The sequence below is a fragment of the Tasmannia lanceolata genome, unplaced genomic scaffold (assembly GCF_043159265.1).
Source record: "Tasmannia lanceolata isolate RefF3 unplaced genomic scaffold, GAP_Taslan_0.1 ptg000044l, whole genome shotgun sequence".
In the NCBI taxonomy this organism is placed as follows: Eukaryota; Viridiplantae; Streptophyta; class Magnoliopsida; order Canellales; family Winteraceae; genus Tasmannia; species Tasmannia lanceolata.
Window position 1 is genome coordinate 19,711,347 of NW_027518721.1, and position 144,179 is coordinate 19,855,525.

General features: G+C 40.6%; 7 protein-coding genes, 2 long non-coding RNA genes and 4 pseudogenes across 10 annotated transcripts; 10 read left to right on the plus strand and 3 right to left on the minus strand.

The window, feature by feature from the left end:
- Positions 1-214: 214 nt before the first annotated feature.
- Positions 215-19,701, minus strand: LOC143863791 (IAA-amino acid hydrolase ILR1-like 9). Its single transcript, XM_077374553.1, has 5 exons — positions 19,286-19,701; positions 15,810-15,935; positions 15,320-15,634; positions 721-920; positions 215-488 (listed from the first exon to the last, which is right to left on the minus strand). Exons 1-4 carry the CDS (start codon positions 19,490-19,492, stop codon positions 747-749), a joined length of 822 nt encoding a protein of 273 aa, XP_077230668.1. The 5' UTR covers positions 19,493-19,701; the 3' UTR covers positions 215-488; positions 721-746.
- Positions 927-4,778, minus strand: LOC143863789 (protein FAR1-RELATED SEQUENCE 7-like). Its single transcript, XM_077374552.1, has 2 exons — positions 2,290-4,778; positions 927-2,195 (listed from the first exon to the last, which is right to left on the minus strand). The coding sequence occupies exons 1-2, from the start codon at positions 3,805-3,807 to the stop codon at positions 2,124-2,126; spliced, it is 1,590 nt and encodes a 529-aa protein (XP_077230667.1). The 5' UTR covers positions 3,808-4,778; the 3' UTR covers positions 927-2,123.
- A 5,471-nt stretch (positions 19,702-25,172) lies between the features above and the next one.
- LOC143863393 (secoisolariciresinol dehydrogenase pseudogene) lies at positions 25,173-26,083 on the plus strand (annotated as a pseudogene).
- A 1,029-nt stretch (positions 26,084-27,112) lies between these two features.
- Positions 27,113-27,997, plus strand: LOC143863394 (secoisolariciresinol dehydrogenase pseudogene; annotated as a pseudogene).
- A 79-nt stretch (positions 27,998-28,076) lies between these two features.
- Positions 28,077-39,838, minus strand: LOC143863745 (uncharacterized). Of its 2 annotated transcripts, XR_013240958.1 has the most exons (5): positions 35,311-35,842; positions 29,950-30,018; positions 29,617-29,666; positions 29,424-29,483; positions 28,077-28,328 (listed from the first exon to the last, which is right to left on the minus strand). It is a non-coding gene; the product is annotated as an uncharacterized LOC143863745 (long non-coding RNA). The 2 variants fall into 2 exon arrangements; XR_013240959.1 differs by lacking the exons at positions 29,950-30,018; positions 35,311-35,842 and adding an exon at positions 39,570-39,838.
- A 12,013-nt stretch (positions 39,839-51,851) lies between these two features.
- Positions 51,852-57,250, plus strand: LOC143864039 (secoisolariciresinol dehydrogenase-like). Its single transcript, XM_077374853.1, has 2 exons — positions 51,852-51,903; positions 56,333-57,250. Exons 1-2 carry the CDS (start codon positions 51,866-51,868, stop codon positions 57,114-57,116), a joined length of 822 nt encoding a protein of 273 aa, XP_077230968.1. The 5' UTR covers positions 51,852-51,865; the 3' UTR covers positions 57,117-57,250.
- A 4,134-nt stretch (positions 57,251-61,384) lies between these two features.
- Positions 61,385-62,394, plus strand: LOC143863395 (secoisolariciresinol dehydrogenase pseudogene; annotated as a pseudogene).
- A 3,062-nt stretch (positions 62,395-65,456) lies between these two features.
- On the plus strand, positions 65,457-73,661 carry LOC143863823 (secoisolariciresinol dehydrogenase-like). Its single transcript, XM_077374596.1, has 2 exons — positions 65,457-65,575; positions 72,819-73,661. Exons 1-2 carry the CDS (start codon positions 65,538-65,540, stop codon positions 73,600-73,602), a joined length of 822 nt encoding a protein of 273 aa, XP_077230711.1. The 5' UTR covers positions 65,457-65,537; the 3' UTR covers positions 73,603-73,661.
- Positions 73,662-76,319: 2,658 nt separating this feature from the next.
- Positions 76,320-81,756, plus strand: LOC143863828 (secoisolariciresinol dehydrogenase-like). Its single transcript, XM_077374606.1, has 2 exons — positions 76,320-76,428; positions 80,852-81,756. Exons 1-2 carry the CDS (start codon positions 76,391-76,393, stop codon positions 81,633-81,635), a joined length of 822 nt encoding a protein of 273 aa, XP_077230721.1. The 5' UTR covers positions 76,320-76,390; the 3' UTR covers positions 81,636-81,756.
- A 2,394-nt stretch (positions 81,757-84,150) lies between these two features.
- LOC143863396 (secoisolariciresinol dehydrogenase pseudogene) lies at positions 84,151-86,358 on the plus strand (annotated as a pseudogene).
- A 2,900-nt stretch (positions 86,359-89,258) lies between these two features.
- LOC143863289 (secoisolariciresinol dehydrogenase-like) lies at positions 89,259-96,496 on the plus strand. The gene is made up of 2 exons (XM_077373976.1): positions 89,259-89,371; positions 95,643-96,496. The coding sequence occupies exons 1-2, from the start codon at positions 89,334-89,336 to the stop codon at positions 96,421-96,423; spliced, it is 819 nt and encodes a 272-aa protein (XP_077230091.1). The 5' UTR covers positions 89,259-89,333; the 3' UTR covers positions 96,424-96,496.
- Positions 96,497-107,598: 11,102 nt separating this feature from the next.
- LOC143863290 (uncharacterized) lies at positions 107,599-113,719 on the plus strand. The gene is made up of 2 exons (XR_013240861.1): positions 107,599-107,829; positions 113,279-113,719. It is a non-coding gene; the product is annotated as an uncharacterized LOC143863290 (long non-coding RNA).
- An 18,107-nt stretch (positions 113,720-131,826) lies between these two features.
- On the plus strand, positions 131,827-136,518 carry LOC143863665 (secoisolariciresinol dehydrogenase-like). Its single transcript, XM_077374401.1, has 2 exons — positions 131,827-131,985; positions 135,524-136,518. Exons 1-2 carry the CDS (start codon positions 131,948-131,950, stop codon positions 136,314-136,316), a joined length of 831 nt encoding a protein of 276 aa, XP_077230516.1. The 5' UTR covers positions 131,827-131,947; the 3' UTR covers positions 136,317-136,518.
- The last annotated feature ends 7,661 nt before the right edge of the window (positions 136,519-144,179 follow it).

The window sequence follows — 144,179 nt, forward strand, 5'->3', positions numbered from 1 at the left end:
ACCTAAATAGGAAAAAGTTTGTTCATCTCTTGTTGGTTGCGTTAGCCAAAGTGAGCTAATGTTATTTACTCTTTCCCATCTGGAAAAAAAAAACAATTGAGGCAACTACATCCAAAAAAAAAACAATCCAAATCCAAATAAGAGCATAGCAGTAACAGGTTCAGTTCCAGAACCTCTTTTTGTCCCAAAAATTGCAGATGTGAATACAATCCCATTCATAAACTGGTTGTATTAACTTGAAGAATGTTAATACAAAAGCCATGCCATACAGAAACCATCCCATACATAATGTTAATCCAATCCCATCCCATACAGAAACCAAAAGAAAAAACACATAGTGGTCAACATGTAGCTCTACAATTCAACCCAATGCTCCAAAAGAAAAAACACGTGGTGGTCAACATGTAGCTCTACAATTCAACCCAATGCTCTCTTCACTCTGAACTCATCTTCCAATGTGAACGGGCTGCCATGAAATAGTGACTCACCTGCATGCAATCAGAGGAATATTAGAACATGAAGGTGAAAACTACTAAATTTGAAATTTTAATATTTCAAAATTTCAAATTTCAAATATGTTGATGGGAGAAAGTTTAAGATTTTGAGTTCGAACCTAGTCGGGAAGGGATCTTTGAGATTGAATTGGGATCTGGCGGTTGAGAAATTTGACTTTATGTTTGGGTCACTTAGTGTAAGTTCCAAGGGTCTTGAAGTACCAACCTTTATGGCGAGCTTAACTTTATTGGTTAGTTGCAAGGTTGATGTACGACGGCAGAGCGTTTTTTTTTTTTTTTTTGGCTGTGTGGACAGCAATTGCAAGCAGGCAATGGGTTGAAACACCGTGGAACAAGAGGATTGTTGGCAGCCTCAAGGAATTGTATCATGCGTAGCGGGCAAGCAGCAGTCTGTTGCTTAATAGGCTGAAACAAAACTAACAAATGGTGATAAAATAAAATAAATGACCCAATGGCCTATATTTAACAAATATATAAGCTAATCTATCCTTATTTATATGGCAAGGTGCAAGCTTTGATTTGAAATGTGGAACGTTAGACCTTTAACATGGATGCTTTGAGAAGAGCTAAAATAGAACAAGCAGAAATGAAGCAAACTTTGCTAAAAAAAATGAAAATTTCGAGTAAAATGGGGGAGTTCAGTCCTTCCCTTTTCTGCTGAGATGATGTTTGAACCAATGCTTGTAGAGAATGAGATCGAGGTGGCTTCTTTGTGGGGATGTTTGAAGGCCCTTTAGACGGAGTTAAGCCGCTGCCCCGGTGATAAATAATGGAAGAAAAATGAAAATATAGAGGAGAATAAAAAAAATGTGAAAGGTTTAAGAGAATAAAATTGCAGATAATATAGAAAGAGAGAGCTTGGGAGAGAGAACTTGAGAGCTTGTAGTGTGAGGCTTTGCTCTTGTGTTTTTCGTGTTTTTTGAGGGCTGTAGAGCAGGGTATTTATAGGTAAAAAAAAGGGAAAAAACACCATTTTTGAGGGATCAATTTGGGATTTTGAAGGATCGGATTTGGGTTTGATTTTAAGGTAAAGATGGCATCAAAGCAAGGATTTTGGTCCTAATTGGAGATTTGGAGGAGATTTATATCTCATTGGATGGAGAATAGTCATTTTAAAGCAAGATTCTTGGGTAATTTTTCTTTAAAATAGATTTTATGCTCGGAGGGATGGCGAATTTGCAAAAATAGGTAGATTATGGCTGTTTAATTGAAATAAGAATGATTTTTGGGCAAGATTTGGAAGAGAAAAGGGAGGGAACATGGCTGGTTTTCCAATTTGAGCAAAAATTGCATTTTTGCTAAGAAAATCACGTTTTCTAGGGTTGATGGCAAGGTTTGGTAAATTTGGTTTGGTTTTTGGTCTTTTAAATACTTAAAATGAGAGGGGTATGGAGATGTACATAGTGGAACAATCATGGGTATTTTGAATGCTTTAGAAGAGAAGTGATTTTAGAAAATCACGTGCTTACAGAAGGTAAGCATCAAATGACAGAAGAAATAATTAAGAAAACAAGATGAAGAGCAAGAAGAATAAAAGATGATAAGAAACTACCAAGTACCTATCCAAAAATATTTACAAAGTTGTAACACTAAGAAGCTATCATGTACCTATTCAAATACATTGATTTCTTCACTCTCTTCCTCTTCCTCTTCCTCTTCATCTTCATCCCTTAATGTCATCTATTAGCACATAGAAAATATTGCTTCACATGAATAATAATTACAACATAGAAAATGAGAAATTCTACAAATACAAAGTGAGAAAAACCCGAACCTCGAGTTCTTTTTTACACGTTCTTGTATTATGGCCTAATTCTCCACATCTTTTACACTTTCGTTTCTTTATTTTCGCTTGAGAGGTCTCTATCGGCGATTTAAAACGTGTAGCAACCTTCGGGTGGCCCTTGGTTTTCACGACTTGTGGGTCATGAATATATATCCCTGCAGATTCACGCACAAAATTGGATTGTACTTGGCTACAAGGAGTGTTTGCAGGAATAAGTTGTGTCCCTCTGTTCGCTTGTTCACATTCTGCCAACCATACATCAAGTGTTTCATACACCTTCTTAAAAAAACTCCTATTACCCTTAAATTCATGTACTAGCCTTTGACACCTTGCTATTACACACCATATTTCATAAGGAGTAACTTCATTACTATCTTCTTCGCCTAAAGACACCCCACCACCAAGTACAAATCTAGCCCCGGTTGTCCATCGGTTTAAAATATATCGCTCTGGAATTCTACTCAATTGCTTCTTGGTCATAATACGAAGTATATGCTTGCATAAAATCCCTTCAATCTCGAATTTTGCACACTCACATGTAGCCTTCACACCTTCTTCAGAATCATCATACAAGACCTTGCACCATTTCCACTTCTCGTCTACACTCAGTTCCACAACGTATTCAGTTGTGCTGCCATTCTTATCCGTTTTCTCATGCCAACAGTCAAGGCTATCCTTAAACTCTACTTGGAATCTATCAAACATTGTCCTGGTATAACATTTGCTTGCTTCTTCTTCTAATTTGAACCTTGAAATCAACACGGCCTTCGTAGTTTTAGATCTGAAATCTTCTTGGGACTCTGCTTTACGACAAAACTCAAGTGCCCTATCATATTGATCTACGAATTCTTTTAAAGTGGTGTTCATATCAACATACCCATCAAAGAAAGCATTGATGCTCTCACTGCGGCCACTAGAAGTCATTCCAGCTGTGAATGTATCTCTAAAATAGGCTGGTACCCAGTGACTACGTAGCTCCCACATTTTCGCTAGCCATCCATTTTCATTAATCTTATATTTCTCTACTAATTCTTTCCATTTCAACCCGCTATCATGTATTTGTCTTGTATAAAACCATTTCTTGTAATTCTTGCAAAACTCACTATCAGTTTCTCTCATCGCTGGAACATGCTCAACTAAATGCTTGTGTATGTGCCAGGAGCAAAACCTATGGCGGGTGTCTGGGAAAACAGTTTGAATCGCATTTCTCATCGCCCCGTCCATATCTGTTATTATACAACCTGGCGCCTTCCCAAACATGCACTGCAACCACTGCTGAAATAGCCATGTAAATGTCTCACCTTTCTCATCGGCTAACAATGCGCATCCAAATAGTGTAGACTGACGATGGTGATTAACTCCGGTAAATGGAGCAAATGACATCTTAAACATATTTCTGTACATGACATAAAAAACAATGACATCACTAAACTTTAGGTATGCCTCTCGCGCCCATGAATCGGCCCAAAACATCGATCGCAAGTTCCCATTAATGTCCAACTCCATAGCAAATTGAAAGTTAGGGTCTTCTGATCATTTCTTTTGGAAATATTCTGCTACCAAGACACCTTCCTTACCCATATTGTTACCCCTCTTTTTCCTCAAATGGGACACCACCTGATTTGTTGTCAAAGCCGCATTTGTTCCTTTACATGTGACGTTAATAGCCCTTTTAAGACCAGCAGGCTTCATCCCTATCTTACTTAGGTCATCTATCAAAATCTTACATGCTTCATTCTTAAAAAAATCTATTGTGAGAACGATGCATTAGCCTTATAGGTGGAGAGGTAAGCTCGTGGCAATGATCATCTTCAAAAGCTCTCACGTGCCACTTCTCATCTATCAAAGAGATATCCATCTTGGCTTGGCAGCCCTCTCTTACACTACGACGACGCTTCACTACTTTATCACTCTCTTTGTTATCTTTCATTTTTTTTGAACCCCGCTTTATCACATACAAATCTCCTAAAAATCACTTCCCCATTTTTCTTTGACTTGTAAGTTGTGTCTTTTCGAATTCCAAATCCCATACCCAACGCATATAAATTATAAAACTCAAATGCAGCGATATCGGTATCAAACATCTGGTCCTTAAACGGTTTGGAAACTAAATCCCCCTCATTAACATCCTTAGTAGGCGTACTAAATGTACCGCTACAACCCTCACCGTTATCTTCAGAATGTAAACAACCCTCATTCAGATTTTCCTCCTCATCAACCATAACAAATTCATTGACATATTGTCCATCATTTTGTAAGCCACCGGCTTCAGACGCCATGTCATCAACCACAATCAATCTATTAGCATCTATATCATCAATTGATAACCCAAAACCTTCGGACACAGTGTCATCCATTAGCTCAATAAAACTTAACCAATCCCTTTCAAATAGAGCTTAAACCCACTCAGAAGTTCTACCTGCGATTCCAACCAATCATTCCAAACACAACAGTAAAGTTTCTTCAGTAAATAAACCACAAAAATTAAATTAAGGCCTTCTTCTTTTCAGATTATAACAACTGATTCTGACTGCCAAACCGATTATTGGATTAAGAATTAAACCAATAATCGGTTTGACACTCACAATTGCTCATCATAATCTTAAACGAACAGGCTCAAGTAATCTACTTTTAGCAAAAAAAAATTGTGTTCATAGAGTAGGCGCCGCGAGGCTTTCTTCTTTCAGATTATAACAACTGATTCTGACTGTCAAACCGATTATTTGGCTCATAATTATGTTTAAATTTGAGTCTAATAATCGATTTCATAGTCGCAATTGGTCATCATAATCTTTGAAAAAGAACAGGGTCAAGTAGAAAATTGCAAATCTGTAATTTTAAAAAACTATAAAAAAAATCTTCTAAAAAAAAAAAAAAAAGGAGAAATGAGATATTTCCAGAGGGGGGGGGGGAAGCATACTCTCGAGTCCCACATCAAAATTTAAATAAATTTGAACATTCAATGCCATTTTATGCACTAACTAAATATATGTAGAATGTAAACAGCTCTTTGGAATCGAATTAAATATGTATAACCAACAAAAATACATGAGCTTTCACACGTTGAGAAAAATATAGTAAAGCAATTTTCGAACCCTAAAAATGAGAGCAGAGAGGGGTTTTGAGTGGGTTCAGATACTGTACATTTTGGAACCCTAAAAATGAGAGCAGAGAGGGGTTTTGTTAAATCATTTTCGAACCGTAGAAGAAGAAGAAACCATAGCTTCAAATGAGAGCAGAGAGGAGTTTTTGTTAAATCATTTTCCCCAAATAGAGAAACCATAGATTAAAATAGAGAAAAAGGGTTTGCAAAATAGAGAAGAAGAAAGATAAGTTACCTGGAAAAAACGAGTGTTGGGAGAGAGAGAAGCGCGGCGTGAGGGAGAGAGTTTTTGGAGAGGGGCAACGTGAGGGATTCAAACCTCTGTTTCTTCTTCTTTTCTCATATAGGGAGAAATGCACAACACTTTTTCCGTTTTATTTACATTCGCCTTGGACGGCTGCGATTAGAACCGATCGACGGTTCTCATTCTTCCTGCGTTAACTTAGAGGGACTGCGTTTATAAGGTTAGGTACTCGACCGAGTACAAACACTTAATCGTATATATATATATATATATATATATATATATATATATATATATATATATATATATATATAAATAGGAAAAGGTCAGCGTACTCGGTCGAGTAGATAAGCTTATCTACTCGGTCGGGTTAAAAATAGTGGGGGCCCACATTTTTGGGGTGATCCAAACCATTCATTTGAAAGGCCTTTACCTAGATAGGGTGTCCACAAAAAATCAACCCTATAGGATCATCCTAACCCATCCAACAGTGGAGGGAAAAATGGACAAACACAGCTTGTCCACAAATTTGCCCACAAAAAATCAGCCCCATAGGATCATCCTAACCCTACTAACTTCTCGATCAACTTTCACTTTCTATGGGTTTCTTTCCAATCTATTAATGGGACTTTTTGCAAGGTAAGAGCCCACCAACTAGATGGTCTATAAAATCGTGCCATCTCAAAGCACTGGCCCACAACAATATAATTATCCAATCACTGTGAATTTTCAAGGTAGGGGGGCCACCGATCGGAAGATTTATAATGTATAATGTGGGGCCATCAATACAGTACAAAATTTACTTAGACATTACTTGGAAAATGATATTTTCACAAGCAAGGAAATCCATTTTCAGAAAATGAAGAAGAGTCACGTGGATCATTTGGCTTGACATTTAGTACATAATAATACATTATTTTTAATTGAACAATGTCGATCACGCTCACGAAAGTAATCATATGGTAGTGCGTGTAACCAAAGAGTAGGTTTTCTTCTTCTATAAAAGGCAATCTTTTGAACACAAAATATATCAGTTGTGACACGGCCTCAACCATGGGAAGCACCTCTCTTCTCCCTACCAATGCTAGAAGGTAATCTTCCCCTCTTTGCCAAATTTTTTGAAAGTTATACTTAGGGAAATGATATCAGCACAACCATATTTTGATATTTTCACAGACAATCTTGTCTTTTAGTATTTAAAGAGCTGTCAAAAGCTTATTACATTTCCCAAAAAAAGCTCTCACGAGCTAATATTTAAAGAACAGACAGTCAAAATATGGTAGTGCTGGTAACATTTCCCTAAACTTATTCCCTGTTTGAGAGCAGCTGGGAACGCTGAAATCGGGTGTATCAGAATCCAATCTCGAATCCAGTGCCTGATTCTGACCATCCAAATGCATTGTTTTGTTTTGATATTTTGGAATAGTAAGTAGAAAGTAGAAGTTTTATACGGTGTAAGCCCTTGAAGTCCCGTATTTTTCAAAATGTACTGTGTGGACCACACTATAGGATGATCCAAACTGTCCATGTGATGGGCCAGAACATATATAGGTTGTGATGGGGTATAAAAATAGCAACCTATAACAGGCCGACACCTGTCCAGGGGTATTACGGTAATTACCTCGGAGTAGGTAAACTCAAGCCTATAACAGGCCGACACCTGTCCAGGGGTATTATCGTAATTACCTCAGAGTATTTAAACTCAAGCCAATAACAGGCCGACACCTGTCCTGGGGTAGGTGAGCCAACCACCCTTTATAAAAGGGCCTTCAAAGCTCAAACGAAGGGTAATGAAAAACTTCTTCTCAACCATTCTTAAAACTAGCTCTGCACTCCTGCTCGTACTGACTTGAGTGTCGAAGGGCCTGTCCGGAGTAACACTCCGGGTTGGTCTTCTGACCTCGTTTGCTTCTTGCGCAGGACTCAACTCCTTATCTCCTTCACTTCTGCTCCTCGGGTCCTCCAGCTCAGCTCTTACGTCACTGCCGTATCTGTTACCGATTTTAGGCCTAACAGATTGGCGCCATCCGTGGGACCGCGAACTAAAAGTTGTTCAGATCCCCTATAAACAAAATGGCAGGGCGCAAGAGTGCTCGAGTACCAACTGCACGGACAACTCGAGTCGCGCTACCGTGCAGGACTCGTAGTGAGCGAATTGTCTCACAGATGGTGGCTACTTCTGCTACAGCCGAACAAAGCCCGGCTCGTTCGGACCACCTCAATCCTACGCCCACTCCGGATCAAGTGCAAGCTCTCTTTCAACAGATGACTGCGCTTGTCGGTCAATACTAGCAACTACTCCAGGCGCCTCCCCAACCTCCTCCGGAAGCTCCACGACCAGTCCAGGAGAGGTCAAATGTCCACAGGGGAGAGTCAACGCGCCACGATGAGGACCGAACTCACCACTCCACAAGACAAGTCCAGCACTCCAGAGCCAGGCACGCCCATACAGAACCTCACCACCGCCGGAGATCACGATCCCGCTCTGCACGAAAGCATCGAGCCCAGGAAGACCGCGCACCGCAGGAAAAACTCCGGCCTCATCGTAAGAGTCTGGAAAGCCAGTCCGGTTCCGCAGCGAGCCAATCGGTGGAGAGAAACAGGTCACCAGACCGTAGGGCTGATCCGATGCTACGGAGGATGAAAGAAATGAACCATCGAATAGAAGAGCTGGCAAAGGATCAGAGCCGGCCCGCTTCGAGGGCGTTCTCAAGCAGAACGCCATTCACCGAAGATGTCATGGGTGCCCCAGCGCCCAGAGGATTTAAAATGCCAACCGTCCCGCAATACGACAGGACCACTGACCCTGTGGACCACTTGGAGACATTCAGGACGATGATGCTCCTCCACGGCACTTCCGATGGCTTCCTCTGCAGAGCATTCCCGACCACACTGACTAGTGCGGCCCGAGACTGGTACTCAAGGATCAAACCGAACTCCATCAGCAACTTTGGGGACTTTGGGGACGATTTGGTCTGCCACTTCATGAGCAGTCGGAGGCCAAGGAAGACAACAACATCCTTGATGGCCTTGCGGCAGGAGGATAATGAACCTCTGAAAACATTCGTCAGCCGCTTCAACAGGGAGGCACTCCAAGTGCCGAATTTGGATCCCTCAGCCGCAATGAACACGCTCCTCACGGGCGCTAGATCCAACGACTTCCGCTGGTCAGTAGCTCGCCAAAATCCGCACTCACTGGCAGATCTAATGGCCGGAGCTGAGTTGTATATAGCAGTTGAAGAGCACTGGGGGCCCTAGAATTGAATCGGAGGAGAACCTCTGAGGATAAAAACCCTACAAAGCAGCGTAGGGATGATAAGGCCGCCAGAAGAGAAAAGTCCCCCCAGAGGACGGAAGAGAGCTTCACCCCTCTCAACACTTCCCGGAGACACATACTGACCGCTATCAGTAGAGAAGAGTTCGTAAGGTGGCCGACCCGAATGATCTCCAAGGGAAATAGGAGAGACAAGTCGAAGTATTGTCGGTTCGACAACGACCACGACCACGACACAGACGAATGCTGGCAGCTCAAGGAAGAAATCGAGCTGCTGATTGGCCGGGGATACTTGAAGAAGTATGTCATAAGTGACAGCCACATAAGTGAACGCAAGGAGAAAAGTCCCCAGGGCCGGAGCCCTCGGCGGTCACAGCCGCCCCCTGCCCGGGGTCAAACTCCTCCGCCATCTAGTCCACAACCAGAGGCACACCGATCCCAGCCAAGGGGAGTCATCGGCACAATTATGGGCGGACCGGCCGCTGGTGGCACATCATCTGCTGCTCGAAAAGCATACGCACGACGAGTCAACGCCGTGCACACATGCAGTAAAAAGATGAAGACGGAGAATGAGATCTCCTTTTCAGACGCGGACCTCGACAACCTGATACTGCCACACGACGACGCCCTGGTCTTAACCATGCTCGTCGCAAACTGGGAATTGAAGAAAATCCTAGTCGACAACGGGAGTTCGGCCGATATTTTGTACTATCATGCTTTCGAGAGAATGATGATAGGTGACGACCGCTTAAGGCCGACGAACTCAGATCTGTTCGGTTTCCCAGGGGAGGTCGTCAAAGTGGAGGGACAGATTGAACTCCCAATCCTCGTCCGAGAGCCGCCCTGTCAAGCCTTCTCGATGGTCAACTTCTAGGTAGTGAAGGCCACTTCGGTCTATAACGCTATCTTTGGACGACCCGGGCAGAACTTAATCCGCGTAGTCGCTTCAGCGTATCACCAGAAAATGAAGTTCATAACCCCAAACGGCGTGGGTGAGGTCAGAGGAGATCAACCACAATCCAGGGAGTGCTATGCCATGGCACTCAAAAGGCAAAGATGCATCAGAATCTTTGCCGATTGAACTACTTGATCTGAGAGACAAAGCACAGATGACTGAACCCGCTGAAGACCTCAGAAAATACTACCAGTAGTAGACCACCCGGCGTGAAAGCGACTTTGTAAATATATGTTGAATGTGAATGATAGAAACTCTTTTGCAGATCTCCTTGCACTACTTGGAAACCCAGTTCGCTAAAACTAGGGTACTCGCTGCTCAGAAACCCAGTTCACTAAAACTTGGGTACTCGCTGCTTGGTTCGCCCCGGCTCGTCTCCGCAAAGACCGGGAGCGCACTCCGGTCCGGAACAAGTCCGGACAGCAAAAACCGAAGCCACTTGGAAACCCAGTTCGCTAAAACTAGGGTACTCGCTGCTCGGAAACCCAGTTCGCTAAAACTAGGGTACTCGCTGCTCGGAAACCCAGTTCGCTAAAACTAGGGTACTCGCTACTCGGAAACCCAGTTCGCTAAAACTAGGGTACTCGCTGCTTGGAAACCCAGTTCGCTAAAACTAGGGTGCTGACAAAACTCTGGTCATCTAAAGCCGACCAGGACTCGGCGTGATTCGTTACAAGACAAAATTCAATTTTGTCTTTTAGTAGATTGCGCTATATTCAGGTCATCTCAAGCCGACCAGGATATAGCGCAATGCGCTACAAGACAAAATTCAGGTCATCTCAAGCCAACCAGGATATAGCGCAATGCGCTACAAGGCAAAATTCAGGTCATCTCAAGCCGACCAGGATATAGCGCAATGCGCTACAGGACAAAAATCAGATTTTTCAGGCCGGACAGACGGCTTGGCCGCACTGATTTCCATGTCGGACAGGCAGATTTTCCGGACTGATTTCCAGGCCGGACTGACAAATTTCCGGACTGATTTCCAGGCCAAACTGACAAATTTCCAGACTGATTCCCAGGCCGGACTGACAAATTTCCGGACTGATTTCCAGGCCGGACTAACAGATTCCCGGACTGATTCCCAGGCCGGACTGACAGATTCCCGGACTGATTCCCAGGCCGGACAGGCAGATTTTCCTGACAGATTTTCCGGACTGATTCCCAGGCCGGACTGACAAATTTCCGGACTGATTTCCAGGCCGGACTGACAGATTCCCGGACTGATTCCCAGGCCGGACAGACAAATTTCCGGACTGATTCCCAGGCCGGACAGACAGATTTTCCGGACTGATTCCCAGGCCGGACTGACAAATTTTCGGACAGATTTCCAGGCCGGACTGACAGATTCCCGGACTGATTCCCAGGCCGGACAAACAAATTTCTGGACTGATTTCCAGGCCGAACAAACGGCTTCGCCGGACAGACTCCCCCCGATCAAGGATATAACTCAACACACTTCTCCAAATCACTACAATGACTTGGAGAACTGGGGGCAATTGATGGGGTATAAAAATAGCAACCTATAACAGGCCGACACCTGTCCAGGGGTATTACGGTAATTACCTCGGAGTAGGTAAACTCAAGCCTATAACAGGCCGACACCTGTCCAGGGGTATTATCGTAATTACCTCAGAGTATTTAAACTCAAGCCAATAACAGGCCGACACCTGTCCTGGGGTAGGTGAGCCAACCACCCTCTATAAAAGGGCCTTCAAAACTCAAACGAAGGGTAATGAAAAACTTATTCTCAACCATTCTTAAAACTAGCTCTGCCCTCCTGCTCGTACTGACTTGAGTGTCGAAGGGCCTGTCCTGAGTAACACTCCGGGTTGGTCTTCTAACCTCGTTTCCTTCTTGCGCAGGACTCAACTCCTTATCTCCTTCACTTCTACTCCTCGGGTCCTCCAGCTCAACTCTTACGTCACTGCCGTATCTGTTACCGATTTTAGGCCTAACAGGTTGGGTCCCAAAATTATTTTCCATAGGATCATCATAGCCCTCCGATCAATATTTGTTTCCATAATATGCCGTTCCTCTATAGATCGGAGGGATAGGATCATCCTATGGAAATGATTTTTTGAGCACAACCTATTTATGTTATGGCCTATCACAGGCACGGTTTGGATCATCCTATAGTGTGGTCCATACAGTACATTTTGAAAAGTAAGGACCATAGGGCTTACACGTACCATTTGAAATCTAAGTAGATAATAAGGGCTGGTTTTGCCAGCCCTTTATGTTAAGCACTTCTACTCAAGCTAGTTTGTCTCATCCACCTACTATCTCAGTTGAATGATTCTATGAAAAATATGAGATGCGTGAACATTACTTTTAGACAGGGTAAGAAAAATCAAGATAGTTTCAAGGATTTTTCTCATTTAGATATCTTGTTTAAGATATAAAAGAATATGTATTATACAATAAAAAAACAACTTGTTAGTCTTTTTCTTGTTTTTTGCGATCCGTGTTGTTGCCTTGATCAACATAATTTCCTTATTAGGACCACCCAAGACATCAACTCTTTCCTTTTTAACGCTTTCTAGGCTATCAACTTCTCCATCTCATCAACTCTTTCCTTTAAGAGTTTGCTAGAATTTCATTTTTTATACTAGCTATGTGCCATTAGTAGTTTGTGATGGTTACTCCATCGAAAGAAAGCTTTTTGTGAAACTTTGGGTGGCTTGTACTTTCAAATTCTTCTCACTAACGGATGGCACTGGTACGTCCTGGGGAGAGTTTCTCTTGTTCTTAGTTGTACCTATGGTGTTAGAAAACAACTACGAAGAATAACAGTAGATGTAGGTTTGATTGAGGAAACCTTGGCCTCTGTTAACAAAAGTGTTTGTTGGGTTTCAAAACGATACCCTGGCAGATTGCTTCCATTCCATCTAAAATAAGTGAACCCACGTTCAATACAAGAAAATAGGAGAAAGATCTACTACCACTCACCCACATCACCTACATGATAACTACATCCTATAACATGATAACTACAGACTTATCCTACCTTATTCCACTAACCCACGTCACATACACATCATTTGCCATTAGCTATCTACACATAATAAAAGAAAAAAAGAAAAAAAAAGAAGAGTTTCTATTTTGCACGTAACATCTCCTCCCCCTTAGAAATCGGCCTTTACCTCAAGGCCTTCTTCTTCTTCTTCTTCTTCTTCGTAGCATGCCTCTATTAGGAACAACTTCTTACATCGATGTCCGGGACAAACTTCTCGTTACAGTTATAGCATGGTCCTTGATTCTGTCTCTCTTGTAGCTCAGTGGGTTACATCCGTCGGATTGGAAGCGTAGGACCAATGTTGGTTGTGATCGGGTACGCCGTGTCTGACGTTGGAATGGCACGCTGTGTTAAATCACGGGCCTCGTACTGGCGGACCAGTCCGATAGCACCAGATAAGGTCGTGGGTCTATTGGCATGAACGTCAATTCTACGAGAATCTCGTAACCCACTAACAAAACAACTGACCTGACGATCTTGGGGAAGATGTCTGACCTTCGCAAGTAAATTCTCGAACTGGGTTTGGTAAGCTCGCACCGATTCAGTTTGCTCCAATTTGGTGAGTTCTCCAAAGAAATAAAAGAATTGGCTTGGACCATATCGAGAATGGAGCCCATCCTTGAACTCTTCCCAAGTAACTACCTTCATTTCTTGCTTCAGCAATTGGTTCCATAGTTGGGCGTCACCCTCAAGGTGAAAGGAAGCCAACGATACTTTTTCTGTCACTGGGGTCTCATGAAATTGGAAAAACTGTTCTGCCCTACATAACCAACTCGTTGGATCTTCACTACCGTTGAAACGCGGAAAGTCCAACCTCACAAATTTGGGTGTGTATGAGTTGGTGGAACCGGCATGATGAGAGCCACCATTGCCATTGGGCCCGATCTTCATTGATTCGAATAGGAGCGTGGGAAGTCTCCCTCGTCTCCCTGGCAGATTGATTAGAGATTTGATCCACACGTGTGTTCAATTTTTCGAACATCTCCGCCATTCAATTCATCATGTCTTGCTGGCCTTTTGAAAGCGACTCCATAGCTTGCTCTAATCGCTCCACACGTTGGTCCATGCCTGAGCTCTGATATCACAATGGTATGTACTGGGGAGAGTTTCTCTTGTTCTTAGTTGTACCTATGGTGTTAGAAAACAACTACAAAGAATAACACTAGATGTAGGTTTGATTGAGGAAACCTTGGCCTCTGTTAACACAAAGTGTTTGTTGGGTTTCAAAACGATACCCTGGCAGATTGCTTCCATTCAATTTAAAATAAGTGAACCTATGGTGTCAAGTTTCGACACAGATACGATTGTCTGACATGGCAACATGGTGACACGTACATGCATATAAAAATTATTGATCACAATCATAATTGGTAACAATATAAATATGGTATTCATTTAACAAACTAATAAGTCTTAGAATTAATCAACTATCACCTATAACAAACATGAGAAAATCAAATAACAAAACATTCATCAATTTAATCTAGTTCTCTTCCATCTCCACTATCATCTATAACAAACATGACCAAAAGAATTCTCTCTCCTGAATAGACTCATACCTCATTCCTTCTACAAAGATATCATGGAAGCGCTTGATATCTCTTCATATAGTTAGTCTAGGATGACCAAAACAATCCTTCGACTCCCAGTGACCCGGTAGTCGAAGGATTGTGTGGGAAACATACCAAAATTTGTTAATTTCACATTTCTATTTGAATATTTTATTTTTTATTTCTTATTACAATGTATGCTATTGCTTTCCCTTTTTATATCTATTCTACAATTTTTTTGGTTTTTATTTTTTTACAAAACGATTTCTGTAAGTTTCACACATGTTTCCCACGCATTTCATATACGTTTTCTATGAGTTTTCCATATGTTTCTCACGTGTTTCACACTTGTTTCCACTAGTATCTTATGATTCTTATCCCATGTGTTTTCCATGCTTTTCGGAAACGTTTCCCTAAGTTTTATTAATAACATTTCGGAAACATTTCCAAAACATGTTTTAGGGGAAACAAGTTTCCCACCCGCCCAAGGAGTTTCGAGTTACTATGGTTTATTCAGTTTTTTAGATTACCCATTAAAATTAATTTTTCATCCTTCCATAAATAATTCCAGTTAGTAAGAAAAAATATAAGAAAATGCAAGGTTTGTGTTCATTGAGTTTTGAGATTGCAGCTTAAAATTAATTTTCCATCCTTCCATAAATAATTTCAGTTCGTAATAGATACAAGAACAAATATTAGAAGAAAATGCAAGGTTGAGTGATATTAACTTAATGTTGGATGTTTAAGTGACTGAAGCAGAAGATATGGATAACAACAGTTTTAAGGGGTTGAAATGGAGTTAATGTGCAGTGGCAACCACAAACCGAATCACCTTAAGGTAAGAGATTTGCAAAAATAAGGGAGGGACTTTACTCTGCCCTCCAGAGGATCTGATTCTCGAGATACAAGCTGCTGGAGGCCAAGGATCGCAAAAGACGCTGCAAGAATTGGATCTCTGGTTTTGTGTGGTATTGCAGCATGCCCACCTTCCCCTTGAATTGTTGCTACGAAACGCCCGGATGCAGCAAGGATAGGACCTGGCTTTGAAGCAATGGCACCAGTCTGCAGAGAGGGCTCGACGTGTAATCCAAAAATGGCCTGTACATTCTCAAGAGCACCCTCTTGTAACATATGGTAAACACCACCCTTGCCCTCCTCTGCCGGTTGGAAAACGAGCTTTACCGTACCCTTTAAATTGAACAAGGGAACCTATTTCAATTAGTTTTTCCCAAAATGAATAGGAAGATGGAAATCAAGCAGGAAACTGCGAAAGGTTCATGCAAGAAATGACAAAAGAGTAGGGTGATGCAAAAAGTTTATGCTTCTAAATAAGAAGCAAATTGGCAAAGTGCTATTGACTTACCTTCAGTTCATCCTTTCGGCGTTGAAGAAGTTTAGCTGCCCCAAGAAGCATGGTTACATGAGCATCATGACCACATGCATGCATCTTACCATTGTACATGCTCTTGTGCTCCCAATCTACCAGCTCCTATCAAAGGGTAAGTATTTCAAGCGATCAAAAACTCATTCGGATAGCAAATTCAAAAACAGATAATGTTCACAAGAATATAACAAATTTAACATAACTAGATATATAAATTCTGGGAACCAATTTCCTGTTCGATTGGGAGGAGCCATTATTCAAACGAAGCACAGGTGTGAGCTATTCTCATGGGTTTAAGGCTGTGTCCGACCCATCAAGGTGGAAAGACACTGCTAATTAGGGAGACTAATCCAATGTTTTAGCTTCGATCAATGGCCAGTTGTTTGGGCCATGGCAGTTCACTAATTTCATTAACGAGATAAGGGATTTCACTGCCTGTAATATGCCATTACTGGCTTCTTGTCACAGCCAGTGGAGCAACAAGGAGATGGCTGATATATTAGCCAAAAGGGGTGTGAACAGTCCTTATTACGTGTGGCAATCTCTGCCCATATGTACTGGTTGCTGTTTCAGTTTAATGGGGGGTACTTCTATCTGTCTTGTTGGGTATTGTCTTCTTCTCCACTCCACGTGGGTTTCTCCTTTTGCTAGTTATCTAGTGTAAGCTATGAAGCACGGGTACGGGTACGGGGTGCGGGTACGACACGACACGGGTACGTGGGAACGTGATTTGCCAAAAAAACCGGGTGCGGGTACGTTCGGGTATGCCGAATATAATAATATATTTTAATATTTTATTATATATTTACAAAAATTTAAAAAAAAATTGTAGAGCAATTAAATAACAATAACATCACCAAAATGGAAAATTCTAATATAACTCTTCATTCCATAAGTGATTAAGTTCCATATTTCATAACATGAGGCATCAATATATCATTCATTAGAAAAAAAAGTCTGTCACCAGTGTGTTGACCAGTGTGTTGACCAGTGCCTGACAAGATGAATAGTTTTTAGAGACCAAATTATGAGATTTTCTTTACCGGACTTTTGGAATTTAATAATGTTTGGACACGATAGGTTTTATGAATTTTTAAAATTTGAAAAATACCCCACTGTTTGGAAGTTAAAATTTTGACCCGACCCTTTTTCTTTGAATTTTGTACTAGAACTGGAGAGTTGACTTTTTTCCTTTTAGATTTGGGTGTTAAAACTATTTTTAATAAATCCAAAAGGGGGGTATTCCGTTATTTACATGTAAATCTTAAGTAAATGGACAATAAAATAGTAAAGACATTTACTTAACGTGTCGGGTACGCGTGGTGCGCACCCGACACGCACCCAACCACCAAAACTAGTTTTTTTTTTTTTAAAAAAAAATGGGGTACGCACCCCGGACGTACCCGCACCCCATACGTGTCGGGTGCGGGTGCGGGAGCCCCAGGAGAGTACCCCTGCTTCCTAGAGTGTAAGTAGGATTGTTATGGAGCATAATACCTAGTTGGACTAGGAGAGAAAGAGAAGAGTTACTCTCGGGGTCTCCTAGTTAGACTAGAATTAAGTCTTGGGGCTAAGGGTTGAAATTATATATATATATATATATATATATATATATATATATATATATATATGAGAAAACTGTTGGTGAGCTTAAGCGCACCAAACCTATGGTGCGCTTAAGCTCCCCAATCGCATGGGGGCCCACTTTGTTAGGTGATCCAAAGCATTCATTTTAAAGGCCTTATGATAGATAGGGGGTGTACCAAAAATCAGCTCCATAGGATCATCCTAACCCCTTCATTTGTGGAGGACAAAAATGGGCAGATTTGTGTCTGTCCATTTTTGTCCTCCACAAATGGAGGGGTTAGGATGATCCTATGGAGCTGATTTTTGGTACACCCCCTATCCATGTAAGGGACTTTAAAATGAATGCTCTGGATCACCTAACAAAGTGGGCCCCCATGTGATTGGGGCGCTTAAGCTCACCAAAAGTTTGGTGAGCTTAAGCGCACCAACAGTTTCCTCATATATATATATATATATATATATATATATACAGAGAGAGAGAGAGAGAGAGAGAGAGGAGTTCCTGCGCTGGAGCTCAGATAGCTTATCTGCACTCGAGTCCTGGAAACAGGGGTGGGGCCACATTGGGGGGTGATCTAAGCATTCATTTTGACAGGCCCCATGATGGATGGGGGGTGTACCAAAAATCAGCTCCATTGGACCCTCTTAGGGTGTCCATTTGTGGGGGAGAAAATGGACAGATATTGTTTGTCCACAAATCTTTCACCCCACAAATGGACACCCTATGGTGATCCAATGGAGCTGATTTTTGGTGGACACCCTATCCCCTATCCATGAAAGGGCCCACCAAATGAATGCTTTGGATCTCTCTCCCCCCCTCTCCCCCCACCCCAATCTGGTCCACGCCTGTTTCTGTGCTCGAGCGCAGGAACCCTTTATATATATATATATGAGAGAGAGAGAGATACGTGAGTGGGGGAGTGAGAAAAGAAAGGGTGTTCTCTTTGATTTTCTCTAGTGTTGAGAAATTGAGAGGGTGTTGTCTCTTGGTTTAATTTTTGTACTGTCTTGTTGAGAGGACAAGGGGAAAAGGTTACAGTTTTTCTGGTTAATCCATTGTAATCCTTGTACTTTTGCTTTCTCGCAGTAGAAGATCGTATTCTCAAGCATGGATGTCGGCATCTTGGCCAAGTTAAGTAAAATCACGGTGTATGCATCTTATAGTTTGTTCCGTTTTACTTCTTTGCGTCTGATCGGATCCGTGTTCTTCCTGTCGGATTTCGCAACATGGCTCAGAAAAAAGAGGAATGATCAGGTGTATAGTGTTTACAACAGAGGCTATGGTGTATGGATTCTTCACCACTGTTGAAGCAAAGATCCCACATTGGAAAAATTAATGGATGTGAATGGGCTTATAAGAACTTGGGCACCCTCCCCTTAACAGCCACCTTTTAAGGGTGGGTTCTACCCGGGTCCCAACAACCACAACACCACTTTCTTATAATCATAAGTGTTGACGAACAAGGGAAGCATGGGACTGATCCAAGTTGAACATTACCTCGAACAGGTGGTGTGCTCTATTTATCACTAACACCACATCATTATTAAGTATGATGACTCTTAGTGAGTAAACCAACTGCTAGCGATGTTATTCCGATCCGAAGCCATGTATTTTGGGTGCTTATCACCAACACCACATCATTATTAAATTTTTCCTCCATTCATATAAAAAAAACACCAAACTAAATTTCTCCTATGCCAATCCTATGCCATCAGCAGGTACACATGAATTCCCACATATTTGATTTGGTTGCACAACAATCGAGACTGAGGCTAAATTTAGTACATGAACCATCTAAATGTTATAGATTCTTTTATACTGAAATAGGGTTGATAGAATGTGGGAAGTGGAATTTCTAGAAAAATACCTGCAAGGGAAGAGCATCCATATCTGCTCTGAGAGAGAACCAAGGGTATTGACCAGACCCAACTGCCCCAACAACACCAGTTTTCGCGACCGGCCACGAATACTTAATTCCAATCAAATCAAGCTCTGATCTGATCAACTCACTAGTCTTATACTCTTCAAAACCCAACTCCGGATTCTCATGAATTTTTCTTCTTATTCTCTTCATCCATTCAAAGAACTCGGGCTCTCTCGCCGATTTTAGCAAGTCCCGAGCTAGAATTTCAATCTCAGGGGATTGATTATGGAAAGCCCAGGAAAGTGTGAATGTTGAAGTCAGTAGAAAAAGAGAAATAGGAGATAGATTGAGGGAGAAAGAGAGGGAGACGCCATGGAACAAGCAATTTGAGTTGGAGTTCAGAAGCAAAAGCTGCCGGCTTAGTTCTCAAGGTTACATAATACATACTATGTCATTATCAAATGTTAGTCACCAAGCTTTTGGGGGTAGAGGAGCACGTGAGACGCATGTGGGCGAGGATGGGTGAAGCTAGGAGTGCAACTTGGGTTGGGTTCAACCCGAACCCGACGGGTTTAAACCGATTTTGGCTCGGGTTGGGTTGGCATTTCTTCGGGTTAGGTTTAGTTGGGTTGGGTTAAGGTTGGGAAAGTCCAAATCGATTTAAATTCAGATTAGGTTAGAGTTGAGACCTTGGTAACCTGACTAGACCTGAACCTGACCTTCGTTCTCTAATTTTATTGTGTTTTTTTTAGGATTAAGTTTTTTTTCTTGTATTTTTATGTTCGGCCCTAGGTGAACTTGAACCAAACCCAACCCAATTTGGAAAAAAACAGGTAAGATGGGTTGAGTTAGGGTGGACCATCCTCGACTCGAGGCTTCGATTGGGTTGGGTTAGGGTTGAGGGAATGCTATCTCGGGTTGGGCTATGGCAATCCAACCAAACGGAGTTGCACCACCGGTGATGCTTTGGTGTGTGTGTGTGTGAGAGAGAGAGAGAGAGAGAGAGAGAGAGAGAGAGAGGTCTTTTGGCCTAATTCCCTTGGGTGCATTCTCATTGAATGCTTCTACACCTCTGATCAAGCATGTTAAGGGAAGGGAAATGATATATTCATCTCTTCTTTTACCAGGGGCAGCCCCGACTAGCGTAGAATATTCCCTGGGGTGCATTCTCATTGAATGCTTCTACACCTCTGATCAAGCATGTTAAGGGAAGGGAAATGATATATTCATCTCTTCTTTTACCAGGGGCAGCCCCGACTAGCGTAGAATAGTAGTCATAAATACACTAGAAGGGGCTGTCCCAAGTAAGAAAGGAGGCAAATATATCACTTCCCTAAAGAATGTTCTTTGAGATTAGGGGTGTAAACGGATCGAATTCGAATCGGATATGGCTATATCCGAATTCGATTATAGTATACACTATCCGAATTCGGATTCGGATTCGAATTTGACGGATATTTAATATCTATTACTGAATTCGTATCCGTCGGATATTGTTCGAATTCGGATATTATCCATATCCGTTTATCCAGTAAATTCAAACATTTTATTGCAGCACTTTATCTTTCTTCTCCTTCTTACTCCTCGAATAATTTTCCAAACCCTAAAACCAAACCTCTACCTTTTCTTCATAAAATTAACTCTCAAATCCTAAAATATATGTGATCCTCTTCTTCCTTTTAAAACAAAGGCAGAGAAAGAGAGGCGGTGGGGATGGATGATGGTTTTGGTAGTGGGTTTTTTTTTTTTTTTTTATGTATATGATGGAATGGGTTTGGGCTATTTTGAATAGGGGAAGTGGGAGTGCTGATTGTGGAAGATGAAGAGAAATGGGGATGGAGATGTGGACTGAGTTAGAGATGGAGGTGACTAGCGGTGATGGTGATGGGGATTGAGTTAGAGATGGAGATGACTGGCGGTGATGGAGGTGGCTATGGGAAGGTGGAGAGGGGCGGCGGTGGATTTTTGGTGAGGTTGGAAGCACTAAGGAATGTCGAATATGGTGTCTCAGCCTTCTCCTTTCTCCTCTATCTTGCAAACCTTGCAAACCTTAGAAGTCCCCTCTTTTAATTCCATTTACCATCAATGACTATGGCCTTTTTGCTCTAGAATTTTCTAGAAACTATAACGTCTTCTTTCAATCACCATTATCCATTTGTCTCTTTCATCCTACAGCCCACATTTGTTGCTTCATAAAGAAGCCATGTCAAACTCCATGAATGCCCTTAAAATGAGAGATTACTTCATTTCCTACCCAAAACACTTTTTGTTTTTTGTTTTTTTTTTTTTCTAAAAAGAAAATTCACTTTTCTTTTAGAAACAAAAGATAGTGTGTCATTACTAAAAATAAATATTAATGATATTATTAATAATAAATAAAAAGGATTTACTTCTCGGATTCGGATGTTAAACGGATCGGATATACTATTTACCAGATTCGCATCCGCTAAGAGCCGGATATCTCATAAACGGATTCGGAAAATATCCGCTTGAAACGGATCCGGATAATATTCTCTTTAAACAGATTTGGATGCGGATGGTAATCGAATTTTCGAATATCCATTTACACCCCTATTTGAGATGTCTTTTTAAGTCATTTCATTTTGCATCTCTTATCTTTCAAATGAGATCTCTGTTTGGCATTAAACCTGAACCCACTTGGTTGCCATGTGATGGCTCATCAGATCAATGGTCTTGATCGATAGGAAAATACGTCATGTGCTCATCACAAGGCCATATGTAAAAGATTGGGCATATGAATATTGTTGGCCATCACAAATCTTGCTTACTAGTTACTACCCTTCTTCCCTCCCTCATCAGATGATTTTAGATCCTTGATCAATTATGATTAAAAAAAAAGATGTCTCAGTGATGTCTCTAAGGGCACGTTTGGCTACCATGAATTTTTTTATGATAAATTAGTGTTTCCATGAAAGATGGGTATGGAGGGTGAAGTGACTAAAAATAAGGAAATAATGTCTCCAAGTGCTGAGAAGTGGCTAAAAATCAGGAAATAAAAAACTCTACTCAAAACAAGACCAACTTTTTCCTCATTTTTTTGGACTCCTCACCCTCATCTCATTCGTGCCCTCTCAAATCTCCCCTTCTCCCACGTGCCCCACCCGTCTCTTACCCCTTGGAGACACTAATTTATCATGAAAAAAAATAATCCTGGCAGCCAGACATGGTCTGAGTTGTTGATTTTTGCATGCCTCATTAGGATATACTCATTGGCTGCACATCACCATCCTGCATTAATAATGGTTAAAAAATCGAACAAGATGTGATGTGCAGCCAATGAGGGCACCCTTTCACCCCCTTTTTGTAGGGGGCGCCTTTCAGTTTAGATTTCCTCTTTTTCTTTTATTCCCTTATCTAACTCGAACCCAACCCAACCCAACCCAAAAATCGGCTCAGATAGGCAGGTTTATAGTTGAGGTATTTAGAGGTGAGTTAGGTTAGTGTTGACCTTCATCGGCCCATGGTTTGACTTGAGTAGGGTTAAGGGTTGAAGTAATACTATCCTGGGTTGGGGTTGGGTCGGGTTGACCTCGACCCGACCCAACCCGGCCGAATTGCTCCTCGGCTCTTTATGCAAGGGTGCCCTTGCATCTATTTTTCTACTATTTGTTTATGAGTTTTTATAAGGTGCCCGAGCATCAAGTCCCATGAGGGTGTTCTGCCCTTGATGTTTGATCCAATAGCAGCTCACTTTTTAGGAGGCTGTTGTTGGATAAACATCAAGGGTGGTACTTTTATCATACGACCGACACGGGAATTGACACTTGAGCACCATATAATTTATCATTTGTTTATACATGAGAAAAACAACTTGAACCAGCCCGGTTCAAGTTTTGTTTAGAGGGACCTTCCATTTATGATGATATCCCTCTAAATAAGCCCTAATCATTTCATTTTCTTTCAAAATTGTGGAACAAACCCAACAGGGTAGAAGGGACAATGAGATTATAGTGGTAAAAAAGTCTCCATTTTCTTGCGTAGAACAAATTTTATACCTATTTTTACACTTAAAAATAGGTGTAAAATTTGTTTGAGAATTTATATGATGCCTGACCGTCAAAATAGCGAGGGCTAGGTGGCCCTTGTAAATTACCCGGTCGGCCATCATATAAAAACTCAATTTGTTTTACATCCATTTTACGTGGACAACAGTTTCAGCATTCCAGTCATAAACAGTTCATTGTAGTGAATCATTAATAGTTATTGAAAGTGATCTTAACCATTCAATCAAGACTGTTCATAATGGATGACCAGTATAAGTATAGCCATCGAACAACAAAATATTCAGTCTGCCATGGTTAGGATCCTATGCTTAGGCCTTAGAGTAGTTTTCAAAATTAACCCCATCATGTTCTCAAAAGAATAGGGAATGTTGATCACCACTAGACAGTATGAGAATCACTACTTGCTGCTTTTAACCTCCTTCAATTCACCCCTCCACAATACGAAGCTATTAAATCACCACTACACAATATGAGAATCAGTTGTAAGATTTTTAATGGACGGAATTCAGATTCCACGAAAATGAAAATGATTAACGCTGATCATTTTCGTCTGAACATAAGATACTTCTCTCCCTTCGTATCTGTTTTATAATGCCCACAAAAATATAATATATTTCAAGATATGCTTTTTTTTATTAAATACTTTCTCGGTGCAAATTTGTATATACACCAAGAATACTCGGTAAATACAAGTGGTTCTACCAAATTTGTATATACACCAAGAATACTTTCTTGTTTCAACCATACTTTCTTGTATTTTTTTAATTAAATACAAGTGGAGACTGAAATTTTGGTTGAGCATACTCGGTAATTTCGGCCAAAATTTCGAAAGAATACCATATTATTTTTAAAAAATTGAATTCTCGAAATTTCCAAATTTTGGGAAAATTCAGCCGAAATTTGGTAAAATCCGAAATTTCGGATTCGCCAAATTTTGGTTTCATTCTCAACTGAAATCTGAAATTTCAGATTTTGGCTAGCCAAAATTTAAAACCATGGCCACAAGGGTACCCTTTGGATCCACATCATCAAGCTGCATTTATGATGATGTGGATCCAACAGGAGCACCCTTCAATTTAGCATTCCTCTCTCTCTCTCTCTCTCTCTCTCTCTCTCTCTCTCAGCACCCTTCAATTTAGCATGCCTCTCTCTCTCTCTCTTAGTAAGTATGCATGTATGTATGTGTGTGTGGGATTTGTTAGGGACCATATTATGCCTATGGATTTCGCGGAACGGCTGTTGCATGAGAGTGCAGCCACCGATCTATAGAGGGTTAGGATCAACCCTCTAACATTCAGATCGGAGGGTTAGGATCAACATATGGAAATGATTTTTGGGGCACAACCTATTTAGGCTGTGGCCCATCTAATGGACGGTTTGGATCATCATATGGTGCGGTCTATACCGTACTTTTAATAAAGTGAGGAGTGCCCCTCATCAAATACAGTAGTGCTGATAACATTTCCCTTTATTTTATTTTATTTTTTGAGTGGCATTTTACATATTTTATTCTGGAAAGATAATATTCTTCCATCAAGCCACCATCAATCTGCCCTTCACAACATCGATGGATTGCATATATGATATTAGCATTGCTGTTTTCTTAATCCGGCCTAGCAAAACTCACCAAAGTTGCCTCTTTGATGAAATTCAAAACCTCCTAGAGATGCTCTAATAAAATGAGACAGGACCAGGAGTAGAACACTTCGGATGAGAATTTTATTTTAGCAATATCTCTCAATGGCTTTTGCCAAAGTGTTAATCCCATGTATTCTCTTCTTTAATGCTTACACAGATTTTCCTATTTGGGTTGTCACTAGATTCTCTAAACTGATTATTTTTCTCAAACAATATTGACTTTGTCCTATAGACTAGAAGGTAAGGTGGCGCTGATCACTGGCGGAGCAAGCGGGATCGGTGAATGCATGGCCAAATTGTTCCACCAGCACGGAGCCAAAGTGGTCATAGCCGACGTCCAAGACGAATTGGGCCGATTAGCTAGCAAAGACCTCGCCTCCCCTGATTCCTTCATCCACTGTGATGTCTCAGATGAAGAACACGTCCGAAATGCTATCGATAGTGTCATTTCGAAGTATGGGAAGCTCGACATTATGTTCAACAATGCAGGCATCGTAGACCCGTACAAGCAAAGCATTACTAACAATGAGAAGGCGGACTTCGAAAGAGTACTTAGTGTGAATCTACCAGGCGTCTTCTTGGGTATTTTGAAACAACCAATTATTCCAAAAGCTTAACCTGTTAGAGTTAGTGTTATTTGATCATTTATACTTCAAACAGGTATCAAGCACGCTGCTCGGGTCATGATCCCAGCTCGCTGTGGCAGCATAATTAGTACAGCTAGTGTTGCTTCAGTCATAAGTGGGAACATTACTCATGCCTATACATGCTTGAAGCATGCGGTGGTGGGGCTCACGAAGAAAGCGGCTGTTGAGCTCGGTCGGTTTGTGTTTCTCCTTATGGTGTGGTAACCCCTTTGCTTGAGGGATTTTTTCCTGCAAAGGGTGAAGAGCTTGAGAAGGCAATGGAGGTCCCTGCTAATCTTAAGGGAGCCTATCTTAAAGCAGAAGACATTGCTAATGCTGCTCTCTATTTGGGAAGTGATGAGTCCAAGTATGTGAGTGGTCACAACCTTGTGGTAGATGGTGGCTACACCATAGTCAATCCACCAAGAATACTTCTCTCCCTTTCCTATCTGTTCTATAATGCCCACAAAAATATAATATATTTCAAGATATGCACCAAGAATACTCGGTAAATACAAGTGGTTCTACCAAATTTGTATATACACCAAGAATACTTTCTTGTTTCAGATTTTGGCTAGCCAAAATTTAAAACCATGGCGACAAGGGCACCCTTTGGATCCACATCATCATAGTGCATTTATTATTTCCTTATCTTTACATTTTTAAATGTTAATATAAATGCAGCTTGATGATGTGGATCCAACGGGAGCACCCTTCAATTTAGCATTCCGCTCTCTCTCTCTCTCTCTCTCTCTCTCTCTCTCTCTCTCTCTCTCTCTCTCTCTCTCTCTCTCTCTCTCTCTCTCTCTCTCAGCACCCTTCAATTTAGCATGCCTCTCTCTCTCTCTCTCTTAGTAAGCATGTATGTATGTATGTGTGTATGGGATTTGTTAGGGACCATATTATGCCTATGGATTTCGCGGAACGGCTGTTGCATGAGAGTGCAGCCACCGATCTATAGAGGGTTAGGATCAACCCTCTAACATTCAGATCGGAGGGTTAGGATCAACATATGGAAATGATTTTTGGGGCACAACCTATTTAGGCTGTGGCCCATCTAATGGACGGTTTGGATCATCATATGGTGCGGTCTATACCGTACTTTTAATAAAGTGAGGAGTGCCCTCATCAAATACAGTAGTGCTGATAACATTTCCCTTTATTTTATTTTGTTTTTTGAGTGGCATTTTGCATATTTTATTCTGGAAAGATAATATTCTTCCATCAAGCCACCATCAATCTGCCCTTCACAACATCGATGGATTGCATATATGATATTAGCATTGCTGTTTTCTTAATCCGGCCTAGCAAAACTCACCAAAGTTGCCTCTTTGATGAAATTCAAAACCTCCTAGAGATGCTCTAATAAAATGAGACAGGACCAGGAGTAGAACACTTCGGATGAGAATTTTATTTTAGCAATATCTCTCAATGGCTTTTGCGAAAGTGTTAATCCCATGTATTCTCTTCTTTAATGCTTACACAGATTTTCCTATTTGGGTTGTCACTAGATTCTCTAAACTGATTATTTTTCTCAAACAATATTGACTTTGTCCTATAGACTAGAAGGTAAGGTGGCGCTGATCACTGGCGGAGCAAGCGGGATCGGTGAATGCACGGCCAAATTGTTCCACCAGCATGGAGCCAAAGTGGTCATAGCCGACGTCCAAGACGAATTGGGCCGATTAGCTAGCAAAGACCTCGCCTCCCCTGATTCCTTCATCCACTGTGATGTCTCAGATGAAGAACACGTCCGAAATGCTATCGATAGTGTCATTTCGAAGTATGGGAAGCTCGACATTATGTTCAACAATGCAGGCATCGTAGACCCGTACAAGCAAAGCATTACTAACAATGAGAAGGCGGACTTCGAAAGAGTACTTAGTGTGAATCTACCAGGCGTCTTCTTGGGTATTTTGAAACAACCAATTATTCCAAAAGCTTAACCTGTTAGAGTTAGTGTTATTTGATCATTTATACTTCAAACAGGTATCAAGCACGCTGCTCGGGTCATGATCCCAGCTCGCTGAGGCAGCATAATTAGTACAGCTAGTGTTGCTTCAGTCATAAGTGGGAACATTACTCATGCCTATACATGCTTGAAGCATGCGGTGGTGGGGCTCACGAAGAAAGCGGCTGTTGAGCTCGGTCGGTTTGGTGTTAGAGTAAATTGTGTTTCTCCTTATGGTGTGGTAACCCCTTTGCTTGAGGGATTTTTTCCTGCAAAGGGTGAAGAGCTTGAGAAGGCAATGGAGGTCCCTGCTAATCTTAAGGGAGCCTATCTTAAAGCAGAAGACATTGCTAATGCTGCTCTCTATTTGGGAAGTGATGAGTCCAAGTATGTGAGTGGTCACAACCTTGTGGTAGATGGTGGTTACACCATAGTCAATCCAATGTTTGCTATGCAATTTTCAGCTTGCCATTAGCTTTCACCCATTGCCAATCCATCTAATGACACTGTTCAGTTCCTCCAATAGCAAGTATGCTTTAAAAACTCTGTTTTAATGAAAAAGGTTTGCATTCGTTAAAAAAGATATGATTGGGAAATACAGATGCCTAAAAGCATTAGAACAAAAGAGTGATATTTCTAATACAGAAACAGAAAGTTATTTGTGATAACTGGCATGCAGTCAAATTCAAAAGTCTACACACAGAAAAGTCTGTACAGCTTCTTCACTTGTGGTATTGAAGCATTTCTTTCTGAAAGCTTGGGAGCAAAACCATCAACAACTTTGGCAGCATCTTCATCAGTGATTCCTTTGAAAGCATCAACAGAGACTTGGTCATCAAAATTAAATGATAAATAGAGTTCACAAACTTATGTTAGAAGCAGGGAAAACATAAATAAATGAAGTCCATGTCTCCACAATTAGGGGGGATTTTTTTACAAAACTAAGAGATTGTCAAAAACATATCAACAACACCGAATGCCTGTCCTGTAATTGCAGTTGGTACGAAACAAAACTAAGCCCCCTAGTCAATTAAAAAGGAAAAGAAACTTGGTAGCTTCATTTGAGGGAGAAATCTGCAGCCAGCATGGCACATTTCTATGGCATACACAACCACTTGATTAAAATTGATGGTGAACTCAATCATTGTACAAATAAGAGGTAAGAGCAAATGCAAATAAGGGACAAATGGGTAATAGACCTAAGCACGAGTCAAAGGGAAAAAAACAAAAAAGAATGGTCTACATTACCTAAAGTCATGCAGTGCGGCAAAAGATCTAACTGTTGATCTAGTGAAAATCATCACGAATGACAGCAATCAGCTTTGTTGAGTCATGCCCATCTATTAAAAGGCCTTGCATTTCTGCATAATTTGTGGGAAGTTCATATAAAATTGGCGCAGTGGGTTCTTACTCTTTCACTGTTGCCAAATTAGCTTCTTCTTTTCGGAAAAATTGTTACTTGAGTTAGACCCAAAGCAATTTCAATAACATTCAATTTGATGTCATTCTCTATAATTCATGAATGAATAGTGCATTGAACTATAAAAAGTTGAAGATGATGTCCAAAAAAAGTACATTTTACTCCTTGAGGTTGCACATCTTGAATTGGCCCCAAAACAATATCATTGTAGGGAATTTAACCACATAGAACTCATCCCTAAAAGCTAGCCATTAGAGGGAGGGTGCCCATTCCCTTATAACCCTTTCTCATCTATTTCACTTATCCAATGTGGGACTATTTGCTTTCGACTGGAACAAGTAGAGTCCTATCAGCGATCAGATTTGTATCACTAAAATGTGTTTAATACTCCAAAATAAAACGCAATAATCAGATCAATAATGTATTGAAAAACTATCCAAATAGAAATTACCAATCCAAGAGTCCAAAAAACATTTCTCACCTATTTATGACGATTCAAGACATGTAGGTGAACAGATAGATGCAAAGTCATGGAAAGGACCTGCAATCAATCAAACCAAAAAGAGATGTTTTATTGGAGCATGCCCTACCTTTTTTGCATGTAAGAAAATGAAAAGAAGTTACCCTACAAAATATAATGATAAGGAATACAACAAAACAAAACAGAAGCATACTCCAAGTTCGGAAAACTTCACAATTCCTAGGCTCTTTTCTATTTCTCTTCCTGCATCCACATGGAAAAGCTGATACAACAGTAAGTAAATTGCTATTCAAAAAAAAAAAAAAAAAACAGTGAGTAAATTGCAATTCAAATGGAAAAAGAAAATAAGGTAAAGATCAGAAAAAAATACTCAAAAAGTGTGTTATAAAAAATTGTGAGATTTGATAACTTTTCAGATAGAAAAGATTGAGATGATACATCTTGAGAGGCAGAAAGTCGCAAGATGACTGGATTGAAGAGTCCTTTTCCATAAAAGAATGACCTCCACAGAAAAATGCAAGTTTACCTGCTTTTCATAGTGTTTTCTAGTTACTCTTCATGTCTCCCATCTAACTTTTTCATACAAGAATGAACTCTGCAAACATTTTATCCGTTAACTGTTTAAGGTTCCAAAATACAATTCGATGCAACTTTTCATAATAGAATGAAATCTGCAAACATTTTATCCGTTAACTGTTTAAGGTTCTGAAATGCAATTTGATGCAGAAGTTCTGATGTTTTATAATTTTCCATGAGTGAAATATAAATAGGAAAAGTAACGAAAGAAAAGAGATATAGGGTGGTTGAAGCAATAAGTCCAATATAAAAGAAGCATGCAATCTAGGTACGAGTATGTGAAGATTACACGTAAATGAAAATCTTCGAGGAAAAAGAATGCAAGACATGCATAAATTATTCATGGAGTGTCAACAAACCAAAGAACCCAAAAATTAGAAAGAAAAATCCAATGGTGGGCAAGCACAACCCAAAAACAATCTTTGTTTACAACCCAAAAAAGCACAATTTGGAGTTGCCAAAAAAACCTAATTCGGAGTTTTAAAAAACACCCCCAGTTTGGAGTGACGACTCCAACACCAAAAAGCCCCAATTTGGAGTCACGATCGACTCTTGAAAGATCAATCCAATTTGGAATCACGATCGATTCTTGAAATAAAAATCCCAAAAGCTTAATGACCAGATGTATAAATTCTGGGAACTAAATTCCTGTTCGATTGGGAGGAGCCATTATTAAAACGACTCGGAGGTGTGAATAGGGGTGTAAACGGATCGAATTCGAAGTGGATATGGCTATATCCGAATTCAATTACAGTATACACTATCCGAATTCGGATTCAGATTCGGATTCGAATTCGACGGATATTTAATATCTATTACCGAATTCGTATCCATCGGATATTGTTCGAATTCGGAAATTATACATATCCGTTTATTCGGTAAATTCGAATATTTTATTGCGGCACTTTATCTTCTTCTCCTTCTTACTTCTCGAATGAATTTTCCAAACCCTAAAACCAGACCTCTACCTTCTTTTCACAAAATTAACTCTCAAACCCTAAAATATATGAGATCCTCTTCTTCCTTTTAAAACAAAGGCAGATGTTTTTGTGTGTGTGTGTGTGTGTGTGTGTGTGTGTGTGTGTGTGATGGAATGGCTTTGGGCTATTTTGAGAAGGGAAGTGGGAGTGCTGATGGTGGAAGATGAAGAAAAATGGGGATGGAGATGGGGATTGGGTTAGAGATGGAGGTGACTGGCGGTGATGGAGGTGGCTGTGAGAAGGTGGAGGGGCGGCGATGGATTTTGGTGGGGTTAGAGGCACCAAGGAATGCTGAAGATGGTGTCTCAGCCTCCTCCTTTCTCCTCTCTTCACTTTGCTAACATTAGAAGTCCCCTCTTTTAATTGCATTTTGAGTTTTTATATAACCCTAAGTTGAAAAATTGATCTGAGCCGTCCATTTACCATCAATGACCTAGATGGCCTTTTTGCTTTAGAATTCTCTAGAAGCTATGCCATCTTCTTTCAACCACCATCATCCATTTGTCTCTTTTATCCTACAGCCCACATTTGCTGCTTCATAAAGAAGCCATGTCAAACTCCAAGAATGCCCTTAAAATGAGAGATTACTTCATTTCCTACCCAAAACACTTTTTGCTTTTGTTTTTTTCCTAAAAAGAAAATTCACTTTTCTCTTAAAACAAAAGATAGTGTGTCATTACTAAAAATAAATATTAATGATATTATTAATAATAAATAAAAAGGATTTACTTCTCGGATTCGGATTGTAAACGGATCGGATATACCATTTACCAGATTCGCATCGGCTAAGAGCTGGATATCTCATAAACGGATTAAGATAATATCCGCTTGAAACGGATTCGGATAATATTCGCTTTCAACGGATTCGGATGCTGACGGTAATCGAATTTTTGAATATCCATTTACACCCCTAGGTGTGAGCTATTCTCATGGGTTTGAGGCTACATTCGACCAATCATGGTGGAAGGCCGCTGCTAGATATGGGCGACTAATTGATGCAGGAGCATCCTCTTGATATACATTAGCTCCTACATGGCCCCTTAGTGCAGGTGTCTTGTATAGTCATTTTACTTTGTCTTAATTGTACTTAATGGTCTTTTTGTTTCATTAAAGGTAGTATGGTCATTTATTGTATAAGGGGCTTCCTATATAAAAGCCTCTTTCCCTTTCATTTGTACAGGTTTGAAATTGAAATTTTCAAAAAGATTCTCATTAGAGAAAAAATTGAGATAGAGACTGGCTCTTCTCCTTATCCTTCATTTTTTCTCTAGGATTATGGAATTTGAAGATTAGAGTGCTGATCTTTCTTCTGTGTCTTCCATTTTCATCATTTCATATTGAATGCAAGAATCATCCGGCGATTTCGCAATTGATCGAGCTCATGCATCCCCTTGCTTGTGACATACATAAAGATATATCATTTTACACAAAAAAATAAAAAAAGTGAAAAAAAAATTCAGATCTATCCGATCTTCAAGATCGTGGAATAACACTTTCGGATCCAACCGTGTTACTAATCCAATGATTTAGCTTGGATCAATGGCCAGTTCTTGGGCCATGACAGTTCACTAATTTCATCGATGAGACAAGGGATTTCACTGCCTGGAATATGCCAAAACTGACTTCTTGTCACAACCTCCTAGTCAAAAAGGAGATGGCTGATACATTAACCAAAGGGAATGTGATGTGAATAGTAATTTTGTACGTGGGGAAATCTCTGCTCCTATGCAATGGTTGGGTATTTCTATCGGTCTTGTTGGGTTTTTCCTTGTTTCACACTCCACTCGGGTTTCTTCTTTTGCTAATTATCTAGTGTAGCTAGGATTGTTATGGAGCATAGTACCTAATTGGACTATATGCGCCCCCCCTACATTTTAAGCTAAGGTGTAGGTAAGTTATCTACACTAGGTTGTAGGAACACTCTCTCTCTCTCTCTCTCTCTCTCTCTCTCTCTCTCTCTCTCTCTCTCTCTCTCTCTCTCTATATATATATATATATATATATATATATATATATATATATATACTAGTAAAAAACCCCGTGCGATGCACGGGCTGACAAAGAACTGTACGGACCACATCATAGGATGATCCAAACTGTCCATGTGATGGAACCCAAATTCGGGTTTCGTGTTGGGTCGGGTTGCCCGGGAGCCCAACCCTACTCGACCCGATTTCCAATTCGGGTTGATTTTTCCCAACCCAACCCAACCCGATTAGCGAAAAAGCTTAACCCGACCCAACCCAAATTCGGGTTGAACCCGACCCGCACGGGAACATCCAAATAACAACGATGGTTTCAAATTATATATAGTGCTAATGTCCTTACTACCATATTTTATAATGGCGCTACTACCCGTATTTTGATGATCGCACTCCTCACTTTATTAAAATGTACGATATGGCCCGTACCATAGGATGATCCAAATTGTCCATTAGATGGCCACTGCCTACATAGGTTGTGCCCCAAAAATAAGTTTCATCGATTGATCCGAACCCTCCAATCTTTAGAGGGTTAGGTTGCTCCAAACCGTCCATGTGATGGAACACAACATCAATCGATTGTGCTCGTAAAATCATTTTCATAGGTTGATCCTAGCCCTCCAATCGATATAGGCTGATCCTAGCCCTCTAATCGATAGAGGTTTCCATAATTGTTGTTCCTCTTCAGGTGCCCGGAATCCGTCAATATTTTGCAAGTGTCCTGCATGTGTAATATAAAGTAGTTCTTTTGTCATTGTCATATGTCTTTACCTCTTCTTGGTAGTTTTTCCCCGTAATTGTCATAGACAGATACCCTGTGTCGGTATTTTCGTATGTAGATTAAGATTTTACCTTCAAATAATTTCTCACAGAGATAGATGTTAGATATGTGGGGAGGGCAAAAAATGGTAAAAATCATCCACACTGACGTGTTAAATGGACAATAATTATTTCTCTTCTGCTATATAGTATACTAGTAGAAAACCCCGTGCTTCGCACGGGGCGAACCGCGAACCCCTATTTAAGTGTACATAAAACCCTATTTAAGTGTACATAAAAATGGATGTTTCCCGTAATTGTCATAGACAGATACCCTGTGTCGGTATTTTCGCATGTAGATTACGATTTTACCCTCAAATAATTTCTCATAGAGATAGATGTTAGATATGTGGGGAGGGTAAAAAACGGTAAAAATCATCCACACTGACATGTCAAATGGACAATAATTCTCCAATTTCTCTTCTGCTATATAGTATACTAGTAGAAAACCCCGTGCTTCGCACGGGCGAACCGCAAACCCCGAACCCCTATTTAAGTGTACATAAAACCCTATTTAAGTGTACATAAAAATGGATGTGAGATGATCAAGGTTAATTAAAAAAAGTGGAAAGTCCAAACATACCCATGATTTGGAGCCATAAAACTGCTTAGATTGCATAAAATGAGTTATAACATACTCAAGAAATCATCAAAAAGGCCCAAGGCCTTCAAAATAGGCATGATAACTATTTTAATTACATGTTCCCTTTGAAAGAGTTTGGTGTCGTGTTGTTACAATATTAACAATATTGTCTGTATATGGAGGCTTTTCCTTTTCTTCTAGGTATGTTGCATGAGCAAGCACAAAAATTTCACCAACGAAGGGAATCCTCATGATAGCATACTTGGGAGCTTCAACCAAGGAGTAAAAGGTGATGGGTGAGCACTCCGAATCCGATCCGACCGATAAGGGATTTGAATGGATCGTGACTAAGACATAGGTGGATCCGATCCGAAGTGGATCCGTTGACACCCCTAGATTTTAGTCAACTATCTCAGTAGGAAAGCAAGAGAGAGACTCAGAATATAGCGAACAATGGGTGGCAAAAAAACTCTGAAAAGAGAATAAATCAAAGAGAAAAAATCCGTAAATAGATGGCCAAAAATTGTCTTATAAACTTCACTGGTGGCAAAAAAACTCTGAAAAGAGAAAAAATCAAAGAGAAAAAATCCGTAAATAGATGGCCAAAAATTGTCTTATAAACTTCACTGATGGGTTATTTCTAGATTTTTGGACTTTAAAAAAATCAATAAGAAGTGCAAAACAACGGGAAAACATGACCCCTGAAAGAATTAATGAGATAGACCGAAATGATGAGAGCCACTTCCATCCAAAGAAAACAGAGTCACATGTAACTCTATTCAAGCAATTTCTGGTGAAAATGGCAGTGCCTAATTTAGTTTCAAATTTTGAGTGGCTGGTGTGTAATCATGGTCATACCATTTTGAGCAGTAAAGGCATGATGGTGATACCACCATCATGACAAAAATATGGGAAACTGCTGAAGTTATAAAAACAGTACATAATACCTTAAACTTGACAGAAATGAGTGTTGGACTGAAGAATGAAGAGTACACCCTCCAAGTGGAATTCTCCTGATGAAAGAATTGTCGTGGGGCCTATGTTACAAAACAAACTGCCAAAATTGAATGTCAAATGAAATGAAGAGCAACAAGCGCTACATTCTGGATTCTTTGGGCTAGGATTCTTATGTATAAACATTTGATTGGATTTAATGAGCAATGCATATTAAATCCCAAATAAAAGAAGTAACATAAAGATAGATAGACATGGAGACTTATCAGAAACCACATATTAACACCCACAAAAAACAAAAACAGGACAAAATGGATTAAAACTTCACCCAGAACTTTAGATAGAAATCCAAAAAACGTACCTATGCAATCCATTATCTGTTTAAGCCTCATACATGTGTAGAAGCCCATGGAGCACATAAGAAGAAGAAAGAAGAAGCATAAAAGAAAAGGAAGGTAAAGAATAGAAGTTTGGAAATAGTACCCAAGTTACTGTTCATGCGTACGTGTCAGGTGGGCCCAACAGAAACCATTGGTGGAATGGTGGGCCCATCTTTGAACAACGTAGGCCCCGCCCATACCATACCATAGGATAATCCAAACCGTACATTTGATGGGCCATAAACGTAAATAGGTTGTGTCCCAAAATATTTTTCCATAGGCGGATCCTAGCCCTCCGATCTAAATAGAAACTACATCTTATGCAACCTCTATAGATTGTAGGGTTGTGATCCTCCTACAGAAATGATTTTGGGGCACAACCGATTTACATTGTGGCCCATCAAATGGACGGCTCGGATCATCCTATGGTCTGAACGGTACACTACATTTTCAAAAATATGGGTGGGGCCTAAATTGGTACGAACCACACCATAGGATGATCCAAACCATGGATGGCTTGGATCATCCTATGTTGTGGATGGTACGCTTCAATTTGAAAAATATCGGTGGGGCCTACGATTGGGCCTTAATGTTAGTGTACGACCAACTCCATAGGATTATCCAAACCATGGACGGCTTGGATCATCCTATGTTGTGGATGGGCCTTAATGTTACTATACGACCACAGGATGATCCAAACCATTCATTTGATGGGCCAACCCTTTTGGGGGCACAACCCATTTACGTTATGGCCCATCAAATGGACGGCTCGGATCATCCTATGGTCTGGACGGTACACTTCATTTTCAAAAATATGGGTGGGGCCTAAATTGGGCCTTAATGTTACTGTACAAACCACACCATAGGAGGATCCAAACCATGGATGGCTTGGATCATCCTATGTTGTGGACGGTACGCTTCAATTTGAAAAAAAATTGGTGGGGCCTACGATTGGGCCTTAATGTTACCAACTCCATAGGATTATCCAAACCATGGACAGCTTGGATCGTCCTATGTTGTGGACGGGCCTTAATATTACTTTACAACCAACTCCATAGAATGATCCAAACCATTCATTTGATGGGCCACAATGTAAATAGGTTGTGCCCCAAAAATCATTTCCATAGGATGATCACAACCCTACAATCTATAGAGGTTGTATAAGATGTAGTTTCTATTTGGATCGGAGGGCTAGGCTCTGCCTATGGAAATGATATTTTGGGACGCAACCTATTTACATTTATGGCCCATCAAATGGACGGTTTGGATTATCCTACAGTGGTATGAGCGGGGCCTACGTTGTGTAAAGATGGGCCCACCATTCCACCAACGGTTGGGCCCACCAACTGTTCCTGTTGTGTGTGTGGAGAGAGAGAGAGAGAGAGTGGAGAGAGAGAGAGAGAGAGAGAGAGAGAGAGACCGGTCAAATGGTGGGAAAGTAGGGGTGGACATGGTTCCGGTTCGAACCGAGGAACCAAACCGAACCGGCACATATGGTTCGGTTCGGTTCAGTTCCATATTTATATGGTTCGGTTCCGGTTCTGATATCCTGGAACCGATGGCAATTCGGTTCGGTTCTGGGTTTGGGATCCCGGAACCGAAAACCGAACCGAGAACCGACCCTCACCTTAAAACCCAATGCCTCATCGCTTGATAAAATCACCCCACCCCATTTTAATTCATCCTTCTTTAACGTGTTGCTTTGCCTTTAAAATTTTAATTCACCCCCCAAATTTGTGCTTGATTATTCCAAATTTGTGCATGTTTGTAGGTCATATATAATTTTTGCATTGCTCGAATTTGTGCAAATTTGTGCCTGATTATTCCAAATTCATGCATGTTACTCTTTGTAGTTCATATATAAACAGAACCGAACCGATTATAAATACGTTTAGGCAAAATATCTACATTTGGTGAAGGTCCGGTAAACCCAGAACCGAACCGATTATAAATACGTTTAGGCAAAATATCTACATTTGGTGAAGGTCGGGTAAGCCCAGAACCGAACCGAGCCGATTATATATGGTTCTGGTTCGGTTCGGTTCCAAACATATATGGTTCGGTTCTGGTTCCAATTTCAGGGAACCGATTATATATGGTTCGGTTCTGGGTATACCACAAAACCGAACCGAACCGAACCGAACCATGTCCACCCCTGTGGGAAAGTGAGAGAGAGAGAGAGAGAGAGAGAGAGAGAGAGAGAGAGTGGAGAGAGGCCGGTCAAATGGTGGGAAAGTGACATATCCTAACGTTTAACGTTAGCCAGCCGTCGGGGGGGGGGGGGGGGGGGATATCAGCGCCCTAAAAAAAAACCTACGGACTAAAAATTCACGAGATTTTGGGCGGATTTCTCGAAATGTTGGTGGTATTTTCGTTTCAGATAGGATTTGGGCTACACTGGTTTAACGAGATCTTGCCTGGATTTTCCGTTTCCAATTTCTCTTGCTTCTCGAGTCCCGCCTCGAGACGCGCACCACAACCACCATCCCGATACTTCCGTCAACCTCGAAATTTCTGGATTCTTCTTCGACTTCGGCTAGATTTCAGCCATATTGTCCCACCTGCTCTCTCTCCTCAAGCCCCCTCTCTCTCTATCTGTAACATCTCTTATTTCCTGTAGAACTATAACCCCATGAGAGGTCTCTCTTAGCATGCAAAAACCCGAAATGGAACTCACTGACATCTCTTTTTGGTGTTGATTCTGCACCTTCCAATTCTTCTAGGGTTTCCATGGTTGTTTTGTTGATCTTCTTTATCATCTTCCCTATATGTGTGAGATAAAACCCTTCTGATCTATGAATATCTTTATTGTTGTGATTGCAGATGATTTTGGTCGGAGAATAATTGAAAAAACACTAAAATTTCAGGTTATCAGACAAGTTAGTCGTGTAACATGTGATTCTTTTATTTTATTTCTTTCTAACTTGCAATATCTTTTGCTCAATCACTGCCTAATTGTGATTCTTTTATGCTCTATATATGTTTTTTATTATTTTCTGCACTGCCAAGTTTTAAAAAAACCAATAAAAAAACAATAAACAGTAATAAAAGCCCATCACATCTCACCATAAACAACACAAATCTATTAGAAAATCTCGCCATATTTTTGTTATACACACAGGCGCAGGATCACATGCTGCGATACTTAAGGGTGGCAAAACCCATCTCGCGACGAAAAACCCACGCGTCCCCCTATCACCTCATCCCAATTCAGATATATTCTTGGCATAGTCTTATCTTCTTACCCCATTTAACACGGGTCAGACATATTTTGTTTTGCATAGACTATATTACATGTCAAAGACTATAACCATCCAAATCTCAAATATTGCTTTATTAAATTGTTCTATTTTACAATGTTTTAATCAAAATGCAATGTTCTCACTTATTTCATCTCTCTATTGTCAATTGTTTTAATGCTTCTTATAATTAAACATTATCTTTTTCTTCATCACTCGTGTTTTTTACTAGTACTTACATAAAAAGCAGCTAAGGGTTAAATTAGGGCTGTTCATTCGGTTAAAACCGAACCGAATTAGCCGAAAGTAACCGAACCGAAATATTTCAGTTAGGGAAAAAAGATAACCGAAACCGAACCGAATTAATTTCTAACCGAACTTGAATCGAAACCGAAAAAAAATTCGGTTCTTCGGTTAGTTCGGTTATAACCTAAATTCCATAACCCAAAAGAGATCAAACTATCAGTCTATCCCCACCCAAATCTCACCCATCTTTAAAACCCATCTCCCACACCCTCCAGAATAACCCAATTGAAACAAAAAACCAACAACAAACCCAAATTCCATAACCCAAAAGAGATCAAACTATCCCCATGCAAATATCACGGATCAATATAAACCCATCTCCCATACCTTCTCTTCCTCTCTCTTCTCTTGTTATTTTCCCTCTCCTTCCATGTGGGTAGCCTACCTGATGATCCCTCGAAGTCATACCTCTCTCTATTCTATCTTTTTTTGATGATTTGGGTTCTTTGAACAAGGGAGAATAGAAGAGGGGTTTTGGATGATTTGGGTTTTTTGCTTCTCTATATTTGCCCTTGCTAGTTTGGGTTTGTTTTTTGGAAGAAGTGAGAAAAACAGTAGCAGAAAAAATGGGTGTTTTCTTATGCTTCTCTCTTCTTTTTCTTTTTGCAGAGAGAGTCTTGCAGGCGACTCACGTGGGTTGTCATAACTTTCTTGGAAGATGTAAAAACTAGCCCATGGTTTTGAATAGACCTGCCCATGGTTTTGGAGAAATGGTATTAGTGCTCGAAAGCTGGCAAAAGGCAAAAAGCATTTTGAATTTCACTAAAAACAAATGGGCAAAGATAAAAAAGGACAAACAAAAGAGCAGATTGAATCTTAACAAAAGCTACTATACAATTAACAAAAACTGAACACCGAAAACCGAAATTGGTACAACTTGTTAACCAAAACCGAAACCGAACCGAAGCATAAAAAAATCGAACCGAAATAACCGACCAAATTCGTTTCGGTCGGTTATTTCGGTTTTAACCGTATAGTGAATAGCCCTAGGTTAAATGGTAAACAAATATCTATACCACTTTAGAAATAAACAAATATCAATACCACTTGAGAAATATCTCTGACGTTTGATTGAGAGAGAGAGGGGGATCGTCGGAAATATCGGGACGTGGCTTGCTAAGGCCATTAGGTCATTGAAAACCTTATGAATAGAAAATTTTCATTCGATAGTTTCTTGTTGACAACCTAATAAATTAATCTGCATATATGATATTATATTTTAAAGAGCTGTCAAAGCACTGGGTTTAAAGAGCTGTCAAAAGCTTATTACATTTCCCAAAAAAGCTCTCACGAGCTGGGTTTGTGCAAATATCAAAATATGGTTGTGCTGGTAACATTTCCATATATACTTATTCCCTGTTTGAGAGCAGCTGGGAACGCTGAAATCGGGTGTATCAGAATCCAATCTCGAATCCAGTGCCTGATTCCGACAATCCAAGTGCATTGTTTTGTTTTGATATTTTGGAATAGTAAGTAGAAAGTAGAAATTTTATACGGTGTAAGCCCTTATATTACCGTATTTTTCAAAAAGTACTGTATGGACCACACTATAGGATGATCCAAACCGTCCAAGTGATGGACCAGAACATTAATAGGTTGGGGGGTCCCAAAAATAATTTCCATAGGATGATCATAGCCCTCCGATCTATATTTGTTTCCATAATATGCAATTCCTCTGTAGATTGGAGGGATAGGATCATCCTATGGAAATGGTTTTTTGAGCACAACCTATTTACGTTGTGGCCCATCACATGGACGGTTTGGATCATCATATAGTGTGGTCCATACGGTACTTTTCTGAAAAGTAAGGGACCATAAATCTAGTTGAAAATAAGGGCTGGTTTTGCCAGCCCTTTAGATTAGGCACTTCTGCTCAAACTAGTTTGTCTCATCCACCTACTATGTCAGTTGAATGATTCTATGAAAAATATGAGATGCGTGAACATTACTTTTAGACAGGGTAAGAAAAATCAAGATAGTTAATTTCAAGGATTTTTCTCATTTAGATATCCTGTTTAAGACATAAAAGAATAAGTATTATACAATCAAAAAACAACTTGTTAGTCTTTTTCTTGATTTTTGCGATGCGTGTTGTTGCCTTGATCAACATATATAATTTCCTTATTAGGACCACCCAACACATCAACTCTTTCCTTTTTAAAGCTCTCTAGGCTATCAACTTCTCCATCTCATCAACTCTTTCCTTTTAAGAGTTTGCTAGAATTTCATTTTTTATACCAGCTATGTGCCATTAGTAGTTTGTGAAGGTTACTCCATCGAAAGAAAGCTTTTTGTGAAACTATGGGTGGCTTGTACTTTCAAATTCTTCTCACTAACGGGATGGCACTGGTACCTACTGGGAAGAGTTTCTCTTGTTCTTAGTTGTACCTATGGTGTTAGAAAACAACTACGAAGATTATATAACAGTAGATGTGGGTTTGATTGAGGAAACCTTGGCCTCTGTTAACACAAAGTGTTTGTTGGGTTTCAAAATGATACCCTGGCAGATTGCTTCCATTCCATTTAAAATAAGTGAACCCACGTTCAATACAAGAAAATAGGAGAAAGATCTACTGCCACTCACCCACATCACCTACATGATAACTACATCCTATAACATGATAACTACAGACTTATCCTATCTTATTCCACTAACCCACGTCACATACACATCATTTGCCATTAGCTATCTACACATAATAAAAGAAAAAAGGAAAAAAAAAGAAGAGTTTCTATTTTGCACGTAACATCTCCTCCCCCTTAGAAATCAGCCTTGTCCTCAAGCCCTTCTTCTTCTTCTTCTTCGTAGCATGCCTCTATTAGGAACAACTTCTTACATCGATGTCCCGGGACAAACTTCTCGTTACAGTTATAGCATGGTCCTTGATTCCGTCTCTCTTGCAGCTCAGTGGGTTACATCCATCGGATTGGAAGCGTAAGACCAATGTTGGTTGTGATCGGGTTCGCCGTGTCTGACGTTGGAATGGCACGCTGTGATAAATCACGGGCCTCGTACTGGATGGCCAGTCCGATAGCACCAGATAAGGTCGTGGGTCTATTGGCATGAACGTCAACTCTACGAGAATCTCGTAACCCACTAACAAAACAACTGACCTGACGATCTTGGGGAAGATGTCCGACCTTCACAAGTAACTTCTCGAACTGGGTTTGGTAAGCTCGCACCGATTCAGTTTGCTCCAATTTGGTGAGTTCTCCAAAGAAATATAAGAATTGACTTGGACCTTATCGAGAATGGAGCCCATCCTTGAACTCTTCCCAAGTAACTACCTTAATTTCTTGCTTCAGCAATTGGTACCATAGTTGGATCTCATGAAATTGGAAAAACCGTTCTGCCCTACATAACCAACTCGTTGGATCTTCACCACCGTTGAAACGCGGAAAGTCCAACAGCATAAATTTGGGTGTGTATGAGTTGGTGGAACCAGCATGATGAGAGCCACCATTGCCATTAACCTGATCTTCATTAATTCGAATAGGAGTGTGAGAAGTCTCCCCCGTCTCCCTGGTAGATTCATTAGAGATTTGATCCACACGTGTGTTAAATTTTTTGAACATCTGTACCATTCGATTCATCATGTCTTGCTGGCCTTTTGAAAGCGACTTCATAGCTTGCTCTAATCCCTCCACACGTTGGTCCATGCCTGAGCTATGATATTACAATGCTACGTACTGGGGAGAATTTCTCTTGTTCTTAGTTGTACCTATGGTGTTAGAAAACGACTACGAAGAATAACAATAGATGTAGGTTTGATTGAGGAAACCTTGGCCTCTATTAACACAAAGTGTTTGTTGGGTTTCAAAACGCTACCCTGGCAGATTGCTTCCATTCAATTAAAAATAAGTGAACCCACGTTCAATACAAGAAAATAGGAGAAATATCTACTCCCACTCACCCACATCACCTACATGATAACTACATCCTATAACAGGATAACTGCAGACTTATCCTACCTTATTCCACTAACCCACGTCACATACACATCATGTGCTGTTAGCTATGTACACATAATAAAAGAAAAAAAAGAGAAAAAAGAAGAGTTTCTATTTTGCACGTAACAGGCACCGTACAGGAAAAAGGACCCTTTTACCATCAAGTCTATATGTACGAGAATAATGCCATTTTTATTCTTCATCTTCTCCAAATAAGGGTTTGTGAAACTACCAATTACTCCAAAAGCTTAAGCATTTGGAGAAGTTAAAGAAAATCAGATCGTATACCTGATACTCTCTAACAGGGTTCCTTCTTCATCTTCTTCCTCTTCTTCTCTTATTTGCTATCTTTTTTCATCGATCATTGCTGCAACTCAGAACAGAAGGAAGAGAAAGAGGGAGAGGAAGAAGAAGAAGTAGAAGAAAAAGAAAAGGAAGGTAAAGAGGAGGAAAAAGAGGAAGAACAACATGAAGAGGAAGAAAATATGAGGAAGAATATGGAAAAAGAAGAATCGATGCCGGAAAAAATAGAAGATGCCGGAAAAGGGACGACACTAGAAAAATGAAAGAAAAAAAGAGGAGAAAAAAAACAAAATGTTGGTGTCAAATAGGAAAAGTTGTCGTCGTGTCGGGAAAACTTCGGGTCGTGTCGAGAAATGTTGGGGTTAAGTCGAAAAGTTCGGGTCATATCGAGAAAAATTTGTGTCGTGTTGGTAAAAGTTCATGTCGACTTAGTAAAGTTGGGGTCAAGTAAAAGTAGGAAAACTTCACGTCATGTCGGGAAAACTTTGGTTCATGTTGGGAAACTTCAGATCGTGACAGGAAAAGTTGGGGATCAGCTAGGAAAAGTTCTCGCCTTGACCTCAACTTTTCTCAACTTGACCCCAACTTCCCCTTTGTCCTCCTCTTTCTTTTTACTTTTTTCAACATTTCCATTTATTCGGCGTCAATTCCTCCTCTTCTTCCTTTTCTTTTTCTTCTTCATCCTCCTCTTCCTATTTTCCCTCTTCGTCCTCTTTCGAGTTGCAGAAATAGTCATAATGGTCATTGGCAATGGTGATGAAAAAAAACCAAATAAAGAGAAGAAAAACAAGATGAAGAAAGAACCCTTGTTCGGAGAAGATGAAAAAATGACTCTATTCTCATGCATATATATAGACTTAAGGGGAAACTTGTCTTTTTATGTACTGCACCATCCGTTAGTAAGAAGAATTGAAAGTACAAGCCACTCATATTTTCAGAAATAAAGCGGAATTTCTGGATCATTTTCCGAAAGAAAAATCAAACGTTGGTAAAACCCCATTGCCAATCATCTTTAAATTCACCTTTGTAGAATACATTCTCGATAGGTCTAACAGTAGACGCTATGTAAATAATTTTTTTGCTATAGACAAATTATGTTTGAAAATTTCTATTTTATCATCTTTTCGAAAACCTAATGTCATCGTTTCCCCATACAATTTGTAATGTATCTCATATTTTCTTTTATTTTACATATTTTATTCAGGAAAGATAATATTCTTCTATCAAGCCACCACCAATGCGCCCTTCACAACATCAATGGATTGGAGAAATGATATTAGCATTGCTCTTTCTTAATCCTGCCTAGAAAAACTCACAAAAGTTGCCCTATTTGATGAATTGCAGAACCTCCTATAGGCTATAGATGCTCTAGTAAAATGAGACAGGAGTAAAACACTTCAGATGATAATTTTATTTTAGCAGAATCACTTATTGTCTTTTTACAAAGTGTTAATCCCATGTATTCTCTTCTTTAATGCTTACATATTTTCCTACTAGGGTTGTTACTAGCTCCCTTATATTACCGTATTTTAAAAAAAGTACTGTATGTACCACACTATAAGATGATCCAAACCGTCTAAGTGATGGACCAGAACATAAATAGGTTGGGGGGTCCCAAAAATAATTTCCATAGGATGATCATAGCCCTCCGATCTATATTTGTTTCCATAATATGCAATTCCTCTATAGATTGGAGAGATAGGATCATCCTATGGAAATGGTTTTTTGAGCACAACCTATTTACGTTGTGGCCCATCACATGGACGGTTTGGATCATCATATAGTGTGGTCCATACGGTACTTTTCTGAAAAGTAAGGGACCATAAATCTAGTTGAAAATAAGGGCTGGTTTTGTCAGCCCTTTATATTAGGCACTTCTGCTCAAACTAGTTGTTCTCATCCACCTACTATGTCAGTTGAATGATTCTATGAAAAATATGAGATGCGTGAACATTACTTTTAGACGGGGTAAGAAAAATCAAGATAGTTAATTTCAAGGATTTTTCTCATTTAGATATCCTGTTTAAGACATAAAAGAATAAGTATTATACAATCAAAAAACAACTTGTTAGTCTTTTTCTTGATTTTTGCGATGCGTGTTGTTGCCCTGATCAACATATATAATTTCCTTATTAGGACCACCCAACACATCAACTCTTTCCTTTTTAAAGCTCTCTAGGCTATCAACTTCTCCATCTCATCAACTCTTTCCTTTTAAGAGTTTGCTAGAATTTCATTTTTTATACCAGCTATGTGCCATTAGTAGTTTGTGAAGGTTACTCCATCGAAAGAAACCTTTTTGTGAAACTATGGGTGGCTTGTACTTTCAAATTCTTCTCACTAACGGGATGGCACTGGTACCTACTGGGGAGAGTTTCTCTTGTTCTTAGTTGTACCTATGGTGTTAGAAAACAACTACGAAGATTATATAACAGTAGATGTGGGTTTGATTGAGGAAACCTTGGCCTCTGTTAACACAAAGTGTTTGTTGGGTTTCAAAATGATACCCTGGCAGATTGCTTCCATTCCATTTAAAATAAGTGAACCCACGTTCAATACAAGAAAATAGGAGAAAGATCTACTGCCACTCACCCACATCACCTACATGATAACTACATCCTATAACATGATAACTACAGACTTATCCTATCTTATTCCACTAACCCACGTCACATACACATCATTTGCCATTAGCTATCTACACATAATAAAAGAAAAAAGGAAAAAAAAAGAAGAGTTTCTATTTTGCACGTAACATCTCCTCCCCCTTAGAAATCAGCCTTGTCCTCAAGCCCATCTTCTTCTTCTTCTTCGTAGCATGCCTCTATTAGGAACAACTTCTTACATCGATGTCCCGGGACAAACTTCTCGTTACAGTTATAGCATGGTCCTTGATTCCGTCTCTCTTGCAGCTCAGTGGGTTACATCCATCGGATTGGAAGCGTAAGACCAATGTTGGTTGTGATCGGGTTCGCCGTGTCTGACGTTGGAATGGCACGCTGTGATAAATCACGGGCCTCGTACTGGATGGCCAGTCCGATAGCACCAGATAAGGTCGTGGGTCTATTGGCATGAACGTCAACTCTACGAGAATCTCGTAACCCACTAACAAAACAACTGACCTGACGATCTTGGGGAAGATGTCCGACCTTCACAAGTAACTTCTCGAACTGGGTTTGGTAAGCTCGCACCGATTCAGTTTGCTCCAATTTGGTGAGTTCTCCAAAGAAATATAAGAATTGACTTGGACCTTATCGAGAATGGAGCCCATCCTTGAACTCTTCCCAAGTAACTACCTTAATTTCTTGCTTCAGCAATTGGTACCATAGTTGGATCTCATGAAATTGGAAAAACCGTTCTGCCCTACATAACCAACTCGTTGGATCTTCACCACCGTTGAAACGCGGAAAGTCCAACAGCATAAATTTGGGTGTGTATGAGTTGGTGGAACCAGCATGATGAGAGCCACCATTGCCATTAACCTGATCTTCATTAATTCAAATAGGAGTGTGAGAAGTCTCCCCCGTCTCCCTGGTAGATTCATTAGAGATTTGATCCACACGTGTGTTAAATTTTTTGAACATCTGTACCATTCGATTCATCATGTCTTGCTGGCCTTTTGAAAGCGACTTCATAGCTTGCTCTAATCCCTCCACACGTTGGTCCATGCCTGAGCTATGATATCACAATGGTACGTACTGGGGAGAATTTCTCTTGTTCTTAGTTGTACCTATGGTGTTAGAAAACGACTACGAAGAATAACAATAGATGTAGGTTTGATTGAGGAAACCTTGGCCTCTGTTAACACAAAGTGTTTGTTGGGTTTCAAAACGCTACCCTGGCAGATTGCTTCCATTCAATTAAAAATAAGTGAACCCACGTTCAATACAAGAAAATAGGAGAAAGATCTACTCCCACTCACCCACATCACCTACATGATAACTACATCCTATAACAGGATAACTGCAGACTTATCCTACCTTATTCCACTAACCCACGTCACATACACATCATGTGCTGTTAGCTATCTACACATAATAAAAGAAAAAAAAGAGAAAAAAGAAGAGTTTCTATTTTGCACGTAACAGGCACCGTACAGGAAAAATGACCCTTTTACCATCAAGTCTATATGTACGAGAATAATGCCATTTTTATTCTTCATCTTCTCCAAATAAGGGTTTGTGAAACTACCAATTACTCCAAAAGCTTAAGCATTTGGAGAAGTTAAAGAAAACAGATCGTATACCTGATACTCTCTAACAGGGTTCCTTCTTCATCTTCTTCCTCTTCTTCTCTTATTTGCTATCTTTTTTCATCGATCATTGCTGCAACTCAGAACAGAAGGAAGAGAAAGAGGGAGAGGAAGAAGAAGAAGTAGAAGAAAAAGAAAAGGAAGGTAAAGAGGAGGAAAAAGAGGAAGAACAACATGAAGAGGAAGAAAATATGAGGAAGAATATGGAAAAAGAAGAATCGATGCCGGAAAAAATAGAAGATGCCGGAAAAGGGACGACACTAGAAAAATGAAAGAAAAAAAGAGGAGAAAAAAAACAAAATGTTGGTGTCAAATAGGAAAAGTTGTCGTCGTGTCGGGAAAACTTCGGGTCGTGTCGAGAAATGTTGGGGTTAAGTCGAAAAGTTCGGGTCATATCGAGAAAAATTTGTGTCGTGTTGGTAAAAGTTCATGTCGACTTAGTAAAGTTGGGGTCAAGTAAAAGTAGGAAAACTTCACGTCATGTTGGGAAAACTTTGGTTCATGTTGGGAAACTTCAGATCGTGACAGGAAAAGTTGGGGATCAGCTAGGAAAAGTTCTCGCCTTGACCTCAACTTTTCTCAACTTGACCCCAACTTCCCCTTTGTCCTCCTCTTTCTTTTTACTTTTTTCAACATTTCCATTTATTCGGCGTCAATTCTTCCTCTTCTTCCTTTTCTTCTTCTTCTTCATCCTCCTCTTCCTATTTTCCCTCTTCGTCCTCTTTCGAGTTGCAGAAATGGTCATAATGGTCATTGGCAATGGTGATGAAAAAAAACCAAATAAAGAGAAGAAAAACAAGATGAAGAAAGAACCCTTGTTCGGAGAAGATGAAAAGATGACTCTATTCTCATGCATATATATAGACTTAAGGGGAAACTTGTCTTTTTATGTACTGCACCATCCGTTAGTAAGAAGAATTGAAAGTACAAGCCACTCATATTTTCAGAAATAAAGCGGAATTTCTGGATCATTTTCCGAAAGAAAAATCAAACATTGGTAAAACCCCATTGCCAATCATCTTTAAATTCACCTTTGTAGAATACATTCTCGATAGGTCTAACAGTAGACGCTATGTAAATAATTTTTTTGCTATAGACAAATTATGTTTGAAAATTTCTATTTTATCATCTTTTCGAAAACCTAATGTCATCGTTTCCCCATACAATTTGTAATGTATCTCATATTTTCTTTTATTTTACATATTTTATTCAGGAAAGATAATATTCTTCTATCAAGCCACCACCAATGCGCCCTTCACAACATCAATGGATTGGAGAAATGATATTAGCATTGCTCTTTCTTAATCCTGCCTAGAAAAACTCACAAAAGTTGCCCTGTTTGATGAATTGCAGAACCTCCTATAGGCTATAGATGCTCTAGTAAAATGAGACAGGAGTAAAACACTTCAGATGATAATTTTATTTTAGCAGAATCACTTATTGTCTTTTTACAAAGTGTTAATCGCATGTATTCTCTTCTTTAATGCTTACATATTTTCCTACTAGGGTTGTTACTAGCTCCCTTATATTACCGTATTTTAAAAAAAGTACTGTATGTACCACACTATAAGATGATCCAAACCGTCCAAGTGATGGACCAGAACATAAATAGGTTGGGGAGTCCCAAAAACAATTTCCATAGGATGATCGTAGCCCTCCGATCTATATTTGTTTCCATAATATGCAATTCCTCTGTAGATCGGAGGGATAGGATCATCCTATGGAAATGGTTTTTAGAGCACAACCTATTTACGTTATGGCCCATCACATGGACGGTTTGGATCATCATATAGTGTGGTCGATCCATACGGTACTTTTCTGTGACCATAAATCTAGTTGAAAATAAGGGCTGCTTTTGCCAGCCCTTTATATTAGGCACTTCTGCTCAAACTAGTTTGTCTCATCCACCTACTATGTCAGTTGAATGATTCTATGAAAAATATGAGATGCGTGAACATTACTTTTAGACAGGGTAAGAAAAATCAAGATAGTTAATTTCAAGGATTTTTCTCATTTAGATATCCTGTTTAAGATATAAAAGAATAAGTATTATACAATCAAAAAACAACTTGTTAGTCTTTTTCTTGATTTTTGCGATGCGTGTTGTTGCCTTGATCAACATATATAATTTCCTTATTAGGACCACCCAACACATCAACTCTTTCCTTTTTAAAGCTTTCTAGGCTATCAACTTCTCCATCTCATCAACTCTTTCCTTTAAGAGTTTGCTAGAATTTCATTTTTTATACTAGCTATGTGCCATTAGTAGTTTGTGATGGTTACTCCATCGAAAGAAAGCTTTTTGTGAAACTTTGGGTGGCTTGTACTTTCAAATTCTTCTCACTAACGAATGGCATATTAGCATTCACATCATAGGAATGAGAGAAAGCAAATCTTACTTTATTGTTATTATCTCAAATAATACCCCCATCTTCTAGCAATACCAGGATTTGTCGCTAGCTGCACCATCGACGTTCAGCTTTTGGAAGTTGTCACTAGTTTTTTTCCAGTAATATAGTTCACAAAAGAGCACCTCTTTTATGTACATTTGTTCACAAAAGAGTGCCTCGTTTTGGCTGTCTCTACAGTTATGCATGTAGACAGAGATATAACCTCTATTTTCGTTATTTTTTGAAGGATGCTTGTGTTCAACACAAACTCCCATTGTCTTATTCTATAATCAATGAGCTGTTGAGGTTTCTTGGAAATTGTAATAGCTTTTGACAGCTATTTAAATAATAAAAGACAAGGTGAGTCTTCCTCATTATTAAAGAATGGTACTGTGAATATCATAGCCAAAGTACCAACAATTAATAGTTAAACAATTAATATCTAAAAAATTAATATTTTAAATCTAGGAAAATGATATTAGCACAACCCTAGTTTTATATTTTCACTAAATCATCTTGTCTTTTTTAATTTAAAAAATTAGTGAGCTCCCACTTGGTAAGATGATCTTTACCATTCATTTGGTGTGCCCTACTTGGTTTCCATTTTTGTATTTTATTCATTTAAAAATTACGACTCATCTAACTTGACCGCGTCAACCGCGTTATTGGCCGCGTCTGTGCTGAGTCGACAAGGATTTTATTCGGCAGCATTCCGCATCACATCCGCGTTTTTAAACACAGGTTGGGTTTGATTTTTTTCTTTTCCTATTTTTCTTCGTCCAATATCCCTTTTTTTTTTTTCCGTTTTTGGCATAGTAACTTTTATCTTTCTTATGCCATATGTTTCTTGGGAAAAAGGCAGCATTCACAGTTTTTTTTTTTTTTCTATTCGGGTTGGGCTTGGGTCGGGTTGGGTCGGGTTATAGGGTTAGGCTCGGGTTCGGTTCGTGTTGGCCTCAACCAGACCTGAGTTGCACCCTACTAACTTCTCGATCAACTTTCAGTTTCTATGGGTTTCTTTCCAATCTATTAACTTCTAACCCGTGCATCGCACGGTTAGCCAACTACTCTCTCTCTCTCTCTCTCTCTCTCTCTCTATATATATATATATATATATATATATATATATATATATATATATAATTTTTTATTTTTATTTTTTATTTTATTTATGTGTACAATCATGTTTTGCCTAAAATTTATATTAAATAAGGGGTGGTTGTGTGAAATATTTAATTTTATTTTCGAAAATAAAATAATAACACTTCAAGGGACTGATGCACTATAAATAATGCGACTTTTTGCAAGATAAGAGCCCACCAACTAGATGGTCTATAAAATCGTGCCTTCTCAAAGCACTGGCCCACAACAATATAATTATCCAATCACTGTGAATTTTCAAGGTAGGGGGGGCCACCGATTGGAAAATTTATAATGTATAATGTGGGGCCATCAATACAGTACAAAATTTTCCTCGACATTACTTGGAAAATGATATTTTCACAAGCAAGGAAATCCATTTTCAGAAAATGAAGAAGATTCACGTGGATAATTTGGCTTGACATTTAGTACATAATAATACATTATTTTTAATTGAATAATGTCGATCACGCTCACGAAAGTAATCATATGGTAGTGCGTGTAACCAATTCACGAGTAGGTTTTCTTCTTCTATAAAAGGCAATCTTTTGAACACAAAATACATCAGTTGTGACACGGCCTCAACCATGGGAAGCACCTCTCTTCTCCCTACCATTGCTAGAAGGTAATCTTCCCCTCTTTGCCAAATTTTTTGAAAGTTATACTTAGGGAAATGATATCAGCACAACCATATTTTGATATTTTCACAAACAATCTTGTCTTTTAGTATTTAAAGAGCTGTCAAAAGCTTATTACATTTCCCAAAAAAGCTCTCACGAGCTAGTATTTAAAGAACAGACAGTCAAAATATGGTTGTGCTGGTAACATTTCCCTATACTTATTCCCTGTTTGAGAGCAGCTGGGAACGCTGAAATCGGGTGTATCGGAATCCAATCTCGAATCCAGTGCCTGATTCTGACCATCCAAATGCATTGTTTTGTTTTGATATTTTGGAATAGTAAGTAGAAAGTACAAATTTTATACGGTGTAAGCACTTGTAGTCCCGTATTTTTCAAAATGTACTGTATGGACCACACTATAGGATGATCCAAACCGTCCATGTGATGGGCCAGAACATAAATAGGTTGTGATGGGGTATAAAAATAGCAAACTATAACAGGCCGACACCTGTCCAGGGGTATTACGGTAATTACCTCGAAGTAGGACCACCCAACACATCAACTCTTTCCTTTTTAAAGCTTTCTAGGCTATCAACTTCTCCATCTCATCAACTCTTTCCTTTTAAGAGTTTGCTAGAATTTCATTTTTTATACTAGCTATGTGCCATTAGTAGTTTGTGAAGGTTACTCCATCGAAAGAAAGCTTTTTGTGAAACTATGGGTGGCTTGTACTTTCAAATTCTTCTCACTAACGGATGGCACTGGTACGTACTGGGGAGAGTTTCTCTTGTTCTTAGTTGTACCTATGGTGTTAGAAAACAACTACGAAGAATAACAGTAGATGTAGGTTTGATTGAGGAAACCTTGGCCTCTGTTAACACAAAGTGTTTGTTGGGTTTCAAAACGATACCCTGGCAGATTGCTTCCATTCCATTTAAAATAAGTGAAGCCACGTTCAATACAAGAAAATAGGAGAAAGATTTACTACCACTCACCCACATCACCTACATGATAACTACATCCTATAACAAGATAACTACAGACTTATCCTACCTTATTCCACTAACGCACGTCACATACACATCATTTGCCATTAGCTATCTACACATAATAAAAGAAAAAAAGAAAAATAAAAAAGAGTTTCAATTTTGCACGTAACATCTCCTCTCCCTTAGAAATCGGCCTTTTCCTCAAGGCCATCTTCTTCTTCTTCTTCTTCGTAGCATGCCTCTATTAGGAACAACTTCTTACATCGATGTCCGGGACAAACTTCTCGTTATAGTTATAGCATGGTCCTTGATTCTGTCTCTCTTGCAGCTCAGTGGGTTACATCCGTCGGATTGGAAGCATAGGACCACTGTTGGTTGTGATCGGGTACGTCGTGTCTGACGTTGGAATGGCACGCTGTGTTAAATCATGGGCCTCGTACTGGCGGATCAGTCCGATAGCACCAGATAAGGTCGTGGGTCTATTGGCACGAACGTCAATTCTACGAGAATCTCGTAACCCACTAACAAAACAACTGACCTGATGATCTTGGGGAAGATGTCTGACCTTCGCAAGTAACTTCTCTAACTGGGTTTGGTAAGCTCGCACCGATTCAGTTTGCTCCAATTTGGTGAGTTCTCCAAAGAAATATAAGAATTGGCTTGGACCATATCGAGAATGGAGCCCATCCTTGAACTCTTCCCAAGTAACTAGCTTCATTTCTTGCTTCAGCAATTGGTTCCATAGTTGGGCGTCACCCTCAAGGTGAAAGGAAGCCAACGATACTTTTTCTGTCACTGGGGTCTCATGAAATTGGAAAAACTGTTCTGCCCTACATAACCAACTCGTTGGATCTTCACCACCGTTGAAACACGGAAAGTCCAACCTCACAAATTTGGGTGTGTATGAGTTGGTGGAACAGGATGAAGAGGGCCACCATTGCCATTAACCTGATCTTCATTGATTCGCATAGGAGCATGAGAAGTCTCCCCCGTCTCCCTGGCAGATTAATTAGAGATTTGATCCACACGTGTGTTCAATTTTTCGAACATCTGTGCCATTCGATTCATCATGTCTTGGTGGCCTTTTGAAAGCGACTCCATAGTTTGCTCTAATCGCTCCACATGTTGGTCCCTGCCTGAGCTCTGATATCACAATGGTACGTACTGGGGAGAGTTTCTCTTGTTCTTAGTTGTACCTATGGTGTTAGAAAACGACTACGAAGAATAACAATAGATGTAGGTTTGATTGAGAAAACCTTGGCCTCTGTTAACACAAAGTGTTTGTTGGGTTTCAAAACGATACCCTGGCAGATTGCTTCCATTCAATTTGAAATAAGTGAACCCACGTTCAATACAAGAAAATAGGAGAAAGATCTACTCCCACTCAACCACATCACCTACATGATAACTACATCCTATAACAGGATAACTACAGACTTATCCTACCTTATTCCACTAACCCACGTCACATACACATCATGTGCCGTTAGCTATCCACACATAATAAAAAAAAGAAGAAGAGAAAAACGAAGAGTTTCTATTTTGCACGTAACAGGCACCGTACAAGAAAAAGGACCCTTTTGCCATCAAGTCTATATGTACGAGAATAATGCCATTTTTATTCTTCATCTTCTCCAAATAAGGGTTTGTGAAACTTCCAATTACTCCAAAAGCTTAAGCATTTGGAGAAGTTAAAGAAAATCAGATCGTATACTTGATATTCTCTAACAGGGTTCCTTCTTCATCTCCTTCCTCTTCTTCTCTTATTTGCTATCTTTTTTCATCGATCATTGCTGCAACTCAGAACAGAAGGAAGAGAAAGAGGGAGAGGGAGAGGAAGAAGAAGAAGTGGAAGAAAAATAAAAGGAAGGTAAAGAGGGGGAAAAAGAGGAAGAACAATATGAAGAAGAAGAGAATATGAGGAAGAATATGGAAAAATAAGAATCGATGCTGGAAAAAATAGATGATGCCGGAAAAGGGACGACACTAGAAAAATGAACAAAAAAAAGGGGAGAAAATAAAAGGAAATGTTGGTGTCAAATAGGAAAAGTTGTGGTCGTGTCGGGAAAACTTCGGGTCGTGTTGAGAAATGTTGGGGTTAAGCCGAAAAGTTCGGGTCATATCGAGAAAAAATTGTGTCGTGTCGGCAAAAGCTCATGTCGACTTAGTAAAGTTGGGGTCAAGTAAAAGTAGGAAAACTTCAAGTCATGTCGGGAAAAGTTTGGTTCACGTTGGGAAACTTCAGATCGTGACAGGAAAAGTTGGGGATCAGCTGGGAAAAGTTCTCGCCTTGACCTCAACTTTTCTCAACTCGACCCCAATTTCCCCTTCGTCCTCCTCTTTCTTTTTACTTTTTTCTGACATTTCCATTTTTTCCAGCTGTCAAAAGCTTATTACATTTCCCAAAAAAGCTCTCACGACCTAATATTTAAAGAACAGACAGTCAAAATATGGTTGTGCTGGTAACATTTCCCTATACTTATTCCCTGTTTGAGAGCAGCTGGGAACGCTGAAATCGGGTGTATCGGAATCCAATCTCGAATCCAGTGCCTGATTCTGACCATCCAAATGCATTGTTTTGTTTTGATATTTTGGAATAGTAAGTAGAAAGTAGAAGTTTTATACGGTGTAAGCCCTTGTAGTCCCGTATTTTTCAAAATGTACTGTATGGACCACACTATAGGATGATCCAAACCGTCCATGTGATGGGCCAGAACATAAATAGGTTGGGTCCCAGAATTATTTTCCATAGGATGATCATAGCCCTCCATTAGTAAAAAGAATTGAACGTACAAGCCACTCATATTTTCAGAAATAAAGCGGAATTTCTGGATCATTTTCCGAAAGAAAAATCAAACATTGGTAAAACCCCATTGCCAATCCTCTTTAAATTCATCTTTGTAGAATACATTCTCGATAGGTCTAACAGTAGACGCTATGTAAATAATTTTTTTGCTATAGACAAATTATGTTTGAAAATTACTATTTTATCATCTTTTCGAAAACCTAATGTCATCGTTTCCCCATACAATTTGTAATGTATCTCATATTTTCTTTTATTTTACATATTATATTTGGGAAAGATAATATTCTTCTATCAAGCCACCACCAATGCGCCCTTCACAACATCAATGGATTGGAGAAATGATATTAGCATTGCTCTTTCTTAATCCTTCCTAGAAAAACTCACAAAAGTTGCCCTGTTTGATGAATTCCAGAACCTCCTATAGGCTATAGATGCTCTACTAAAATGAGACATGAGTAAAACACTTCAGATGATAATTTTATTTTAGCAGAATCACTTATTGTCTTTTTACAAAGTGTTAATCCCATGTATTCTCTTCTTTAATGCTTACATATTTTCCTACTAGGTTTGTTACTAGCTCCTTTAAACTGATTATTTAAAAACAAAAAACAAAAAAAAACCTATTGACTTGATCTATAGACTAGAAGGTAAGGTGGCACTGATCACCGGCGGAGCAAGCGGGATCGGCAAATCCACAGCCAAATTGTTCCACCGTCACGGTGCCAAAGTGTTCATAGCTGATGTCCAAGACGAATTGGGCCAATTAGTTAGCAAAGACCTCGCCTCCCCCGATTCCTTCATCCACTGTGATGTCTCAGACGAAGAACAGGTCCGAAATGCTATCGACAGTGTTGTAACCAGGTATGGGAAGCTCGACATAATGTTCAACAATGCGGGCACCTTAGACGCGTACAAGCAAAGCATTATTAACAATGAGAAGGCGGATTTTGAAAGAGTACTTAGCTTGAATCTAACAGGGGCCTTCTTGGGCATCAAGCATGCTGCACGGGTCATGATCCCGGCTCACCGCGGCAGCATAATTAGTACAGCTAGTATTGCTTCTGTCTTAGGTGGGCTCAGTACTTATGCCTACACAAGTTCAAAGCATGCGCTGGTGGGGCTCACGAAGAACGCAGCCGTTGAGCTCGGGCAGTTTGGTGTTAGAGTAAATTGTGTTTCTCCTTATGGTCTTGTAACCCCTTTGGCTGAGAAATTTTTTACCGCAAAGGGTGAAGAGCTTGAGAAGGCAATGGAGGGTCCTGCTAATCTTAAGGGGGTCTATCTGAAATCAGAAGACATTGCTAATGCTGCTCTCTATTTGGGAAGTGATGAATCCAAGTATGTGAGTGGTCACAACCTTGTAGTTGATGGTGGTTACACCATTGTCAATCCAATGTTTGCTATGCATTTTTCAGCTTCTTGATGTTGCCATGAGCTTTCACCGATTGCCAATCTATCTAATGATATTGTTCCTATCCTCCACTTGTTCATTTTATTTTAGGGCCTCTATGAATTCAATAAAAAATTGGCCTTGTTAGTAAAGAAAATTATTTTAAATTTTATTTCAATATTGTGTCGCAAGCATGGTTTTAAATTTCGACCGAAATCCGAAATTTCGGAAACGCTCCGAAACCAAAATTGGCGACACGTACCAAATGTTGTGTTCGGCAAAAATTTCGGAAATTTCGTCAATTTCTGCGAAACTTGAATAAAAATTGTTTACTTACCAACTTCTCCAAAAGCTTAAGCTGTTGGAGAATGCCGTTATTTATCTTCTATACTTTAACAAAAATATTAATTTTTTATTCCTTTCCCAAATTTCAGCCGAAATTACCGAAATTTTGGACCAAAAAATCGACATTTCGTCCGTCTTTACTAAAATTTCGGGATTTCGGCTAAGACCGAAATTTTTGCCGAAACCGAAATTTGAAACCATGGTCCCAAGCTAGTGAAGGGGAAAATACAAATATTTGGGCCGTATCAATATCCTCTCCTATTTACTGTGGGGTCCATCCCCATGTTGTCGGCCCCACACCCCCTCACCTCTTAATTAAAAAACAGAAAGAGTCGGTGGTGTAGTTCGATTGAAAGAAGGAAAAAAAAGAGGGAAAACAAGATGGAGAGAGGAGAGAATAAAATAGTGAAAAAGAGCTTTTCTCATGTGGTCGCTTAGGGTTTTGCTTGGGCAAAAGAAATGAAGAGGGTTTGGAACCCTAATGCATTAAAGATTGAAGTCTTTGCTAAGCGTAAGAAAGAAGAAGGAAGAAGAATCCAAAATCCATGTTTCTTAAAGGGTTCTTGGAGAAAAACCTAGTCCTATGAGAGATGGTGTTCTGTTTTTACCTTTGATGATGTTGACAATGACAAGACTATCAAATTCTATTAATCCCTAAAGCATCTAAGTAGTAGAGACCATCTCTCATAGCATTAGCTTCAACCAGCATATTAGAATTCACATCATAGGAATGAGAGAAAGCAATTCTTACTCTATTGTCATTATCTCAAATAATACCCCCTCTTCTAGCAATACTAGGTTTTTTCGGTAGCTGCACCATCGACGTTCAGCTTTAGGAAGTTGTCACTAGTTTTTTTCTTGTAACATAGTTCACAAAAGAGTACCTCTTTTATGTACAGTTGTTCACAAAAGAGTGCCTCGTTTTGGCTGTCTCTACAGTTATGCATGTAGACAGAGATATAACCTCTATTTTTCGTTATTTTTTGAAGGATGCTTGTGTTCAACACAAACTCACATTGTGTTATTCTATATTCTCACATGTCTTATTCTATAATCAATGGGTTGTTGAGGCTTCTTAGAAATTGTAATAGCTTTTGACAGCTGTTTAAATAATAAAAGACAAGGTGAGTGTGTCTCATTATTAAAGAATGGTAGTGTGAATATCATAGCCAAAGTACCAACGATTAATAGTTAAACAATTAATATCTAAAAAATTAATATTTTAAATCTAGGAAAATGATATTAGCACAGCCCTAGTTTTATATTTTCACTAACTCATCTTGTCTTTTTGAATTTAAAAAATTAGTGGGCTCCCACATTGTAAGATGATCTTTACGATTCATTTGGTGTGCCTTACTTGGTTTTCATTTTTGTATTTTATTCATTTAAAAATTACAACTCATCTGACTTGACCGCGTCAACCGCGTTATTGGCCGCGTCCGTGCTGAGTCGACAAGGATTTTCTTCGGCAGCGTTCCGCATCACATCTGCATTTTTAAACACAGGTTGGGTTTGATTTTTTTCTTTTCCTGTTTTTCTTCGTCCTATTTCCCTTCTTTATTTTCAGGATTTTTTTTCTACAACCTATGGATCTGTAGCTACGTACTAGTTTTTTTTTCCCATTTTTTACATAGTAACTTTTATCTTTCTTATGCCATAAGTTTCTTAGGAAAAAAGCAGTAGATTCACAGTTTTTTTTTTTTTGTTCTGTTCGGGTTGGGCTCGGGTCGGGTCGGGTCGGGTTATAGGGTTAGGCTTGGGTTCGGTTCGGGTTGGCCACAACCCGACCTGAGTTGCACTCTACTAACTTCTCTCTCTCTTTCTCTACTCTTTTTTTTTCCTGAAATGCACAAGAGATAAGGCAGAGCCTTATTTTATTATTTCACTAAAATAATTCAAAAAGGAAAATTTGTCAAGGTCCCTGCACTCCATAATAAGATATGTACTTTTTGGAAGTAATAATTAACACACACACACACGCATATATATATATATTATTTATGTATACAATCATATTTTGCCTAAAATTTATATTAAGTAATGAAAAATAAGGGGAGGTTGTGTGAATTCTTTCCAAGTTTGCCTAAAATAGTGCAAAGTTTTCAAGAAAGCCAAATATCTTTAATTTTATTTTCGAAACTGATGCACAATAATACGGTTCTCTAATTAATGCGACTTTTTGCAAGGTAAGAGCCCACCAAGTAGATGGTCTATAAAATCGTGCCATGTATTCTCTTCTTTAATGCTTACATATTTTCTCTTCTAGGGTTGTTCCTAGCTCCTTTAAACTGATTATTTTTTTAATGCTTACATATTTTCCTACTAGGGTTGTTCCTAGCTCCTTTAAACTGATTATTTTTTTAAAAAAACCAAAAAAAAAACCTATTGACTTTGATCTATAGACTATTTGGGAAGTGATGAATCCAAGTATGTGAGTGGTCACGACCTTGTAGTTAATGGTGGTTACACCATTGTCAATCCAATGTTTGCTATGCATTTTTCAGCTTCTTGATGTTGCCATGAGCTTTCACCCATTGCCAATCCATCTAATGATATTGTTCGTATCCTTTACTTCTTCATTTTATTTTAGGGCGTGTATGAATTCAATAAAAAAGTTGGCCATGTTAGTAAAGAAAATTATTTTAAATTTTATTTCAATATTGTGTCCCAAGCATGTTTTTAAATTTCGACCGAAATCCAAAATTTCGGAAATGTTCCGAAACCGAAATTGGTGAAATGAACCAAATTTCGGTCGAGATTTCAAAAATTTCTGCCAAAATTTAGTCAATTTCGTCAATTTTGGCGAAATTTGAATAAATTTTTTTAACTTACCAACTTCTCCAAAAGCTTAAGCTATTGGAGAAAAGGAGTTATTTATCTTTTATACTTTAACAAAAATATTAATTTTTTATTCCTTTCTCAAATTTCAGCCGAAATTATCGAAATCGCGGCGAAAAAAATCGACATTTCGTGCGTCTTTACCAAATTTTGGGATTTCGGCTAGTTCCGAAATTTTTGTCGAAACTGAAATTTCAAACCATGGTCCCAAGCCAGTGAAGGGGAAAATACAAATATTTGGGCCGTATCAATATCCTCTCCTATTTGCTGTGGGGTCCATCCTCATGTTGTGTGCCCCACACCCCACTCATCTCTTAATTAAAAAACAGAGAGAGTCGGTGGTGTAGTTCGATTGAAAGAATGAAAAAAAGGAAGAGAGAAAACAAGATGGAGAGAGGAGAGAATAAAATAGTGAAAAAGGGCTTTTCACACGTGGTCTCTTAGGGCTTTGCTTGGGCAGAAGAAATGATGAGGGTTTGGAACCCTAATCAATTAAAGATTGAAGTCTTTGCTAAGGCTAAGAAAGAAGAAAGAAGAAGAATCCAAAACCTATGTTTTTTAAAGGGTTCTTGTAGAAAAACCTAGTCCTATGAGAGATGGTGTTCTCTTTTTATGGGGTTAGGCTCGGGTTATGGGGTTAGGCTCGGGTTCGGTTCGGGTTGGCCACAACCCGACCTGAGTTGCACTCTACTAACTTCTCTCTCTTTCTCTACTCTTTTTTTTTTTCCTGAAATGCAAAAGAGATAAGGCACAGCCTTATTTTATCATTTCACTAAAATAATTCAAAAAGGAAAATTTGTCAAGGTCCCTGCACTCCATAATAAGATATGTACTTTTTGGAAGTAATAATTAACACACACACGCATATATATATATATATATATATATATATATATATATATATATATATATATATATATATATATATATATATATATATATATTATTTATGTATACAATCATGTTTTGCCTAAAATTTATATTAAGTAATGAAAAATAAGGGGAGGTTGTGTGAATTCTTTCCAAGTTTGCCTAAAATAGTGCAAAGTTTTCAAGAAAGCCAAATATCTTTAATTTTATTTTCGAAACTGATGCACAATAATACGGTTCTCTAATTAATGCGACTTTTTGCAAGGTAAGAGCCCACCAAGTAGATGGTCTATAAAATCGTGCCATGTATTCTCTTCTTTAATGCTTACATATTTTCTCTTCTAGGGTTGTTCCTAGCTCCTTTAAACTGATTATTTTTTTAATGCTTACATATTTTCCTACTAGGGTTGTTCCTAACTCCTTTAAACTGATTTTTTTTTTAAAAACCTATTGACTTTGATCTATAGACTAGAAGGTAAGGTGGCACTGATCACCGGTGGAGCAAGCGGAATCGGCAAATCCGCGGCCAAATTGTTCCACCGGCATGGTGCCAAAGTGTTCATAGCTGATGTCCAAGACGAATTGGGCCAATTAGTTAGCAAAGACCTCGCCTCCCCCGATTCCTTCATCCACTGTGATGTCTCAGACGAAGAACGCGTCCGAAATGCTATCGACAGTGTTGTAACCAGGTATGGGAAGCTCGAAATAATGTTCAACAATGCGGGCACCATAGACCCGTTCAAGCAAAGCATTATTCACAATGAGAAGGCGGATTTTGAAAGAGCACTTAGCCTGAATCTAACAGGCGTCTTCTTGAGCATCAGCAAGCATGCTGCACGGGTCATGATCCCGGCTCACCGTGGCAGCATAATTAGTACAAGTAGTATTGCTTCTGTCTTAGGTGGGCACAGTACTCATGCCTATACAAGTTCAAAGCACGCAGTGGTGGGGCCCACGAAGAACGCGGCAGTTGAGCTCGGGCGGGCAGTTTGGCGTTAGAGTAAATTGTGTTTCTCCTTACGGTGTCGTAACCCCTTTGGCTGAGAAATGTTTTCCCGCAAAGGGTGAAGAGCTTGAGAAGCCAATCGAGGGTCCTGCTAATCTTAAGGGGGTCTATCTTAAAGCAGAAGAAATTGCTAATGCTACTCTCTATTTGGGAAGTGATGAATCCAAGTATGTGAGTGGTCACAACCTTGTAGTTGATGGTGGTTACACCATTGTCAATCCAATGTTTGCTATGCAATTTTCAGCTTCTTGATGTTGCCATGAGCTTTCACTAGGGGTGGCAATGGTTCGGTTTCGGTTCGGTTTGACCCCCAAACCGAACCAAACCGAAATTTGAATCGGTTTGGTTTTACCAAACCAAAACCGAACCAAAACTGAATTTTCGGTTCGGTTTCGGTTCGGTTCCGCCAATTTTGCCACCCTTTACTCATAATAATTTCAAATATTTGGTTTCGGTTCGGTTTGATACCCAAACCGAACCAAACCGAAATTTGAATCGGTTTGGTTTAACCAAACCGAAACCGAATTTTCGGTTCGGTTTCGGCTCGGTTCCGGTTCGGTTCGGCCAATTTTGCCACCCCTAGCTTTCACCCATTGTCAATCCATCTAATGATATTGTTCGTATCCTCCACTTGTTCATTTTATTTTAGGGCGTCTATGAATTCAATAAAAAAGTTGGCCATGTTAGTAAAGAAAATTATTTTAAATTTTATTTCAATTTGTGTCCCAAGCATGTTTTTAAATTTCGACCGAAATCCAAAATTTCGGAAACGTTCCGAAACCGAAATTGGTGAAATGAACCAAATTTCGGTCGAGATTTCAAAAATTTCTGCCAAAATTTCGTCAATTTTCGCGAAATTTGAATAAATTTTGTTAACTTACCAACTTCTCCAAAAGCTTAAGTTGTTGAAGAAAAGGCGTTATTTATCTTTTATACTTTAACAAAAATATTAATTTTTTATTCCTTTCTCAAATTTCAGCCGAAATTATCGAAATCGCGGCCAAAAAAATCGACATTTCGTGCGTCTTTACCAAATTTCGGGATTTCGGCTAGGTCCGAAATTTTTGTCGAAACTGAAATTTCAAACCATGGTCCCAAGCCAATGAAGGGGAAAATACAAATATTTGGGCCGTATCAATATCCTCTCCGATTTGCTGTGGGGTCCATCCTCATGTTGTGTACCCCACACCCCACTCATCTCTTAATTAAAAAACAGAGAGAGTCGGTGGTGTAGTTCGATTGAAAGAAGGAAAAAAGAGAGAGAGAAAACAAGATGGAGAGAGGAGAGAATAAAATAGTGAAAAAGGGCTTTTCACACGTGGTCTCTTAGGGCTCTGCTTGGGCAAAAGAAATGAAGAGGGTTTGGAACCCTAATCAATTAAAGATTAAAGTCTTTGCTAAGGGTACGAAAGAAGAAAGAAGAAGAATTCAAAACCTATGTTTTTTAAGGGGTTCTCGTAGAAAAACCTAGTCCTATGAGAGATGATGTTCTCTTTTTACCTTTGTTGATGTTGACAATGACAAGACTATCAAATTCAACCCAAATTCTATTAATCTCTAAAGCATCATAGCAGTAGAGACCATCTCTCATAGCATTAGCTTCAGCCAGCATATTAGTATTCACATCATAGGAATGAGAGAAAGCAAATTTTACTCTACTGTTATTATCTCAAATAATACCCCCTCTTCTAGCAATACCAGGATTTTCGCTAGCTGCACCCAAGGTTTAAAATTTTGGTTTCGGACCTTGAAATTTCAAATTTTCGACCGAAATTTTGAAATTTCGACCGAAATGAACTCTGGTGCAAAACCAGAAATTATTATTTTATTCAATATTTAATTTCGACATAAATGACCGTTTTGATTTTCATCAATTTCGGTGTCGGTCTCCACCGAAATCAGAAATTTCAGATTTCGGTTGAAATTTAAAACCATGGCTGCACCGTCGACGGTCAGCTTTAGGAAGTTGTCACTAGTTTTTTTCCCAGATATAATGTCTCATCTGATGATCCTAAAGTGACACTGGTTGGGGGGACAACTGAATTGTGTTGAGTTAATCACAGATATATTAGAACCAGATGACACCTTTACCCCTCAACCAATTTTGTCTAACCCATGGATTGCCTAAGTAATCTCAGGCCACAAACCATAAACTAAACTCCACAAACATAGAGTATTTCCCAATTATGGTCAGATGATCTTTACCCTTCATTTGGTGTACCCTACTTGGTTTGGATTTTTATATTTTATTCATTTAAAAAATACGACTCATTTGACTTAACCGCATTATTGGCCGTGTCCGCGCCGAGTCAACAAGGATTTTCTTCAGCCGTGTTCCGTGTCACATTCACGTTTTTAAACACTGGTTAGGTTTATTATGTTTCTTTTTCTGTTTTTCTTGGTCATATTTCCTTTCTTTATTTTCAGGATTTTTTTTCTACAAGCTATTGATCTGTAGTTACTAGTGTTTTTTTTTCCCATTTTTTACATAGTAACTTTTATCTTTCTTATGCCATTTGTTTCTTGAGAAAAAAGCAACAGATTCACGTTTTTTTTTTCTCTATTAAGGTTTGGGTCGGGTCAGGTCCGGTCGGGTCGGGTTATGCGGTTAGGCTCAGGTTCGGTTCGGGTTGGCCTCAACCCGACCTGAGTTGCACCCTAGCTCAGGTTGGGCTCGGGTCGGGTCGGTCAGGTTATAGGGTTAGGCTCGGGTCGGGTCGGATTTTTTTTCTACAAGCTATTGATCTGTAGTTACTAGTGTTTTTTTTTCCCATTTTTTACATAGTAACTTTTATCTTTCTTATGCCATTTGTTTCTTGAGAAAAAAGCAACAGATTCACGTTTTTTTTTTTCTCTATTAAGGTTTGGGTCGGGTCAGGTCCGGTCGGGTCGGGTTATGCGGTTAGGCTCAGGTTCGGTTCGGGTTGGCCTCAACCGACCTGAGTTGCACCCTAGCTCAGGTTGGGCTCGGGTCGGGTCGGTCTGGTTATAGGGTTAGGCTCGGGTTCTGTTCGGGTTGGCCTCAACCCGACCAAGAAGGTTAGGCCCTTCCAAAGCTAGTTATTATGCTCACATGGGTGGTCCTCCTCAATCATTAGATAGAGAAAATCGCCAAGATTTCGTTGCCAAGATTTCGTTATCCGCTGAGTTGCACCCCTCTCTCTCTCTTTTCTACTCTTTTGTTTTTTTCCCTGAAATGCAAACGACATAAGGCAAAGCCTTATCTTTTATCCCATCGCCACCGACACAGACACAACCCACGCCTTGACGGGTGTGGGGCCCGGTGTTGCCGGGTATTAAAGAGTGTGACAAAAGAGTAGGTTTTTCTTCTTCTACAAAACGCAATCTTTTGGACACAGAGTAGATCAGTTGTGACTTGTGACACGGCCTCAACCATGGGAAGCACCTCTCTTCTCCCTATGGTTGCTAGAAGGTAATCTTCCCCTTTTTGCAATTTTTTTTTGAAAGTTATGCTTAGAGAAATGATATCAGCACAGCCATACATTGATATTTTCTCAAACCATCTTTTCTTTTAGTATTTAATTAAAGAGCTGTCAAAAGGAAGAAAAGACTAGTGGGTTTGTGCAAATATCAAAATATGGTTGTGCTGATAACATTTCCCTATATTTATTCTTGTGTGAGAGCCGCTAGGAAGACACTCCTGTATCAGGGATGTTAGGGACAGGGACAGCCCTCCATATTCTGCCATGTTTTCAAGCAGGCATAAATTACTTATTAATTCTTATATTTTTTTACAGATATATTCCTCTTTGGAGAAATTATATGGTGGCCGCCCTTTATATGTAAAGGGCAGGGAGAGAAAATATCCACCAAATTGATTTTTGATCAACCTACAAGTGAAAAAAGAAGGTTTGACCTGGATCAAATATCAAGGGGGAGAGTTTTTTCTCTCTCTGCCATTTACATTGGACGGTCGGCCACCATGTAAAAACTCCTTTGGAGAAATTATATGGTGGCCGCCCTTTATATGTAAAGGGTGGAGAGAGAAAATATCAACCATGTTGATTTTTGATCAACCTAAAAGTAAAAAGGAGGTTTGACCTGGATCAAAAATCAAGGGGGGAGAGTTTTTTCTCCTCTTTGAATACACTTGCAATTACTAGCTTGTCCTTGTATCACTTCACTCGGCCTACGGTTGGAATGCCCAGGAATAGGAATCAACTTCTTATATCGATTCTGATGCAGTGGCATATCCAAGTGGCACCGTAGGATAATGCCATTTGTCATCCATGTGGCACATCTATGTGGTTTGACTTGGTCTTGGTTTTGCATGGGAATTTAGATAAGCAATTACTGTGTCTAGTTTTTAGTATGTGTTAGTTAAGTATTTCTTTAATGATTTATAGGGACTTTGTTAAGACTTATTGAGTTTGTACTTTGACTACTTAGGAAATGGTATTGTCATGAAAATTGTCCTAGAAGTTATTATAGGGTATTGAGAATAGGTATAGAAGTTATTGGTAAGTCATTTTCCATGTATCTCATTTACTTCTTGTATCTCCAAATATATCAATGAGAATGAGCAAAGAGGGGATGATAGTTTTTGGCTAAAAAAAGAAAGCGGATGATAGTTTTTGGCTAAAAAAAGAAAGCTTTTTTTTATCATTTAGCAAGAGTTCTACTTCTTGTGTTTTTTTCCACAACCCTAAGGATTGCGATCGTCGATCCGAACGGTAACAGATTCCTATTCTGATTCTCCCTCTAACGAAATGAGAAAAATAAATTAAAATAAAAGTTTTAATTAAAAAACTCTAATAAAATTCCAATCTAATTGTGGCTGGCTTAGGATACCACCTCTTGGGGCGGGAAACAGATTGTGGCATTTTTCCTGCCTCTAATTCAGCCCCGGTGTCAATTCCACCTCCTAAATTCCGTTATTTTTTGAAAAGAGGACGAAATGGAAAAAGAAGAATCGACGCCGGAAAAATTGGATGACGTCGGAAAAATGGACGTCGCAAGAAAAAATGAAAGAAAAAAGAGGAAAAAAAAGTGGAAATGTTGTCGAGTAGGAAATGTTCAGGCCGTGTCGAGAAAACTTCGTGTCATGTTGAGAAAAGTAAGGGTCAAGTTAGAAAAGTTTGGGTCTTAGCAGGAAAAATTCTTGTCGTGTAGGCAAAAGTTCATGTTGACTAAGTAAAGTTGGGGTAAAGTAGAAAATGTTGGGTTAAGTAGGAAAACTTCAAGCCATCTCAGGAAAACATAGGTTCACGTTGCGGCGGCAAAAGTTGGGGACGAGTTGGGAAAAGTTCTCGACTTGATCTCAACTTTTCTCGACTCGATCCCAACTTCCTCTTCTTCTTCCTATTTCTTTTTATTTTTTCAGGCATCTTCCTTTTTTTTCGGCGTCGATTCTTCCTTCTCTTTTCTGTTTCTTCATCCTCCTCTTCCTTTTTTCCCTCTTCCTCTTTCAAGTTGCAACAATGGTCCCCGACAGTGGTAATGAAAAAACAAAACAAATAAAAAGAAGAAAAAGAAGATGAAGAAAGAACCCTTGTTCAGAGAAGATGCAAACATGTCTATTATGTATGGCACCATCCGGTAGTAAGAAGAATTGAAAGTACAAGGTACTCATAATTTCCAAAATAAAATGCAATTTCCGGATCAATTTCCCAAAGAAAGATCAAACATTGGTAAAAACCAGTGTGATTTAAAACTCGTTGGCTCGGCTCGGGACTCGGCCGAGTCGACGCGGAATGGTGGTAGCCGCGTTATAGAGTCACAGACTCGGCCGAGTCCGAGTCATGTTGAACGAAAAAAAAAATGAATGACTCGGTAAAAATAAAAAACAAGATTTGTTTTTTCAATGTAGTAGACCACTGAAAACTATAAGGCTGAATGTCTTGTCACTTGTCTCCTGCCAACTAGGGGTGTAAACGAGCCGAGCTTGGCCAGGCTCGGCTCGGCTCGTTAAGCTCAAAGGCTTGGCTCGGGCTCGAACTAGGCTCGGCTCGGCTCGGCTCGGTCAGGCTAGGGCAGGCTCGCGAGCCGTTCGCGAGCTTCATCGAGCTTGGGTTATAAAGTTTCGCACTTGGCAAAGGTCGGTAGCAAAAGCAAATAAAAAAAAAGTAATCATTCCAGACAGAAAGTAATATAGCTAAAAGTTTCGCACTTGGCAAAGGTCGGTAGCAAAAAAGCAAATAAAAAAAAAAGTAATCATTACAGACAGAAAGTATAATAGCTGAATTTATAAAGTTTAAAATGAAAAATTACGAATAAAAGGTAGAAAGTTATTACAATTAAGAAAAAATACCAAAAAAAGTTAAAAGATATGACAATTACGAGGAAATAATTAATTTCGATTTTCCACAGCCGTTTGATACGCACCCTCGTTACGTTTTTGCAGATGATGTTGACACGTTTTTGCAGATGATGTGACATATGATGTGACATGACGAGCCTTAACGATCCGAGCCGAGCCTGGCCTAACTCGGGCTCGGCTCGTTAAGCTTAACGAGCCGGCTCGGCTCGGCTCGGTAAGAATTCGAGCCGAGCTTTTTTAGAGCCGAGCTCGAGCGAGCTTCCGAGCCCGAGCCAAAATTGACACCCTTACTGCCAACCACAGTAAAAATAAAAACCTTTTCCAATCACAAGATTCGTTTTTAGTAAAAATAAAAAGGGTTATTTACTGTTACGTGTCAGAGAGTTGCATTATTGACATAAAAATGTCAGTTGTTGAGAAAAAACGAATAAATGCTGATTTATAAAAAGTCAAAATTTTAGGACCAAAATGCCCCTCAGTACATTTATTCTGCTTCCCTTCTTCTTTTTACAGTTTTACTTTTACCCTGTTTTAACCTAGTTGAAGTGCTTCTTCTCCGGCGAAACCTACTCTTTTCTCCGGCAATACGTAAGAAGCTAAGCTTGAAATCTCATTCTCCCTCTCTCTCTCTATATATTTCTATTTTTTTTCAAAACTCCATCTAACATCATCTCCTTCTCTCTCTCTCTCTCTCTCTCTCATTTTTTAGGGTATTCAAAGGTTTTTTTTGCTTGAAATGCACAAAATTGGACCCATCAGCCTACTGCCTCGTCAAATCTTTCTCAAAAAGAGGTTTGAGATCTCCCCCTCTTCTTCTCAACGTAAAAACAGGTACTCGAAGCCAAAACAGGATATTCGAAGTTTTGTGAAACTATGGGTGGCTTGTACTTTCAAATTCTTCTCACTAACGGATGGCACTGGTACGTACTGGGGAGAGTTTCTCTTGTTCTTAGTTGTACCTATGGTGTTAGAAAACAACTACGAAGAATAACAGTAGATGTGGGTTTGATTGAGGAAACCTTGGCCTCTGTTAACACAAAGTGTTTGTTGGGTTTCAAAACATACCTTGGCAGATTGCTTCCATTCCATTTAAAATAAGTGAACCCACGTTCAATACAAGAAAATAGGAGAAAGATCTACTACCACTTACCCACATCACCTACATGATAACTACATCCTATAACATGATAACTACAGACTTATCTTGTCTTATTCCACTAACCCAACGTCACATACACATCATTTGCCATTAGCTATCTACACATAATAAAAGAAAAAAAGAAAAAAAAAAGAAGAGTTTCTATTTTGCACGTAACATCTCCTCCCCCTTAGAAATCGGCCTTGTCCTCATGGCCATCTTCTTCTTCTTCTTCTTCGTAGCATGCCTCTATTAGGAACAACTTCTTACGTCGATGTCCCGGGACAAACTTCTCGTTACAGTTATAGCATGGTCCTTGATTCCGTCTCTCTTGCAGTTCAGTGGGTTACATCCATCGGATTGGAAGCGTAGGACCAATGTTGGTTGTGATTGGGTTCGCCGTGTCTGACGTTGGAATGGCACGCTGTGATAAATCACGGGCCTCGTACTGGCGGGCCAGTCCGATAGCACCAGATAAGGTCGTGGGTCTATTGGCATGAACGTCAATTCTACGAGAATCTCGTAACCCACTAACAAAACAACGGACCTGACGATCTTGGGGAAGATGTCCGACCTTCACAAGTAACTTCTCGAACTGGGTTTGGTAAGGTCGCACCGATTCAGTTTGCTCCAATTTGGTGAGTTCTCCAAAGAAATATAAGAATTGGCTTGGACCTTATCGAGAATAGAGCCCATCCTTGAACTCTTCCGAAGTAACTACCTTCATTTCTTGCTTCAGCAATTGGTATCATAGTTGGGTCTCATGAAATTGGAAAAACCATTCTGCCCTACATAACCAACTCGTTGGATCTTCACCACCGTTGAAACGCGGAAAGTCCAACCGCATAAATTTGGGTGTGTATGAGTTGGTGGAACCAGCATGATGAGAGCCACCATTGCCATTAACCTGATCTTCATTGATTCGAATAGGAGCGTGAGAAGTCTCCCCCGTCTCCCTGGCAGATTAATTAGAGATTTGATCCACACGTGTGTTCAATTTTTCGAACATCTGCGCCATTCGATTCATCATGTCTTGCTGACCTTTTGAAAGCGACTCCATAGCTTGCTCGAATCGCTCCACACGTTGGTCCAGGCCTGAGCTCTGATATCACAATGGTACGTACTGGGGAGAGTTTCTCTTGTTCTTAATTAGTTGTACCTATGGTGTTAGAAAACGACTACGAAGAATAATAATAGATGTAGGTTTGATTGAGGAAACCTTGGCCTCTGGTAACACAAAGTGTTTGTTGGGTTTCAAAACGATACCCTGGCAGATTGCTTCCATTCAATTTAAAATAATTGAACCCACGTTCAATACAAGAAAATAGGAGAAAGATCTACTCCCACTCACCCACATCACCTACATGATAACTACATCCTATAACAGGATAACTGCAGACTTATCCTACCTTATTCCACTAACCCACGTCACATACACATCATGTGACGTTAGCTATCTACACATAATAAAAGAAAAAAAAGAGAAAAATGAAGAGTTTCTATTTTGCACGTAACAGGCACCGTACAAGAAAAAGGACCCTTTTGCCATCAAGTCTATATGTACGAGAATAATGGCATTTTTATTCTTCATCTTCTCCAAATAAGGGTTTGTGAAACTACCAATTACTCCAAAAGCTTAAGCATTTGGAGAAGTTAAAGAAAATCAGATCGTATACCTGATATTCTCTAACAGGGTTCCTTCTTCATCTTCTTCCTCTTCTTCTCTTATTTGCTATGTTTTTTCATCGATCATTGCTGCAACTCATAATAGAAGGAAGAGAAAGAGGGAGAGGAAGAAGAAGAAGTGGAAGAAAAAGAAAAGGAAGGTAAAGAGGGGGAAAAAGAGGAAGAACAATATGAAGAGGAAGAAAATATGAGGAAGAATATGGAAAAAGAAGAATCGATGCCGGAAAAAATAGATGATGCTGGAAAAGGGACGGCACTAGAAAAATGAAAGAAAAAAATGGGAGAAAATAAAAGGAAATGTTGGTGTCAAATAGGAAAAGTTGTGGTCGTGTTGGGAAAACTTCGGGTTGTGTCGAGAAATGTTGGGGTTAAGTCGAAAAGTTCGGGTCATATCGAGAAAAAATTGTGTGTGTCGACAAAAGTTCATGTCGACTTAGTAAAGTTGGGGTCAAGTAAAAGTAGGAAAACTTCAAGTCATGTCGGAAAAACTTTGGTTCACGTTGGGAAACATCAGATCGTGACAGGAAAAGTTGGGGATCAGCTGGGAAAAGTTCTCGCCTTGACCTCATCTTTTCTCATCTCGACCCCAACTTCCCCTTCGTCCTCCTCTTTCTTTTTACTTTTTTCCGACATTTCCATTTTTTCGGTTTCAACTCTTCCTCTTCTTCCTTTTCTTTTTCTTCTTCATCCTCCTCTTCCTATTTTCCCTCTTTGTCCTCTTTCGAGTTGCAGAAATGGTCATTGGCAATGGTGATGAAAAAAAACCAAATAAAGAGAAGAAAAAGAAGATGAAGAAAGAACCCTTGTTCGGAGAAGATGAAAAAATGACTATTCTCATGCATATATATAGACTTAAGGGGAAACTTGTCTTTTTATGTACTGCACCATCCGTTAGTAAGAAGAATTGAAAGTACAAGCCACTCATATTTTCATAAATAAAGCGGAATTTCTGGATCATTTTCCGAAAGAAAAATCAAACATTGGTAAAACCCCATTGCCAATCATCTTTAAATTCACCTTTGTAGAATACATTCTCGATAGGTCTAACAGTAGACGCTATGTAAATAATTTTTTTGCTATAGACAAATTATGTTTTAAAATTTCTATTTTATCATCTTTTCGAAAACCTAATGTCATCGTTTCCCCATAGAATTTGTAATGTATCTCATATTTTCTTTTATTTTACATATTTTATTCCGGAAAGATAATATTCTTCTATCAAGCCACCACCAATGCGCCCATCACAACATCAATGGATTGGAGAAATGATATTAGCATTGCTCTTTCTTAATCCTGCCTAGAAAAACTCACAAAAGTTGCCCTGTTTGATGAATTCCAGAACCTCCTATAGGCTATAGATGCTCTAGTAAAATGAGACATGAGTAAAACACTTCAGATGAAAATTTTCTTTTAGCAGAATCACTTATTGTCTTTTTACAAAGTGTTAATCACATGTATATATTCTCTTCTTTAATGCTTACATATTTTCCTACTAGGGTTGTTACTAGCTCCTTTAAACTGATTATTTAAAAAAATAAAAACCAAAAAAAACCTATTGACTTTGATCTATAGACTAGAAGGTAAGGTGGCACTGATCACCGGCGGAGCAAGCGGGATCGGCAAATCCACGGCCAAATTGTTCCACCGGCACGGTGCCAAAGTGTTCATAGCCGATGTCCAAGACGAATTGGGCCAATTAGTTAGCAAAGACCTCGCCTCCCCCGATTCCTTCATCCACTGTGATGTCTCAGACGAAGAACAGGTCCGAAATGCTATCGACAGTGTTGTAAGCAGGTATGGGAAGCTCGACATAATGTTCAACAATGCGGGCACCTTAGACGCGTACAAGCAAAGCATTATTAACAATGAGAAGGCGGATTTTGAAAGAGTACTTAGCCTGAATCTAACAGGGGCGTTCTTGGGCATCAAGCATGCTGCACGGGTCATGATCCCAGCTCACCGCGGCAGCATAATTAGTACAGCTAGTATTGCTTCTGTCTTAGGTGGGCTCAGTACTTATGCCTACACAAGTTCAAAGCACGCGCTGGTGGGGCTCACGAAGAACGCGGCCGTTGAGCTCGGGCAGTTTGGTGTTAGAGTAAATTGTGTTTCTCCTTATGGTCTTGTAACCCCAATGACTGAGAAAAATTTGACCGCAAAGGGTGAAGAGCTTGAGAAGGCAATGGAGGGTCCTGCTAATCTTAAGGGGGTCTATCTTAAAGCAGAAGACATTGCTTATGCTGCTCTCTATTTGGGAAGTGATGAATCCAAGTATGTGAGTGGTCACAACCTTTTAGTTGATGGTGGTTACACCATTGTCAATCCAATGTTTGCTATGCATTTTTCAGCTTCTTGATGTTGCCATGAACTTTCACCCATTGCCAATCCATCTAATGATATTGTTCCTATCCTCCACTTGTTCATTTTATTTTAGGGCCTCTATGAATTCAATAAAAAATCGGCCTTGTTAGTAAAGAAAATTATTTTAAATTTTATTTCAATATTGTGTCGCAAGCATGGTTTTAAATTTCGACCGAAATCTGAAATTTCGGAATCGTTCCGAAACCGAAATTGGCGACACGTACCAAATGTTGGGTTCGGCCAAAATTTCGGAAATTTCTTCAATTTCAGCGAAATTTGAATAAAAATTGTTAACTTACCAACTTCTCCAAAAGCTTAAGCTGTTGGAGAATGGCGTTATTTATCTTTTATTCTTTAACAAAAATATTAATTTTTTATTCCTTTCCCAAATTTCAGCCGAAATTACCGAAATTTTTGCCGAAACCGAAATTTGAAACCATGGTCCCAAGCTAGTGAAGGGGAAAATACAAATATTTGGGCCGTATCAATATCCTCTCCTATTTGTTGTGGGGTCCATCCCCATGTTGTCGGCCCCACACCCCTTCATCTCTTAATTAAAAAACAGAAAGAGTCGGTGGTGTAGTTCGATTGAAAGAAGGAAAAAAAAGAGGGAAAAAAAGATGGAGAGAGGAGAGAATAAAATAGTAAAAAAGATCTTTTCTCTTGTGGTCTTTTAGGGTTTTGCTTGGTCAAAAGAAATGAAGAGGGTTTGGAACCCTAATCCATTAAAGATTGAAGTCTTTGCTAAGGGTAAGAAAGAAAAAGGTAGAAGAATCCAAAACCTATGTCTTTTAAGGGGTTATTGGAGAAAAACCAAGCCCTGAGAGAGATGGTGTTCTGTTTTTACCTTTGATGATGTTGGCAATGACAAAACTATCAAATTCAATCCAAATTCTATTAATCCCTAAAGTATCATAGTAGTAGAAACCATCTCTCTTACCATTAGCTTCAACCAGCATATTAGCATTCACATCAGAGGAATGAGAGAAAGCAAATCTTACTCTATTGTTATCATCTCAAATAATACCCCCTCTTCTAGCAATACCAGGATTTTTCGCTAGCTGCACCATCGACGTTCAGCTTTAGGAAGTTGTCACTAGTTTTTTTCCAATAATATAGTTCACAAAAGAGTACCTCTTTTATGTACAGTTGTTCACAAAAGAGTGCCTCGTTTTGGCTATCTCTACAGTTATGCATGTAGGCAGAGATATAACCTCTATTTTCATTATTTTTTGAAGGATGCTTGTGTTCAACACAAACTCACATTGTCTTATTCTATAATCAATGAGCTGTTGAGGCTTCTTGGAAATTGTAATAGCTTTAGACAACTGTTTAAATAATAAAAGACAAGGTGAGTCTGTCTCATTATTAAAGAATGGTAGTGTAAATATCATAGCCAAAGTACCAACAATTAATAGTTAAACAATTAATTTCTAAAAAATTAATATTTTAAATCTAGGAAAATGATATTAGCACAGCCCTAGTTTTATATTTTCACTAAATCATCTTGTCGTTTTGAATTTAAAAAATTAGTGGGCTCCCACATGGTAAGATGATCTTTGCCATTCATTTGGTATGCCCTACTTGGTTTCCATTTTTGTATTTTATTCATTTAAAAATTACAACTCATCTGACTTGACCGCGTCAACCGCGTTATTGGCCGCGTCCGTGCTGAGTCGACAAGGATTTTATTCGGCAGCGTTCTGCATCACATTCGCGTTTTTAAACACAGGTTGGGTTTGATTTTTTTCTTTTCCTATTTCCCTTCTTTATTTTCAGGATTTTTTTTCTACCAGCTATGGATCTGTAGCTACTAGTATTTTTTTTCCATTTTTCACATAGTATCTTTTATCTTTCTTATGCCATATGTTTCTTGGGAAAAAAGCAGCAGATTCACAGGTTTTTTTTTTTCTATTCGGGTTGGGGTCGGGTCGGGTTATAGGGTTAGGCTTGGGTTCAGTTCGGGTTGGCCTCAACCCGACCTGAGTTGCACCCTACTAACTTCTCGATCAACTTTCACTTTCTATGGGTTTCTTTCCAATCTATTAACTTATAACCCGTGCATCGCACGGTTGGCCAACTAGTCTCTCTCTCTCTCTCTCTCTCTCTCTCTATATATATATATATATATATATATATATATATATATATATATATTTTTTATAATTTATTAATGTATAGAATCATGTTTTGCCTAAAATTTATATTAAATAATGAGAAATAAGGGGAGGCTTTGCCAATAGTTTATATTAAATAATAAAAAATAAGGGGTGGTTGTGTGAAATATTTAATTTAATTTTCGAAAATAAAATAATAACACTTGAAGGGACTGATGCACAATAATTAATGCGACTTTTTGCAAGGTAAGAGCCCACCAACTAGATGGTCTATAAAATCGTGCCATCTCAAAGCACTGGCCCACAACAATATAATTATCCAATCACTGTGAATTTTCAAGGTAGGGGGGCCACCGATTGGAAGATTTATAATGTATAATGTGGGGCCATCAATACAGTACAAAATTTACCTCGACATTACTTGGAAAATGATATTTTCACAAGCAAGGAAATCCATTTTCAGAAAATGAAGAAGATTCACGTGGATAATTTGGCTTGACATTTAGTACATGATAATACATTATTTTTATTTGAACAATGTCGATCACGATCACGATCACGAAAGTAATCATATGGTAGTGCGTGTAACCAAAGAGTAGGTTTTCTTCTTCTATAAAAGGCAATCTTTTGAACACAAAATACATCAGTTGTGACACGGCCTCAACCATGGGAAGCACCTCTCTTCTCCCTACCATTGCTAGAAGGTAATCTTCCCCTCTTTGCCAAATTTTTTGAAAGTTATACTTGGGGAAATGATATCAGCACAACCATATTTTGATATTTTCACAGACAATCTTGTCTTTTAGTATTTAAAGAGCTGTCAAAAGCTTATTACATTTCCCAAAAAAGCTCTCACGACCTAATATTTAAAGAACAGACAGTTAAAATATGGTTGTGCTGGTAACATTTGCCTATACTTATTCCCTGTTTGAGAGCAGCTGGGAACACTGAAATCGGGTGTATCGGAATCCAATCTCGAATCCAGTGCCTGATTCTGACCATCCAAATGCATTGTTTTGTTTTGATATTTTGGAATAGTAAGTAGAAAGTAGAAGTTTTATACGGTGTAAGCCCTTGTAGTCCCGTATTTTTCAAAATGTACTGTATGGACGACACTATAGGATGATCCAAACCGTCCATGTGATGGGCCAGAACATAATAGGTTGTGATGGGGTATAAAAATAGCAACCTATAACAGGCCGACACCTGTCCAGGGGTATTACGGTAATTACCTCGAAGTAGGACCACCCAACACATCAACTCTTTCCTTTTTAAAGCTTTCTAGGCTATCAACTTCTCCATCTCATCAACTCTTTCCTTTTAAGAGTTTGCTAGAATTTCATTTTTTATACTAGCTATGTGCCATTAGTAGTTTGTGAAGGTTACTCCATCGAAAGAAAGCTTTTTGTGAAACTATGGGTGGCTTGTACTTTCAAATTCTTCTCACTAACGGATGGCACTGGTACGTACTGGGGAGAGTTTCTCTTGTTCTTAGTTGTACCTATGGTGTTAGAAAACAACTACGAAGAATAACAGTAGATGTGGGTTTGATTGAGGAAACCTTGGCCTCTGTTAACACAAAGTGTTTGTTGGGTTTCAAAACGATACCCTGGCAGATTGCTTCCATTCCATTTAAAATAAGTGAAGCCACGTTCAATACAAGAAAATAGGAGAAAGATTTACTACCACTCACCCACATCACCTACATGATAACTACATCCTATAACAAGATAACTACAGACTTATCCTACCTTATTCCACTAACGCACGTCACATACACAACATTTGCCATTAGCTATCTACACATAATAAAAGAAAAAAAGAAAAAAAAAAGAGTTTCAATTTTGCACGTAACATCTCCTCCCCCTTAGAAATCGGCCTTTTCCTCAAGGCCATCTTCTTCTTCTTCTTCTTCTTCGTAGCATGCCTCTATTAGGAACAACTTCTTACATCGATGTCCGGGACAAACTTCTCGTTACAGTTATAGCATGGTCCTTGATTCTGTCTCTCTTGTAGCTCAGTGGGTTACATCTGTCGGATTGGAAGCATAGGACCACTGTTGGTTGTGATCGGGTACGTCGTGTCTGACGTTGGAATGGCACGCTGTGTTAAATCACGGGCCTCGTACTGGCGGATCAGTCCAATAGCACCAGATAAGGTCGTGGGTCTATTGGCATGAACGTCAATTCTACGAGAATCTCGTAACCCACTAACAAAACAACTGACCTGACGATCTTGGGGAAGATGTCTGACCTTCACAAGTAACTTCTCGAACTGGGTTTGGTAAGCTCGCACCGATTCAGTTTGCTCCAATTTGGTGAGTTCTCCAAAGAAATATAAGAATTGGCTTGGACCATATCGAGAATGGAGCCCATCCTTGAACTCTTCCCAAGTAACTAGCTTCATTTCTTGCTTCAGCAATTGGTTCCATAGTTGGGCGTCACCCTCAAGGTGAAAGGAAGCCAACGATACTTTTTCTGTCACTGGGGTCTCATGAAATTGGAAAAACTGTTCTGCCCTACATAACCAACTCCTTGGATCTTCACCACCGTTGACACACGGAAAGTCCAACCTCACAAATTTGGGTGTGTATGAGTTGGTGGAACAGGATGAAGAGGGCCACCATTGCCATTAACCTGATCTTCATTGATTCGCATAGGAGCATGAGAAGTCTCCCCCGTCTCCCTGGCAGATTAATTAGAGATTTGATCCACACGTGTGTTCAATTTTTCGAACATCTGCGCCATTCGATTCATCATGTCTTGGTGGCCTTTTGAAAGCGACTCCATAGCTTGCTCTAATCGCTCCACACGTTGGTCCATGCCTGAGCTCTGATATCACAATGGTACGTACTGGGGAGAGTTTCTCTTGTTCTTAGTTGTACCTATGGTGTTAGCAAACGACTACGAAGAATAACAATAGATGTAGGTTTGATTGAGAAAACCTTGGCCTCTGTTAACACAAAGTGTTTGTTGGGTTTCAAAACGATACCCTGGCAGATTGCTTCCATTCAATTTGAAATAAGTGAACCCACGTTCAATACAAGAAAATAGGAGAAAGATCTACTCCCACTCAACCACATCACCTACATGATAACTACATCCTATAACAAGATAACTGCAGACTTATCCTACCTTATTCCACTAACCCACGTCACATACACATCATGTGCCGTTAGCTATCCACACATAATAAAAAAAAGAAAAAAAGAAAAACGAAGAGTTTCTATTTTGCACGTAACTGGCACCGTACAAGAAAAAGGACCCTTTTGCCATCAAGTCTATATGTACGAGAATAATGCCATTTTTATTCTTCATCTTCTCCAAATAAGGGTTTGTGAAACTTCCAATTACTCCAAAAGCTTAAGCATTTGGAGAAGTTAAAGAAAATCAGATCGTATACCTGATATTCTCTAACAGGGTTCCTTCTTCATCTTCTTCCTCTTCTTCTCTTATTTGCTATCTTTTTTAATCGATCATTGCTGCAACTCAGAACAGAAGGAAGAGAAAGAGGGAGAGGAAGAAGAAGAAGTGGAAGAAAAATAAAAGGAAGGTAAAGAGGGGGAAAAAGAGGAAGAACAATATGAAGAAGAAGAAAATATGAGGAAGAATATGGAAAAATAAGAATCGATGCTGGAAAAAATAGATGATGCCGGAAAAGGGACGACACTAGAAAAATGAACGAAAAAAAGGGGAGAAAATAAAAGGAAATGTTGGTGTCAAATAGGAAAAGTTGTGGTCGTGTCGGGAAAACTTCGGGTCGTGTTAAGAAATGTTGGGGTTAAGCCGAAAAGTTCGGGTCATATCGAGAAAAAATTGTGTCGTGTCGGCAAAAGCTCATGTCGACTTAGTAAAGTTGGGGTCAAGTAAAAGTAGGAAAACCTCAAGTCATGTCGGGAAAAGTTTGGTTCACGTTGGGAAACTTCAGATCGTGACAGGAAAAGTTGGGGATCAGCTGGGAAAAGTTCTCGCCTTGACCTCAACTTTTCTCAACTCGACCCCAATTTCCCCTTCGTCCTCCTCTTTCTTTTTACTTTTTTCCGACATTTCCATTTTTTCAGCTGTCAAAAGCTTATTACATTTCCCAAAAAAGCTCTCACGACCTAATATTTAAAGAACAGACAGTCAAAATATGGTTGTGCTGGTAACATTTCCCTATACTTATTCCCTGTTTGAGAGCAGCTGGGAACGGTGAAATCGTGTGTATCGGAATCCAATCTCGAATCCAGTGCCTGATTCTGACCATCCAAATGCATTGTTTTGTTTTGATATTTTGGAATAGTAAGTAGAAAGTAGAAGTTTTATACGGTGTAAGCCCTTGTAGTCCCGTATTTTTCAAAATGTAGTGTATGGACCACACTATAGGATGATCCAAACCGTCCATGTGATGGGCCAGAACATAAATAGGTTGGGTCCCAGAATTATTTTCCATAGGATGATCATAGCCCTCCATTAGTAAAAAGAATTGAACGTACAAGCCACTCATATTTTCAGAAATAAAGCAGAATTTCTGGATCATTTTCCGAAAGAAAAATCAAACATTGGTAAAACCCCATTGCCAATCCTCTTTAAATTCACCTTTGTAGAATACATTCTCGATAGGTCTAACAGTAGACGCTATGTAAATAATTTTTTTGCTATAGACAAATTATGTTTGAAAATTACTATTTTATCATCTTTTCGAAAACCTAATGTCATCGTTTCCCCATACAATTTGTAATGTATCTCATATTTTCTTTTATTTTAAATATTATATTCGGGAAAGATAATATTCTTCTATCAAGCCACCACCAATGCGCCCTTCACAACATCAATGGATTGGAGAAATGATATTAGCATTGCTCTTTCTTAATCCTTCCTAGAAAAACTCACAAAAGTTGCCCTGTTTGATGAATTCCAGAACCTCCTATAGGCTATAGATGCTCTACTAAAATGAGACATGAGTAAAACACTTCAGATGATAATTTTATTTTAGCAGAATCAGTTATTGTCTTTTTACAAAGTGTTAATCCCATGTATTCTCTTCTTTAATGCTTACATATTTTCCTACTAGGTTTGTTACTAGCTCCTTTAAACTGATTATTTAAAAACTAAAAACAAAAAAAAAACCTATTGACTTGATCTATAGACTAGAAGGTAAGGTGGCACTGATCACCGGCGGAGCAAGCGGGATCGGCAAATCCACGGCCAAATTGTTCCACCGTCACGGTGCCAAAGTGTTCATAGCTGATGTCCAAGACGAATTGGGCCAATTAGTTAGCAAAGACCTCGCCTCCCCCGATTCCTTCATCCACTGTGATGTCTCAGACGAAGAACAGGTCCGAAATGCTATCGACAGTGTTGTAACCAGGTATGGGAAGCTCGACATAATGTTCAACAATGCGGGCACCTTAGACGCATACAAGCAAAGCATTATTAACAATGAGAAGGCGGATTTTGAAAGAGTACTTAGCCTGAATCTAACAGGGGCCTTCTTGGGCATCAAGCATGCTGCACGGGTCATGATCCCGGCTCACCGCGGCAGCATAATTAGTACAGCTAGTATTGCTTCTGTCTTAGGTGGGCTCAGTACTTATGCCTACACAAGTTCAAAGCATGCGCTGGTGGGGCTCACGAAGAACGCGGCCGTTGAGCTCGGGCAGTTTGGTGTTAGAGTAAATTGTGTTTCTCCTTATGGTCTTGTAACCCCTTTGGCTGAGAAATTTTTTACCGCAAAGGGTGAAGAGCTTGAGAAGGCAATGGAGGGTCCTGCTAATCTTAAGGGGGTCTATCTGAAATCAGAAGACATTGCTAATGCTCCTCTCTATTTGGGAAGTGATGAATCCAAGTATGTGAGTGGTCACAACCTTGTAGTTGATGGTGGTTACACCATTGTCAATCCAATGTTTGCTATGCATTTTTCAGCTTCTTGATGTTGCCATGAGCTTTCACCGATTGCCAATCTATCTAATGATATTGTTCCTATCCTCCACTTGTTCATTTTATTTTAGGGCCTCTATGAATTCAATAAAAAATTGGCCTTGTTAGTAAAGAAAATTATTTTAAATTTTATTTCAATATTGTGTCGCAAGCATGGTTTTAAATTTCAACCGAAATCCGAAATTTCGGAAACGTTCCGAAACCAAAATTGGCGACAAGTACCAAATGTTGGGTTCGGCAAAAATTTCGGAAATTTCGTCAATTTCTGCGAAATTTGAATAAAAATTGTTTACTTACCAACTTCTCCAAAAGCTTAAGCTGTTGGAGAATGGTGTTATTTATCTTCTATACTTTAACAAAAATATTAATTTTTTATCCCTTTCCCAAATTTCAGCCGAAATTACCGAAATTTTGGACCAAAAAATCGACATTTCGTCCGTCTTTACTAAAATTTCGGGATTTCGGCTAAGACCAAAATTTTTGCCGAAACCGAAATTTGAAACCATGGTCCCAAGCTAGTGAAGGGGAAAATACAAATATTTGGGCCGTATCAATATCCTCTCCTATTTACTGTGGGGTCCATCCCCATGTTGTCGGCCCCACACCCCCTCACCTCTTAATTAAAAAACAGAAAGAGTCGGTGGTGTAGTTCGATTGAAAGAAGGAAAAAAAAGAGGGAAAACAAGATGGAGAGAGGAGAGAATAAAATAGTGAAAAGAGCTTTTCTCATGTGGTCGCTTAGGGTTTTGCTTGGGCAAAAGAAATGAAGAGGGTTTGGAACCCTAATGCATTAAAGATTGAAGTCTTTGCTAAGCGTAAGAAAGAAGAATGAAGAAGAATCCAAAATCCATGTTTTTTAAAGGGTTCTTGGAGAAAAACCTAGTCCTATGAGAGATGGTGTTCTGTTTTTACCTTTGATGATGTTGACAATGACAAGACTATCAAATTCTATTAATCCCTAAAGCATCTAAGTAGTAGAGACCATCTCTCATAGCATTAGCTTCAACCAGCATATTAGAATTCACATCATAGGAATGAGAGAAAGCAATTCTTACTCTATTGTCATTATCTCAAATAATACCCCCTCTTCTAGCAATACCAGGTTTTTTCGGTAGCTGCACCATCGACGTTCAGCTTTAGGAAGTTGTCACTAGTTTTTTTCTTGTAATATAGTTCACAAAAGAGTACCTCTTTTATGTACAGTTGTTCACAAAAGAGTGCCTCGTTTTGGCTGTCTCTACAGTTATGCATGTAGACAGAGATATAACCTCTATTTTTCGTTATTTTTTGAAGGATGCTTGTGTTCAACACAAACTCACATTGTCTTATTCTATATTCTCACATGTCTTATTCTATAATCAATGGGATGTTGAGGCTTCTTAGAAATTGTAATAGCTTTTGACAGCTGTTTAAATAATAAAAGACAAGGTGAGTTTGTCTCATTATTAAAGAATGGTAGTGTGAATATCATAGCCAAAGTACCAACGATTAATAGTTAAACAATTAATATCTAAAAAATTAATATTTTAAATCTAGGAAAATGATATTAGCACAGCCCTAGTTTTATATTTTCACTAACTCATCTTGTCTTTTTGAATTTAAAAAATTAGTGGGCTCCCACATTGTAAGATGATCTTTACGATTCATTTGGTGTGCCTTACTTGGTTTTCATTTTTGTATTTTATTCATTTAAAAATTACAACTCATCTGACTTGACCGCGTCAACCGCATTATTGGCCGCGTCCGTGCTGAGTCGACAAGGATTTTCTTCGGCAGCGTTCCGCATCACATCCGCATTTTTAAACACAGGTTGGGTTTGATTTTTTTCTTTTCCTGTTTTTCTTCGTCCTATTTCCCTTCTTTATTTTCAGGATTTTTTTTCTACAACCTATGGATCTGTAGCTACGTACTAGTTTTTTTTTCCCGTTTTTTACATAGTAACTTTTATCTTTCTTATGCCATAAGTTTCTTAGGAAAAAAGCAGTAGATTCACAGTTTTTTTTTTTTTTTTTTCTTTCTGTTCGGGTTGGGCTCGGGTCGGGTCGGGTCGGGTTATAGGGTTGGGCTCAGGTCGGGTCAGGTCGGGTTATGGGGTTAGGCTCGGGTTCGGTTCGGGTTGGCCACAACCCGACCTGAGTTGCACTCTACTAACTTCTCTCTCTTTCTCTACTCTTTTTTTTTTTTCCTGAAATGCAAAAGAGATAAGGCACAGCCTTATTTTATCATTTCACTAAAATAATTCAAAAAGGAAAATTTGTCAAGGTCCCTGCACTCCATAATAAGATATGTACTTTTTGGAAGTAATAATTAACACACACACACGCATATATATATTATTTATGTATACAATCATGTTTTGCCTAAAATTTATATTAAGTAACGAAAAATAAGGGGAGGTTGTGTGAATTCTTTCCAAGTTTGCCTAAAATAGTGCAAAGTTTTCAAGAAAGCTAAATATCTTTAATTTTATTTTCGAAACTGATGCACAATAATACGGTTCTCTAATTAATGCGACTTTTTGCAAGGTAAGAGCCCACCAAGTAGATGGTCTATAAAATCGTGCCATGTATTCTCTTCTTTAATGCTTACATATTTTCTCTTCTAGGGTTGTTCCTAGCTCCTTTAAACTGATTATTTTTTTAATGCTTACATATTTTCCTACTAGGGTTGTTCCTAACTCCTTTAAACTGATTTTTTTTTTAAAAACCTATTGACTTTGATCTATAGACTAGAAGGTAAGGTGGCACTGATCACCGGTGGAGCAAGCGGAATCGGCAAATCCGCGACCAAATTGTTCCACCGGCATGGTGCCAAAGTGTTCATAGCTGATGTCCAAGACGAATTGGGCCAATTAGTTAGCAAAGACCTCGCCTCCCCCGATTCCTTCATCCACTGTGATGTCTCAGACGAAGAACGCGTCCGAAATGCTATTGACAGTGTTGTAACCAGGTATGGGAAGCTCGACATAATGTTCAACAATGCGGGCACCATAGACCCGTTCAAGCAAAGCATTATTAACAATGAGAAGGCGGATTTTGAAAGAGCACTTAGCCTGAATCTTGTTGGAGAAATAATTTGTATCTGTTGGAAAGAAAAAAAAAACAGTAACCAGTTTGCTTGAAGGCGCGAAATCGCTTTCCTTAAGACAGATTTCGCCCCCACTGGAAGTGTGCAAAGGGGATCCGCGAACTGCCTCCAAGATACAATGAAGCCAGTAGGAATGTCGTACTAATTTGACGACGCTATGCACAAGCGGAGTCAAATCCGAAATGCCCTTAGAATCTTACAAGCCTGAGAAAATCAGTCTAATTTCTGTTACTGCAGTATAACAGTAATTAGATAAACAATAAGAAAATAGTTTAGTAAAACGAATTTTGGTGGGAGCAAGAAAGAGAGTATAATGCACTGGAAGTCTTAAGAATCTGTCAAATGGCTGGGTTCTGCAACTTTTATAGAGCCTCTGGTGACTTTTCAGTGTGAAAAGCACCCCATGTATAGAGTCTTTCCAGATCGGTTTGAACTCTGGCCGTTAGATCGCGCCCATACGCGATTCAACGAACCAGATCAATCCTAGAGAGACTGTTGGGATATTTAAATTCCCGTCCTCACATCTAACCGTTAGATGATCCATCTATGGTACAGATCGCACCCCTTAGATCCTTGACGGTTGGGGAAGGGACACAACCCAATGGATCGCACCCACTGACCGTTGGAGCACTGGGCCCGCTGGGCCGACCGTTGTGCTCGAATCAAAGCCCAACCCAATCGAACTATTCGACACTGGGCTTGGGCTTGATGGGCCTATGAACTATTCGGCCCACCCGCTAGACCGATCCACAATCGTCTAGATCCAACGGTCCAGATCAAATCTGGAAAAATTAAAGGCTCCAATCGCTCCAAGTGCAAAGTGCGCCTAGAAAAGCGCCAATAAAGCGCCTTATAGCCCATTGCCCACGCCGCGCGTGCACGTGCGCGGACGGTGCGTTGCACCGTCCTGCGGTTCGACCCACGGCTAAGACCCCATGTGCACATAAAGAAATAAGAAGAAAGAGTGAAGCTTTATAAGCTCAACTCTTCCTTTCTTACGAGTCGGTACGGGACTATCTTTTCCCTCTACTTTACACTCTTCTCTTTCTCTTGCAAAAAGTAACTATTTCCAAAGAAAAGTTTTTCCTTTTCCAAAACACACTTAAAGAAAATATTTTCCAAAAATTGTTTTGACCAAAAACACTTGATTTTGAAAAATCTTTAACAATCTAACAGGCGTCTTCTTGAGCATCAGCAAGCATGCTGCACGGGTCATGATCCCGGCTCACCGTGGCAGCATAATTAGTACAAGTAGTATTGCTTCTGTCTTAGGTGGGCACAGTACTCATGCCTACACAAGTTCAAAGCACGCGGTGGTGGGGCCCACGAAGAACGCGGCAGTTGAGCTCGGGTGGGCAGTTTGGCGTTAGAGTAAATTGTGTTTCTCCTTACGGTGTCGTAACCCCTTTGGCTGAGAAATGTTTTCCCGCAAAGGGTGAAGAGCTTGAGAAGCCAATCGAGGGTCCTGCTAATCTTAAGGGGGTCTATCTTAAAGCAGAAGAAATTGCTAATGCTACTCTCTATTTGGGAAGTGATGAATCCAAGTATGTGAGTGGCCACAACCTTGTAGTTGATGGTGGTTACACCATTGTTAATCCAATGTTTGCTATGCATTTTTCAGCTTCTTGATGTTGCCATGAGCTTTCACCCATTGTCAATCCATCTAATGATATTGTTCGTATCCTCCACTTGTTCATTTTATTTTAGGGCGTCTATGAATTCAATAAAAAAGTTGGCCATGTTAGTAAAGAAAATTATTTTAAATTTTATTTCAATTTGTGTCCCAAGCATGTTTTTCAATTTTGACCGAAATCCAAAATTTCGGAAACTTTCCGAAACCGAAATTGGTGAAATGAACCAAATTTCGGTCGAGATTTCAAAAATTTCTGCCAAAATTTCGTCAATTTCGTCAATTTTGGCGAAATTTGAATAAATTTTTTTAACTTACCAACTTCTCCAAAAGCTTAAGCTGTTGGAGAAAAGGCATTATTTATCTTTTATACTTTAACAAAAATATTAATTTTTTATTCCTTTCTCAAATTTCAGCCGAAATTATCGAAATCGCGGCCAAAAAAATCGACATTTCGTGCGTCTTTACCAAATTTCGGGATTTCGGCTAGGTCCGAAATTTTTGTCGAAACTGAAATTTCAAACCATGGTCCCAAGCCAGTGAAGGGGAAAATACAAATATTTGGGCCGTATCAATATCCTCTCCTATTTGCTGTGGGGTCCATCCTCATGTTGTGTGCCCCACACCCCACTCATCTCTTAATTAAAAAACAGAGAGAGTCGGTGGTGTAGTTCGATTGAAAGAAGGAAAAAAGAGAGAGAGAAAACAGGATGGAGAGAGGAGAGAATAAAATAGTGAAAAAGGGCTTTTCACACGTGGTCTCTTAGGGCTCTGCTTGGGCAAAAGAAATGAAGAGGGTTTGGAACCCTAATCAATTAAAGATTAAAGTCTTTGCTAAGGGTACGAAAGAAGAAAGAAGAAGAATTCAAAAGCTAAGTTTTTTAAGGGGTTCTCGTAGAAAAACCTAGTCCTATGAGAGATGGTGTTCTCTTTTTACCTTTGTTGATGTTGACAATGACAAGACTATCAAATTCAACCCAAATTCTATTAATCCCTAAAGCATCATAGTAGTAGAGACCATCTCTCATAGCATTAGCTTCAGCCAGCATATTAGTATTCACATCATAGGAATGAGAGAAATCAAATTTTACTCTACTTTTATTATCTCAAATAATACCCCCTCTTCTAGCAATACCAGGATTTTCGCTAGCTGAACCCAAGGTTTAAAATTTCGGTTTCGGACCTTGAAATTTCAAATTTTCGACCGAAATTTTGAAATTTCGACCGAAATGAACTCTGGTACAAAACCAGAAATTATTATTTTATTCAATATTTAATTTCGGTGAAATATTAAATTAATATGACCGAAATGAACTCTGGTACAAAACCAGAAATTATTATTTTATTCAATATTTAATTTCGGTGAAATATTAAATTAATATTAAAAAAAAGGATTTTTTGAGTCAAATTTCGGAGAAACCGAAATTTCGATGACCGTTTCGATTTTCATCAATTTCGGTGTCGGTCTCCACCGAAATCAGAAATTTCAGATTTCGGTTGAAATTTAAAACCATGGCTGCACCGTCGACGGTCAGCTTTAGGAAGTTGTCACTAGTTTTTTTTCCAGATATAATGTCTCATCTGATGATCCTAAAGTGACACTGGTTGGGGGGACAACTGAATTGTGTTGAGTTAATCACAGATATATTAGAACCAGATGACACCTTTACCCCTCAACCAATTTTGTCTAACCCATGGATTACCTAAGTAATCTCAGGCCACAAACCATAAACTAAACTCCACAAACATAGAGTATTTCCCAATTATGGTCAGATGATCTTTACCCTTCATTTGGTGTACCCTACTTGGTTTGGATTTTTATATTTTATTCATTTAAAAAATACGACTCATTTGACTTAACCGCATTATTGGCCGTGTCCGCGCCGAGTCAACAAGGATTTTCTTCAGCCGTGTTCCGTGTCACATTCACGTTTTTAAACACTGGTTAGGTTTATTATGTTTCTTTTTCTGTTTTTCTTGGTCCTATTTCCTTTCTTTATTTTCAGGATTTTTTTTCTACAAGCTATTGATCTGTAGTTACTAGTGTTTTTTTTTCCCATTTTTTACATAGTAACTTTTATCTTTCTTATGCCATTTGTTTCTTGAGAAAAAAGCAACAGATTCACGTTTTTTTTTTCTCTATTAAGGTTTGGGTCGGGTCAGGTCCGGTCGGGTCGGGTTATGCGGTTAGGCTCAGGTTCGGTTCGGGTTGGCCTCAACCCGACCTGAGTTGCACCCTAGCTCAGGTTGGGCTCGGGTCGGGTCGGTCAGGTTATAGGGTTAGGCTCGGGTCGGGTCGGATTTTTTTTCTACAAGCTATTGATCTGTAGTTACTAGTGTTTTTTTTTCCCATTTTTTACATAGTAACTTTTATCTTTCTTATGCCATTTGTTTCTTGAGAAAAAAGCAACAGATTCACGTTTTTTTTTTTCTCTATTAAGGTTTGGGTCGGGTCAGGTCCGGTCGGGTCGGGTTATGCGGTTAGGCTCAGGTTCGGTTCGGGTTGGCCTCAACCGACCTGAGTTGCACCCTAGCTCAGGTTGGGCTCGGGTCGGGTCGGTCTGGTTATAGGGTTAGGCTCGGGTTCTGTTCGGGTTGGCCTCAACCCGACCAAGAAGGTTAGGCCCTTCCAAAGCTAGTTATTATGCTCACATGGGTGGTCCTCCTCAATCATTAGATAGAGAAAATCGCCAAGATTTCGTTGCCAAGATTTCGTTATCCGCTGAGTTGCACCCCTCTCTCTCTCTTTTCTACTCTTTTGTTTTTTTCCCTGAAATGCAAACGACATAAGGCAAAGCCTTATCTTTTATCCCATCGCCACCGACACAGACACAACCCACGCCTTGACGGGTGTGGGGCCCGGTGTTGCCGGGTATTAAAGAGTGTGACAAAAGAGTAGGTTTTTCTTCTTCTACAAAACGCAATCTTTTGGACACAGAGTAGATCAGTTGTGACTTGTGACACGGCCTCAACCATGGGAAGCACCTCTCTTCTCCCTATGGTTGCTAGAAGGTAATCTTCCCCTTTTTGCAAATTTTTTTTGAAAGTTATGCTTAGAGAAATGATATCAGCACAGCCATACATTGATATTTTCTCAAACCATCTTTTCTTTTAGTATTTAATTAAAGAGCTGTCAAAAGGAAGAAAAGACTAGTGGGTTTGTGCAAATATCAAAATATGGTTGTGCTGATAACATTTCCCTATATTTATTCTTGTGTGAGAGCCGCTAGGAAGACACTCCTGTATCAGGGATGTTAGGGACAGGGACAGCCCTCCATATTCTGCCATGTTTTCAAGCAGGCATAAATTACTTATTAATTCTTATATTTTTTTACAGATATATTCCTCTTTGGAGAAATTATATGGTGGCCGCCCTTTATATGTAAAGGGCGGGGAGAGAAAATATCCACCAAATTGATTTTTGATCAACCTACAAGTGAAAAAAGAAGGTTTGACCTGGATCAAATATCAAGGGGGAGAGTTTTTTCTCTCTCTGCCATTTACATTGGACGGTCGGGCACCATGTAAAAACTCCTTTGGAGAAATTATATGGTGGCCGCCCTTTATATGTAAAGGGTGGAGAGAGAAAATATCAACCATGTTGATTTTTGATCAACCTAAAAGTAAAAAAAGGAGGTTTGACCTGGATCAAAAATCAAGGGGGGAGAGTTTTTTCTCCTCTTTGAATACACTTGCAATTACTAGCTTGTCCTTGTATCACTTCACTCGGCCTACGGTTGGAATGCCCAGGAATAGGAATCAACTTCTTATATCGATTCTGATGCAGTGGCATATCCAAGTGGCACCGTAGGATAATGCCATTTGTCATCCATGTGGCACATCTATGTGGTTTGACTTGGTCTTGGTTTTGCATGGGAATTTAGATAAGCAATTACTGTGTCTAGTTTTTAGTATGTGTTAGTTAAGTATTTCTTTAATGATTTATAGGGACTTTGTTAAGACTTATTGGGTTTGTACTTTGACTACTTAGGAAATGGTATTGTCATGAAAATTGTCCTAGAAGTTATTATAGGGTATTGAGAATAGGTATAGAAGTTATTGGTAAGTCATTTTCCATGTATCTCATTTACTTCTTGTATCTCCAAATATATCAATGAGTATGAGCAAAGAGGGGATGATAGTTTTTGGCTAAAAAAAGAAAGCGGATGATAGTTTTTGGCTAAAAAAAGAAAGCTTTTTTTATCATTTAGCAAGAGTTCTACTTCTTGTGTGTTTTTTTCCACAACCCTAAGGATTGCGATCGTCGATCCGAACGGTAACAGATTCCTATTCTGATTCTCCCTCTAACGAAATGAGAAAATAAATTAAAATAAAAGTTTTAATTAAAAAACTCTAATAAAATTCCAATCTAATTGTGGCTGGCTTAGGATACCACCTCTTGGGGTGGGAAGATTGTGGCATTTTTCCTGCCTCTAATTCAGCCCCGGTGTCAATTCCACCTCCTAAATTCCGTTATTTTTTGAAAAGAGGACAAAAATGGGGAGGAAATGGAAAAAGAAGAATCGACGCCAGAAAAATTGGATGACGTCGGAAAAATGGACGTCACAAGAAAAAATGAAAGAAAAAAGAGGAAAAAAAAGTGGAAATGTTGTCGAGTAGGAAAAGTTCAGGCCGTGTCGAGAAAACTTCGTGTCATGTTGAGAAAAGTTAGGGTCAAGTCAGAAAAGTTTGGGTCTTAGCGGGAAAAATTCTTGTCGTGTAGGCAAAAGTTCATGTTGACTAAGTAAAGTTGGGGTCAAGTAGAAAATGTTGGGTTAAGTAGGAAAACTTCAAGCCATCTCAGGAAAACATAGGTTCACGTTGCGGCGGCAAAAGTTGGGGACGAGTTAGGAAAAGTTCTCGACTTGATCTCAACTTTTCTCGACTCGATCCCAACTTCCTCCTCTTCTTCTTCTTCCTATTTCTTTTTATTTTTTCAGGCATCTTCCTTTTTTTTCGGCGTCGATTCTTCCTTCTCTTTTCTGTTTCTTCATCCTCCTCTTCCTTTTTTCCCTCTTCCTCTTTCAAGTTGCAACAATGGTCCCTGACAGTGGTAATGAAAAAACAAAACAAATAAAAAGAAGAAAAAGAAGATGAAGAAAGAACCCTTGTTCAGAGAAGATGCAAACAGGTCTTTTATGTATGGCACCATCCGGTAGTAAGAAGAATTGAAAGTACAAGGTACTCATAATTTCCAAAATAAAATGCAATTTCCGGATCAATTTCCCCAAGAAAAATCAAACATTGGTAAAAACCAGTGTGATTTAAAACTCGTTGGCTCGGCTCGGGACTTGGCCGAGTCGACGCGGAATGGTGGTAGCCGCGTTATAGAGTCACAGACTCGGCCGAGTCCGAGTCATGTTGAACGAAAAGAAAAAAAATGAATGACTCGGTAAAAATAAAAAACAAGATTTTTTTTTCCAATGTAGTAGACCACTGAAAACTATAAGGCTGAATGTCTTGTCACTTGTCACCTGCCAACTAGGGGTGTAAACGAGCCGAGCTTGGCCAGGCTCGGCTCGGCTCGTTAAGCTCAAAGGCTTGGCTCGGGCTCGAACTAGGCTCGGCTCGGCTCGGTCAGGCTCGGGCAGGCTCGCGAGCTTCATCGAGCTTGGGTTATAAAGTTTCGCACTTGGCAAAGGTCGGTAGCAAAAGCAAATAAAAAAAGAAGTAATCATTCCAGACAGAAAGTAATATAGCTGAAAGTTTCGCACTTGGCAAAGGTCGGTAGCAAAAAAGCAAATAAAAAAAAAAGTAATCATTACAGACAGAAAGTATAATAGCTGAATTTATAAAGTTTAAAATGAAAAATTAGGAATAGAAGGTACCAAGTTATTACAATTAAGAAAAAATACCAAATAAGTTAAAAGATATGACAATTACGAGGAAAAAATTAATTTCGATTTTCCACAGCCGTTTGATACGCACCCTCCTTACGTTTTTGCAGGTGATGTTGACACGTTTTTGCAGATGTGACATGACGAGCCTTAACGAGCCGAGCCGAGCCGAGCCTGGCCTAACTCGGGCTCGGCTCGGTAAGAATTTGAGCCGAGCTCGAGCCGAGCTTTTTTAGAGCCGAGCTCGAGCGAGCTTCCGAGCCCGAGCCAAAATTGACACCCTTACTGCCAACCACAGTAAAAATAAAAACCTTTTCCAATCACAAGATTCGTTTTTAGTAAAAATAAAAAGGGTTATTTACTGTTACGGGTCAGAGAGTTGCATTATTGACATAAAAATGTCAGTTGTTGAGAAAAAACGAATAAATGCTGATTTATAAAAAAATCAAAATTTTAGGACCAAAATGCCCCTCGGTACATTTATTCTGCTTCCCTTCTTCTTTTTACAGTTTTACTTTTACCCTGTTTTTAACTTAGTTGAAGTGCTTCTTCTCCGGCGAAACCTACTCTTTTCTCCGGCAATACGTAAGAAGGTAAGCTTGAAATCTCATTCTCCCTCTCTCTCTATATATATTTCTATTTTTTTTTCAAAACTCCATCTAACATCATCTCATTCGCTCTCTCTCTCTCTCTCTCTCTCTCTCTCTCATTTTTTAGGGTATTCAAAGGTTTTTTTTGCTTGAAATGCACAAAATTGGACCCATAAGCCTTCTGCCTCGTCAAATATTTCTCAAGAAGAATTTCGAGATCTCCCCCTCTTCTTCTCAACGCAAAAACAGGTACTCAAAGCCAAAACAGGATATTCGAAGCCAAAATTTACTTGGTCGAAGCCAAAAATTACTTGGTCGAAGTGAAAAATGTGTTTCCTGTAACATTCGCCGTTGTGTTTTTCGCTTCGACTAAATTTTTTTAGGCTTCGAATAACTGGTTTTTTTGCTTCGACTAACATGTTTTTGGCTGCGACTAAAACTTTTGAATTCCAGTAACATTTGGAACTTTTTTCGTCTTTAACTAATATATTTTGACTTCGAGAAATATTTGTTGGCTTCGACTATCACGTTTTGGGCTTTGACAAACTTTTTTTTTTCACTTTGACTAACACGTTTTGGCTTCGACTAAATTTTTTTTATCTTCGACTTCTTTTTTTTAGCTTCGACTAAATTTTTTTTTGCTTCAACTAACTTTTTCTGGCTTTGAGTAATTTGTTTTTTGGCATCGACTAGTTTTTTGGCTTAAGTAAAAATTTTTTTGGCTTCGACTATCATTTTTTTTTGCTTTGACTATCATTTTTTGGATTCGACTATCATTTTTGGCTTCGAGTAACTTTTTTTCTTCAACTAGCATTTTTTTGGCGTTGACTATCATTTTTGCCTTCAAATAACTTACATTTTGCTTCGAGTGCCTTGCTTCTTATTTTGGCTTCGACTATCACTTTGTGGGTTTGACCTATCGATTTTGGATTCGAGTTACATTTTTTTAGCTTCAACTAACCTATTTTTTGGCTATGAATAACCCGTGCGAGTACCATTTTGGCTTCCACTACCCTTTTGCCTAGTGAAAGCTCTTTGGGCAACTGATTTTGGCTACAGCCACCTATTTTTGCTACAGCCACTAGAAAATGGGAAATACTTTCAAAGATAATGAGATTTTGGATATTTGGAGGAGGAAAAAGAAAATGAGAAAGGGGCGTCTCTAGAGAACTCCTTCTAACCTCTCAAGACAAATGAGCATATGCCGGAGAAATGAAGATGTTTCGCCGGAGAAGAAGGCTTCTATCGCCAGAAAATGGGCCGTTTCACACAAAAAGGGTCGAAGTAAAACCTAGAAATGACACTCTAAAATTTGAAAGTAAAGGTAAAAAAGTGTAAAAACAAAGAAGAGAAAGATAAAGTAATGTTAGGGGTATTTTCGTCCTAAAAAGTCATTTTTTTAATAAAATAGCATTTCTTAGGGTTTTTTCAAAAGTCAACATTTTCTCGTCATTTTTTCAAATGTCCAGCATGTAACAGTAAATAACCCTAAAAAAACAAGATGGCTGAATGTGTTATCACTTGTCACCTGCCAACCAATACGGCCGTTCTATCATGCCTTTTCAACCCCTAAATATTTGGGAAGTGCCATTAGTGTCCCTTTGTTTATTTGTGGCAACCCCTTCGAGTGTATTTATAACTACTTTTTTGGACTACAGGGGCTGTCCCAGGTAAATAGGAGGGAGAATATAACATTTTTTTAAGAGATCTACTAGGCAATCTTGCAAAAAGCCATCTAGTGGCATATTTTGTCTTATTCATTACGGGCCCTTAATGAATCTGAGGTGGTTCTCTGTTGTAAGAGTGGGCACTCCTCACTTTATTAAAAGTACGGTATGGCCCGCATCATAAGATGATCCAAACCGTCCATTAGATGGGCCACAGCCTAAATAGGTTGTGCCCCAAAAATTATTTCCATAGGTTGATCCTAACCCTCCGATCTATAGAGGGTTAGGATCAACCCTCTACAATTCAGATGGGAGGGTTAGGATCAACCTATGGAAATGATTTTTGAGGCACAAGCTATTTATGCTGTGGCCCATCTATTGAATGGTTTGGATCATCCTATGGTGTGGGCCATACCCTACTTTTAATAAAGTGAGGAGTGCCCTCATCAAAATACAGTAGTGCTGCTAACATTTCCCTTTAAAAATACCTCTATATTATTTCTATACTTTTTCTATTATTTATTTATTTTTTTAAATGAAGACTCATCTGATTTGACCGCATCAACCGCGCCAACCGCGTTTTTGGCCGCGTCCGCTCCGAGTTGACAAGGATTTTCTTCGGCCGCGTTCCGCGTTGGGTCGGCGTTGTTAAACACCACTAAAACCCCCATTGCCGATCTTCTTTAAATTCACCTTTATAGAATACATTCTTGATAGGTCTAACACTAGACGCTGCGTAAATAATTCTTTTTGCTATATACAAATAATATTTGAAATTTTCTATTTTATTATCCTTTCCAAAACCTAATTTCATATTTTCCCATACAATTTGTAATTTATTCCATATTTTCTTTTATTTTACATATTTTATCCTGGAAAGATAATATTCTTCCATCAAACCTCCAATGATGTTAGAGTTGCTCTTTCTTGATCCAGCCTAGCAAAGCTCACAAAAGTTGCCATGTTTAATGAATTCCAGAACCTCCTAGAGATGCTCTACTAAAGTGAGACAGGGGTAGAACACTTCAGATGATAATTTTATTTCAGCAGAATCACTTATTGTCTTTTGCCGGAGTGTTAATCCCATGTATTCACTTCTTTAATGCTAACATAATTTTCCTACTAGGGTTGTTACTAGCTCCTCTGAACTGATTTTTTTTTTTCAAAACCTATTGACTTTTATCTATAGACTAGAAAGTAAGGTGGCACTGATCACTGGCGGAGCAAGCGGGATTGGCGAATCGACGGCCAAATTGTTCCACCGGCACGGTGCCAAAGTGTTCATAGCCGACATCCAAGACGAATTGGGCCAATTAGTTAGCAAAGACCTCGCCTCCCCCGATTGTTTCATCCACTGTGATGTCTCAAACGAAGAACATGTCCGAAATGCTATCGACAGTGTTGTTACCAAGTATGGGAAGCTCGACATAATGTTCAACAATGCTGGCATCATAGACCCATTCAAGCAAAACATTATTAACAATGAGAAGGCAGATTTTGAAAGAGTAAATAGTGTGAATCTAACAGGCGTCTTCTTGGGCATCAAGCACGCTGCTCAGGTCATGATCCCAGCTCGTCGTGGCAGCATAATTAGTACAGCTAGTATTGCTTCAGTCTTAGGTGGGATCAGTACTCATGCCTACACATGTTCAAAGCACGCAGTGGTGGGGCTCACGAAGAACGTGGCCGTTGAGCTCGGGCAGTTTGGTGTTAGAGTAAATTCTATTTCTCCTTATGGTGTGGTAACCCCTTTGGCTGAGAGATTCTTTCCGGCAAAGGGTGAAGAGCTTGAGAAGTCAATGGAGGTTCCTGCTAATCTTAAGGGGGTCTATCTTAAAGCAGAAGACATTGCTAATGCTGCTCTCTATTTGGGAAGTGATGAATCCAAGTATGTGAGTGGTCACAACCTTGTGGTAGATGGTGGTTACACCATTGTCAATCCAATGTATGCGATGCAATTTTCAAAGTAGGACAAGATGGGATGAAATGCCAATTCCTATTTCCAATTCCTGCAATCCAAACATACCTTATTACTTTTGTGACTGGGTATCATTGTCAGTATTGAAGCGTAAATGATTAAATAACACCAACTCTGACATTTAAGCTTTTGTTGTAACTTGTTGTTTCACATTTAATTTATCCCTTGAGTGTTGAAGTATGAACTGTTGCCTCACAGCAAGTCATGGGTTTAAAACCCAACAACTCATTGATATTAAAAATCCATATGTACGGCGAACCCAAAAGAGGGGCCACATGTGCCACTTGTACGAGCTACCGAAAAAAAGAGACCACCCCCAAAAATGAGGGGCCACACGTGAGGGAGAGTATTGAAGCAAGAATGATTAAATAACACCAACTCTAACAGCTTAAGCTTTTGAAGTAATTGGTTCTTTGATCACCATACACTGTTCATAGTGAGGACCGTATATGTGACTTCTTAACAAACTACTAGTCAAATTGATTCCTCATCGAGAAAGAGGAGCAGAAGATGCCAATTATAAGTGCAAAAGGTGTTGGTGTTTTATTAAGGGTAATGATATTTACGCCCCTTTTGATCACCAGAGACACCCAATGACAGTCAACGTTGCAATCAAAGCCCTTGAATTTTTTTGACATCAAGTACATCAGGCCTCCTTTTGTCATTGATACACTGACACCGGGTGTGCCTGGTGATCAAAAGGGGCGTAAATATCACTTCCCTTTATTAAGTGTGGCCTACATTTGGACCCACATATAGTGGAAAAATGCATAAAGCTCTTCTACATGTCTTATCCACTAGATTTGTATTTGCAATGGAGTTTAAAGATAAATCCCAAGTGTTTTTAATTTATGAAAAACTTGTTTGAGTTGTGGTGGGATGTAAAAAAGTGCAGTGCCGGGACATAGTTTTTTTGCTTGGGTTGTTGTCCTGGTTGGTGATCTTATTCACTTTGTATTTCGTTGGAGTTTTCCTGACACAAATCCCAATTTTGCTTGTTTTCCTTTTGGGCCCGTTTGGATACCTTATGCATTTGTATTTTGATTTGGATTTGAGTTTTGGATACAAAACACATCAATCATCTTCATGATCATGTTTCAAGAGAGAGAAAGAGAGAGGGAGGGATGTCTCACTGCTGCCGGAGCAACTTCGAGGAGCAACGATGGTGACGGAAGTTGCCACAAATATTGATTTTCAAATAATGTCTCGCAGAAAAGATTTGAAAATCGGAATTTTTTGCACTGTTGTAGCTGATTTGGAAATCTAAGGATCTAATCCAGTTCAAAATATCAACTAAATCCAAATCTAAATCTTGCCGGTATCCAAATGTGGCCTTTCGGTGTATATATATATATATATATATATATATATATATATATATATATATATATATATATATATATATATATATATATATATATATGAGATCCCACAATGTTTCTTAGCATTTTTTCTGGTAATAATTTGGCAAATGAAAGACAGTCCTATCAAATGCTCTAGCTTGTCGTATCCCAAAAGAAAACAAAAGAATAGATAAAGCCTTTAATAAAGGAAGAATACACAAATACTTTATTTTTTTATTTTTTAAGAGCTTCACCAAGAGACCGGATTTAGTTTACGGTGGTAGTAACTCTAGTAAAAAAATCTTGAATTGATTTAGAGTTATTCATCAACAAGGTCTCAAATCCTTACAATTTTAAAGTATTTGTTAGAAACTTTTATTAAAGTTCAGAACGAAGTGTAGAAAATTCGAGCTTTGTTCCTCTTCAAAAAAAATTCGAGCTTTGTTAAAGAAATTTCAATTAATTGTAGAATGTTGTAACTACTTTTTGCAACCATGCTTTGTAGACTTGAAGGAAAGTGGCGTTAATTACCTGCGGTGTCAGTGAGATCGGTGAATGCACTGCCAATTTTTTTGCTGCCAAAGTCGTCATGACATCCAAGACGAACAGGGTCACTAAGTTTGCTAAGCATTAGGCTATACAAAATGCCTCCTTCATCTAGTGCATTGTAACGATTGAAACCCACATCCAAAACACCGTCGATTGTACTGTCTCCAACCACAGAAAGCTAGATGTCTTGTTCAACAATGCCGGCCTCATAGAGTAGGGGTGCAACTCAGATCGGGATGAGTCCAACCCGATCCCGACCTGAGGAATGACCTGATTTCCAACCTGATGAGGTTCAACCCGACCCGACCTGACACGACCCCGAGTTCAACCTGACTTTTTAACTATACTGAAAACAAAAATGATAAAAAAAAATCTTGGGTTTCATTCGGGTCGGGTTGCGGAAGCCCTCAACCTCAACTGGACCCGAACTCAACCTGGGTTGGGATTTTCCCAACCCGAAACGAACCCAAACTCAACCCAACCTGACTTGACTTTTTCCGGGTTGAACCCGCCCTGTTTTTACCCCTATCATAGACACATTCAAGCCATCCGTCCTCCACAACGAGAAATTGGACTTCGAAAGGGTGCGAATTACCAATGTAACGGGGCGTCTTTCTGGGCACAAAACACCCACCCGCGTAATGATACCGACACGCAGGGGAGTTCGGTCATAGCCAGAGCTGGCTCCCATGCTTAGACCTGCACAAAGCACGCGGTGACGGGCTCACGAAGAACATGGCCGCCGAACCCGGGCAGCTTGGAATTCGAGTAAATAGCATGTCTCCTTTCTCCGTTGCAACATCTTTGGCTATGGGCTTTGTTAAGGGAGTGGTTGAGAGTTTGAGAAGGTTGCAAATGATTCTGCTAACCTTAAGGTTTTTTTTTTTTTTTTTTGAAAGTAGAGAATGTTGCCTTTATTGTTGGAATGAAACCAACGAGGTTGGAGGGAGAAGATTGTTCTCTTGATGTCAAACACTCAAAAAAAGTAACCCAAGTTGTTGTACTACTCAAAACCCTTCCAATTTCACTAAAAGAACTTACAAATGAAGAAGATACAATGTCTAAATCTTAGCCCTCATTACAAATCCGAAATTAACTTTTCTTAATTACTATTAGCTTTCCTAAGCACCCCTAACACACTATTACATGAAAAGTAAATGACTAGCACAATTCCAAAACATAAAACATAGTCCCTAGGCCATTAAATGCCACAAAGGAGATTTCCAATGTGGTCAAGTCTTGTCTTCCAAGCCAAGAAAGTCAAGTGGATAGATGATCAAGATCAAGTGGTCAAGATTAAATTTCCAACAGCCCCCTTAAGCTAGACCACTACAATACCGAGTTTTGCCTTCATCATGACGAATGTATCAGTCTTCAAAGCCTTTATAATAATATCCGCAACTTGATCTTGAGTTTTGCAAAAACGAACATTGACAACTCTATCATTTACCAAGTCTCGAATGAAATGATACTTGATCCTTATGTGCTTGCTTTTGCCATGAAAAATTGGATTCTTTGTGAGTGAAATCGCCGAACTATTATCACAAAATAAACCCGTACCACTTTGTTGCAGATGTTTGAGTTCTTCTAATATCCATCGTAGCCAAAGAGCTTGGTAACCCGCCGAAGATAATGAAATGTACTCCGCTTCCGCCGTAGAAAGAGCAACAACCAATTGCTTCTTTGATGCTCATGAAATTGTACCTGAACCAATGTTAAAAACATAGCCAGAAGTACTCTTGCTATTATCAACACTTCCGCCCCTATCACCATTACAATAACCAATCAAACTTGAATCTTTAACTCTTCCATAACGTATCCCATGATCAACCGTTCCACTTACATACCTTAGGATTCTTTTACCGGCTTCCCAATGACTTCTTTTTTGTGATTCCATAAATCTACTAATCATACTCACCGTAAACATAAGATCTGGTCTTGTAGCCGTCAAGTATATGAAACTACCGACAAGACTTCTATAAAGAGTTGCATCAACTCCTTTCTCATCCTCATTCTTGCATAGTTTCAAACCAACTTCCATAGGTGTGCTAATATGTGTAGCACCTTCCATTCTAAACCTCTTCAGCAAATCCTTTGCATACTTCTTTTGAGAAATAAAAATTTCATCATCTCTTTGGTTGACCTCAATACCAACAAACAAATGGAGAAGACCTATGTCGGTCATCTCAAATTCTTGCATCATATTTCTTTTGAATTCTTCACACATACTTGAACTATTGCCGGTAAAAATTAAATCATCAACATTTAAGCAAACAATCAAAAGCTCACATTTAGTGTTCTCTTTGATGTAGAGGGTGTGTTCATAAGGACACCTTTTAAAACCATTCTTCATGAAATATCTGTCAATGCGACTATACCATGCCCTTGGTGCTTGTTTCAAGCCATATAAAGCCTTCTTCAATCGGCACGCTTTGCTTTCTTCACCTTTCTTCACATAACCGGAAGGTTGATCAACATACACCTCCTCTTCAAGAAACCCATTTAAGAATGTCGATTTGACATCCATTTGATAAACCTTCCAACTATTTTGTGCCGCCAAAGCTAGAACCATACGAATTGTCTCAAGTCGAGCAACGGGAGCAAACACTTCTTTGTAATCAGTGCCATACCTTTGCTTGTAGCCTTTTACTACTAAGTGAGCTTTATACTTTTCAACTTCACCACTTGCATTCAACTTTGTCTTGTAAACCCACTTCACACCGATAGTCTTTTGCCCATTTGGAAGCTCCGTTAGCTCCCAAGTATTGTTCCTTTGGATTGAACACATTTCTTGATTCATTGCTTGCTTCCACTTTTCTTCTTGACATGCTTCCTCAAAACTAATCGGATCGGCATCGGCAAACAAAGCAAAATTTGGCAACTCTTCATCGGTAATTCTTCTAGACTTCTCATAAATTTTTCTTATGCTTTTCGTCTGCCTTGGAGGAGAGTCGGGGCTTGTTGAAGACGATGAAGATGATGGAGCCGAAGAAGATGGAGAAGAATATGAAGTGATAGGAGGAGCCATATCCTCTTCATTTTCTTCAGTTCCACCACCATGAGTATCTTTGCTTTCATCCATATCTACCAAAACTTCTTTCTTCTTCTCACTTTGATTCCAATTTTAACATTCTTCTTCATTGAACTTCACATCCCTACTTATGACAATTTTCTTAGTCAAGGGATTGAACAACTTGTACGCTTTTGAACTTTCACTATATCCAACAAGGATACATATTTCAGATTTATAATCCAACTTTCTTCTTGTTTCATCCGGCAAATGAGAGTAGGCAATACTACCAAAAATTCTCAAGTGAGAAACACAAGGCTTATGACCACTGCAAGCTTCTTGAGGAGTCATACCTTGAACACTTTTTTATGATGCCCGATTCAAGAGATAAATGGCACATGCAACGGCTTTCGCCCAAAACATATTAGGCATCCCTTTAGCTTTCAGCATACTTCTAGCCAATTCCATAATCGTCCGATTCTTTCTTTCGGCAATCCCGTTTTGTTGAGGTGTGTACTGAGTGGTTAGTTGATGCCGAATCCCATTCTCTTTCAAGAAATTCTCAAACTCATGAGAAACATATTCATCACCTCTATCGGAACGCAAAGTTTTCAACACGAAACCACTTTGCTTTTCAACCAAGCTCTTGAAAATTTTAAAGCATCCAAAGATTTTCGATTTTTCTTTAAAAAAATAAACCAATGTCTTTCTACTATAATCATCAATGAAGGTGAGAAAATATCGATTACCGCCAACTGATGTTGTTTGCATAGGCCCGCATAAATCCGAATGCACTAGCTCAAGAGGATTTGATGCCCTACATGCCTTTCCAATGGGAAAATAGCTCTTTGATGCTTTCCAAGTGCACATCCTTCATACACTTGATCTTGGCGGTCGATGTTCGGCATGCCTCTCACCATATGCTTCTTGTTCATAAGAGATAAAGTGTTAAAGCTCAAGTGACCATAGCGAAGATGCCATAGCTGTGACATATCTTTGACAATAGTGTTGAAGCAAGGAAAAACTTCACTTTGAAACTTTAGAGGAAACATCTTGTTTTGAGTCATTCTCACCTTGGCTATGAGAACATGATTCTTGTCTTTGATTTCACATACATCTTTCTTGAAATGAACACCGTGCCCTTTTATTAGAAGTTGCCCAACACTCAAGAGATTGTGCTTTAGACCGGGAACATAGAAAACATTGGAGATGCGCTTGACGCCTTTCTTTGTTTGAACAAGAATATCACCACTTCCCCTTATGGAAAGCCTCTTGTCATCACCCGTTAGAACTTTACTTTGGAGAGATTCATCCAACTTTACAAATACGCCTTTGTTGCCCGTCATGTGGTTACTACAACTACTATCAAGATACCACGTCTCTTCAAGAGCCACTTCTTGCACATTGCAAGCAAGAAAAAGTGTGTCTTCTTCTTTACTTTCTTCTTTCTCATGCATGAAGGTGGAGTCTTTCTTGCTTTCTTCCGCAATCTTCTTTCTACAATACTTCATGGTATGACCAAACTTTTGACAATGATAGCATTGAATTTGGGATATAGGTCTTCCTCTCCCTCTTTCTCTTGTAGAAGAACCACTTTCATCTTTTTCATATTCTTGATTTCTTTCTCCACCATTTCTCCCTCTTCCACGAAAAGAATTTCTTCCACTTCCTCTTCCTCTAGAATCACCCCTAAAAGAGACTTGAGTTTGAAAAGCTTGTTCTAGATGAGAAGAATCAAATTGCTTCATTCGTAGTTCATGGGATTTGAGCGATCCCAATAAACTTTCTAAGGATAAAGTAGCTAAATCCTTGAATTCTTCAATCGCAACAACAATATACTCAAATTTTCGAGTCAAACTTTTAAGTATTTTCTCCACAATCCTTCGATCTTGAATATCTTCATTTATTCTCAATTGATTCACAAGAGAAATAACACGATTGTAAAAATCTTCAACCGATTCCGAATCTTTCATCCTTAATGCATCAAACTCACATCTAAGGGTTTGTAATCTTACCAACTTTACTTTGTCTTCTCCTTTGTATGATGTATAGAGTGTATCCCATGCTTCTTTTGCCGTAGTCACCGATGAAATTCGTTCAAATATGACTTCATCCACCGCTTGATAGATAAAGAACAAAGCCTTCTTATCTTTCTTCCGATTGTCTTTCAACTCATTGAGTTGTTGTGGAGTGAGAGCCGCTTGATCCTCCGGTTCTTCAACGCCGGTCTCAACAATATCCCATAGATCTTTAGATCCATACAACACCTTCATTTGAATGCTCCATTGGTTGTAGTTCTTGCCATTGAATCGAGGAAGTTGAGGTTGCAACATATTGGAAGCCATGATCAACTTTCAACCTACGCTTTGAGACCACTTTGTTGGAATGAAACCAACGAGGTTGGAGGCAGAATATGAGTTTCAAGAGAAGAAGATTGTTCTCTTGATGTCAAACACACAAAGAAAGTAACCCAAGTTGATGTACTACTCAAAACTTTTCAAATTTCACTAAAAGAACTTACAAATGAAGAAGATACAAGGTCTAAATCTTAGCCCTCATTACAAATCCGAAATTAACTTTTCTTAATTACTATTAGCTTTCCTAAGTACCACTAACACACTATTATATGAAAAGTAAATGACTAGCACAATTCCAAAACACAAAACATAGTCCCTAAGCCATTAAATGCCACAAAGGAGATTTCCAATGTGGTCAAGTCTTGTCTTCTAAGCCAAGAAAGTCAAGTGGATAGATGATCAAGATCAAGTGGTCAAGATTAAATTTCCAACATTTATTTGGGGGGTCATGATTCAAGGTGTGTGAGTGGGTATAATCTTGTTGTCGAATATGTATGCATGTCTTTTGTTGGGAAAGTTGCCCTATTTCCCAACACTCGGTGGGAAGGGGGAAGGCAAGAATGAAAGTTGCCTTGTTTCCTACAGAGTACGTTTCCTTTCGTGATTGGAAACCAAAACGGAAAGTGTCCTCCTATTAGGGTTTGGGCAATACCTTGATATAAGTCATCTCTCATACGACCAAGGGTGTGTGTGAGAGGCGTGAGGTTTGTTGTCTACCTTGTGGAGAGAGAGAGAGAGAGAGAGAGAGAGAGAGAAGGTTGTTCTCTTTGGGGTTTCTTCCCTATTCTCTTGTACGGTCTTGGGTTGAGAGAAACAAGGAAAGGGTTGCGGGTTTGGGTTTTAATCCATTGTAATCATCGTATATTGTTTTCTCATAGTGGAAGATCGTGTTTCTCGCCCGTGGAAGTAGGGTCGGTCATTTGCGAAAATATCTTAAGAAACTTCCAAAAAGGGCATTGCCTCTCTTCACGAAAAAACGAGAAATTTAAGTAGGCAAAGGACAAATGTGAAATTCAAATATACGGTAAAATCGATCCCAAAATTTTCAGGGGGAGTGGGGCTGCCTCTATCCCTGCGTATAGTATACACAGTTAAAATTCTCATGTCAATGGTTAAGAAAGGAAAAGAAGGGGTGACCTGAGACTTTAGAAAGATGAATGACAAAATAGTGAAAATGGGGGAATCATTCGGAAAAAAAATGCATATAGTTTATTTTCATTAAAATAACCCTTGATCAAAGTTTTAAAAAATTGAAGGGTATTTTTGAAAAATAGTAAAACAAATCGGATTTAGGACTATCCTACGGGCTATTGTTGTTTGTCCGGTTCCAATCAATATAATTTTGGATCCTATGAAAAGGATCTGAAATGTGTCCATGGATCCTTGTAATGTGCCTAGATCTTGTCTGTTTACACCCATTTTGAAATTCGCCAACAGATATTTGGGGGCAATTATTTTCATACATGAAGGCCTTTTCAAAAGGAAGTTACGAGTAATTATGGTAGTGGCCTTTAGAAGTTGGAGATAGTGGTGTGAAAAATAAAAGCGGTGGTTGTGGCTTTTGGAAGTTACAAGCAGCGGTGCAAGTGCCATTCAAATTTCAAAAAAGGAAATTGTTGTAGGGAATAACCGCCACAAGGAGTTGCTATAAGAAGGAGGCAGCATCACTCACATCAAACAACAACTATGTCTTAATTTATCTTTATCTTATTGTTTTGTCTTAAGTTTGTTGCTACGATAGTTCGTAGTTCCAAATTCCTGCAGTACCGGGATTTGTAATCGTTCTTCGGCAACACCCGAGTTTTTGTAATCAGTTTCGTTTGAAAGGAATCATCTTCTAAGGTGAGATTTTCTTACAGGTATTGTTCATTACTTTTGTCTTTCATGTTACCGTTAAGTGAGGGAAAAAGTAAAGTTATTTAGAGGCGCGCGAGATGGAGATCCTAACGAAGAGTTGGAAGATCCTAACGAAGAAGTACCGTTCCCTTCTTCTTAATTGTCTGATATCCAATCTTCAGGGGACGAAAATGCTCGATTTTCCTACTTTGGGAAATATGTTCCCTAAACACCCGTACCATTACACAATGGATAATCCGAAGCCAATTTAAGTTTTGATTTGGATAGTACATCCAACCGTTCATTGACCCCCTTCCTCTTTGGTAGGGGTGGCCTCATTGTAGACCTGGCAAAAGCGACCCGTGCCCGCGGGTCGACCCGACCCACCCGCAAATTTGCGTGCACGGGTCTAAGTTTTAGTGACCCGTCAAAATCTAACCCGCGGGTGACCCAACCCGCAAAAACACGGGTCGGGTCGGGTCAACCCGCGGGCACCCGCATTTTTACTTTATTTTTTAATTTTTTTTGAGAATGTTATCAGCACTACTGTTTTTTATGAGGGAACTCCTCACTTTATAAAAAGTACGATATGACCCGCACCATAGGATTATCCAAACCATCCATTAGATGGGCCATAGCCTAAATAGGTTATGCCCCAAAATTATTTCCATTGGTTGATTCTAACCCTCCGATCTATAGAGGGTTAGGATCAACCCTCTAACATTCAGATTGGAGGGTTAGGATCATCCTATGGAAATGACTTTTGGAGCATAACCTATTTAGGCTATGGCCTATCTAATGGACGGTTTGGATCATCCTATGGTGTGGGCCATACCATACTTTTAATAAAGTGAGAATGCGCACATAAGAAACAGTAGTGTTGATAACATTTCCTTCTGTTTTTTATTTTATAAGAATTTGCTACCAAACTTCTCCTTTGGCAACTTCGGCATGTGGCCATCTCGTGCAAAGATGCTCAGTAAACCAAAAAAAAGTAATCATTACACAGAAAAAGTAAAATGGCTAAAGTTATAAAGTTTTAAATGGAAAATTACCTTGGAAATGGCTATAAAGTTGTAAAATTATGAAAAAAATACCAATAAAATATAGAAAGTTATGACAATTATGAAAAAAACAGATGCGGTCAAATCAAGAGAATTATTACAATCGCCATATTTGCGGGTAATATGGCGGGTTGACCCGTCCCACCCGCGGGCCGCGCGGGTCACCTAAATTCTGACCCGCAAAAATGCGGTTCATTTCCTCACCCGACCCGTGGACCCGCACCCGCATCACCCGCCGGTTGACCCGGCCCGACCCACCCGTTTGCCAGGTCTACCTCATTGTAATCAAATTAGGCCCACTAACTTAGGGGTGCAACTTGGGTCGGGTTCAACTAGATTTTGGCTCGGGTTGGGTTGGCATTTTCTCGTGTTGGGTTGGGTTAGGGTCGGGAAAAGCCAACCCGATTTAATTTCGGGTTAGGTTGGGGTTGAGCCTTGGCGACTCGAACCGACCTGAATCTGACCTCTATCCTCTAGTTTTCTCATGTTTTTCTAGGATTATGTTGTTTTCCCTTGTATTTTTCTATTTGTCCCGAGATGAACCTGACTCAACCTGAACCCAACGCAAACCCAAACTAACCCGATTTAGAGGCGGGTTGGGTTAGGGTTGACCATCCTCAATCGAGGCTCGAGTTGGGTTGGGTTGGGTTAGGGTTGAGAATCTCTTGATTTACTAAATTGATCGGTCAATTTCACTATCTTCTTTATTTACTAAACTGGATCCCGTTTTAGAAGTGTTTCCCTAAAATTGGTGGCAATATCATTTCCTTTTCTAATCAGCAGATTCAGCACACAAGTTTGGCATGCTACATGAGTCTAACTTTCTAATTACAAGTTTTCCACTCGAGCCGACAAAAGGAATCGTGCATCTTAGGCGTTTGTTCGTTTTAGATTGGGAAAATTGATTCTGGGCCCCAATAATCTGTTTGGGGCCCACAATAGGTTGTCACAAATACAATCTAAAATGAAAAGGGCCTTTCAAAGCCATCAAGATAGTGAAAGCAGAAACGTAAGAACTAAACTCGCACGCAAAAATTGCGTTCACATACCCATAGATGCCATAATCCATTATCTTCCTTTCTACTAAAACACGCAAAATGATAACAGCAGCCCCTCCGGAATCAAGAAAAACATGCCAAATGATATCAGTATAAATATCTCTCCATTGTAACCTATTTGTGTCCAGATTTTGCACCAACTCATGGGAAGCCTATCCCTTCTCTCTACCGTTACCAAGAGGTATTCCCCCCCCCCCCCCCTAAACCTATTTTACAACAATTTGCACATGTTTTCTTTGTTGATACACCTTCTGTGGATTTTTTATTTTTTTTAACCCATAAGATTTCCATTTTAGAAAATTGAGAATCCATTTTTGTCATTGGATCGATACTAGAGATAAGTATATATTTAAATAACTTTATACGCGATGGAAAGAGATAGAGGATCCATTGGTTGGGGCAGAAGTCGTGCTATGCTGATGAGCATCGGGGTTTGACTGCACTTTATGGAGGAGATTCGATGGTGTGTACCAAAAATCGGCTCCTTGGATCATCTAACCCTTCCATTTGTGGAGGGAAAATGGGCGGATCTTGTTTGTCCACAAATCTGCCCATTTTCATCCACAAATGAAGGCTTAGGATGATCAAATGGAGCTGATTTTTTGTGGACACCCTATCAATGATAGGGCCCATCAAATGAATGCTTTGGATCCCCCAAAATGTGGGACACCCTGTTTCTGCATGCTCGAGCGCATAAACAGTAAGCTCATATATATATAATGCTTTAGACCCCCAAAACGTTTTCTGCTCAATACCTCAGATAAGTTATCTGAGCATGAGCTCAAAAAAACATATGGGCCCACATTGTTTGGATGATCCGAAGCATTCATTTGGATAGTTCAAAGATAGATAGAGTGTGCACAAAAAATCTGCTCTACAGGATTATCCTAACCTTTCGATTTGTGGAGATCAAAGTGGATGGGTATAAACCTTCACAAATCTGTCCATTTTAACCTCCAAAAATTGAAGGGTTAGGATGATCCTATGGAGCTGATTTTTTGGGCACACCTTATCTATGTAAGGGCCTATCAAATGAATGCTTTGGATCATCCAAACAATGTGGGCCCACATGATTTTTTGAGCTCTTGCTCAGATAACTTATCTGAGGTATCGCGCAGAAAATGTTTCCCCATATGTATAATATTTAGAAATTTCCAATAAAAATCTCATTTCGACTGGGGTAGAATTAGAATCCCACTTCTTACGGTGGGAAACTGATTCCATCATTTTCTCCCTTTGATTCTGCCTCGGTATTCCTTTCATTTTTTGGAACCAATTAAACGTGTGAATCAGGCATACTCGAAATAAGACGCAGATTCTAGTGTTGATTCTGGTAATCCTAACACAACCTTAGTGTATCCTATGTGTTGTGTACGGGTCGGTCCCTTTTTTTTCCTAAGTCAATGTGGACGTCTTCAGTTCATCTCATTATCTCTAGCGCAGATCACGCCTTTTCATTTGTCACTGAGGTGGGGCCTATCAAATACTCTCTTGATTGGCAATGGGCCTTCTCATCCTCTTGATTTACGTTGAGAGGAGGCCATGTAGGTAAAATGGGTGGTTTATAAGATGGCTAAGGTACATTTTCTCAAATTGGTATTGCAAATCAGAGTTTTTATATGGTGCCCGACAGTCAAGCACCATGATGGTACACCCTTGATATTTGATCCAACAGCAGTGCACTTTTTAAGAAGCTGCTGTTGGATCAAATATCACCTTCGCGGGACTTCAGGGTCGGCCACCATAATTTCTCTGCAAGTCATATCTTAGATCATATAAATCCTTGCATTTTGGCATACGGAGAGCCTCCTGAGTCCTTTCATCTTTAATTAAATAGTACCATTGCGGTGCAACTCTAAGTGGTGAGTCAATTTAAGAAGGAAATTTGACACAGGGGGGACAAATAAATGACATAATATCACAGGGGTCAAGTGGATGTTGAAAATCACAGGAGGGGGTCAAAACCCGGTTAACAAAAATTTGAATGACGAGAATGCCCCTCTACCAGAAACAGAGTGATTTGACTTAGAAAAATAAAAAAACATTTAAGCTTTCCCTCTTCTCTCTTTCCTCTTCTCTCCTCTCGTCTCTGTTTAATTTTTTTTCGTCCTCTCCTCCGGCGATCTGTATGCAATCTCTCCGACGATCTCGACGAAGGTGAAGCACATATCAAACCTCGCATTTGAAGAAAACCCTACCTGGTACGTCGTTTCCTTCCCTTCCTTTATTCAATCTCTTATTTATTTATTTTTTAAAAGGAAAATCAGGTTGAGAGAGATGCAAAAGGGGGGGGAATCCTTTTTCATGCAATATGTTTTTTATTTTTTTCAGTTGATATACATGTCAATTACTGCATTTCCTCCTACAGAGTAAAATACTTGTAAATGCTGTTTCTTGCTGCTAGGGTTTTATGTTTTACATTAATTTGTGAAATGGAGAAACGTTCTGCTGTTTTTTTATTCTAGAGTTTTATTTTGTACATTAATTTGTGAAATGGAGAGATGGGATTTCATTTCATATATGCGTATCCACCTACAGAGTAAAATAGAGTTGCAAGCTATGCTATTTGTTGATGCTATGGTTTTATTTTTTTACGTTAATTTGTGGAATGGAGAAATGCGATTTCATTTCATGTACATATCACTTACCGCATTTCCACCTACAGAATAAAATAAATGCAAATGCTCGTCTGCTATTTGTTTATGCTAGGCTTTTATTTTTACAATTTGTGGAGTCGAGAAATGGGATTTCAAAAACACCTTCTTCAATACCATGTAGAGCTCCCCTATATTGCCCTTCAAAATACTCTTTAGGTACTAGTAACCCCACCTAGGTAGCCGAAAACCCTTTTCTGTGAACTTGGGGACCATGGTGGGCAGTTGATGGCCCCTCTATGGGGACTTCTTCTACCCCATTTAAGGACCCATAACACCTTCTTCAATACCATGCGGAGCTCCCCTATATTGCCCTTCAAAACCCTCTTTAGATACTACTAATCCCACCTCGGTAGCTGAAAACCCATGAGAAGCCCCCCTTAGGTACTAGTAACCCCATTTATGTAGCTGAAAACCCCTGAGTTTGAATTTGAGGACCATTTTCTGGATTCGATGGATCCTCCATGGATTCTTCTTCTACCCCATTTGAGGGCCCATAATCCCTTCTGTAATACCATGCACAACTCCCCTATATTGCCCATGAGAAGCCCCCCTTAGGTACTAGTAACCCCATTTTTGTAGCTGAAAACCCATGACTTTGAACTTCAGGACCATCTTCTGGATTTATGCTAAGGTTTTATTTTTTACGTTAATTTCTGGAATGGAGAAATGCGATTTCATTTCATGTACATATCACTTACCGCATTGCCACCTACAGAGTAAAATAAATGCAAATGCTCGTCTGCTATTTGTTTTATTTGCATGTACTCCACAAATTGTAAAAATAAAAGCCTAGCATAAACAAATAGCAGACGAGCATTTGCATTTATTTTACTCTGTAGGTGGAAATGCGGTAAGTGATATGTACATGAAATGAAATCGCATTTCTCCATTCCAGAAATTAACGTAAAAAATAAAACCCTACCATCAATCCAGAGGGGGGGTTACTAGTACCTAAGGGGGGCTTCTCATGGGCAATATAGGGGAGCTGTGCATGGTATTACAGAAGGGATTATGGGCCCTCAAATGGGGTAGAAGAGGAATCCATGGAGGGTCCATCGAATCCAAAAGATGGTCCTCAAATTCAAACTCAGGAGTTTTCAGCTACATAAATGGGGTTACTAGTACCTAAGGGGGGCTTCTCATGGGTTTTCAGCTACCGAGGTGGGGTTAGTAGTACCTAAAGAGGGTTTTGAAGGGCAATATAGGGGAGCTCCACATGGTATTGAAGAAGGTGTTATGGGTCCTTAAATTGGGGTAGAAGAAGTCCCCATAGAAGGGCCATCAACTGCCCACCATGGTCCCCAAGTTCACAGAAAAGGGTTTTCAGCTACCGAGGTGTGGTTACTAGTACCTAAAGAGGGTTTTGAACGAAAATATAGGGGAGCTCCACATGGTATTGAAGAAGGTGTTATGGGTCCTTAAATGGGGTAGAAGAAGTCCCCATAGAGGGGCCATCAACTGCCCCCATGGTCCTCAAGTTCACAGAAAAGGGTTTTCAGCTACCTAGGTGGGGTTACTAGTACCTAAAGAGTGTTTTGAAGGGCAATATAGGGGAGCTCTACATGGTATTGAAGAAGGTGTTTTTGAAATCCGATTTCTCCACTCCACAAATTGTAAAAATAAAAGCCTAGCATAAACAAACAGCAGACGAGCATTTGCATTTATTTTACTCTGTAGGTGGAAATGCGGTAAGTGATATGTACATGAAATGAGATCGCATTTCTCCATTCCACAAATTAGCGTAAAAAAATAAAACTATAGCATCAACAAATAGCATAGCTTGCAACTCTATTTTACTCTGTAGGTAGATACGCATATATGAAATGAAATCCCATCTCTCCATTTCACAAATTAATGTACAAAATAAAACCCTCGAATAAAAAAACAGCAGAACGTTTCTCCATTTCACAAATTAATGTAAAACATAAAACCTTAGCAGCAACAAACAGCATTTACAAGCATTTACAACTAGTTTACTCTGTAGGAGGAAATGCAATAACTGACATGTATATCAACTGAAAAAAATAAAAAACATATTGCATGAAAAAGGATTCCCCCCCCCCTTTTGCATCTCTCTCAACCTGATTTTCCTTTTAAAAAATAAATAAAAAAGAGATTGAATAAAGGAAGGGAAGGAAACGACGTACCAGGTAGGGTTTCCTTCAAATGCGAGGTTTGATACGTGCTTCACCTTCGTCGAGATCGCCGGAGAGATTGCCGTAGAGATTGCTGGAGGAGAGGACGAAAAAAAATTAAACAGAGACGAGAGGAGAGAAGAGGGAAAGCTTAAATGTTTTTTTTTTTCTAAGTCAAATCACTGTGTTTCTGCCAAAGGGGCATTCTCGTCATTCGAATTTTCATTAACCAGGTTTTGACCCCCTTCTGTGATTTTCAACAAACACTTGACCCCTGTGATATTATGTCATTTATTTGTTCCCCCTGTGTCAAATTTCCATTTAACAAATAGCACATACAATATAGGGATTTGCTAGCGTCCATCGCAGAAGGCTTTTTGCGGATGGTCTGTTGCATCTGACAGCAGCCACAGAGTGAATGAAGACAAAATCTGCTGAAAAGTGAGCCTCTGTGGCTGCTGTTAGATGCAGACCATCCGCGAAAAGCCTTCTGCGATGGACGCTAGCAATATAACATGGGATTTGCTAGCGTCCATCGCAAAAGGCATTTCGTGAATAGGCTGGTAGGCTGTTGCATGTGAGAGCAGCCATCTCGTGAATGAAGATAAAATCTGCTGATAAGTGAACCTGAGTGGCTGCTCTCACATGCAACAGCCCATCCACAAAATTCAGTTTGCGACGGATGCTAGGAAATCCCATATAACATAAAAATAATATGAGCTATAAAATTTACAAGATTCCCCTTCTTATAACCCCAAAGGTTATTTTTATTATTCAAAAAATAGTTATTTTAAATGTTTAGGTGAAAGGGTGTTTTCATGAATTTTTAAATGGTTAGGTAATTGCAACTCCTTCGACTAAGGATCCCTTCAAGTTAGAGATTGATGAAGATGGTGAGACTTATAAGAATGTTTATTCTAACCTGAAAGGGGAAGTGTTGAAGCCAAGAGATATTGCTGAAGCTGCTCTTTATTTAGGGAGTGATGAATCGGGGTATGTAAGTGGGCACAACCTTGTAGTTGATGGAGGTTACACTATTGTCAATCCAGCGTTTGGTATATACACTTCCCATGCTTCTTGATGTTGTTTTTAGCTTTCGTTAGAGGGTCATCTGTTTCCCAGCTTGCTTTAAGCTTGTGAACCTTCAAGTAGCTTTTATGGGGCCTTGTCCTAATGTAAGGTTTAGTAGTTTAAGAGCTAGAGACTATATATTAAGGCTTGTAACAAACGTAATGGAAAAATGGGAATGATTTTTTGCCAAATACGGTAGATTCTAATATCTGATTGGAGCCAAACTCTAAAATGATGTGATTGGATGAGATCAACGGATTTTTTTTTTGGGGGTTATTTTTTAACAGTATTAGCTCAAGCCACTTTGGTGAGCCTGAGTTACGGAAACTGCTTCTACATTCCACAAGCTCATGGACCTGTTAAAAACCTTTAGGGTCAGTTTGGATGCACCACTGTGTCCTACTTACTATAGTAGTGGATACATAGTATAGTTGCCAAATGGGAAGTGAGTGCGAGAAGTGACGCGAGAAGCTGAAGCAGAAGCGGTAATCAATGGGTTTAAAAGAGAGAAAATTGGGAAGCAAAAGGCTTTAAAAAGTATATATGAAGCGTGTGGGAAGCATCATAAAATTAAGATGATGTATATAATAACTCTCATTATAAGTGAACAATATGTGTATAGAAAGAGTAGAATCATAGTAGGTTTGGGAGGAAGGGTTAATGTACAAGGGCCTGTTTGTTTAAGATTATGACAACTGATTATTGGACTCAAATTTAAGCGTAATTGTGGGCCCCATAATCGGGGTTGAACTCACAATCGTTTGACATAATCCCCAAGTAGTAAAAATATTTCACAAATGATTAGAATAATGAGTTTTAAGGATTTATAATCTCACATGTTTTATTAGATTGTGAGATCCCACATCGGAAAGGGAGGAAAGGTTGTTGGGCTATATATGTGGATTCCCCCTCTCCCTGTTTAGACACATTTTCAGAATCTCTAAGGGACGGGCCCCCAAAGTGGGTCAGGCACAGTTAGTGATGCTGGAAAACAAAATCGGGAAGGGTGGGAAGACCTAGAACCGAACAAAATTTACACAGTAGGGTCAGGGTGTGACATAGATTCAATCTTAAGTTTTAAGAAAAAGATTCACATATGTTTCATTTGAATGGTGTTTTAAGTGGTAAATACTCCTTTGTATAAATACGCTCACTTGGCATTATTCAAAAAGGGAAAACGCTCTTTTGGGAACTATATATTAAGGCTTGTAACAAACGTAATGGAAAAATGGGAATGATTTATATATGATTTTTTCCAAATAGGGTCGATTCTAATATCTGATTGGAGCCAAACTCTAAAATGATGTGATTGGATGAGATCAACGGATTTTTTTTTGGGGGGTTATTTTTTAACACTATTAGCTCAAGCCACTTTGGTGAGCCTGAGTTACGGAAACTGCTTCTACATTCCACAAGCTCATGGACCAAACCTTTAGGGTCAGTTTGGATGCACCACTGTGTCCTACCTACTATAGTAGTGGATACATAGTATAGTTGCCAAATGGGAAGTGGGTGCGAGAAGTGACGCGAGAAGCTGAAGCAGAAGCGGTAATCAATGGGTTTAAAAGAGAGAAAATTGGGAAGCAAAAGGCTTTAAAAAGTATATATGAAGCGTGTGGGAAGCATCATAAAATTAAAATGATGTATATAATAACTCTCATTATAAGTGAACAATATGTGTATAGAAAGAGTAGAATCATAGTAGGTTTGGGAGGAAGGGTTAATGTACAAGGGCCTGTTTGTTTAAGATTATGACAACTGATTATTGGACTCAAATTTAAGCGTAATTGTGGGCCCCATAATCGGGGTTGGCACTCACAATCGTTTGACATAATCCCCAAGTAGTAAAAATATTTCACAAATGATTAGAATAATGAGTTTTAAGGATTTATAATCTCACATGTTTTATTAGATTGTGAGATCCCACATCGGAAAGGGAGGAAAGGTTGTTGGGCTATATATGTGGATTCCCCATCTCCCTGTGTAGACACATTTTCAGAATCTCTAAGGGACAGGCCCCCGAAGTGGGTCAGGCACAGTTAGTGATGCTGGAAAACAAAATCGGGAAGGGTGGGAAGACCTAGAACCGAACAAAATTTACACAGTAGGGTCAGGGTGTGACATAGATTCAATCTTAAGTTTTAAGAAAAAGATTCACATATGTTTCATTTGAATGGTGTTTTAAGTGGTAAATACTCTTTTGTATAAATACGCTCACTTGGCATTATTCAAAAAGGGAAAACGCTCTTTTGGGAACTATATATTAAGGCTTGTAACAAACATAATGGAAAAATGGGAATGATTTATATATGATTTTTTCCCAAATAGGGTAGATTCTAATATCTGATTGGAGGCAAACTCTAAAATGATGTGATTGGATGAGATCAAGAGTTTTTTTTTTTTGGGGGGTTATTTTTTAACAGTATTAGCTCAAGCCACTTTGGTGAGCCTGAGTTACGGAAACTGCTTCTACATTCCACAAGCTCATGGACCTGTTAAAGACCTTTAGGGTCAGTTTGGATGCACCACTGTGTCCTAGCTACTATAGTAGTGGATACATAGTATAGTTGCCAAATGGGAAGTGAGTGCGAGAAGTGACGCGGGAAGCTGAAGCAGAAGCGGTAATCAATGGGTTTAAAAGAGAGAAAATTGGGAAGCAAAATGCTTTAAAAAGTATATATGAAGCGTGTGGGAAGCATCATAAAATTAAGATGATGTATATAATAACTCTCATTATAAGTGAACAATATGTGTATAGAAAGAGTAGAATCATAGTAGGTTTGGGAGGAAGGGTTAATGTACAAGGGCCTGTTTGTTTAAGATTATGACAACTGATTATTGGACTCAAATTTAAGCGTAATTGTGGGCCCCATAATCGGGGTTGGCACTCACAATCGTTTGACATAATCTTAAATGAGCAGTGCCCAAGTAGTAAAAATATTTCACAAATGATTAAAATAATGAGTTTTATGGATTTATAATCTCACATGTTTTATTAGATTGTGAGATCCCACATCGGAAAGGGAGGAAAGGTTGTTGGGCTATATATGTGGATTCCCCCTCTCCCTGTGTAGACACATTTTGAGAATCTCTAAGAGACGGGCCCCCGAAGTGGGTCGGGCACGGTTAGTGATGCTGGAAAACAAAATCGGGGAGGGTGGGAAGACCTAGAACCGAACAAAATTTACAAAGTAGGGTCAGGGTGTGACATAGATTCAATCTTAAGTTTTAAAAAAAAGATTCACATATGTTTCATTTGAATGGTGTTTTAGCGTTAAATACTCTTTTGTATAAATACGTTAACTTGGCATTATTCAAAAACGGAAAATTAGGGGTGCAACCCGAACCCGACGGGCTCTTTTGTGAAAAATTAGGGGTGCAACTTGGGCCGCGCTCAGCCCGAACCCAACGGGTTCAACCTGATTTTGGTTCGGGTTGGGTTGGCATTTTCTCGGATTGGGTTGGGTTAGGGTTGGGAAAAGCCAACCCGATTTAATTTCGGGCTGAGTTAGGGTTAAGGCCTTGGCAACCTGACCCGATCCGAACCCGACCTCTGTCCTCTAGTTTTCTCATGTTTCTCTATAATTATACTTTTTTTTTTCAAGTACTTTTCTATTTGGCCCATCCCGACTCAACCCGAACCCAACCCGATTTGGAGGCGGGTTGGGTTAGGGTTGACCATCCTCAACTTGGGGCTCAGGTTGGGTTGGGTTTGGGTTGAGAGAATGCCAACCCGACCCGACCCTAGTTGCACCCCTAGGAAAAATGACACCTAAGTATGAAGCATGCTCTAAATTAAGAGGAAACACTAGAAAGGGTGTCGGACAAGCGCTTCCCCTAAATTTGAATAGTAAGAACAACTTGGGCCATGTTTGGCAACCATGAATTCTCAAGTGATGATATAGGCAGACCTGGCAAACGGGTGGGTCGGGCCAGGTCAACCCGCGGGTGATGCGGGTCACACGGGTCGGGTGAGGAAATGATCCGCATTTTTGTGGGTCAGAATTTAGGTGACCAGCGCGGCCCGCGGGTGGGCCGGGTCAACCCGCGGGTCACCCGCAAATTCAAACAGTTGCTTATTTTGGGATATGTTATCACTGCATTTTGATGAGGGCGGTATGGCCGGCACCGTGGGATTTTGTCGGTGGGGAGCTGCATGAAGAAAACTGTCGCGATAGATGAACGCCGTTTTCGAACGAGAAGTTTGTAATTGAAAGAACGGAGCTCGAAATCTGCAAATTGAGAACTGCTCTTGAGATTAGTAGCCAGGAATAGAGAAGATGGAGGTGATTTTCGAGAGGAGGGGGAGAATGAGGTGGAAATTGGTAGAACGGAGAGCGTTCGAGCGGCCATTTGGGAAACCCTAGTGATAGGGTCCGGACTCAGCGCTGAGGGAATCCGGACTCAGCAATCCGGACTCAGCACTGAGGGGTCCGAACTCAGCATCCAATTAGCTTCTGGCACGTGGCCCTCACAAGGACCGTTGGAAGGCCAACACCTGTCTCCACTAGGTGTGACACCTGGACCAATCAGGGACCTCCACCTGCCCTCCTTAGGTATGAAACCTGGTCCATACAGAGGCCACCACCTGGCTCAGAACTACCACCTGTCCTAGACAGGTGGCCCAGAATCACTATAAATAGCCTTCACTTGTGCTAAGGTGAGGGTCCTGGAAATCTGAGAACCAAAACTCTAAGCTTTTTGCTCTGACATTGCTCTGCACTCCTGCTCATACTGACTTGAGTGTCGAAGCGCCCGTCCGGAGTATCACTCCGGGTTGGTCCTCTGACCCTTTTCTTTCTTGTCTGTACTCTGTGCAGCGCAGGACTCAACCAGCCATTCAGCCGTGGCTCGTTAGCCCGGACTACCCAGCCCTACCATAACCTGTTACCGATTTTAGGCCTAACAGATTTGGCGCCATCCGTGGGACCACGCAACAAAAAGCTGTTCGAAATCTCACCCAGATAAAAATGGTAGGACAGACCGGCAAGCGAGCACCTCCGACTTCTCGGGCTACCCGGGCTACGGCCCCCCGTGAAGGACGAAGTGAGCGTCTGGCCTCACAGGTGGAGGTCGGGGCGGCCGTGGAGCGGACTTCGCCCCACTCGGACCGTTCAGACCCCACCCCGACCCCGAGGGAGATGAGGGCCCTTTTTCAGGAAATGACCGCTGTAGTTGCGCAGTTCAGGAATGCGGCTCCCGCACTCCAGCAACACCCCGTCGAGGTTTCTCGACCTGTTCAGAGGGGAGAAAGCTCCCGCAGAGAACGCGCGTCTCCACCCCGCGACCAAACTCGTCACTCCACTCGAAGAGACCACCACTCGCGGGACAGGAGCGTGCGTCCTGAGCCTCGTCGACAGCATCACCGGTCACGATCTCCCTCCGTGCAGAAGCGGGGCAGCAAGAGAGACCCTATGCACGGAGAGGGATCGCGGCACCGGCGAAGGAGTCCCCTCAGCCAGTCCGGATCCGCAAGGAGCCCATCAGCCGTAAGGAGTAGACCTGCCCGTCTGGCCGAACAGAGGGATGATCCGATGTTACTAAGAATCCAGAAGATCGATAACAGAATCGAGGAGCTGGCTAGAGATCATGGCCGCCCTGCTTCAAGGATCTTCAGTAGCAATCCCCCTTTCACAGACAGGGTACTCGGTGCGGCAGTCCCCTTGGGCTTCAAGATGCCGCAGATCCCGCAGTATGATGGGACCACCGATCCCGTGGATCACCTGCAGACCTTCAGGACCACGATGCTTCTCCACGGGGCGTCGGACGGGTTCCTTTGCAGGGCACTCCCCACCACATTAACCGGAGCCGCAAGAGATTGGTACTCACGGCTGAAGCCCAAGTCCGTTGACAATTTTGACGACTTCGGGGACGACCTGGCCCGGCATTTCATGAGCAGCAGAAGGCCTCGAAAGACGACGGCTTCACTGATGGCCCTGAGGCAGGAAGACGGTGAGGCCTTAAAAGCGTTCGTTGGCCGGTTCAACCGGGAGGCCCTTCAGGTACCTAATCTGGATCCCTCCGCGGCAACGAATGCTCTTCTGGCCGGAGCCCGGTCCACCGACTTCCGAAGAGCAGTCGCCCGGCGAAATCCGCAGTCCTTAGCAGATCTGATGACCGGGGCGGAAGAGTACATCTCCGTCGAGGAGACTCTCGCTGCCCTGGATTCCGTCAGCAAGAGAAGACCAGAGGAGAAGAACCCCGCCAAGCAGCGTAGGGATGACAGACCCCAGAGGAAGGAGAGCAGCCCGTCCCGGAAGGAAAGGAGCTCCCCCCGGCCTCGAAAGGAGAGGAGCCCCCCGACGAGGGAGCGCTACACGCCCCTCACCGCATCTAGGGCTCAAATTTTGGCAGCCATCCGGAAAGAAGACTTCATCCGGTGGCCGAAGAAGCAGACGCCGGAGGCAGGCACCCAAGACATGTCCAGGTATTGCCGGTTCCATAAGAGCCACGGCCACGACACCAACGCCTACATTCATCTCAAGGAGGAGATCGAGCAGCTGATAAGCAGAGGGTACCTCGGGAGGTACTTAAAAAATAACGACAACAGAAGGGAGCGCCAGGACAACCCGAGACCCAGAGACAGAAGTCCTCGAGACGCCCAACCCCTGGGCGACCGCATCCAGGCTCCTGCCCCGGCCGTTCTCCCTCCTCAGGTACCTCAACCTCAACTCCAACCTCATGGCGTTATTGGTACCATTTCAGGAGGGCCGACCGCGGGAGGGACCTCTTCATCGGCCCGCAGGACTTATGCCCGGCAGGTCAACGCCGTCCACGCCTGCAGTAAGAGGGCCGAGCCAGAAAATGAGATATCCTTTTTGGAGGCAGATCTTGACGGTCTGATCCTCCCGCACGATGATGCCCTGGTCGTCACAATGCTAGTGGCGAACTGGGAAATGAAGAAGATCCTGGTCGACAACGGGAGCTCCGCCGACATCCTCTACTATCACGCCTTCGAACAGATGATGATCGGAGCTGACCGTCTGAAGCCGGCCAACTCAGATCTGTTCGGGTTCTCAGGAGAAGTTGTCAAGGTCGAAGGGCAGATTGAGCTTCCAGTTCTTATCGGGGAGCCGCCCCGCCAGTCCTTCGCAATGGTGACCTTCCTGGTGGTTAAGGCCAAGTCGGCCTATAACGCCATTCTAGGGCGCCCCGGCCAGAACCTCCTCCGAGCGATTCCCTCCGCTTATCATCAGAAGATGAAGTTCATTACGCCAGGAGGCGTAGGTGAAGTCAGAGGGGATCAGCCCCAATCAAGACAATGCTATGCGGCAGCGCTGAGAGGGAAGAATGCGTCTGAGTCCCTCCCAATCGAGCTGTACGATCTGAGAGACGAAGCGCAGGTCACAGTCAACGAGCCCGTAGAGGACCTCATCTCTATTCAATTGAACATCGATGATGAACAGAGGGTTGTCCAGATTGGCTCTGCCCTGCCAGAGGCCGCGCAGCAGGATCTCGCTCAGTTCCTCAGGGCCAATGCAGATGTCTTTGCCTGGACTCCTTCAGACATGCCCGGCATTGACCCGTCGATTAGCACCCACGAGCTCGGTGTCGATCAGACCTGCAAGCCCGTGAAGCAGAAGCGTAGACACTTTGCATCGGAGAGGCGAAAAGCCATCAGAGAAGAGGTGGAGAGGCTTTTGAAGGCCGATTTCATTCGTGAGATCCAGTATCCGGACTGGCTCGCGAATGTCGTAATGGTAAAAAAGTCCAACGGAAAGTGGAGGACCTGTATAGACTTCACAGACCTGAACAAGGCCTGCCCAAAGGACAGCTACCCACTCCCAAAAATAGACCAGCTCATTGACGCCACAGCAGGTCACGAGCTGCTCAGTTTCATGGATGCTTTCTCAGGATACAATCAAATCAGAATGTACGAGTCTGACATCCCGAAGACATCATTCGTTACCGACCAAGGGACTTATTGCTATCGGGTGATGCCTTTCGGACTGAAGAATGCAGGAGCCACTTACCAGCGTCTCGTCAACAAGCTGTTCAGAAATCAGATCGGCCGGAACATGGAGGTCTACGTTGACGATATGCTAGTGAAGAGCAGAAGCGCTTCCAACCATATCTCCGACCTCGAAGAAGCCTTCCAAGTCTTGAGGGAACACAACATGAAGCTTAATCCGACCAAATGTACGTTTGGCGTCGGAGCAGGCAAGTTCCTGGGCTTCATGGTAAGCCAGAGAAGAATAGAGGCGAATCCGGAGAAGATCAAGGCAGTAATGGAGCTGACTCCTCCCAACACTATCAGAGAAGTGCAGCGGCTGACCGGACTGGTGGCGGCTCTGGGGCGGTTTATTTCTAAATCCGCCGAGAGATGCCTCCCGTTCTTCAATGCGATCAAAGGTATAAAAACCGCGCCCTGGACTCCGGAATGTCAAGCAGCGTTCGAGGAGCTGAAGCAGTACCTGTCCTCCCCTCCCTTGTTGTCCACGCCGGAGCCAGGAGAAGAGCTGATTCTGTACCTCTCAGCGGGACCCTTAGCAGTTGCAGCAGTACTGATTAAAGAAGAGTCTAACCAGCAAAAGCCGATCTACTATGTGAGTAAGGTCCTCCACGATGCAGAGACCAGATATCAACGAGTAGAGAAGCTCGTGTGCGCCCTCATTATGGCGGCCCGGAAGCTAAGGCCGTACTTCCAGGCGCACACAATCAAGGTCTTGACAGGGCAGCCTCTCAGACAGATCCTCCACCGGCCAGACACTTCGGGCCGACTTGTCAAGTGGGCCGTGGAGCTCAGTGAGTTTGATATCAAGTACCTACCCAGGCCGGCGATCAAAGCTCAGATTCTCGCTGACTTCATAGCCGAGTGCACAGTTCCGGACCCAGACCCCGGACTGGTAGCAGTTCCATCTCCAGAAGCAGAGCTGGCCGTATCAGAGCCTCGAGTCGTTTCCAGAGCATCACCGCCTCCCGGGACTGAGTCCGTCATCGCGCACCCAGAGCCGCTCTGGGAAGTTTATGTGGACGGGTCATCGAACAAGACAGGGTGTGGTGCAGGACTAGTTCTCACCGGACCAGAGGACTTCGTCCTGAACTACGCCCTGAGGTTTGGTTTCCGTGCGTCCAACAATGAAGCAGAATATGAAGCGCTCATAGCCGGGATGAATCTTGCTGCGCAGACCCGTGCTCAGAGGCTAAAGGCGTACTGCGATTCACAGCTGGTCGTCTGTCAGATCCAGGGAGTATATGAAGCCCGTGAAGAGCGAATGATCAAGTACCTGGGGAGGGTTCGCGGTCTGGCCGTTCATTTCAAGAGCTTTGAGGTCGTCAGAATCCCCCGAGCAGAGAATGTAAAGGCAGATGTGCTATCAAAGCTTGCAGCCTCAGGTTACACCGCCCTCAGAGAAATTCGCATGGAGTTTCTGAAGAGGTCCAGTATCGATGCCCAGTCCGTCGTGGTAATGCAGATTGACGATGAGCCGTGCTGGATGGATGAGATAATCAGGTATCTGCGCAGCGGAAAGCTCCCTGGAGAGAGAAAGGAGGCCCGTAAGGTCACGCAGAGGGCAGCGAGGTTTTCACTGGATGGCGAGACGCTATACAAGAGGTCGTATACCCTCCCGTATCTGAAGTGTCTTCGCCCCAGTGATGCCTTGTTAGCCCTGCAGGAAACCCATGAAGGAATCTGCGGAGAGCACCTCGGGGGCAAGGCCCTGGCCATTAAAATCCTCCTGAGAGGTCTGTACTGGCCTACACTGAGGAAGGACGCGCTGAGCCTTGTGAAAAAGTGTGAGAAGTGCCAGAAGTTCTCTCCAACCGTCCACCAGCCACCCGTTCCGATGGCCCCGATCATCAGTCCTCTTCCCTTCGCAGTATGGGGAATGGATATTCTGGGCCCCTTTCCGCCGGCCTCGGGAGGCCGTGAGTTCGTCGTTGTCACCATTGATTATTTCACCAAATGGGTAGAAGCAGAGCCTCTGGCCAAGATCACTGAGCAGAATGTACAGAACTTCTTCTGGAAATCAGTGGTGTGCAGGTTCGGAATCCCCCGGGTCCTCATAACGGACAATGGCAAGCAGTTCGACTCGAGGAACTTCCGAAAGTTTTGTTCTGACCTGCACATAGAGCAGAGATTCACATCTGTGGCACATCCCCAGACGAATGGGCAAACAGAGGTGACGAACAGGACCCTCTTGCAGGGGATAAAGAAGAGACTGGATGGCAAGGCAGGGCGTTGGGCAGACGAACTGTATCATGTGCTCTGGGCGTATCGGACTACTCCGCGTACGGCCACAGGCGAGTCACCCTTCAATCTCTCCTTCGGAACAGAAGCAGTGATCCCGGTTGACATCGGCGTCCCCTCCCCAAGGATCGTCCATTTCAGTGAGCAGCTCAACGGGGACGGACTCCGTGCCAACCTTGACTTGCTTGAGGAAGTCCGAGAGGAATCTCAGATCAGGGCGGCGGCCTATAAACAGAAAATATCCAGATATCATGACGTCAAGATCCGACCAAGAGAATTCCGTGCAGGCCACCTAGTCCTGAGGAAAGCCTCCGTTTCCCAGCCAAGAAGCGTGGGCAAGCTCTCTCCGACCTGGGAAGGACCGTACCGAGTCAAGGAAGTCATCCGCCCAGGAAGCTATCGGTTAGAGTCCCTCGACGAACAGATGCTGCCACATGCTTGGAATTCTAGAAATCTTCGGATCTACTATCAGTAATTTTGTTTGCCTTCATAGGCTTGTAAAGAACTGCTGTAATCATCCAAATTCTGTAATGAATAAAATAAGTTTCCCAAATAATTGTCCCTCTTTGAGTAACTCATTTAGCCATCAGTATATAGCAGCAGTGGTGCACTCCGGCTCATCCTAGTGGCTTGGAGATCAGTTCCAGCCAGGACGCCCGCAGTGGAAACCACCTTCAAATATTTCCTAAGTGTTTGAGTACCAAGCATCCAGCTCGGTTCTCGCAGACTTAGGACGAGCAGCAGTGGTGCACTACGGCTCATCCTAGTGGCTTGGAGATCAGTTCCAGCCAGGACGCCCGCAGTGGAAACCACCTTCAAATATTTCCTAAGTGTTTGAGTACCAAGCATCCAGCTCGGTTCTCGCAGACTTAGGACGAGCAGCAGTGGTGCACTCCGGCTCATCCTAGTGGCTTGGAGATCAGTTCCAGCCAGGACGCCCGCAGTGGAAACCACCTTCAAATATTTCCTAAGTGTTTGAGTACCAAGCATCCAGCTCGGTTCTCGCAGACTTAGGACGAGCAGCAGTGGTGCACTCCGGCTCATCCTAGTGGCTTGGAGATCAGTTCCAGCCAGGACGCCCGCAGTGGAAACCACCTTCAAATATTTCCTAAGTGTTTGAGTACCAAGCATCCAGCTCGGTTCTCGCAGACTTAGGACGAGCAGCAGTGGTGCACTCCGGCTCATCCTAGTGGCTTGGAGATCAGTTCCAGCCAGGACGCCCGCAGTGGAAACCACCTTCAAATATTTCCTAAGTGTTTGAGTACCAAGCATCCAGCTCGGTTCTCGCAGACTTAGGACGAGCAGCAGTGGTGCACTCTGGCTCATCCTAGTGGCTTGGAGATCAGTTCCAGCCAGGACGCCCGCAGTGGAAACCACCTTCAAATATTTCCTAAGTGTTTGAGTACCAAGCATCCAGCTCGGTTCTCGCAGACTTAGGACGAGCAGCAGTGGTGCACTCCGGCTCATCCTAGTGGCTTGGAGATCAGTTCCAGCCAGGAAGCCCGCAGTGGAAACCAACTTCAAATATTCCCAGCTCGGTTCCCGATGCAGCACAGAAATAATACGTACAAAAATGAGAATGCTGTACAGACAGTTGAACAAAAATGTATTTGTATTCAGTATTCGTATTCGTATTACAAAATTGCTCTCTTCGCCGAGCTGGCTTACAAAGAATAGGCGTTACCAACTGTGCAAACAAAAAAACGTATCATCAAAAAAGAAAGAAGGCTGCTGCTCAGGCCTCCTCGTCGGCCACCACCTCGGTGACGACCTCTGCGGGAGTGAGGGCTGCAAGCTCGCCACCCTTCGCCGAGGAGACGGCGGCCACAGTCACCTCCGCATCCACCTCAATAGGCCGGGAGGAGTCCGGTTCGTCTTCCTCCTCATCTTCCTCATCCTCTGGAGGTGCATACGGGACGGTTAGCCCGTCCAAGGAGATGTCGGGGTGAATCTTCTTCACCTGCTCGGAGCAGAGAAGGAAACCCGCCCTGTAGGCCTGGAGGCCTAGGTCGAAGTGCTGGGCCTCCTTCCTCTCCTCAGTTTCCTTCACGGCCTTCTCCACGGCCGCCTTCTCCTTCCTTCCGGCCCTCTCAGCCGCACTTAGGAGATCCTGCACGGCCTGGTTTTTGACCCTCTGCAGTTCGTCCTGTAAGCTGTTGAGCTCGGCCTCTTTGATCTGGACGGCTTCATTGAGCTCGCCGTTCTCCTTCTGGAGCTGGGCCTTTTCGGACTCGATCCTTGTGATCGTCTCCGAGAAGAGATATCGCTTCTTGGCCATATCCCTTGAGTAGACCTGGAGTTGATAGAGGGCGGAGCTGATTGCCGCTTCACAGGTCTCCAGCACCTCTTTTTCGACTGCTAACCGGTCGCGGGCGAGGACACCCTTGTACATCAACTCTGTGGCCACCCGGGTATCCCCCAGGCCGGTGTCCGTTTTCTGCACGGCCCAGTTCGGGCGGAAGACGTTGTCACCTCCAACCGATGCAGTAGCCGGCATACCCAGTACTGCCCCGCCGTGCTTTGACCCCGTCGCCGCTCCGGACTTGGAGCTCTGACCTGTGGTGTCTGCCCGGCTCGATAGGGCAAGCTTATGCGTCGCCCGGCTGCTTTTAAGAGGCTTAGCCAGCGCGACCATCGGCGGGGTCGACTCCGGCACCTTCCTCTTCTTGCCCTTTGTTTGGGGCTGCTCCTGCGCTGGGGACGCGCCCGAAGACTGCTTGATTCTGTCCAAAAGGGACATCTGCTTCACCATTTCTGCAAAAGAGAACGGAGCGCAGTCAGCAATACGAAAGTTGAAAAATACTTCAGAAAAATAAATGCTATCCTATAGTATCTACGTACGTGCCGGCGTCGCACGACTGACCCCGAGTGCGACCAGCTCGGCCTCTTCTTCGAACTCTGAGCAGTGTACTGGACCTCGCTTGAGCTCTTCTTTGATCAGAGCGAAGGTCATATGGTCATAGTCTTCGAGAGCTGGTTTTTTACTAAGGCGGCGAGTGTCCGGCGTTCTCCATTGTAATGAGAACGGCCACTGCGAGCCCGGCGCGGTGTCCTTTACATAGAAGAACCTGTTCTTCCATGTGTGAATGGAAGAAGGTATCCCAGTGATCATTTTCATTTCAGGCCTCTGGCTAATGTAGATCCAGCCGCCGTCCTTATGCCTCTTCAGGTGCGCACACATCCTGAAGACGGGCACGGTGGGGTTCCTACGGAGCCGGACTTCAAGAAGGTACAAGAAGCCGATCAGTGTTCTCCAAGAGTTCGGGACGACCTGTGTAACTGCCAGCCCGTAGTAATTCAGTGCATCCGCAAAGAAGGGGTGGAAGGGGAGCCTAAGCCCGGCCCGGAAGGCCTCCTCATACACGCAGAGGTCTGCGCTATCGTTGCTGGCCCGATCCCCTTCGACAGCCGCCCTCAGAATGTACCGGCTAGGAATACAGTATTTGTCCCTGACGATCTGAAGCCTGTTCGGCCACAGATGGTTCACCTCGTATAGGGCCCCGATGTTATACTGCGGGTTGGCTTCCATCTGTGCCTCCGCTATCACCTCGACTGGCATGCGCAACGATTGAGGGACTGCCGCTTCGACGTCCTCATCATCGTCGCTGGTTTCTACCCGGTCCGGTCCATCCCCACAGGCCGGGATTGTGTCTAAGTCCACACTCATTTCCTCACCGCTCTCCTCGTCTATTATGATCACTAGCTCTTCGCCCTCAACACCGGCCTCCTCTATAGGTGAGGCCGGAACCGCCCTCTCCGACGCCTCGGACCCCGATGCGGTACTGGTCGAACCGGACTCATTTGAACTGGAGTCCGTCTCCGAACTAGTGCTAGACATAAAAAGGAAAAAAAGGAAAGAAAGGCTAAAAGCTAAAAAAGATTACCGAACTGGAGTGTTGGGCGAGGACCTCCGGGCTCACTGATCCGAAGCGGGCAGAAAACTTGAGCAGCCGAACAGAAGAGGAGGAGAGTAAAAGATGAAAAGTAAGAAATGAAGAGTGAACTTCTGTATTTATAGAGAAGCTGGGAAGAGCGGGAAAAATCCCGCCCATTTCCGCCAGCCGGAGTGCGCCACGTCGCCTTCCGCATTAAATGCGCCGCTCGCATTAAATGCGCCGTCCGCATTAAATACGCCGCCTGCATTAAATACAAGGCACAGGTCCCAAATCGCTAGAGGACAAAAGACCTGTCCGGCTGTCCGGACAGGATAATTCAAAAGACCTGTCCGGCTGTCCGGACAGGATATGGCGCGTTCGCTAGACGACAAAAGCGCTAGAGGACAAAAGTCCTGTCCGGCTGTCCGGACAGGATAATTCATGAGACAAAAGACCTGTCCGGCTGTCCGGACAGGATATGGCGCGTTCGCTAGACGACAAAAGCGCTAGACGACAAAAGACCTGTCCGGCTGTCCGGACAGGATAATTCATGAGACAAAAGACCTGTCCGGCTGTCCGGACAGGATATGGCGCGTTCGCTAGACGACAAAAGCGCTAGACGACAAAAGCGCTAGACGACAAAAGACCTGTCCGGCTGTCCGGACAGGATATGGCGCGTTCGCTAGACGACAAAAGCGCTAGACGACAAAAGACCTGTCCGGCTGTCCGGACAGGATATGGCGCGTTCGCTAGACGACAAAAGCGCTAGACGACAAAAGACCTGTCCGGCTGTCCGGACAGGATATGGCGCATTCAAAAGACAAAGAACCTGTCCGGCAGTCCGGACAGGATAATTTAGAGGATAAAGACCTGTCCGGCTGTCCGGACAGGATAATTCAAGAGACAAAAGACCTGTCCGGCTGTCCGGACAGGATATGGCGCGTACGCTAGATGACAAAAGCGCTAGGCGACAAAAAGTTTCACCAGCAAAGACCTGCCCGGCTGGCCGTTCACAGCCTTAGCCGAGCAGGACCACATGACTTCCTGAACCAAGGACGTCCGGGACCCCTGGCCGCCCAGGCCCCTGGTCAAAAATTCAGCCGTGCTGGATAGTCGAATGCCTTCTGCCCGGCCGTACTCCTTCAGGCTAAACGCCAAGGCCAGGCCAGGGCGCCAGGAGTCTCCTGTCCAGCCACTATTTCTCCTAGCTGAGTCTGAGCCCGGCCTCAGCTGCCTGGAGGTCTTAAGGCCGGCCCGACGCTGTCTTTACCTTCTCTTTGCTTCTTCTAGCCACTTTCATGGCTTGAAGAACCAGGGGGCAACTGATAGGGTCCGGACTCAGCGCTGAGGGAATCCGGACTCAGCAATCCGGACTCAGCACTGAGGGGTCCGAACTCAGCATCCAATTAGCTTCTGGCACGTGGCCCTCACAAGGACCGTTGGAAGGCCAACACCTGTCTCCACTAGGTGTGACACCTGGACCAATCAGGGACCTCCACCTGCCCTCCTTAGGTATGAAACCTGGTCCATACAGAGGCCACCACCTGGCTCAGAACTACCACCTGTCCTAGACAGGTGGCCCAGAATCACTATAAATAGCCTTCACTTGTGCTAAGGTGAGGGTCCTGGAAATCTGAGAACCAAAACTCTAAGCTTTTTGCTCTGACATTGCTCTGCACTCCTGCTCATACTGACTTGAGTGTCGAAGCGCCCGTCCGGAGTATCACTCCGGGTTGGTCCTCTGACCCTTTTCTTTCTTGTCTGTACTCTGTGCAGCGCAGGACTCAACCAGCCATTCAGCCGTGGCTCGTTAGCCCGGACTACCCAGCCCTACCATAACCTGTTACCGATTTTAGGCCTAACACCTAGTTTTTTCAAAAAGAGAGGGCGTGGAGAATTCAAGAACCCTAGTTCATGGATTTGTTTGCTCTGCTCATTTTATTTTATTTGTTCGAATATTGGCTATTGCTAAATGTTAAGTTTAAGTACGCTGTAGGACTGCGACTCGTTCTGGAACTCGTCTATGAGTCTATCCTCTCTCCCCGTCCCGCTTCATAAGCCTGGGAACGAAAACTAGTCGCACTGAGGTTGGTGAGCCGGTCACCCAACGCCTCTCAGCAGTGTGTTTGGTGAAACGGGGTCCCACGCTTTTGTTCACCAACCGCACTCTGTGACGGAAACGTGCCGGTCACCCTTCGCTTTACGTCATTCCAGACGTATTTGGGTCCCACCTGCTCTTCCTTCTCTTATACTTATAGTGGAGGGATCAAGTGGGCCCGCCTTAGAATCGTCGTATCCGGTGTGGATTAAGATTCAACGAAATGGGTGTCTAGTAGAAAGTAGAAACAGTCAATTTCAAAAAAAGAAAGAAAGTAAAAATGGAATCAGGCTCTGTTGCTTGTGGAATTTTCCACGGAAAGTTTTTTCTGTGTTTGGAGTCTACCATGCTTCGGGAACCGGGGAATTGGTAAGGGTGGGTAGAAAATACTGTCTTGATTGAGTGCTACAGAAATTATCATCAATGCCTGGAAATTTACTCAATCCACGTGGCCTTATTCAGTGGCTCCAGGACATATTGAAGTTTGAACAGTCGTGACAAACTAAATGCGGCAGAAAACAAGATAAGCACTCCCGGACAAGAAAAAGAAGAGCGATGAGTTAGATTACTATGATCTGGACCGTTCGTTCGGTGCGGGTGCCCGTGGGTGCCCACTGGTTTCCCGACCCGACCCGTGTTTTTGCGGGTTGGGTCACCCGCGGGTTAGTTTTGGAAGGTCACTAAAACTCAGACCCGTGCCCGCAAATTTGCGGGTGGGTCGGGTCGACCCCTGGGCACGGGTTGCGTTTGCCAGATCTAGATATAGGGTAGGGTAGTTGGGAGAAGGAGAGATTTGAGAGGACTAAAAAATAAATAAATAATCAATCATATGGAGTTTATTTATTCCTTTTTCTTTTTCTTTTTTTTCAGGCTGCCTCACCCTCTACTGATTTCTGCCCTCTCAAATCTCTCTGCCAGTGAAACTAAATTTTTCATGAAAAAAAAATTCATGGATAGGTGCCAAACATGGCCCTAGTACCAAAGAGGTTCCCATCTAACTAGAAAGCTTTCCATTAACTACGTTTAGGGGGGCACTTTCGTAGAAAGCCATCTGACACCCTTCCTTTGCAAGTGATGACAGCCACATCAATGAATAAGACAAAATGTACCAAAAAGTTAACATGTGGCTGTCATTAGTACCGTCAAGATGCCATCAGATAGAGAAAATGACTTGGAACATGACAAAGGAACGCTATCGATATAGTCAATGCAACCCTCCCCATACAAAACAAAACTGGGAAAGTGCAAAAGAAAAAAGAAAAAAAGAATAGCGATGGGGATCATTATCCAAGCAGCATTATTGAAAAGAAAACGTGGGCCGTACATACTTTTTTAGACTTCACATGTTTTCACGGCCGCCCATCATATAAATTCTCATTGAAAAGACTCTACTTACATAGATGATCAGGTTTATGGTCAATCCTAAACATAAATGTTGGGTCACACATGGTGTCATATGTGTTTAATCGGGAGCCTATCTGGTAAACCATTATAAAAAATTAAACGAAGGTGTAAGGTGCCTATTAACGGACTCGATCACATCCATTAACGGACATGCTTGTTTTAGGATTGCCCCAAAAAACCACCTTAGGGTGTGTTTGGATTGATGAAATCAGGCACTAGAATCGGCATCGTATTCCAATTTTGCTCAATTTCGGTATTTAATTAGTTTTAAAAAATGAATTAACGCCTGTAATACATGCAAATTATATCGAAATTTAGGATGAAACTTTAGGAAGTAGTCGAGTAAGCACAATTACACACTCAAAAGCCACCATGTGACCAAAAGAGCACTCGTAATGGTTTAAAAATATTGAACACCTAGTGATACAACTCATATTCTCTCATTTCTCATTATGCTAGCAATGCATTAGATTAAACCTTATACAAAATACAAGTTTTCCACTTGACTTGGAAATGGCAGACAAAAGGAATCGTTCATCTTAGGCTTTTGTTTGTTTTAGATTGGGAAAATTGATTCTGGGCCCCAATAATCTGTTTGGGGCCCACAATAGGTTGTCACAAATACAATCTAAAATGAAAAGGGCCTTTCAAAGCCATCAAGATAGTGAAAGCAGAAACGTAAGAACTAAACTCGCACGCAAAAATTGCGTCATACCCATAGATGCCATAATCCATTATCTTCCTTTCTACTAAAACACGCAAAATGATAACAGCAGCCCCTCCGGAATCAAGAAAAACATGCCAAATGATATCAGTATAAATATCTCTCCATTGTAACCTATTTGTGTCCAGATTTTGCACCAGCTCATGGGAAGCCTATCCCTTCTCTCTACGGTTGCCAAGAGGTATTTCCCCCCCTAAACCTATTTTACAACAATTTGCACATATGTTCTTTGTTGATACACCTTCTGTGGATTTTTATTTTTTTTTAACCCATAAGATTTCCATTTTAGAAAATTGAGAATCCATTTTTGTCATTGGATCGATACTAGAGATAAGTATATATTTAAATAACTTTATACGCGATGGAAAGAGATAGAGGATCCATTGGTTGGGGCATAAGTTGTGCTATGCTGATGAGCATCGGGGTTTGACTGCACTTTATGGAGGAGATTCGATGGTGTGTACCAAAAATCTGCTCCATTGGATCATCTTAACCCTTCCCTTCCATTTGTGGAGGGAAAATGAGCGGATACTGTTTGTCCACAAATCTACCCAGTTCCCTCCACAAATGAAGGGTTAGGATGATCAAATGGAGCTGATTTTTTGTGGACACCCTATCTATGATAGGGCTCATCAAATGAATGCTTTGGATCCCCCAAAATATGCGACCACCCTGTTTCTGCACTCTTGAACGCATAAACAGTAAGCAAGAGCTCAAAATGAGAGACCACCCTGTTTCTACACCCTATATATGGGAAACGTTTTCTGCTCGATACCTCATATAAGTTATCTGGGCAAGAGCTCAAAAAAACATATGGGCCCACATTGTTTGGATGATCCGAAGCATTTATTTGGATAGTCCAAAGATAGATAGAGTGTGCACAAAAAATCTGCTCCAGAGGATTATCCCAACCCTTCGATTTGTGGAGGTTAAAGTGGATGGGTATAAACCTCCACAAATCTGTCTATTTTTAACCTCCAAAAATCGAAGGGTTAGGATGATCCTATGGAGCTGATTTTTTGGGCACACTCCGTCTATGTAAGGGCCTATCAAATGAATGCTTTGGATCATCCAAACAATGTGGGCCCACATGATTTTTTGAGCTCTTGCTCAGATAACTTATCTGAGATATCGCGCAGAAAACATTTCCCCCTATATATAATATTCAGAAATTTCCAATAAAAGTCTCATTTTGACTGGGGTAGAATTAGAATCCCACTTCTTACGGTGGGAAACTGATTCCATCATTTTCTCCCTTTGATTCTGCCTCGGTATTACTTTCATTTTTTGGAACCAATTAAACGCCTGAATCAGGCATACTCGAAATAAGACGCATGCAGATTCTGGTAGTCCTAACACAACCTTAGTGTATCCTGATGTGTGTTTTGTGCGGGTCTGTCTTTGTTTTTCCTAAGTCAATGTGGACGTCTTCAGTTCATCTCATTATCTCTAGTGCAGATCATCTCTATGGGGCCTATCAATTACTCTCTTGATTGGCATTGGGCCTTCTCATCCTCTTGATTTACATTGAGAGGAGGTCATGTAGGTAAAATGGGTGGTTTATAAGATGGCTAAGGTACATTTTCTCAAATTGTTATTGCAAATCACAGTTTTATATGGTGCCCGACAGTCAAGTACCATGAAAGTGGTACACCCTTGATATTTGATCCAACAGCAGTGCACTTTTTAAGAAGCTGCTGTTGGATCAAATATCACCTTCTCTGCAAGTCATATCTTAGATCATATAAGTCCTTGCATTTTGGCATATGGAGAGCCTCCTGAGTCCTGTCATCTTTAATTAAATAGTACCATTGCAGTGCAACTCTAAGTGGTGATTCAATTTAACAAATAGGACATACAATATAGGGATTTGCTAGTGTCCATCGCAGAAGGCTTTTCGCGGATGGTTTGTTGCATCTGACACAGCCACCGAGTGAATGAAGACAAAATCTGCTGAAAAGTGAGCCTCTGTGGCTGCTGTCAGATGCAACAGACCATCCGCGAAAAGCCTTCTGCGATGGACGCTAGCAAATGCCTACAATATAACATGGGATTTGCTAGCTTCGATCGCAAAAGGCATTTCACGAATAGGCTGGTAGGCTGTTGCATGTGAGAGCAGCCACCTCGTGAATGAAGACAAAATCTGCTGAAAAGTGAACCTGAGTGGCTTTTCTCACATGCAACAGCCCATCCGTGAAATGCCTTTTGCGATGGATGCTAGCAAATCCCATATAACATAAAAATAATATGAGCTATAAAATTTACAATAAGATTCCCCTTCTTATACCCCCAAAGGTTATTTTTATTATTCAAAAAATAGTTATTTTAAATGTTTAGGTGAAAGGGTGTATTCATGAATTTTTATTTTCTATAAAAAGAATGTTTAGTGTCTCATTCAAAAGTCTTTAGAGTAGCCGATGATTCTAGATTTGTGTTGAACTTGGGGTGCAGCCCTATATCGATAGTTGTAGGCATTTTTATAAATGGCAAAGAGTAACATGAACAGTGGGAAAAAAAAATTACACGGGAGACCCCAGCAATCGAGATGATCCAAGAAATACAAGCTAGAAGAGAAAAGAAAGCACCACAAAATAACAATACATCACGGGGAGAGAAAGTCGAAGACTACCAACTCTGCTCTAGAGGCACCCTCCCTAGCTAGCCTATCGGCCTCACTATTAATCTGATCTTCTAACATGATGAAATTAGATTGCAGCTCTCTCCACTCTATCCACTCACTCATAAATCGATCTTCCAAACCACCAAGGATGGGATGGGTTACCCTTCAACCATTTTATCACATTCAGCGACACCTCATCTAGAATGTCCTGGTGTATCATTCTTATTCCTTCGTGTACCGCGCTTTGATCCTAGCCTCATTGACATCGGCGATTCCTATGTGACTCCACTTTGGGCATTCTTATTTCTATGAAAGCCCATATGTAACTCCACTTCCATCACTTAACAACCCACCTACTCTTGTCAGCCCAGGATTATCCAAACTTGAACTATCAAAGTTCAATTTGAAGAAACTGCTGCAAGCTCCCAAACCTGTGAGATGACCGGCCTTACCTCCCTACTATTGTACACCTCTTACTAATCAAAGATCTAACCGAAGCAATGATTAGTGCAATTATCTTGATGTACATGAAGTAGGAATTTTCACAAAGCCTCTAAACACCCTGGCATTTCTCTCTCTCCATAACACCCAAATGACCGCTAATAGTATCACATCCCATATGATTTTGCCTTTTCTATGCCATGGAACCAAGGACCAACTTTCCAAGAGCTCTTATATCTTAGCTGGAAATACCCATGATATGTTGAATCAACATAAAATTTTGTTCCACATACCTAGTTGTTTTCCAATCCAGGAACATATGGTCAATTGTCCCCCTGCCTCTACACATAGCGCACAATAACATATGATCCATACATGTCGATTGCGCAGGTAGTCCACTATGAGGATCTTGTCCAGGGTCATTGTCCTTGCAAAGGCATATATATACCCTCGATCACACTTTAGCATGTATCTTCGAGACTTTATTTCCTTGCAGCCACCTGCATAAATCGGAAAATAAAGTCTGTAAGACAACCTTAACTGGCTTGACTTGCCTAATTAATTCCTATTTCTATACTTTATTTTATTTTTCTCCTTGCATATTCTACTCCGATCATATGCATCTCCAGAATTTGATGATTCGTCACACTTCTCTTAGATTGGAAGGTAAGGTAGCACTGATTACTGGAGGCGCAAGCGGCATCGGCGAGAGCACTGCTAAACTATTTCATCACCATGGTGCCAAAATCATCATTGCTGACATTCAAGACGATCTAGGCCACTCAGTTTGCCAAGAACTCGGCCCTAAAGACTCCTCCTTCATCCATTGCGATGTCAGAGATGAAGATGCCATCCAAAATGCCATCAAAAGTGCCATTACAAAGTACGGGAAGCTCGACATCATGTTCAACAATGCAGGCATTGTTGACGAACTCAAGACAAACATCCTTGACAATGAAAAGTACAACTTTGAGAGGGTCCTTAGCGTCAACATAACTGGCGTCTTCTTGGGCATCAAGAATGCGGCCCGTGTCATGGTCCCAGCTCGCCGTGGAAGTATAATTAGCACAGCTAGCATTTGCTCTATCTCTGGTGGGGCAGCCTCTCATGCCTACACATGCTCGAAGCACGCAGTGGTGGGTCTCACGAAGAATGCCGCTGTTGAGCTTGGGCAGTTCGGCATTCGAGTGAATTGCATATCCCCATATGTAATAGCAACTCCTTTGACTAAGGATCCCTTCAAGTTAGAGATTGATGAAGATGGTGAGACTTATAAGAATGTTTATTCTAACCTGAAAGGGGAAGTGTTGAAGCCAAGAGATATTGCTGAAGCTGCTCTTTATTTAGGGAGTGATGAATCGAGGTATGTAAGTGGGCACAACCTTGTAGTTGATGGAGGTTACACTATTGTCAATCCAGCGTTTGGTATGTACACTTCCCATGCTTCTTGATGTTGTTTTTAGCTTTCGTTAGATGGTCATCTGTTTCCCAGCTTGCTTTAAGGTTGTGAACCTTACATTAGGGGCCTTGTCCTAATGTAAGGTTTAGTAGTTTAAGAGATAGAGACTATATATTAAGGCTTGTAACAAACGTAATCGAAAAATGGGAATGATTTATATATGATTTTTTCCCAAATAGGGTAGATTCTATTAACTGAATGGAACCAAACTCTAAAATGATGTGATTGGATGCGATCAAGAGATTTTTATTTTTTTTGGGGTTATTTTTTAACAGTATTAGCTCAAGCCACTTTGGTGAGCCTGAGTTACGGAAACTGCTTCTACATTCCACAAGCTCATGGACCTGTTAAAAACCTTTTGGGTCAGTTTGGATGCACCACTGTGTCCTACCTACTATAGTAGTGGATACATAGTATAGTTGCCAAATGGGAAGTGAGTGCGAGAAGTGACGCGGGAAGCTGAAGCAGAAGCGGTAATCAATGGGTTTAAAAGAGAGAAAATTGGGAAGCAAAAGGCTTTAAAAAGTATATATGAAGCGTGTGGGAAGCATCATAAAATTAAGATGATGTATATAATAACTCATTATAAGTGAACAATATGTGTATGGAAAGAGTAGAATCATAGTAGGTTTGGGAGGAAGGGTTAATGTACAAGGGCCTGTTTGTTTAAGATTATGACAACTGATTATTGGACTCAAATTTAAGCGTAATTGTGGGCCCCATAAACGGGGTTGGCACTCACAATCGTTTGACATAATCTTAAATGAGCAGTGCCCAAGTAGTAAAATTATTTCACAAATGATTAGAATAATGAGTTTTAAGGATTTATAATCTCACATGTTTTATTAGATTGTGAGATCCCACATCGGAAAGGGAGGAAAGGTTGTTGGGCTATATATGTGGATTCCCCCTCTCCCTGTGTAGACACATTTTCAGAATCTCTAAGGGACGGGCCTTCGAAGTGGGTCAGGCACAATTAGTGATGCTGGAAAACAAAATCGGGGAGGGTGGGAAGACCTAGAACCTAACAAAATTTATACAGTAGGGTCAGGGTGTGACATAGATTCAATCTTAAGTTTTAAGAAAAAGATTCACATAAGTTTCATTTGAATGGTGTTTTAAGTGTTAAATACTCTTTTGTATAAATACGTTCACTTGGCATTATTCAAAAAGGGAAAATGCTCTTTTGGGAAAAATTAGGGGTGCAACTTGGGCTGGGCTCAGCCCGAACCCGATGAGCTAGGGGTAGGGTAGTTGGGAGAAGGAGAGATTTGAGAGGGCACCAATGAGTAGAGGGTGAAAAGTTTCTAAAAAAATAAAATAATAAATAATCAATCATATTTTGAGTGGAGTGTTTTTATTCCTTTTTTTTTTCTTCAGGCTTTCTCACCCTCTACTCATATGTGATTTTGTGCCCTCTTAAATCTCTCTGCCAGTGAAACTAAATTTTTCATGAAAACAAATTCATGGCCAGTTTCCAAATATGGCCCTAGTACCAAAGAGGTTCCCATCTAACTAGAAAGTTCCATTAACTTCGTTTAGGGGGGGGGGGCACCTTCGCAGAAAGCCATTTCACACCCTTCCTTTGTAAGTGATGACAGCCACATCAATAAATAAGACAAAATCTGCCAAAAAGTCAACATGTGGCTGTCATCACATGCAAAGGAGGGGCGTGAAATGGCTTTAATTTGACGTTTTTTTTTAAATCACAATTAACGCTCAATTAGGGGCGTCTTGGCCAACACATCTCATTCTCGCCTAAATCGCAATTAACATCAACTAATTAAGTGGTAACGTTTCCAATAACACACAACCAATTAAGTGGTAACGTTTCCAATAACAGCTAAAGATCAATTAACAGCTAACGTTTCCAATAACACACAACCAATTAAGTGGTAACGTTTCCATAATAATCCCATTAAATCCTCTTTGATTATGGGTTTCCATCATTCGTGGGTTTCTTTCTGATTGTTACTATTTTCACTCAGACTAGGGTTTTAGTGCCGTGGCAAGCAGAGGCAAAGCCTCTCCCTCTTCAAATACCTTACTTCCATTCTTATCTGGTAGAAAATAACACCACCACCATCATTGTTGGCAAGCCGGGAAGCAGAAAACCATTCAGATTTCCCAGGTCCATTTTATTTCTTGTCTTTTTGTCTTATTGTTTATGTGTCCTTTGGGATTCAGTTTTGTTTCTACCATGGGTTTAGTATCAACTCTATGTTGTAAACTCTACATAAAAAAAAAAAAAAAAAACCACAAACCGTGCTCTCATAAGTAGTTTTTTATGGGTTGCAAATAGAACTAAAATCTCCCCATTAAACAAATTGAGCTATGCATTTTGCCCCACAAAATGTTTCATTCATTTTGTTTTTGCAACAAGGGTAAACGTACAATTTTGGTGATATTAAAAGTAGTAATATTATTTTCTTCCCCTGCTTTATGATGGGCTGTTGTTAGGTTTTCGGTTGGGTTGTGAAAGATTAGTTGGTAGATTGCAAGATAATCTTTTGTACGAGTTCAGTGAAGATGGTTTCCGGCTGAATAAAGCTGGATCATTTCTTCCTTCCAGCCGATTTAAGTTGCAGAACCTTTTTTCTCCTCTTCTCTTGTGTTATTTTTTGGCAATGGGAATTATATATTTTCATTTTTTTTACTTGCTTCATGTTTGTTTTTCTATAGGATCGTTGGACCTGATATGGAACTTATGATTAAAGCAACAATAACTTTCTTTTTTCCTCCTTACCCCTTTCTTTGAGTTGATTTTTTTTTACTTTGTTTTTTATGTTTTTGCTTGATCATCTTTATAATTTCTTTGCTCATTTTATCCCACTGTTTATTTTGGAATTTGAGCATGTTATTCCTCCTCGCTCCATGCTATTTTGAGCTCCATTTTAATTTTAATAGCCCTGGAATTCTATATGTTCCTTCCTAGCACTAAACATGGAAACATAGCTAAAAAATATAGCCAAAAGACCAAGTAGATATCTAAATCTCCACATTGTTTTACATCCCTTCTGATTCATTGCATCTGTATTTGGAGTTTGATGTAGTTTTTTTTCTAATGCCATTTGTTGTCAGGGCAGGGAAGAGCTTCATGTTATCATGGTTTACCCAGATAGATCAAATGATCAACAGAAAGTCTTGCCTAATTCATCAAATCCCAACAATAGCAGCCCTTTCAATTTCTAATGGATATATTTAGTTTTTTTTTCACTATTTTAATGTTAAAAAACTAATTATGCATTTCTGTTATTATTTTACAATAAAATTGATGGTTCTGTTCAATTGCATTTAATGTTCTTTTTCTCCTTTTCTATTTTATTGGTGGGTAAAATTTTTTATTTTATATAGTAGTATATGGTATTAGTGACAATTCCTTTTACAATTAATGGCAAGGAAGACAAATGCTTAAGAGAACCACACCATCATATGTTATCCATCTCTGTAGAGGATGTTGTGTGTATTGTCCATAATTTATGGTGTAAACAATGAGATTCTCATTGAATATTATTAAGCTTTTGTTGTTATTTCAATGAAATCTTATGAGTTGCTCAGTTTTGAAAATCAAAAACCACATGCAACTGTTTTTCCCCTCTTACCGAATCTGCGGTTTTACTTCCTACATCTTTGTTAGTGCCTCCCAAATTAGAGCACTCTTCTTGCGACGATTGCAAATTATTTTGCATTTTAGCTATTGTCCTTGGATTAAAATCCGGCCATCCATTTTGACACCCAGATCAAGCTATATGTATAACTGCTCTGCTGCCTTCATCTTTCAATATATTGTAATTGTTCTTTTGTAGGGTAAAAAATTAATAATTGGTATATTCTTACTCAAATGGAGAAAATTATATTGAGCATGAATCATATGTGGTTGCAAAAGAGAAACCAGAGTCTTCACAATCCAATGTTAAGAAATAAGAGTTTTGGAACCTATTACATTGCCTGCGCTTCTATTTGTCCAAGCATATTTATATGTACTATTACAGAATGGAGGTACTGAATTCTATAACCACTTGGTGGCCTTCATTTTTTCTATAGATATCAATTTTTCTTTATGGTTATCAAAATCAATGCTTTGTGGATTAACAATGTTATTAGCAGAAGCCACCAAAAAGCATTTTAATTAATAATTGAGAAAAAACACAAACAAGGTTACGGAAATTTGTGTAATGACATTTTTTTCAGAAAAACAAAACAGGTATGAACAGAAAGGATATATCTCAAAGATAAAAAATGGATTCATTGGATTTTGTTTTCTTCTTCTAATTTTCAAACCCCTTGAAAATATTGGTGTGTGATTTGTTTGGCAATAAGATGGGTAAAGGCATCATGCTATTTTCTTTTGTGAATTTAGTGAATTTTATTTTGGATTTTATATTTATATTGTTAATTTCTCTCTAATTTGGGCTTTAGTTTTAATTTTTAAATTTATTTTTATTTGGGGCTTTAAGATGTGGCTGTATTTTTATTCATTTCATTTTGGCTTTATTTTTATTGTTAATTTCTTCCCAACTTGGCCTTTTTTTTATGTTTTTGATTTCTTTCTATTTTGGGTTTAAAGTTTCGGCTGCTTTTTTTATTTTTGCTTTATATTTATTTTTAATTGTTATTTTCTTCCTAATTTGGGCATTATCTTCTACTATACTGATTTCTAATTTCTATTTTTACAAATATATCTTCCTTATGGACGTTTATTCTTGGAAAAATTATTAAAAAAATGTAAAGTTTTGTCTAAATTGTGAATAAAGGGTAGTGATTTGAAAATTATAAAAAAGGTGTTGTCAGGTGAGAGAAGATGGCTTTTAGGACAAATATACCCCTCCTACCTCTTTTTTCCCTCCACCTTTTTCACCTATCCCTATACACTTATTACCTTCTCACCTACCACCTTCTTCTTCCTCAAGGCTTTTCTAACGTGGAAAACTCCATGAGAGGGTTTTGAAGGTTGCCATTTACCTACCACATTCTTCTTCCTCAAGGCTTCATGGAAGGTTTTTGAAGCTTGCCATTGCCATTGTAGTTTTGGAAAAAAGCTCATTTGCCAACGTTTTCAAGCTCCATTACCATTGTAGTGTTGAAAAAAAAAACTCCATTTGCAACGTGATAAAGCTCCATTGCCATTGTACATTAGGAAAAAAGCCCATTGCCAACGTGATAAAGCTCCATTGCCATTGTAGTTTGGAAAAAGATCTTCATTGCTTATTTGGGTGATAAACATAGCTTCGGTTAGGTTTAACATCTTCTCTTCATGTTTTCATGTTTTTTGTGCTTTGGTTTTTTCACCATATTTATGAGACTCTTTGTTTGGTTGCCATGTTTATCTTGACCTCTCTCTATCTCTCTCTATGTATACAATCATGTTTGGTTACATGTTAGAACCTAGTGGTTACGGGGTATAAAATGTGGTTCTGTAGTGGTTCCGGGGTAGAAAATCTAGTTCCCTAGTGGTTCCGAGGTATAAAATGTGGTTCTGTAGTGGTTTCGGGGTAGAAAATCTAGTTTTCTAGTGGTTCTGAGGTATAAAATGTGGTTCTGTAGTGGTTCTGGGGTATAAAATGTGGTTCCGTAGTGGTTCCGGGGTATAAAATGTGGTTCCGTAGCGGTTCCGGGGTATAAAATGTGGTTCCCTAGCTGTTCGATGTATAAAATGTGGTTCACTAATGGTTGTTATGTATAAAATGTGGTTCCCTAGTGGTTCCGGGGTATAAAATGTGGTTCCCTAATGGTTCCGGGGTATAAAATGTTGTTCCCTAGTGGTTCCGGAGTAAAAATTTTGGTTCCCTGTAGTTCCGAGGTATAAAATGTGGTTCCCTAGTGGTTCCGGGGTATAAAATGTGGTTCCCTAGTAGTTCCGAGGTATAAAATGTGGTTCCGTAGTGGTTCCGGGGTAGAAAATATGGTTCCCTAGTAGTTCCGGAGTATAAAATGTGGTTCCCTAGAGGTTCCGGGGTAGAAAATGTGGTTCCCTAGTGGTTCCGGGGTATAAAATGTGGTTCCCTAGTGGTTCCGGAGTAGAAAATGTGGTTCCCTAGTGGTTTCGGGGTATAAAATGTGGTTCCCTAGTGGTTCTGAGGTATAAAATGTGGTTCTGGTGTATAAAATGTGGTTCCATAGTGGTTCTGGGGTAGAAAATGTTGTTCCCTAGTGTTACCAGCGTATAAAATGTGGTTCCGTAATGGTTCCGAGGTATAATATGTGGTTCCCTAACAAAACAACTGACCTGACGATCTTGGGGAAGATGTCTGACCTTCGCAAGTAACTTCTCGAACTGGGTTTGGTAAGCTCGCAACGATTCAGTTTGCTCCAATTTGGTAAGTTCTCCAAAGAAATATAAGAATTGGCTTGGACCATATCGAGAATGGAGCCCATCCTTTAACTCTTCCCAAGTAACTACCTTCATTTCTTGCTTCGGCAATTGGTTCCATAGTTGGACGTCACCCTCAAGGTGAAAGGAAGCCAACGATACTTTTTCTGTCACTGGGGTCTCATGAAATTGGAAAAACTGTTCTGCCCTACATAACCAACTCGTTGGATGTTCACCACCGTTGAAATGCGGAAAGTCCAACCTCACAAATTTGGGTGTGTATGAGTTGGTGGAACCAGCATGATGAGAGCCACCATTGCCATTAGCCTGATCTTCATTGATTCGAATAGGAGCGTGGGAAGTCTCCCCCGTCTCCCTGGCAGATTGATTAGAGATTTGATCCACACGTATGTTCAATTTTTTGAACATCTCCGCCATTCAATTCATCATGTCTTGCTGGCCTTTTGAAAGCGACTCCATTGCTTGCTCTAATCGCCCCACACGTTGGTCCATGCCTGAGCTTTGATATCACAATGGTACGTACTGGGGAGAGTTTCTCTTGATCTTAGTTGTACCTATGGTGTTAGAAAACAACTACGAAGAATAACACTAGATGTAGGTTTGATTGAGGAAACCTTGGCCTCTGTTAACACAAAGTGTTTGTTGGGTTTCAAAATGATACCCTGGCAGATTGCTTCCATTCAATTTAAAATAAGTGAACCCACATTCAATACAAGAAAATAGGAGAAAGATCTACTCCCACTCACCCACATCACCTACATGATAACTACATCATATAACAGGATAACTGCAGACTTATCCTACCTTATTCCACTAACCCACGTCACATACACATCATGTGCCGTTAGCTATCTACACATAATAAAAGAAAAAAGAGAGAAAAAAGAAGAGTTTCTATTTTGCACGTAACAGGCACCGTACAAGAAAAAGGACCCTTTTGCCATCAAGTCTATATGTATGAGAATAATGCCATTTTTATTCCTTATCTTCTCCAATTAAGGGTTTGTGAAACTACCAATTACTCCAAAGCTTAAGCATTTGGAGAAGTTAATGAAAATCAGATCGTATACCTGATATTCTCTAACAGGGTTCCTTCTTCATCTTCTTCCTCTTCTTCTCTTATTTGCTATGTTTTTTCATCGATCATTGCTGCAACTCAGAACAGAAGGAAGAGAAAGAGGGAGAGGAAGAAGAAGAAGTCGAAGAAAAATAAAAGGAAGGTAAAGAGGGGGAGAAAGAGGAAGAACAACATGAAGAGGAAGAAAATATGAGGAAGAATATGGAAAAAGAAGAATCGATGCCGAAAAAAATAGATGATGCCGGAAAAGGGACGACACTAGAAAAATGAAAGAAAAAAAGATGAGAAAAAAAGGAAATGTTGGTGTCAAATAGGAAAAGTTGTGGTCGTGTCGGGAAAACTTCGGGTCGTGTCGAGAAATGTTGGGGTTAAGTCAAAAAGTTCGGGTCATATCGAGAAAAATTTGTGTCGTGTCGGCAAAAGTTCATGTCGACTTAGTAAAGTTG

Excerpts from the sequence above, each read along its gene's own strand:
- LOC143863823 (XM_077374596.1), top strand. The coding sequence starts at position 65,538 with ATGGGAAGCACCTCTCTTCTCCCTATGGTTGCTAGAAG. Across the intron at positions 65,576-72,818 it reads CTCCCTATGGTTGCTAGAAG|ACTAGAAGGTAAGGTGGCAC; the intron begins GTAATCTTCCCC and ends TTTGATCTATAG.
- LOC143863789 (XM_077374552.1), bottom strand. The coding sequence starts at position 3,807 with ATGGAGTTGGACATTAATGGGAACTTGCGATCGATGTTTTGGGCCGAT. Across the intron at positions 2,196-2,289 it reads CGTGTAAAAAAGAACTCGAG|ATGACATTAAGGGATGAAGA; the intron begins GTTCGGGTTTTT and ends ATGTGCTAATAG.
- LOC143864039 (XM_077374853.1), top strand. The coding sequence starts at position 51,866 with ATGGGAAGCACCTCTCTTCTCCCTACCATTGCTAGAAG. Across the intron at positions 51,904-56,332 it reads CTCCCTACCATTGCTAGAAG|ACTAGAAGGTAAGGTGGCAC; the intron begins GTAATCTTCCCC and ends CTTGATCTATAG.
- LOC143863289 (XM_077373976.1), top strand. The coding sequence starts at position 89,334 with ATGGGAAGCACCTCTCTTCTCCCTATGGTTGCTAGAAG. Across the intron at positions 89,372-95,642 it reads CTCCCTATGGTTGCTAGAAG|ACTAGAAAGTAAGGTGGCAC; the intron begins GTAATCTTCCCC and ends TTTTATCTATAG.
- LOC143863791 (XM_077374553.1), bottom strand. The coding sequence starts at position 19,492 with ATGAAGAGAATAAGAAGAAAAATTCATGAGAATCCGGAGTTGGGTTTT. Across the intron at positions 15,936-19,285 it reads TGGATGCTCTTCCCTTGCAG|GAGCTGGTAGATTGGGAGCA; the intron begins GTATTTTTCTAG and ends ACCCTTTGATAG. Across the intron at positions 15,635-15,809 it reads GCCGAAAGGATGAACTGAAG|GGTACGGTAAAGCTCGTTTT; the intron begins GTAAGTCAATAG and ends TTCAATTTAAAG.
- LOC143863665 (XM_077374401.1), top strand. The coding sequence starts at position 131,948 with ATGGGAAGCCTATCCCTTCTCTCTACGGTTGCCAAGAG. Across the intron at positions 131,986-135,523 it reads CTCTCTACGGTTGCCAAGAG|ATTGGAAGGTAAGGTAGCAC; the intron begins GTATTTCCCCCC and ends CACTTCTCTTAG.
- LOC143863828 (XM_077374606.1), top strand. The coding sequence starts at position 76,391 with ATGGGAAGCACCTCTCTTCTCCCTACCATTGCTAGAAG. Across the intron at positions 76,429-80,851 it reads CTCCCTACCATTGCTAGAAG|ACTAGAAGGTAAGGTGGCAC; the intron begins GTAATCTTCCCC and ends CTTGATCTATAG.